The sequence below is a fragment of the Sander lucioperca genome, chromosome 21 (genome assembly GCF_008315115.2).
Source record: "Sander lucioperca isolate FBNREF2018 chromosome 21, SLUC_FBN_1.2, whole genome shotgun sequence".
In the NCBI taxonomy this organism is placed as follows: Eukaryota; Metazoa; Chordata; class Actinopteri; order Perciformes; family Percidae; genus Sander; species Sander lucioperca.
The window spans coordinates 15,276,561-15,420,739 of record NC_050193.1 but is presented as its reverse complement, the minus strand read 5'-3'; the positions used below and the strand labels follow the sequence as shown (position 1 = coordinate 15,420,739).

The following is a 144,179-nucleotide window of genomic DNA, read 5'->3' as shown; positions in this document are numbered from 1 at the left end:
TTGTTGGCACCTTTCGCATAACTTCACTGTACATTCTCCTTTCTGGTTAGACTGAAATCCATAGATAGATGGATCATGGTGTCTGTGTATGAGTCTGCATGTACTGTTTGTTTTAAAAACTCCCGTATCTATATGTGTGTGTGTTTTAGATACATGCTGATGGGAGGGGCTGTTGACTTGTGGATGCTCCATGTGGGCCGGTTCCTCACAGGCGTTGCCTCGGGGATGACCGCAGCATCCATTCCTGTAGGTTACCATGATGAGAGAAACTTTGTTTTAACCTCTGCAACTTTTCTGAACTTTTTCTGAATTAATACTGTGTTTATGTAACTGTATGTGTGTCCTTTGTGTGTTTATGTCACAGGTATACATCTCAGAGATCTCCCACAAAGGAGTGAGAGGAGCTGTGGGCTCCTGCCCTCAGATCACTGCTGTGTTTGGGGCCCTGGCGCTCTACGCCATGGGTAGGAACATACCACTACTGCTGCATGAATGCTAATTTTACTCTTTTTTATACATTTAGCTGAAACTCTAATCCAAAGCATCTTACAATTCCTGAAAGAGTAGAGGCACGAGTCTACTTCCTACTTTTACTCTCGCTTGCTCGTGCTATCATACTCTGAATATCACGTTTTGATGTGCAGGTCTGGTGGTACCGTGGCGCTGGCTGGCAGTGGCGGGGGAGGTGCCAGCTGTGCTGATGGTTGTGCTACTGGCGTTCATGCCCAGCTCCCCCAGGAGGCTCCTCGCTCTGGGCAGAGAGCAGCAGGCTGAGAGGGCCCTCCGCTGGCTAAGGGGAAAACACTACAACACAAACATTGAGCTCAGTGCCATACAGGTAAGAGGCACACGGTTTAAATGTGGTAACATCATACTCACACATTGACTTCCGTGGTATACGTGCTTGAGGCAAAGATCTACTCCATTTGAGTTTTTTAAATAAATACGCACATACAGCATGTGTTTTTCTGTGTCTCCCAATGCAGCACAGCATCAACACGCAGGGTAAAGTCACATGGTCGCAGCTGGCCACACCCGTCTACTACCGGCCAATCACCATCTCAGTGGGGATGCGTTTCCTGCAGCAAATGACGGGCATCACGCCCATCCTGGTCTACCTGGAGCCCATCTTTTCCCAAAGCAAAGTTTCCCTGGAGCCCAGGTTGGATATCTATTCTATCTATTATTTATTTTACCACTTTTGTTGGTATTCTACTCCTTTTTGTCTCTTGGTTTTATTTTCATTTCTCCGGTAAATGTTGCTTTTTGCATTGCTTGTATAAAATGTGCTTTATAAAGAAAGAATTACAGAAACAGATACAGAACCATTTGACTGACCTCTCCTTGTTCTGTGTCTGTCAGGTATGATGCTGCCATTGTAGGTGCGGTCCGCCTATTTTCTGTTGCCGTGGCAGCCAGTTTAATGGACAGGGCGGGACGCAAAGCCCTGCTGTACACGTCGAGCCTGCTTATGTTCCTGTCCTCTCTGACTCTGACAATGATCTCCCACACCACACCTTGCCCTCCAGGCCCCGCCCCTCCTAATCACACCATGAGTTGGGACTACAGCTCCCAAAATGCTATTGGAAACACTTTGGATGCCAGCGACCAAACTGCAGGCCTCATTCCTCTCATCAGCACCATGGTGTTTATATTTGGTGAGTGTTGCGAGCAACTCGTTTTGTTGAAAAAACATGCTTGTCATAGTCATAAAACATTTTGTTTTTGGTTATTCAGTTAAATGGGTTTCAATTATGTTATCAGGCCTTACTAAATTAGAAAAACATTTCAAACTTCACAAAGGGTTTTGTGGTGCTACTTAGATTAAAACATTATTGCTCTAACCTGTCCAAAATCAGAACTAAACACAACAAAAAAAACCTTTTTCATATAATTTAGTTATTTTTAGCCAATTGAGCAGAGTCTGATAAACCTCTCAAAACATAGCATGGTGCAACTGTGCCCTAACAATGAGTGCTTTTGTTGTACTATGACATCATCTGCTTTAATGAGCTGTTTGCTTTGTAATCACATTGTTGGTTATCTCCTAGGATACGCCATGGGATGGGGCCCAATCACATGGTTGCTGATGTCAGAGGTGTTGCCGCTGGCTGCCAGGGGTGTTGCTTCGGGTCTGTGTGTGACTGTCAGCTGGTTGACAGCCTTCATGCTCACGCACGCCTTCACACACCTGGTGGACAGGTACGGCCTGTACGTGCCCTACCTGTGTTTTACGGTGGTGTGTGTGCTGTGTCTGCTGTTCAACGCAGTGTGCATCCCAGAGACTCGCGGCCGCTCACTGGAAGAAATAGAGAACTATTTCAGGACAGGACGTACGTTCACCATCAACAGGAGTAATTCCACTGCACAGTCAAGCTGAAAACTGAAGATCCCTTCAATCAGAAATGAGTTATTCCCAAGATGTACCTGTAAAACAGGGCTACTGCAAAGTGATCCTTTTGATTAATATGTAACAATCAATATTAAGGGTCTAAGAAGAGAGTCTTGTTGTTGACACGAGCTTCAAGTTTTCAGAATTATGTCCATAGTTAATTTTTGTTATGTTTCTATAATGGAGAAAAGCTGTAATACACGATTTTCTCCAGTTCGTAATACTGCAGGTATATAAATATTGCAATACTTTCATCAGACACTGTGGTTTTGCTACTTTTACTTAAAGGTCCCATGGCATGAAAATTTCACTTTATGAGGTTTTTTTAACATTAATATGAGTTCCCCTAGCCTGCCTATGGTCCTCCAGTGGCTAGAAATGGTGATAGGTGTAAACCGAGCCCTGGGTATCCTGCTCTGCCTTTGAGAAAATGAAAGCTCAGATGGGCTGATCTGGAATCTTCCCTTTATGACGTCATAAGGAGGAAGGTTACCTCCCCTTTCTCTGCTTTGCCCACTCAGAGAATTTGGCCCGCCCATGAGAGAGAGAGAGACATCATGGCTTGCAAACGAGCGAAGTATGGCAGTTGGTCAAGGCCACACCCCCACCCTCCACCTTGCCCCCCCCCTCTCTCCTCCTCAATAGCATTTAAAGCTACAGACACAGAAATGGCACATCCTAAGGAAAGCTCATTGTGGGACTGGCTCTAGTGGCTGTAATTCTGCACCAAGGCTGAATTTCGGGAAAGAGACTTCAGATACAGTATTAGGGGACCACTAAGGTCTATATAAAAGAGACTTCAGATACAGTATTAGGGGACCACTAAGGTCTATATAAAAGAGACTTCAGATACAGTATTAGGGGACCACTAAGGCCTATATAAAAGAGACTTCAGATACAGTATTAGAGGACCACTAAGGCCTATATAAAAGCATCCAAAAAGCAGCATGTCATAGGACCTTTAAGTAAAAGATCAAGTAAAAGTACTTCTTCCACCAATTGACAGGTAATATATCATATATTATTATATTTAACCACTGATGTACATGCAATGTACAGACAATGAACACATGGCAAACATGGCAACACTGATGAAACAATAACTCTGACTGAACTAAAACTGACTGACTGATACTGACAAACACCTCTAAAAACAAAGCCCCCCTTCTTCTTTGGTAAGCAGCCATGGAATTTACACCATAATACACTCTGACATGTCTGAAAGAAATATGCACTGAACACTATGTGCAACCATGTATCAACAGAAGACGATTGTTCATCACTTACCTGTTCAGCTCTTCTGATCAGTTAAAAAACAATATTTATCATTACTGTAAATACTTAAATTAAAGTAAAAATGTTACATTTACTGACAGTTGTTGCCTTGTCATCTTAGCTGTCCATCACATTCTTTAGAGAATATACTAACTATCTAAGAGATTGACAGGACCTAATGATTACAGTAAGGGGGCAATTTTTGATTGTCTACACGCTACATAAATTGTCCATGATGTGTTTCATACATTTGGGAGACTAAATTTGAAAGCTAACATTGCACAAGGTGCTGTATTTGTACTAAAAAACTATCACAGATAGTCTCGGTGTCAGGTGGGATCCAGTGAACACAAAATGATTTGTTCTGATGTGATCATATTATATATGTTGTATTCATTGACAGCAGACTTCAAAACATCAGCTACAAAATCTGAATATATGTACAATAAAGCAAATACATAATACTATATCCTTAAATGTTCATTAATCCTTTGAACAAACAGGTTGCCAGCTGGCAGAAAAAAAAAATTGTCATCACCTTCTCTGGGCCTAGAAATGAGGACAGGAAGTTACTGTATGTTGCCGGCACACACTGGTGGCTCAGCAGGCCAGGTCACATGCCACAGTGCAGTGTCATAGGTTTAAATCTCACTCACAGCCAGTGATGTACATCGCTGCCTCCCCATCCTCCTAGTTCTAAAGTAAAACCATAGGACTCACCTCTATGTTGCTAAATCACTGCAGTGAATTACTGTATGGATAGACTATGGACATTGAATTTGCACAGATATTTCTGTCACGGTATTATTTGTACATAATTATATATATATATATATATATATATATAATTGTGTACAATTAATGTATAATTAATTTCTTTATTTACCGTAAAAGATACAATGCACATTAATCAACATGAGCACAGAGTCCAACATGTAAATGTGCCATATTTAGCCATGCAGGCTAATTTTCTTCTGCAGTCCCTGGCAGGTTGATACATTTACATACATATATATATATACATTTCTGAAGGTGTTTGTCTAAGAAATGTATAATACAGTGTGTGTGTTTGTTTGTGTGTCAAACAGATGTTGGCGCTTACACAACAATCACTTCCAGGTCCACTTCCTCTAATTTAAACTGCGTAGATATGTAAAATTGCCAAACTGGTTTATTTCTAAATTCCTTTTTAGCTGTTACTGTAACGTTTAAAGATATACGGTTGACCAACCAACCTAATGTTAGTAAAAGTGTTGAGATATGAAAGCATCAAACATGCATTTTAGATGATTGAAATGAGATTATGTCCCGTTGTTCCTGTCCAGTTGTTCCTCGCCCCTGTTTACTCAGCGCCGCAGGACACAGGAGTTTTCTACCCGGAAGTTGTAATTGGGTCTATAGCTGCTTAACTGACATTGTTACATCCAACATGTTGTCAGCTCTGTGTCCAGCCAAATATTGACTTTTATTTACTTCCCAAATGTCCTTATTGGAGCATTATCTAGAGGTACTCTTTTATCACAATTGCTTAAGTAGATGTTAGTTTTTCTATGATCAGTGTCCTGCTAACTAAGCTAGTAGCTACAGTATATTAGTGCTCTGGAGTTTAGGTATTGGTACCATATCTTTAAGTAGCTAACTTAAATCATAAGGATATCTGTTGTGAATTTTACTCTTTTGACTTTTACTCTTGTGTATGTTTACTAGATTAGACAAAGACCAATAAAATAAACCTTTTATGAGACATTACATTGTTTTTTGGCACTCTGTTGAGCTTATCAGATAACCATTTATCACCTTGTTAGACAGGACACATTCCTGGAAAAATAATTATAATAATATCCTACAGGTGATCGTCATGAACACAGACACATTACCTACCACTAAAAGATACATGTTGCATTGGTATGCATCTCTTAAGGTGATTAGCCTGAAGGCTTTGAGTGCATGTGTGTAATGCTGGTTTAGTTGAGGTGTTTGTGACACAGTAACATAAAATATGAATCAATTTTGTAGCCTACTAAATCATATTTGCCCTTTTTTGTGAAACTGCACATCAGCTCCCAGCATAACCATGACAAAAAGAGTTACTAAAATATCTGTGACTTTCTTAGACTGATTTACAATCAGAGTTTATCTGATTGACATAGAACTGAGAGCAATGACTTCATTGATGTACGTGACACAACACATGTATCCATTTAAACAAAACGGAAGTTGAATAGTTTACAAGACAGACAAGCAGGTTAACAGATGTGTAGATAAAAGAAGAAAGACAGATAAGCATAGGGGTAGAAAGCGAGGCAGCAAAGTAGCAGGTAGATTAAGACAGTGGATAAACAGACACTCTTGCACATCTTTTAACTATATACCTGCTGAATCAGCATTTTAATATTTCTAACTATACCCTCCTCCTTCCTGATAGGTTGAATATTAAGTCTGCATGCTTTCAACGATATCTTATACAATATATTACATAGGGTTATTATGTGTGTGTGAACCTCACGTGCCAACTGATGCCTGACTGTTGATGTGAGGGCCCCATGTGGTGATAGTCATGGGAAACATCTGGGTATGACACCATGACATGATGGGAGGCCTAATATTCTCCAGGACACTGACCCCTGTCCCTGTTGTGTGGCACATAGCATATTTTTGGAGTATTTAACAGTTCTTTTTTAGTTTATGTATTACTTAATTTTGTATATTTGCAAAAATAACAAATACCGCTTACTAATTTAACAAAGCAAAATAATAATTTAAACACAATGGACAGACTAACTACATTACTAAAACACATGTAAAGATGCTTCGGTGACATTTACCGACCTGAAAGAAATAATTAAAAAACAAACAGTCCAACTGTAGAAAGCAGCGCAAACCAACAGTTCACTGCAGCAACGGATGATCTTGTGCCTTTATAATGTTACACACATAAGGAATAATTTAAATGGGAGTATCTGTCATTTTTGATGATTTGCTGTCTTGTTGTGACGATTTGTTGTCGTGTTGTGGGAATTGCTATCGTGTTATGTGATTTGCTGTCGTATTGTGGCGATTTGCTGTTGTGTTGTGTGGATTGTTGTCATGGTTTGCACTTGAATTTACTGAATAGCATAATTTAAAATTAAATGTATTTGTTTGGAACTGAATTCCAATAAACTTGAAATCAATTTAATTCAATTCAGTTGCTTTAAAATAGTTTTTGATCCTCACTAAAAATGTAACTCTCTATATACTTCCACATTCAGTTCAAATTCAGTTTAAAGAGACACACATGCAGTTGTTAAGAAAGAGCAATTGAATGCAGATTCACAGAAATAAGTTTTTCAATGCAATTATTCAAGTTAAGCAATTCAAATTCAAGTATGAATGAGTCAAATTCAGTTTCTAGTTACACATATTTCTGATCATAGGTATTGACCTTCTAATGTTATGCAGATGATACTCAACTATAGCTCTTAATTAAACCTGATTATAACATTGTTCAATATCATTTAACTGAGGGTTTTGGCATTAGACATCTTGGACTTTATGTCAACACAAGTTCAGCAGTCACTTGGCATCTTAACAAATACAGTAATGTCAAGGCAACATATACATTGAAAAAAACATTAGCCAGCACTAGAAACTAAAAGAAACAAAATCTTATTTAGTCATGCTTTCTTCTGTCAAGGAATATTGCTTCTCACTGGCACAGAAATAAAAAAAATATTTTGATATTTGCTCCTCTGCTTGCTTATTTATTTCAAACAAGCCATGACTGAGGCTGTTTTAGGACTCTAAGAAAGAAAGAAAGAAAGAAATAGCTTCATTGATAACCTGTCAGGCTCCCTGGGGCTTTGTTCCAAGCTACATTTCACATTTTTAAAATACCTTTTAAAGAGTGGTTTTAAGGCTGAGGGCATACTTCTCGTCTGCTTGAGGCAGCTCACCTAATAAAACATATACTATGGGGATAGTTTGGATTTTTTTAAGTGGGGTTGTATGAGGTACATATCCATAGTCAGTGTAAACGGTAGATGGCGGTCAGCCGGCCTCCAGTTTAGAGAAGCAGGTAGGAGTCCCAACACAAAAGCTAAGCAATGTACTGCTGTGGATAGGGGCAGCAGCTAATCATATTTTAGCCACCTAAAAAAAGGCCCACCTAAAACTAATCTACATTAGTTTTAATTGTACACTTTATTTTGAATATTTTCACCACTTTACCATGCCATCAGACAGGCCTGTTTAAGTTTACACGGGGGGAACTGAAGTCGTCAAAGCCACCAGACTCCATTGACAAATTACATTATTGTCATTTTCATTGAAAAATAATAAAATGTAAATAATTATAGTGTGATTTTTGTGAGGCTCTGTATCAAACAAAGATTTTTTCTTTGCTTTGTAGGATACAATTTGTAGGCCAGAACGTCTCAGCACCACAATACTTAATTCAGAATGGTGTCACACATACACCGCCCCCCCGCCTCCCTTCGATTTGGATTGGATATTGCACTAGTCCATATTTCGATTTCCATAACATTGCAATTAATTGGGCCTAACCTACACACATACACACACCTCAGTCTTTTTACGGTCTCTTTTTACGGAATGTAAAAAGCTGTAACGATTGGTCTTTTCTCTGGAATGTTGTTCTTCAGGCTCATCGAAACACATACTTACACAGACACCACCACCTCACCCAGTTGACTTCATGAGCAGAGGCAACACCCCACACTCTTACACACACCTTTATTACTGTAGCTCCTCCACCTGAGGTGTGTTGGTACGAAGGAAAAATTGGGAAAGAAGATGTATTTATAGGATCTTTATTACAGAAAAAAAACAATAAAATCCTTCGTGCAAGGGTGTCACTTTGTGTTGAAAAATGGTGGGGACATTTTTCTTTCTAATAGGGAGATTAGTATGAGGTCAGAGTACATTAATTATGACGGGTCAGGAAAAACATAACAGTTCATCAAAGGGCAATACAAAATCAGAAAAAAAGGTCTATTCGACATTAAACACAACAGCTCTGACTGCACAGATAACAGTCAACAAGAGCGCAGATTTTAGTCAGGAATTGATCTGTGTTAAACACGTTTCCTGCATTCTGGTGAATTTTTATTCAAAAAATGCACTTGTTCACATCAATTATAATAATTCAGCACGATTTCTGCTCATGTTCAAAACTTTCTGCACGTTTAAAACATATTCTACGTATCTGTGTTTTCTGTGTTCTGTTTTTCAGAACATTATTTAACATATTGGCTTTCAAAAGGGGTGGGGACAAAAGGGACAATTTCAAAGAAGTGGTGGGGACATGTCCCCAGCGTAAATGACACCTATCCCCATATGGTTTACTCGTGCAGCATTAGTTTGTAATGATAAAAGGTCAGTAGGGTTGATGCAGTCTGCCTTTAGAAATGGGCTGTGATTCAAATTATAACAATTATTTTTCAGCCTTCCTCATCATACCAAGCCTGAACATACATGTAAGGTGTGCTTAGGCAGGCCACTCAACCCCCAGCAGTACTGTGATCCAATGACTAACAATAGAAAATTGTGGTTCAACTGGCCTGCTCCCAGCTGACTGAAAGATATTGTAAAATTTCCCAGACATCGATTGAGCTGAAATTCAATTACGTTAACAAAAGGAAGGTTTGTATAATAAAACAACTACGTGTGCCATATTCAGAAGGCAAAATGCAACCAAAAGGCACAATTTGGAATCAATCATTGCATTGTGTGCAATTTGGATAGCCAAACACTGCATCATTCACCACCTCCTTGTAGCCTTTTGTCAAACAATGTCAAGGGATTGGTTGGATTTGTACATACTGTAGGTCCTTTGTGTGGCAATGTTTGTGATCTACTTCCATAGTGTGTTTACCATAATAAACAAAAGCACCGTAATAAACAAAAGTTTGAAAAGAGCAATATTCAATTATCATTTGAAGCATCATGCAAGCCTTTAATGAATAGTTTAATATTTTGGGAAATACACCTACTCGCTTTTTGGCGGAGAGATAGATGAGACGAGTGATACGACTCTCCTATCTGTTTGGCATAAGGGTACAGGCAGCAGTTGATAGCATAACAAAAACTGGAAACAAGCTCACCGATTATCACATTACATCTAATTTAATTTGTATTTAAAACCAAAGTGTAAAAACGCTGTTTTACTTTTTCAGATTCCTTACAGGTTAAAAATTGCATATTATTCTCTTTCTACATCTTGTTCAATAATGCAATTGTTCTTCTCTTCCATGCTGACAAACACATTAAATTCATGACATTTTTGTGGGGAATTTGTCAAAATTGAAGAGAATGTTCACGTAAACTTATGTCACTCAAACATTGTCGACGGCCTTCCAGTCAGATTTCAGACTCAAATAGTCTGCAGAAATACGAAGCACCAGGAGGGAAACTGGCGATTCTCTCTCATAGGAGAGTGACACACACACATACAGACTCCCTTAATAATAATAAAAAAGTTAAAAAAACAAAACCAGTACAGCCTTTGAAAGTAAATAAACACCTAAATCACTGACCGACTCATTCCAGCTGCATATTCACTTCACTTTGTCGGTGAGGCGTTGGGCGTGTCTAGGGAGAGGCTTGTAGAAGTACAGGTGAGACAGGTGGATGTCACAGTTACAGTCTGTCTGGACTCTACACCAGCAACATCTTACACACACTTCTGCATACAGACTGCGACAGCCCGCCAAGGTAAGACTGTCAGAGATTAATATGTGATGTACTACTGAAAAGAGGATTTCATGTTACAGATTCAGATTTTGTGCTTCTTAAGTTTGAAGCCAATCAACTATGCGTTAAATGCTTACGCAGGAAAGGATTGGTAGTTATTAGAAAGTTGAGATAGAGGAAGGAAAAGTCTCAAGGACAGAATATTCATCTGTTTTTTTATACTTTAAATCTCACATTAAATCACTATTAATGAAGCTTGTATTGTGGGCTGAACGGTGTGTTTGGCTGATTTTGGGTCAGACTGAAAATCAGAGGGGACAAAAACATTCAGTTGAACTCTTGAGCTCTGAATGAAGAAGCTGTTTTTCTCAACAGTTGTTTTCACTTATTGACTTTCCCTGAAGTGATGAGTTAATGATTGGGTAATTTTCCACTTCTGAATGACCCCCTCTTTTGTCAACTTCTCATTAACATGCGTCATGAGAGTCAGGTTTGACCAGCTTAGATGCCATATAGAGTATCTGCATATGACTCAGATGTGTTTGGTATCTGGATGAACGAGTTTCATCGAACACAACATGGGTGTTCGGCTCTCTAGGAAACTACCAGCTGATATGATAATATAATAAGACCAGGTTAATAAACACGATTTATTAAAAAAACAAAAAACAAGAAACAACTTTTTGCAAAGGAACCCACCAAACTGTAGGGCTGGGTATCATTTAATACATTTTTGATGCCAGGTCCAATACCAGTACCCTTAAAGTGATACAGTACAAATATTTTATATCTGAATAGCCAACTCTGTGAAATACACCACATTAAACTTCACCACACCACAGACTATAGGGGTTGCATCTGCTGCAGTAGTGGGATGTTGCAATTAATCGAACACTTGCAGGGATTGGCTGCGAGCAAAACCATGCAAATTGTATTTTTTTTCTAAATCTGGGTACAAAAAGGATCCAATGCAGGTATGGTTCGAGCGGAGAAGTTTTGATACAACTTGTTACTGGGTTCTTTCGGTCGATACCATAAAGGTGTCAAGTACCGATACCCAGCCCAACCAAACTGGCTCATTAACTGGGCCAGTTTTTCTCGATCGGTCACAGTCTGTTCTTTCTCCATTAATCCACTCCCAGACACCTGACCTCAGTGAGGAAACTGTGCCTCTTACAGAGGATGTATTGTTTGATCAGCAGACTCTAACCTTCCCCCTTTGGGATTTTAAAGTATCTCTGCAATGTGGCAGAAGAATCTTAAGGAAGCCACACTCCAACAATGCTTTCATCAGCAGCCTTATGTCTAACTGATGACAGAAACAACAGCAGAGAAATGATTTGAGTATTGGGCCTACTTTTTCAATTAAGCTCTTTTCTGATCATCTATTTGTTTCATGGTGATAGAAACACTGTTGTGATTGGATTTTTTTTTTTTACATTCATACTTTTTTTCAAGGATCCTGACTGCACCATGACTGCTGCAGACACTTTGAAGTGCTTCTCCAAGCATGATTTGTTTTCACTCACTGAGATAGAAAACATGTCATAGAAGAACAGAACACTGATGCAGCTGGAAACAACTGTTTCCTTGACTGATCTGAACTTAACACGCCCAAACTTTCCAATAAATGTTGCACCAGCTGCTTATAGCATAGTGGGATACACAGTCAACATGTGAAAAAACAACTCAGACAGTTATCCAGACCAGTGCTTCAACCCTGTCAATCAGTTTTTACTGTAGCTCTTTATCAAAATAGACACATAGATTGCTTCAGATAATCATGCTGGAAGGAATGAACCGTAAAATGTTAAAGAGAGAAACAAGTTAACTCTTTTCAAGTGACGTATTTCCCTAATTCTCATGTACGTCTAGTCATCACTTTTGAAATGAAACTTGTCAACATAATGATGTTGATGATGAGCTTGCTCAACAGATTTGAGATAGATTAGTGCGAGGCAGCAGTGACACACCCTTGGTCTGTGACAAACGGAGAAGCATGCAGCTCGGTCGCATTCCTGCACCAACATATGGGTGTGTGTCTGTGTGTCTGTGCATGTGTGTTCTTTGTAGGCTACATTTAGGGACACATTTCAGGCTAAACACCAATTAATTGGGGATAGGTTGTCCAATTAAGGGTAAAGGCCATGTCAAAAATTGAGGAAAAGCTGACTTTCGGGCCAGTGGTTAAGGTTACGTGACAGTCAAGCAAGCGTATGTTTGTGTGGGGAAAATAAATGCTTAGTCATGCTAGATTGTGTTTTGTGTTTATATGGAAAGAGATAGAGGAGGAAAAAAGGGAGACAAAATAAGAAGAGAAAACTGTAGAGAGGTAGAGTTGTGTGCATCTTTTTGCCGGTTCGTCCTGTATGGGAAGTTTAAACTCTTCTGTTAATATGCTAGAAGTTTATACATCATATACTGTATATAAGCCATTATATCTTACTTACTCAAATCTACACAGTGCTACAGTCATGAGATAGCTGTATGAATCCATTAAAACAAACGTGTTTTTCTCCAATTAGTACAAAATCTCGAATGAAGTGCAAGCGTGTGCATGTGTTACTTTTGAGTTGTAATTACATTAATAATAATTTTTAAAAAAAGTTCAGTTCTCTCCTAACACATTTGTTCCACACTCTATTGTACCCTAATTATGAAATTATGAGAAGGCAGTGTTTGGTAATTTGTGGGTCGGATTGGTCTCACATGACACGAATACTAATTATATTTTAATGAGGTCATGTTGCATACAGAGAGATTTTACTCACCGGAGTCCTGAGCTGTAGAGTAATAACTACTTACTGTAGATCATCTGGACTGACAGGACTGTTATTATAGACAGACATTCAACCCTTAATTCGACTCCATTTCTACTTATTATTTTGTTGACCAAGGAGTTAGCTTTTTCATGAATCTTTGGGTTTAATTATGAACAATAAGTCTTTTTGTAAGAGTAAGTCTTTTTGTAAGAGTCAGTCTTGAAATTATTAATATTATATATCAAATGAAACGCTGTTTTTGATAGTATTTATGTTTGGCAATTTTTTAGCAATAGCCATTCGATGTAGCCTATACACCTTGGTTTTTATTGTCAGTGGTGGAGTCAGCCATTCCGCATGCCCAAGGATTCACAGGAAACGATGCAGCATCAACATAAACCGCATGAAGGGTATTGATCTGTTGGGTCTTCTCATATCATTTTAAGAAACATTTAATCCAGTTTTACAAGTAATACTACAGGCATATTACCAAAAATATGGATTTAGATGTCGAGATATAATGACTTTTCTGATAAATCATCATCTAAATATAAAAAATAAAAATACATCCCTGATTCCTCTCAGCCGTCTTCATAACATTTTCAGTGTGAACAGACACAGAGACACATTAGGAATACTGACAAGAAACATCCATACAATGCATTACAATACCTTGTGCTAACAACTAATCCATCACCTTGGACACAATATGTGTCAGTCAGAGATGACAGGCATTTTCATCAGAGATCCTGACAGATGTTTTTAGTCAGGCTCTGGCTCCATCAGGTGGCAGAAAGCAGCATCACACTTGTCTCATGAGGGGGAGAGGGGATGGGAAAGTTTTGTTAGAGTACTAAGAAAGATCTTAGGTCTGTTTCATATGGTATTTTGTATTCATTATTCATTGCTAATAAGGAGGAGCACCATTTGTAACAATCTGTTTCTGTCTGTGTGCTCTCTCTCTCTCTATTCTCTCTCTACTCTCTCTCTCTACTCTCTCTACTCTCTCTCTACTCTCTCTCCCTCTCTCTCTCTATTCTCTCTCTACTCTCTATCTACTCTCTCTCTACTCTCTCTACTCTCTCTCTACTCTCTCTCTACTCTCCCTCTCTCTCTACTCTCTCTCTACTCTCTCTCTACTCTCCCTCTCTCTCTACTCTCTCTACTCTCTCTCTATTCTCTCTCTACTCTCTATCTACTCTCTCTCTATTCTCTCTCTCTACTCTCTCTCTCTACTCTCTCTCTACTCTCCCTCTCTCTCTACTCTCTCTCTACTCTCTCTCTCTACTCTCCCTCTCTCTCTACTCTCTCTACTCTCTCTCCCTCTCTCTCTATTCTCTCTTTACTCTCTCTCTCTACACTCTCTCTCTCTCTCTCTCTCTCTCTCTCCCTCTCTCTCTCTCTCTCTACTCTCTCTCTCTACTCTCTCTACTCTCTCTCTCTCTACCTCTCTCTCATTCTCCACTCTCTCATTCTCCACTCTCTCTCTCTCTCTCTCTGCAGCACAATGAGTTCATCTGGAAAAAAAGAACCTCCTCCCTACATCATACCAGGTAAACCTGAACACACCATGCTCGTTCTAATTATACATCCATGGCTAACACACCTCATCATAATCATCATCATCACCATCATCATCACCATCATCATCATCATCATCATCATCATCATCATCATCATCATCATCATCATCATCATCATCATCAGATTGTCTCATTAACTCTTGTTTCTGTCTCTCCTCCTCTGGTATTTCTCTTTCTTTTCTTTTCTTCTTGTCTAGTCGATGGTCAGGGTCAGAAGGATGTGACAGTTTACCACGTCCACACTCCATTCAATCCTCCGTCCAACTCAGAGAGCGCCGCTAATTCCACGCCAGGTAAACTCACACCTAATGTAACACTTCCTAGAAACGCACATCAAAAACCTTACCTACAATTTACTCTAGTACATAGTCAATTAACTTTCCCTCTCGTCTTCTCATCCTCTCTTTCTTGCAACCCTCCTTCCTCTTGTTTTCCCCTCCCCTTCTCCCTCTATCAGTGTACACCAGCGGAGGAGGAGGCAATGGTTCAGGTCTCCAATCTGGAGATGGCAAAACTAGGTTTGTGAGCTACGACGGAGCGCTGGGGCATTCTGCCGGCATGACCACCTGCACCTCCTGCCAGCAGCAGGTCATGACCAACGTCACCTACAAGGCCGGGACATACGCTTGGCTGATGTGCTTACTCTTCATCTGCTGCGGGTGAGTGTGTGCTTCAGGGTGCTTGTCCTTGGACTTTTGGTGTGAGCACACTAACCTGTTTGAGGGCTATTGGGCCCCTACAAATCACCTTACACAACATACATCTCTTTTACCTCCAAGTTTCCATAAGGTCCAGTGCACACAGAAGACTTATGCAGGACCTTCCAGTTGGAAATGTACTTTACTGGGGTAAAATCCCAAACAAAGTTTCAATAATCAAACGAAAGCTGACACACAGTAACTCTTTGGGTTTTCGAGGCCTCTGCATTTAAATCAGCTCGGATGGTTTTAATGTAATGTGATCCTCACCTACACCAAAAGTTCTCAAAGTGTGCAAGATGACATTGTCCATGTTGTCTAAACAGTCAAAAATATACACATCTTACATACCAAAACTAGACAAACATTTGTAGAGCGGTATATTAGACCTTGTTGCCACTTTAAATCTAAAGTATTTTAAAAGTCCACTAGGGACTACTTTCCCTGTCCTCATATGAAGTGAATATGACTAGGAGACTGAGTACAGTTACAAAATCTCAGTGCAGTGGATAAATATGTGGCGGTTTATCAAAAATAAGGTCCAAAAATAAAACTGGCTTTATCATAGTAAGTTAAAGATTTTACTCCTTGTGATGTTTTTTTCTTCAAATTGAGGGTCTAGGATAGAGGGTTGTATCATTACAAAGAGCTGAGACAAAGTTGTAATAAGGACTGTATGAAAATTATGATTAGTAAGGTGGGGGTCCAAAAAGGGGGAGGATATTTATATGTCTTTTTGCTTTTGACAGCAGATCTCTTGCAAAAATTAAAATCTCATGCGGGATTTACAGTATCTCACAAAAGTGAATACACCCCTCACATTTTAGTAAATATTTCATTATATCTTTTAATGGGACAACACTGAAGAAATTAAACTTTGCTACAATGTAAAGTATTAAGTGTACAGCTTGTATAACAGTGTAAATGTGCTGTCCCCTCAAAATAACTCAACACACAGCCATTAATGTCTAAACCGCTGGCAACAAAAGTGAGTACACCCCTATGTTAAATTCCCATAGAGGCAGGCAGATTTTTATTGTTAAAGGCCAGTTATTTCATGGATCCAGGATACTATGCATCCTGATAAAGTTCCCTTGGCCTTTGGAATTAAAATAGCCCCACATCATCACATGCCCTTCACCATACCTAGAGATTGGCATGGGGTACTTTCCATAAAAAAAAAAGCTGGTTAGATCAATGCAAATCAAACCAGCTATTAGGCTAACCGACATAAAATGTTGCCAGCGGTTTAGATATTAATGACTGTGTGGTGAGTTATTTTGAGGGGACAGCACATTTACACTGTTATACAAGCAGTACACGTAATACTTTACATTGTAGCAAAGTGTAATTTCTTCAGTGTTGTCCCATTAAAAGATATAATGAAATATTTACTAAAATGATGAGGGGTGTACTCACTTTGTGAGATACTGTACATACATAGTAAACAACAGATGATCAAAACTACAAATGCATAATGGTTGAAACAAATTCTTGCTATAGCTACATGACACTAACTGTGTGTGTGTGTGTGTGTGTGTGTGTGTGTTTTGCAGGTTAGTCCTTTGCTGCTGTCTGATTCCTTTCTTCCTGAAAAGCTTCAAGGATGCTTACCACACGTGCCCCCGCTGCAACAGAGTGCTCTACGTTGACAAGAAAAAATGCTGTAAATGACGAACATGAGGGCAGAAATGGACCCATAAAAATAAAATATAACATCTTGTTAACTTTCTCTTATCAGTTGCACCATTGTTATGAAACTGACAGAGAAAGGTCACACTTATAATGTAGCTTATTTTTTATGGATGAGCCATTGTATTTGCACAAAAACATCATATTATCAGCAATAAATTGGGAGTAATTGTGCTGTCAGAGCTTAAAGGCACAATATGTAATGTTTTAACAATGTATAGACTAATATAAAAGTTATCCATCAGAGACACTGCCCTCTGCCTGTATTTTCTTTTACTTTTGATCAATCAGGGTGTTTTGGGGGTGTAACCCCCAGCCAATAACAATGCAGAGCTTATGCAGCCCTCTCATTCCCAACCGCCACCTCGCCTGTCAGCGTCTTATATCTAGAGGCACCCAGGAAGGGCGCCTGGCTTTGAAGCAAATTGAACATTGTGGCCAAAGAGTGAAAGTACATCTCCCGGCCCGTCACGTGATGCCCTCTGGCCAAAAAAGACTTTTTCCCATTGACTTCAATGCCGAACGGGCCGTCTTATTACATATTCTACCTTTAAATATCATGTGCACACTTTTTTTTAAAGCTCTGGCAAGTTAAATCAAGCACTTCCTATGCACTTTTTGGGAGCAGTTTTATTTTTGTCCCATTCCAGCAGAAAAAAAAAATCTTTTTCTATCATCCTTTTCAGAAACTTCTGCATACAGTATGTTGTTAAAATAAAGGCTTGTAAATAAACTCTATCAAATACTTTATGTTTCAAGGGATTGCTCATTTGAATATTTTTTTTTTAAGATACATTTTTTTATTGTTTTTCATCATTAGACATACAGAACAGAGAAACACAAATTGAACAAGAGCAAAAACCCTCTCACACCCCCCACCCTCTGCGGTCTCGAGGAAAAAATCACACCTTGCCTAGTCACTCTCCTCTATTTTTTTGTGGCACTGAGGTCATTAGGTCTGATATTTGTCCTGCTGTGCTTTTCCATAGGTTGATGATTTGGCTTTGTTAATCCTTGTTGTAGAGATCCCAAGCATAACTATGTCTAGAAAATACGCCAACCACTGTTTTATACAAAGCGAGTGGGGGGGGGGGGAGCCAACGTTGAGCTATCATTTTCTTGGTTGCAGTTGGGCCAGCTAGCCAGATTTTCCTCTGTCTCCCAAGCAAGTGTAATTTAGAGTCATTAAGTAACAAAACAAATGGGTCAGTAGGAATTCAACATTCTATCACATCAGATATTTGATGTTTTATTCCAGAACTCATGCACACTCCCAGACCATATGCAGAAAAGTTCCAGTTTGTTCAGGTTGACAGAACATGCAATAGGGAATGGGAATGACTTTAGAGACGTATCTCTTCTGGTCTAATATGTCCTATGACATATGTTGAAGTGGATATACTGGTGATTTGGGTTCTTGGAACAGTGGAAAATGTCCCAAACTGTCTCCCAATTAATTGCGTTCCCCTCAGGGCTCAGCTCTCGCTCCCATTTCTTTACTATGAGTTCTCCTATGGATACTTGCATCAGTTTAGCATAAATCTTGGATACTTATCCTCTCACAGGAAATTCAACAAACCATTTAATGACTGGGTGCCTCAAGACTGTTTCCCCATGGCACTCCATAACATTTTAGGGCTGATCTTAAGCAAAGATAAAAGAAGAAGGATGTCCTGGGGACCTCAAAGCTAGCTCTCAGGTCTTCAAAACTCAACATACCTTTCTCATTGAATAGCTGGTCTAAAGTATAAATACCTCTGTCACTCCACTGGTTACAGGCAAAGGGTTTGTGTTGTGTTGGTGATAATAGGGCCATAGGCTAGCATACACTTTTTTGGACACACACCTGCAAAGGCAAGGTCTTGCAGTCTTAGACTTCCAGTGAGGTTTTGCTCTATTTCTCTCCATGGGACTGTAGATGAGGGGTCCATCCACACTCTGAGGGCCCGTAGCTGAAAGGCTCTGTGATACATTTTAAAGTTTGGGGAGGGCCAGGCCTCCCGTGTTTGTGGTACGTTGCAGGGTAGAGTATTTTAGCCTAGGTTGTTCATTATTCCAAATATACTGCCAAATTAAGGTCAAGTTTCTTCCAGAAATATATTGGTGGGGGTAAGGGGATCATTATACTTAAGAAATTCACATGTGGAACTACGTTCATTTTAATAACAGCAATCCTGGACTGTAGCGATGCCGGCAGCGCAGACCAACTGACCAGATCCCTTTGAACATTCCTTAATATAGTTTCATAGTTGTCCTGGACAACTCGCTGTAGCGATGCATGTATGGTGATGTCCAAATATGTAATTTTGCTTTGGGTTGGTATTGTAACACTAATGGCTGATGTCACATGCCTGTTGTTCAATAAAAGAAGATTAGATTTATTCCAGTTCATTTTATAGCTGGAAATTGAGCCAAATTTGTTGAAGATCTTAAGGAATAGAGTCCTCAAGATCAGAGATGTACAACAAAATATCATCTTCAAATAATGATATTGAGCTGCTGTTGGATTTAATCTGGACATTACAGATTTTATTTTGCCTTATGGCTTGGGCTAACGGTTCAATCATTTGAATATTTTTAAGGTCACAAATAAACAGTGAAAATGATCTGTTGATAGTCATATTAACATCATACCAGCAACATAACTGCACCTTTCACTATAGTTTCATATGGCCATAGTCATCTGTAAAAGATGTCACAGACATAAACCAGATTTTAATTTTATTGTTTATTTTTTCTGTCATAACTAAACATAAATAAAACCAGAGAACAATGAGACCATGAGGACACAGAGGAGAACAGAGAGGATAAACACAGGGAAGACCATGATGTACAGTATGCAGGAAATCAACACAAGGGACACACTATACACCTGTCACTGCAAGTGTCTCATGCTTATAAATCCCTTATAGTACATTCATGTGGATTTTTCTATTTAGTATCTTTTCTTTTATTGTTCATATTATTCAAGTGGATTTATTTGTTGTTATTTGTTATTTTATCATCCTGTTTATGATGTATGTGAATGTTGTGTGTGATGTCTTAAAGCTACTGGGACCTTGAATTTCCCTTTGGGGATCAATAAAGTACCTACCTACCTACCTACCTACTACCCACCCATCCATCCATCCATCCATCCATCGTGTGCCATTGGGTTGTTCCTGTCCCGAAACGCTCTTTTTGGAACAACTTTGTTCTCCTTGATGAAAACTCAGCCATAGTAGTTAAGATTAAGTAGCTGTTTATGGTTCCTTAAGTTTCGTCTTTAAGTTAGTGCTAAGGATGATTGTCCAATATCTAATCATTTTAAGGAATTCCATAAGATAAAAAAACACAACAGAAGGATGAAAACTTAGGTATTTAAGGAAATATCATGGACAGAACTCTGTTTTGCCTGTTTACAAAGCATAAAGTATACATTATAATGTATTACACCTTGTTAAGCAACTTCATTCCAACGTATTGCCCCTAGTTTTACACTTCGTTTTGGAATTCACGGTCAATAAACCTCATTTATATGAAATAATACATAATATTTGCGTAAAGAAAAGCAGAAATTATTAATTATTTTGACTAATGGTTGAGATCAGAGGAACATTTGTTGATGGATAATCACAGACATGTTTATGTCAAAGTTACTGTAAGTCAGGGTACTGTCATTTCTTTTCTCAAAAAGAAAGTTTAGAAACAAATTTGACCCAAGGTCAAGAGGAGGGTTAAAGCAGCAGTATGTAGAATTTAGGGTGTTCTATTGGCATAAATGGAATATGATATTCAAAATTAAGTTTTTATTCACCTAAAATTAAGAGTCATTGTGTTTCTGTTAGCTTAGGATGAGCCTTTAATATCTACATATCTACTTCTCTTTCATGGAGATGCAATCATGGATGTTGCACCGCCATGTAGCCCACAACAAACCAAACATTGGCTTTAGGTCTTTCGTGTTGCTGCCTGGAGACCACCGTGGGTTCTAATCTTACTACACGCTTGGAAAAGGATGGGTGAGGGGAGAGGTATTCAGTTGTTTGCAATCACCGTTTAATCCTACACACTGCTCCTTTTAAGGTGAATTTGCGCAACAAATTTTTTTTCTAGGGAAACCTTAAAGCTTTAGTGCGTAACATTTTGATATTGATGAACATCCGTTACGCTCAAGCCATTGCCAAATGAGCTGCTACAAAGCTAATTAAGACTATCAGCTCAACACAACTCTCTCTGTATTTATTAGTATGGCTATGTTCAGAAGATTGTGGCATCCGGTGACTTTCCCGCACAGAAACCAGAGTGAAGATAATAACCTCTCTCCATCATGTTTTTTTTTTTTTTATCCTCCTCTGTCCTCCTTGGCTACTAGCAACAAGCATGGGATGGGGGGGATGCATGGTCATGGAAGGCTTGTATCATGTGGACGCACCAACAGTTTTGTTGTCATTACTTAGAATTCCTCATAGGGGCGACAGAAACTACGCACTATAGCTTAAAGTTAATTTTTAAGGAATATGTGAATAATAGTCTGAATAACGTAATGCATACAGCAGACTATAGGGCAGGTAGATTTTTTTCTTAAAATGTTATGATGGCATGAGATGGCAGAGATTTAAACATGAGCTGAAATCTTTCTAAAACACACATGTAAGCTATTAAAGTCCAGGGGTTTATAAATGATGGTTTTATAGTATAAGTTGAATTAATGTATCATTGACCTGAATGCTACATATACATATAAAGAAGTTACTTCCCCAAACAGAAGACACAAAAGAGGAGGCAAGAGTAAATCATGCCTACATGTGTGTTGACTCAGCAGGGATAACATTAAATGATAAAGGTTGATCTACTGGATAATACATATTTAAAAGGCAACACAGAATGCCTGCACTTTGTGTTTTCCTTGACATAAATAAAGACATTTACACTATAAATTGATGTAGAAAAGGCAGACATTGGTGCATAAAAATGTACCGGAATGCAGGAAATTAAGTGTTTGACGCCTCCCTCCACAGCCCGCGATGAGAGCATGGCGTTGGGCGTGTCTAGGGAGAGGCTTGTAGAAGTACAGGTGAAACAGGTGGATGTCACAGTTACAGTCTGTCTGGACTCTACATCAGCAGCATCTTACACACACATATCTGCATACAGACTGCGACAGCCCGCCAAGGTAAGACTGTCAGAGATTAATATGGGATGTACTGAAAAGAGGATTTGATTGTACACGTTCAGATTTTGTGCTTCTTGACTTTGTAAGACAGGATCCAAAACTGAAGATGTAACAAGAGTTATATACTGTATGTTTATTTATGAGTGTGTGGTTTGGTAAGCCAATCAAGAATACATCAAATGCTCAGGCAAGACAGGGATTGGTAGTTATTAGAAAGTTGAGATAGAGGAAGAAAAAAATCTCAATGACAGACTATTCATCTGTATCTTTAAAACTCACATTAAATCACTGTTAATGAATCTGTTGTGTTTTTACTGTTGGAATGTGATCATAGACACAGCTGGTTTTACAAGCTCCAGCTCAGCCTGCAGGAACATTTTCAGACATGAAGTCATTTTAATTTTGATGTTAATTCCTGGTCACTTTTGTTGTAGATTGCCTCTTCTTTCTTCATGTTTGTGTTTATTTTGTTTTTAATAGTTTGTGGGTTGGGTAGTAGAGGTTTTGATCAATACGTACAGCCATGAGTGTATAGGCCCAACTCCTCCTGGAGTATAACTCCCATCCATCTTGTCTTGGTGAAAAACTAAATAAACATTCGAAATAAAGTGGATGAGTTAAAAATATAAAAATGGGCATCAGACTTGTAGGCACCTGGTGTTCTCATTTTAAGATATCACCCGGTAGTTTCCCAGAGAGCCGATCACGGATGCAACAGTAAGTATAGTAAACTTCCTCTTCCTGATGCCAAGAAGTCATAACAAGTTGACAACAAGTGTGTGCATTGTGTGTTTGTGTAGTTGTGTTTATCTTTAAAACATGTCAATGAGAGATGGCAGATATTTTCATCTGAGCCCTGACAGATGTTTTTAGTCAGGCTCTGGCTTCATCAGGGGGCAGAAAGCAACATCAAAGTTGTCTCACAAGCGTAAGAGGGGATGGGAAAGTCTTACAGTTACAGTACTGAGAAAGATCTTTGGTATGTTTCTATGGTATTAGTATATTTTATTTTTTGCTGCTGATGAAAGAGGAGCACCATTTTTCACAATCTGTTTCTGTCTGTGCTCTCTCTCTCTCTGCAGCACAATGAGTGCAAATGGACAAACAGAACCTCCTCTCTACATCATACCAGGTAAACCTGAACACACCATGCTCACACATCATCGTCATCATCATCATTATCAGATTGGATCATTAACTCTTTTTTTTCTGTTTTTCTCTTTCTTTCCTTTTCTTCTTGTCCAGTTGATGGTCAGGAGGATGAACACATTTACTACATCCCATTGGACCCTCCCTCAAACTCACGGAGAGCGTCTCTAATAATGAATAATTATCATAATGAAAATGTAGCTTACTTTTATGGATGAGCCACTGCATTGGCCCCTGCCTACCCCCCTACTTCTGGCGCCCTTTCTCTGCTCTGAACACACCCATCTTCAAACTCGACCTTCATTTTGATCTCAACACACCTGTAGAGTGTTGTGCTTGTATCTTGCACGATTGTGACATTATTGCTGTGACAAAATCTGTCCATAGACAGACAAAAAAAACACCTGGCAAAGTACCTTAAAGGTGCTCTAAGCGATGTCACGCATTTTTTTTGGCTACAACATTTTTGTCACATACAGCAAACATCTCCTCCCTATCTGCTAGCTGCCTGTCCCCTGAACACACTGTAAAAAAAATGCGGTCTCTGTAGACAGCCCAGGCTCCACAAACTGCAAAAATAACAAACTGGCCAATCTGCACCACGAAACATAACAGTCTTCCAGCCTTCCAGCCAATAACCAAAGAAGGATTTGGGGATGGGGGTGGGGGGTTAGGGACTGTTCGTTATTTATTTCAGGGGCCACTGAAGGAGTTTTGGGATCTTTAATCAAAATAGACCTGACCTCCCTTCACCAGCAATACATTTTGGATGACCCTCCAAAATGATATGGAAGTGCTGGTTTGCACTTGGCAAAGACATACAGATAGCCATTGTTTTTTTTACAGCCATGACTTACGTGATTAAACCTCTGCATTCTCATCTTACGCATCACACTCCTCTGTTATGGTGTGGTGGCCATTTACTCACTAACATTGTTGTGGAAACACAATAAGCATGGAAATTAAATGCACACTTCCTGCATTACTTCAAATACTAAGTTACTCATCTAATGAACTAGTATTCACAAGAAATAAAACAATAAAACATTGAGACCATTCAGCAAAGACTGGGAAATAACAAATTCAACACTGGTTGCTATGGACTCGTCACTAGGCTTCCTCAGTCATTGTATATTTTAGCATAGGTAAGCTTGCCGAAGCTGAACATTATCCAAAACTCCACTTCTCAGACAAGCGTCATTTTGGGGGCTTGCATGTTACCACTCCTTCCTTCTCAAATGCCTTGAAAAGGCTGTCGTTTGCACAATTTCACAAATAATCACTGGGACCGAAAGGATATTTGAGTCAGGTATGACTGCAGCCTGGAGACCTCCCGTCTCATGTATGCCCTCCCGGCTGGTGCAGTCCACGAGCTTCGACTTTTCAAAATAAAAGCTTGCGTCTGGTATGTTTTTGTACGGTGTTTTGGATGTTTTAGAACTAAACAGTACGGCAATCATGCTAATGAATACAATTATTTTTTCATCAGATGTCTTAGTTACAACACGATGGAGCTAGCAAAGCAGTTTTGTGTTTATATGTGCGAGTGGGATTTATTCAATTTGGGAAATTGTCTAGCTGACTAAACAGGGGAGGGACCCATCTGCTAGCAATAGGGGCCGAGACTGAGAGAGCTACATGGATAAATATGCACCAAACAAGCCACTTTGAAATTTTGCTCTTCTCATGAATACGAAAGTTGGGTGACCCTCCACCCTAGACTAAAAAAAATGGGATGACCCTCCCATCAACAAAGAATAAAAAGACATGATCCTCCCCTATTTTCCTCCGGTGGTCCATTCCATAAATACCGAACGGTCCCTTAGTGCGTGGAAGCACGGAAGGGAGGGAGAGGGGACGGGAGGAGGGAGGGGCGAGCTAGCCTCGTTTTGTTTGAAAATACTTTGAAACGCCAAAAAGAAGTAACGTCACCCAACATCGCTTAGAGCACCTTTAAACCACCTCTGTGGTAGTTCCTGCTACAGTAGGTGTCTTCAGGACCACATTTTGCCATAATGAAATACACATAACATGAAAGCAATACCAGCGTCACTGTTGTGGCTGGTAAACATCATATTATTAAATATCATCTCTATTATCGTTGTCGGAAACTTCTGCACACAAAAATGAAGGCTTTATCAAATACTTAGTTTCAAGTGATTGTTCATTTAAAGGGATCGTCCAGCTTTTAAATAAATGACAGCGCCGTAAAACAAGCCAAAACAATACATTAAACTAGGGTAGAGAGCAAAAATTATTTAATAATTTAGTTAAATTAAATTAAATTAATTTTAAAAATAATATATAAAAAATAAAATAAAATTAAATTAGTTATTTAATAATACATTTGTGTTGGCATTGTTTTAGGTTAATCAGACATTAAACACTCCAGAATAAAAGACCAATGTGGCTTATATGTCATATATGAAGGCATGATGGGAAATCTGAGCAAGCATCATGTTCAGAGAAAAAAACAAAAAAGTTTTTTGCTATTACGAACAACAAAGATTTGTGATGTGAAGAGGCCTAAAATAAAATCCATCTCCACACCAAACTAACATCTACAGGGATTTTATTTTTTATTTTATTGTTCTAGCTTGTTAAAGAAAATCTTCCTGCTTTCTAATAAAATAAAAAGTATGTCTGTCTGTATGTCTCCTGGATGCAACTGAGTATGCTTGGACTTCTTTTATTTACTATTATATAACATTATTTTTCTAATAAAAGTAGACTATATAGACAATATATATATCAGTGGTTCTTAAACTTTTTTTAATAATGTACCCCCTGACCAGTTCAAAACATTTGTGGTGGAAAAAAATGCCTATATAGCAAAGGTACAATAAAGCCCTGCACCATCAGTGTCTGATTTACCAAACAACATAGTCACTGAAAAACACTTCTAAATGCTATACTTAAAACTTTGAATCTGTCCAATACTTTAGTTATGGCCAAATATCTGCAAAACTAATGCCATTCCCATAATCATGCTAATCAGCAAATGTAAGTATGCTAACACGCTAACGCAGAAATGGTGGAACATGGTACACCTACCTGCTAAACATCAGAAGTTAGCATGCAAATGTTAGCATTTAGCTCAAAGCACTCTCTAGCTAAGTATCACTGAGGGAGACGTCAATGTTCTGTTTATGGTCCTGACCTCTGACCTCACTGGCAAAACACCTGAAAATGTCTTTAATAAATAAATAAAACTTGTATGGTTCTGAAGTTTATGAAAACATTTGCTGCATGTAGGCAAGTTTTAGATGTCCAATGCAGACTCTCAGACATCAAAGTACTACTGAGAACGCAACGCACTTTTGTTTTTGCCCCCATTTTTCATGAGCTTTTTTTCATCTTTTTCAAAGATCTAAGACTTTTTCTGTGTACACAAAAGGCCTATTTCTCTCAAATATTGTTCACAAATCTGTCTAAATCTGTTAGTGAGCACTTCTCCTTTGCCGAGAAAATCCATCCACCTCACAGGTGTGGCATATCAAGATGCTGATTAAACAGCATGATTATTGCACAGGTGTTCCTTAGGCTCTAAAATGTGCAGTTTTACTGTATTGAGGGGGTCCGGGGGGGTCCGAAAACCAGTCAGTATCTGGTGTTAGGGTATAAGTAGCAAGGGCAGTGGTGGCCTAAAGGTTAAAGAAGCGAGCTTGTGACCGGGAGGTTCATTTCCTAGACTGACAGGATCAAATCTGCGTGGCGAAAGTGAAAGAGCAGCGCTTGTCATCACCACCACTGAGGTGCCCTTGAGCAAGGCCCTTAACCCAAACGGCTCCAGTGGAGCTGCTCAGTGGCAGCAGATCAGACTGTGGTTGTACTGGGCAGCTTCCAGGCATGAATGTGGAACTGTGTGAACGTGACAGTTCGTTGTTGTTCTCAATTGACTTACCTGGATAAATAAAGGTTAAAAAAAATTAAAAAATAGCCTATCAATTATACCTAAATTGAAGGTCAAATGCAACTTTAAATCTTAAAGGAATAGTTCCACATTTTGGGAAACTTATAGCCAAGAGTTCTAGCCACGAGTTGGATGTTTATATCGGTACCACTCTCATACCTGTCCATTAAATACATGGTTACAGCCAGCAGCCAGTTAGCTTAGCACACACACTGGGAAACAGCTAGCCCATTACTTGGCTCTGAGCAGAAGATACTGCTCCCAGTTGAGAAATAGCGTGACACATTACCCCCTGTACAACAGTGAATTGTTGTATTACACTTGACTTATGTATGGATTAGACAAACAAGATATAACGTGTTACCTAGTAAGCTTTAGAGGTGCTGGTAAGCATATTTTGTTACCTTAAAAACAGAGCAAGGCTAGTCGTTTCCCCGTGCTTCCAGTCTTTATGCTAAGCTAAGCTAACTGGTTGCTGGCTGTAAACTTCGATTTAGTGGTATCAAAATGTCTGGACTATTCCTTTAACAGTGTTTTTGGTAAAACACTGGTGCGAACAAGCAGTAGAGTTGTGTTTTTGTTTTTATAGAAAATTTTATTCAACATACATTTTCCAGCAAAAAGGCAATATACAGGAATAGTTGTCGTACACTGCTGCTACACTGAGGAATTTAAACTGGAAAAGATCAAATTAAGGTGTGATTCCGCAGGTCATCTTTGTACTGCACTTTTTAACAAGACAAAACCAATGCAGTTAGTTTTGAAAAGAAAAATAAATCCAAATGTAACAGAAGAAAATTGTCAATGGTACATCAGGAACGCAAAAAAAAAAAAAAAGAAAGAAAACCCTACACACAAGAAATATGAACACCTGGCTCCTTCTGTACCCAACAAAGGCGTGTGTTTCTCTTAAATTTTACACGTTCATATTTTTAAATATACAATTTTTAAATGTTGTCTTTACAGAGCCAGCTACGCGCTATTAGGGGAGCATTCCATCTGTGCTTTAAAAGAAACAAAAGAAAAATAAATTCATAGGGCTTAAAGTGTTTCTTACAATGCTGGTTTTGTCTCTACACAACCCTCAAACCTGTAAGCTTGAAGTGTCTGCAGCTCCCTAGCAAGCACAGCGCAGCGCAGTTACTGCTCCCAACCACCTGGAGGCGACAGTTTCAATCAATAGAGAATATGAAGAAGCTTGTGTGTATTTTAAGTTTAGAGGAGGAATGACTGAGAAAGACATTAATACCCCCTGAAAAACTAAAAAAAGAGAGTCAAGGGGTAATGTGCGTGCGTGTTTGTGTTCCTTTAAGGTCACTGAGCATCTCAAAACCACAAAATGTACATTTGCCAGTCCTGAGAAACCTCTGACATTAAGTGCCAACGTGCAAGATGAAATACAGACAAATATCCTCCTTATTTTTTTTTCCCCCATTTATTTTTAAACAGATGCTGTGGATTTTTATTTTATTATACAAGATCTGCAGAAAGAGACAAAAAAAAAAAATCATTTTTCCTCCAACCAAACTACGTGAGAAACAATTGTAAACTTGGGGATACTTGTTTAGTTGCACTAAAGGATGGGAGCAAAGAAAATATAGAACCACATCAGGGCAACTACTGAGCTTCAGGATGGATGCCATTTTGCATCTGCAAAAATGACCATCAGGCTCTTTCCCATCTTTTTCTGTCAGTTAGTTCTCACAAACATCCTTTCATCAAACTTTCCACACAGCAGAATGACACCTCTTCAAACAATTCTATTTAAAAACAACCCCCAAAAGAATCTGAAGGGAGAAAAAAAAAAGCTTGTGATGAGGTGGGAGAAGGAAACAAAAACTTAATCTAGAAGTTTTTATATATATATATATATATATATATATATATATATATATATATATATATATATATATATATATATATATATATATGTATGTATGTATGTGTGTGTGTGTGTGTGTGTGTGTGTGTGTGTGTGTGTATACTTATATTTATACTGTGTCCTATTTCCTCTCCCTTATTTAATATTAAAATCCAATTTCATGTCTCCCACTTCCAGACAAAAAAACAAAAACAACTCGGCAGTCAACAGGTAGAGAAGCCAGGAAAAACAACTGAACAGCCTCAAACGTGGAGGGGGACGATTTAAAAAAAAATTAAATAAACAAAATCAACAATCAGCAGGTGGTTGGTGCAGTTTATTTTGTGGTTGAAGGATAATCCGTCAGCTGCAGCAACATCCGAATCGCTGAAGACATAGTGCCGGTGTAGAGTTGTCCAGGCAGGGTGTTAAAAGTGATGAACACACACATACGCACGCACACCCACCCACCCACACGGTCTCACACACACAAACACACACACGCGCACGGTTGGTTACAGTCTGTGGTTATGGTGTGTTAAAGTAGGTAGGGAGAAAGGCGGAGCAGGAGGATGAGGAGGACAAAAAAGGAAGGGCGGGCTGCTTTTAGTTGTGGATCTTGATTGCTTTCTCCAGGTAGGTGTAGCGACCTCTCTTTGGAGCTTTGTTGAAATGATCCAACCCTAGCCAGGGGCGCGGGTGGGACATGTTACCTGGAAGGAGATGCGTCAGAGAGGTCATTACACGTCCCATTTATACGCATTATCTCTATCTCTTAATGCTAATGAAGCTTACATCTTTGTGTAGTTACAGACAAAACTAAGCTTTCTGGGTTAGGACGTGCTCAGACCGACGCAGCGCAGGCCACGGATGCCAACACAGCAGGCTCCAGAAGAGAAATTGGTGGGTTGTCCGGCAAACAAGTTGAATTAGGCTGAACGTTTGCGGTGGACAATCAAATACGAGCAAAGTAAAGTGATAAACCAGACCGTGCGACATCGGTGTGGGCATGAGACAGAATTCAAACAAATAAAGGCAGCGATTACTCTCTCCTCTGTCTTGGTGATCCCGATGTAAAAAGCCCAATTAAGATGTTTCGATTAAAACGTTATCTACCAGGAATGTGCTCTTGTATGAATTGTATAGGTGCATTTTGGGATGATGATGCACTAAGTTGCAGAATAAGTGGAACCAAAGTAAACCGTTTGCCCCAGAGCCTTGTGCTGTACCAACGCGTTGGGCTCATTTAAGTGACTGATCTCCCAGGACTGTCTTTGTGATGCATTTGCGTGCTTGGTTATGAGCCTGTTGCACTCCTAAGGTTACTAACTTTTGTACGGTAAGAGCAGCAGCGGTTGTGCTGGCAGCAGAAGCAGTAAATACCTGGCTGTGGTTCAAAGTCCTTCAGGTTGACCTCATACTCGTCTTCAGTGATGTACTGATGCCGCCCCATCATCACAATCGCAAACTTGAACTGAGAACAAACACACACGCACGCACGTCACTTGACAGCCTGCCACTGTTTACCTGCAGAACACTAAACACTGTCAAAATATATTCAGACTGATGGGTTATATGGAGTTCTGCCACACTTCATGTTGAACAAAAACAGTTATTTATTGTAACACGTTGAACACAATACTATGCGTAAAAATAGAACTGTTATGGTTCAATTATTCACCAGAAAACACTTAAAATGTACTCAATACAGTAATTTTCCTCTGGTTGTGCAAACAGACTGTGGTGTTGTACCTTCTCAAATTCTTTCTCCTGAATGTCCAGCATGGTCTGGATCCTCCTCATCACCTCCCGAAATGACTCGCCCTGTTTGGGTGGGTGGGGGAGAAGAGATCAGACAAACAGAGCATGAAGTCGGGTAACTAAATAAAACATTGTTTGGTAGACTAGAAACACACAGACACGCCGCATTTTTCTGTCCGAGCCTGCGTCCGACAGAGCAGTAACTGAACACGGCCCGAGCCCGACAGGCATCACGATATTTATGTCCGAGCCCGACACAGTTAAAATCTCTCTTTTTTCTCATACTAATGACGTTTGTTTGTGTGGAAAGCCCGCTTTTATTAAGCAACTGTAGGAAGGCATTCGGAAATGTCAACAGATGAGCGTATCAGCGCACACGGGGGAGACTAGTTACCTCCAGTGCCGTTGTTATAAAATTAATAAAAATAATTCTGGTGAGCAAATGAATTAACTTGGCGGCTTTCAGTCTGGGGGTTATTTCGGACACCGCACACACTGTGTACAAAACTTATTCCACCAACTCTGCTCCGGTCGCATCTACTTCCTCTTTCGCTCTTCTGCCCACTTTCCACACCCACCTCTCTTAAAGGAGCCGCAGCACCATTTCACAACAAATGCCTTATCGTGCCAATGTGACCGAGTCCGACCCAATCATCATTTCTAAATATCTGTCCGAACCTGTTGGGCTCGGGTATCACCACACCCACACACCCCCACCCCCACACACACCTGTCTGATCTTGAGCAAGAAGGGGATCCCGAAGGTGCCGAAGACTTCCTTGTGGAAGTGAGCGACAGGGATTAGCATTTCACTGTCCTTGTCCAAGTCCACTTGGTCCAATGGAATCTCCTGAAAGACGGATGAAAATAGGAAGAGTGACAGAGAAGACATTTAGTCAAGTCAGTTACTAACTTCAGAGCAGGCTCCTCTAATTACTGGTTATAAAATGTGTGTGGAACGGTAACCAGTGTACGGTCAGCTCAAAATTAACATGGAGCAAGAGCAATTTCACAAATTCTGTTAGTGTTAACCGGAAGTCTTTGCCGTGCCGCAGTGATGCACAAGTGCACTCAGTACGACCATACATCATTGTTAGGTGTAGTTCAAGTGCATGAAATGTTCTTCCGGAAGAGTTTGGTGCTTCAGATTGGTTTGAAGAATTAAAGCCCTGCAAATGACGGCTGCCATAGTGTCTGCTTGTGTAGACATTATATTACATTACATGTCATTTAGCTGACGCTTTTATCCAAAGCGACTTACAATTAAGTGCTTTCAACCCTGAAGGTACAAACTCCAGACAAGTAGTAGGTGCAAGATCATTAGCTTAGGAGCCAGGACAGACAAACTTAACGGATGCAAAAAATATATATTACTGCATCAAGTTTGTGGCCTGTTATGTGGGGGAGTGACTAAAGGGCAAAAAATAAATAAAAATAAATAAAGACTAAAAATAAAACTAAAAAGAGAAGAGACACTAAAACACATACCTCTATTCTGAAGGTGCGGCTGGCAGCCGGAGATAAACATTCTAGCAGCTCGTCCTCCTGGTGAACCCCGATGATTTTATAGCTTACTATCTCTAACAGCCTGCAGGGGGAGAAAGAGAGGAGGAGAGACATGAATAATACTCTACAGCAGCTTTTCAAAGACAAGTGATTTCTCAGAGCATAAAATCACATTAAACAGGGAATAAAAATTGGTCTACAAAAATAATTTGATGCAGCTATAAAGATCCCAGAGTTGTTAAAGACGACACATTTATAAATCGTTACTCTGCTGATGAGCTTAAATTCTATTTTGCACACAGTAAAAAAAACTGTGTGCGTCTGTGGATTTTTTATTTTTATTTTTTTTTATTTTATCATGCACACGGTGGATACCTGAGCTTCTCAGAGCCTTTTTCAGAGAGCTCCACTGCCTTTTTACATTCTTCCAAAAGGTCCCGCACACAGCCATGCTTGTCAGGGTAGAGGGTGATCTCCTGCAAGAAACACACATTTTATGTCTGCGCTGGAATCAAACAAAAATATTTAACTTATTATGTGTAGTGACATATTCCTCAGGGGGGATGTAAGTGTGTGAGACTGAGCTGCATTGTGTGGCTGTTAAAAGTGCAAGTGTAAGAGTGTGTGTGTGTGTGTGTGTGTGTGTGTGTGTGTGTGTGTGTGTGTGTGCGTGTGTGTGTGTCTTACCTCCTCTCTGAACTGGCTGTTGAGCCATATGGATTTAAAACTCCTCCTGTTCTCAAAGTCCGTTATCTTCATCTTTAACTGTGGATGCATGAAGAGAGAGAAACCATCAGAAATATGTTTTGCTGCGCCGTGTGCTGCATTCAGGAAGCGATCCAGTGTTAATGGGTGGCTGGCAACATCCTGTTGTCAAATGCGTTTCCATAATTCAGATCCCACGGGTTCCAATCAAAATTAAATGTGCGGTGCAACTGTGTGCACACAACACAGCATTTTCCATTTGCAGAAGGATCTCCCTTCACACGTATCTCCAAAGCTACAAATAAGTTCTTTAAACTGCCAGAGAGACTGGAGGTACCAACTGTTTGATTTAGAAAATAATATGCTAGTGGAAGACGGTGAAAGCCTGGCTCATCTTTGCTGGTGGTTTGTCTTTTTCTGACAGAGGGACGTCTAACTTAGCTGACAGCTGGCTAAGGTAGCTTTAGATTTGTTAGCTCAGCTAGGATCCCGTACTACGAACTAAGCCACATCATGATGAGCAACTGGTCTGGCAAGAGACACTCCCTGTTGAAATATAAGCACTTGACATAAATCTGGTTCCTCCATCTCAACTATGGTTTACTGTATAGACATAATGAAACCGTTTGTGCACCTTTTAGGAACTCCCAACTTTTAGGAAAGCAGAAAGCTTTAATTTGTAACAAGAATGATACAGCATCAATCAGAGCTCATTCTGACAGAGGAGCCAGAATTATTTTATTGGGGGCGTGGGGGGAAGAATCACAAGAGGCAATATTAACGAACATTGAAAGTAGGGCTGCAACTATTATAGTACTATTATATTATTTTCATTACCGATTATTCTGCCAATTCTTTTCTCAGTTAATCAATCAATTAATTGTTTGGTCTATAAAACATCAGAAAACTGTAAGAGGTCCATCACAACAGCTTGAACCAAAGGCCAAACATATTTAATTCATTAAAATGTAAGGCCAAGAAATGCAGCCAATGCTCATATTTGAGAAACGTAAATAGGGTATAAATAACATAACCATGATGAGCAAAATCAGAAACAGAGAAAAACAACAAATTAAGAAAGATAGATTACAGGAATTACTTAATACATCAAAGCTACCTTTTTTTTGGCACAGAAGCAGCCATTTTGGACCAAAATATACTTCCAAAAATTTGTGGGAAAGAAAACGCATAATATACTAAACACAAAAAAAAAGTCCCTGAGTTGGCAGACATTTCCTACCTGCTGATAGTAGAGCTTCTTGGGCTGCCGAGGCTTGAAGAATTGCAGCAGGTCCCGCAGCGTTCCCTCATAGTTGTGTCTGAGAGGATTCCCTGGACCGTCCCTGTACCTGGCCACCACACCACCAGGCAGGGGGGGAGGACGACCAAGGGGAGGAGAGAAGGGTGACAGGGGAAGAGAAAGAGTATGGATAAAAAGAAAAGGAGAAGGAGAGAGAAGAGGCAAGTGGACAAGAAAAGAGGGGGATGTGGGTGAACAAGAGGGGGAGACGAAAAAATTCAGAGAGATGCAGAGGCAGAATGGAGGGGGAGAGAGGATGGGAGGGAGGCAGAGTGGGAGGAGTTAGAGGAAAACAACAAAGAAAGGTGGGGGGGGACAGGTTACGCAACATTTCTACTGACAACTGCAAGTAATCAAATCAGAGGCAAACATGACAAGCTGCGACTGCTGTCAACGTCTTAACTGTAAACGACCAACTGTGCTTTAGTTCATTTGCACCATCACATGCTGCAATATAATATTAGTATTTCAGGAAAGTCTGATGATTGTGTGAAAACCGTTCAAGATATTTTGCCACAATAAATCGTAGCATGAAAAATTCTATACCGGCACATTCCTAATTACCTCGAAACCGCATTGTATCATTTCATAAAGCATGAATAATTTTCAAACACCAACCAGAACAACACTGCACTGATTTTAAAATAGAAATAATAAGTCCACAGCAAAAGCTTAATCAGTCAATCACAAAACAAGTTAAGCTCTGTGTGTGTGTGTGTGTGTGGATGAGACAAGCCTCCTACCCCTGTGACTTGAAGAACTGCAGCAGCATGGGATCTGTGTTCAACCTCTGCGCTACTGTCTTGGCCACCTGACAAACAAACAAACAAACAACAACCACAAACATTACAAGTGGGAATCGCCACAGGCCTGTCAGATTTCACCTGTGTCTGCTAACTGAAATGCCAACAGGGAGACTACAAGGAAAAGGGGGAAAAAAAACATGACAGACAAGATTTTTAATACATCAAGCCCAGGACAGGTTTAAAGTAGTGCTGTCAAACGATTAAAACATTTAATTGCGATTATTCGCATTTATGTCATAGTTAACTCTCAATTAATCGCAAATTTCTATCTATTCTAAATGTCGCTAGATTTCTTTTTGTCCCATTATTTTATTCTCATTTTAATGCTCTTAACATGGAAAAGTGGATCGGCCTGGCTTTGACGAGGGGGCGGAGAATTGGCATCAGCTGTGTGCTTGGCCTTCAAGTGGTATTTCAGACTGGACGTGCTGCGATGATAGCTCAGTTCACAACGACAAAACACACAGATCACTTTGGTCTTGTCAATGGAACCATTTGGCAACTTTTTAAAAGTAAACTTTCCATTCAGAATCTTATTGGCATCCATTTCGGTGTCTCGCGCTCGCCATCCACTCAAAACGTGACGTTAGCCTACTACTCTTTGGCCGGCTCGCGAGCAAGTGTGTGCGGCGTGCCTGTTGTTTTATTTTCGGTCTAGCTAGATCCGGTGTGGTGTTGTAGTTTTTCTAACGTTACTAGTTGTTGCAACAGCATGTGAAAAAAAACTACAAAGTTTGCTAGGCTAAAAAGAACGTTAATCTCGCGAGAAAAAAATTGACGCCGTTGAAATGGGTTTGCGTTAACGCCATTAAGAACGCGTTTAACTGACAGCACTAGTTTAAAGCATTCAGAGCACCAAGCACTACACAACTAGTTAAAAGATATTGTAAAGATCAACTCACTGATTGTGTTTTAGGGCACAACAGCATCCCTGATCCCCAAATGTCCTCCCAACTCATGGCTGAGGTTTCATATAAAGGTATCTGGAGTCTCACTTGACCAATTTAACATATGAAAATTGGACTAAAATTGTCACTTCAAATTTTAAGGATATTAGTGATAAAGACGATGTGTCAATTTCTTTGAACAGCAGCTCTTTGGACACTTTGTTGTTAGGGTTTAATATCAACATGAAAGAATAAAATACCAATGTATTTTTTATTTATTTATTTGGGAAGCTGTTGTATTCCTTCCATGTGAGCTGATGCGAACACACTGAAATTACCACCTTATTCCCCCCCCCAAACATTCATTCAAAGTGCCTGAATGGCCCATACCTGAAAATAGTTCATGCGGTTAGAGAGTGTGACGACGAAGCCAGGGTCGTTGTGGATGGTCTTGTCACAGAAAATGACGTCCACTCGGTGGTAGAGATCCCGGAAATAGTCCTTGGCGGTAGGCAGCTCGCTGCTGTCGTTCTCTGGATCGTCTCTTTATGATTGGAAGAAGGTAAGAAGATGGATACATTAAGGTAAAGAATGTGCATTGTTGACAGGTGAGGGCAGAAAAGACAATGGGAGGGAAGAGTTGGTAGACACAGATGCGACACGTTGGGGGATAGAATTTAAGAGAAGGGTATGGAACAATATTGAGACAGATCCTTCACCCTAATGACAACATTTCTAAACGAGAACTTCCTCTAAATGCACACACTCTCCTCTCAGACTGATCTCATGAAGTGGAATATGTATGACACGCCAATTCGTATGCCATTTTGGGCGTTATCAAGATGCATACTCGCTTTTTAGCGTGTTTATCAACGCCGTTTGTCTATGGATAGCGTAGGATCCATAGACTGTATATAAGAATGGACCAACAGATCCCGTTGCTCTGGACAGAGACCAGTGACGGATATTAGAAGCACTTTTCCGGTGAGCACCAAGCGTTACTGAGCAGCCTCCAACTGAGAGAGACGACGTAAATGTGACGTGAGCAACCTGTCTGAAAGTTGGAAGTCTTCTGGTAGCTGTGCCAAGAGAAATCTCAATCATTCCCAATCTAGCAGAGACGGAGAGTGTAGGTATATGTAAGGAGATAACATAGACACAGGCTAATTATTGATCACTAAAATGATAGTTAGCATTAGTAATTAAACTTAAACAGCTAATGTAAGTCGAAACTGCCTGCGAGCTTCTCCTGTACTATACGGTAATTCCTCTACTATGCGACAGTAAATCGCGTGGTTATGACACAATCGTTAGCCTATTTTTTCAAAAACATCTGCTACGGAGCCATAACGTGAGGTACAAGGTAATGGAGCCTTTTATACATTGTCGTGTTTCTTTAGAAATAAACAATGGACAAATAGAGTCTTTAAACGCTTCAGATGTAAAGTTATTCGCTGTCAAAGTGGCGCCAAAATGAATGGCAGTCAATGGGATGCTAACGGGGGGGTGATCGCTTTGTAGCATTAAAATGGCGCCATAGGAGGTTGGCGGTCTGAGGAGAGGCTTACCCCCTTGGTAGGATCCCAAAATGGTGGGCGGGCTCAGACACCTCCCAAATCGTCACGTGACAGCAAGCTACCATGACGTATGTCCTCATTCTCAATACGCCGTAGACATGCACGCGGATAGCTCAAAATGCAACGTGCTGTGTACGGTAGACATACACGCGGCGTAGACATATACGCGGATAGCTCAAAATGTGTACAGATAACACGCCACTTGGCTTTAGAAAGTGCCGTGTATGTTTACTCGAAGTCATGATGTCACGGTGCTCCTCTCATACCCCTGTCTTGTTTCTCTGTATTCCATCAGAAATACCAAAGAGCCAGAGACATGCAAGTCCACTTCGTCTGTCTCTTCTCCTCCAACCGTCAATTAGCACTACTTGTGGTCAAAAACGCCACACTCCACCTTTGATTCTAAATAAATAAAATAAATAATAATAATAATTTGTATTGATCCCCAGTGGGGAAATTACAATTTATACATGTTTACCCTGATATATTGTTCACAGCTAGCCTCAAAACAATTCAGCCATGCAACTGTTCTAAATACATTGTGATATAAATTAACTCACACTGGACTTACATCAAATGTAAACACACTTACTTCTGGAAGACAATGATGTCCCCGTCCATGAGCTCATCCAGGGCCTTGTCCAGAGAGACATCATAGTCCTGTATCCGCTCCGTTAGATTGGGTTTTACTTCCTGTAACGCACCAGGCATATGGGAAATGTAGTCAAAATGAAGCTGGTCTGGTAAATGCACAGGGCTATTTGGCTAAGGATGTGTAAACATGCAACTACGGATGGGTAGGTGTGAGAAAAAGAGAGATGCTGCATACGACAGTGTGAAAGTGTGAACAGGAGAGTTTGTGAGACAAAGCTTGTGTGCCGGATAGAAGAGCTTGCGAGTGTGAAGGAGCGGGTGAAGAGTGAGAACAAGTGAGGAAAAAGGCAGAGGAATGTGCCAGTAAGTGAGTGCTACATAAATAGATCACCTCATAGAGGATAAGGCTAGTTTCCTGCTGAAACCCTGCTCTCTCACACATGACTGGTAGAAGGTCTCCTGGTTACAGGGAGAAAAGAGCAACAGAAATGTGATTCAAACGTTAAGTTCAAGGCATTTTTTTTGTTAAGTATGACGTGTGACATGTGTGTTATGCTTAAAATAGACTTGGACATTGCCACCACTTACTTATTTTGCAGGATATAGGTGTGTAGATATGTCCACAATAATTTAAGCTTCTGGTTTTGGGGTCGTACATCTTCAAGAACAACATGACATCATCTAAAATAGGAAGAGACAAAGACATTGTTTCTACAAAAGGTGGAAACCATATCAAAAGGAATTGCTTAAAATTACCACCAATAGTGTTAAAATTAAAATACTAAACACAAAAAGGGAGTTCTTAACCTTGTAGGGCTACTCAAGTTATACAAAACTACTCCTATTCTATTGCATTAGTCAGTGCTTCAAACAATGTTAACAATAACAGCCAAGTGATCATACCCTGTGAAGCAGCATTTCTAGTATTTCAGGCTGCAGTGTGCCTGCGCCAACACAGACTGAATGCAAAGTCAGTTCAAAACAAATAGAACCTTTGATAACTAAATGGAGGAATGATGTAGAAGTTTGAAACTGACAGACGTTTTCACCTCTAAATCAAAACACAATTACCAAAATAAAGTGCCACATGTGAAACGCAGCTGAAACTGACACTGAGCTAGATGAAGGTTGACGTGCGAGACTTACGGTCTTTGTCGAACTTGGGTAATGTGGCCCCACTGGCCGCCATCTCTGGATCCACTGTCTCCAAAAATATTGTCCAGGGGTTCTCGTTGTCGCTCAAGTCGATCATCTACAATGCAAACATGCACCAACTTCCATAAAAAAAAAAAATCCATATCATAGACAAGAGTGGAACATATTCTCATGTACAGAGCGGTGTACGCATTCACGGGCACTAATGCTCATGTTATAAAACAGGATATATAGACTTGGGGGGGGGGGGTGGCCTTCAATAATGAGTGACTATGTGCACCAACAGATCTTTAGGTTACTTTAGTAACCCCAGTTCTGAGTAGCACGATTGAGATGTTGCACTACCATTTCATCCGACTGGAGGTAAAACAGCAGACAAAAAGGTTTCCAAAAGTGTCCAATGAGTATCAAAACCAAGACACAGGTTAAACAGGTTTTCCAGACTCAAACACTTACCGACTTGTTGCAGTCGGCCTCGTAGTCGAGCATGGCGGGTCGCTTCGTTCCATTGCTCCGAGCCTGCATGGGCCACAGCCTCATCTGGTCCTGTGGGAAACCCTGCGGCAAATCAATAGGCGAGTTTAATTTAATTTGCGCTTATAAAAAGCTGAATGGAAAAAAACAGAAACGTGGAAAGTAGCAACAGGATGGGAGAAAAACTAATCAGGCAGATAACGAGAAAAGGGTTTGAAAGGAGTTTACAGGAGAGGAGGTAACAGTCATGGCAGTGCTCCAGATTACAACCATTTAGCTGCATTCTGTGACCATTTACGAGTAACTAATTTGTATTTAATTTTCCCCACGCCACCGTAGTATACTTACCAACTGTTCATCCGTGGACGGGAAAATTAGTGCAAGTATACATGTGTTTTGCTCTACACTGGTGACTGGCTGTCTAGCTTACACATTCTAGTCCAACAGGAAAAATTAAAAAGCCTACTCTCTCTCAGATGATCAAGTGTTGAGAGCCATACCTCGATATACAGTGCATGTGAGATAAATACATTTCAATAATAGGTTAGTTGCATCAAGGACACACAACATCCAGTATTTGACACCGTCTCATCTCTCACCATGGTCTGGGAGAGGGTCTGGACAAACTCTTGCAGCGTAGAGCTCTTCAGGACCTTGAAGACTGTGTACTTCACCTTCTCCTCATCATACATGTCATTGCCCTGATGACCACAGAACTGGTCCTCTGTTACAATCTGTCCAGAGGAGGAAGAACAGGTAGAACAGTTAGCAGTCAGTAACTAAGGGCATGTAATAGACTTTGCAGATTTGTTTCTTAGTGACACATTCTTGTCTAGAATTGAGCCACTGTGATCAGTTTAAACAATGTGAGACAGAGTGTCCTCCTATTGTTCCTCCTCTTGCATGTCCAGTGAAAATAAACATATTAGCCTTTTGTAATGACTTCATACTTATGCCAAATAATATAAAAAGGCAGAGCAGCTGACATCTTTGAACAGGATAAACATTTCTTATTTAACAAGCCTTCTCTCTTTAAGTCTTTATCACTCACAGGTCTTCTCACCATCTCAACCACACTGTGTCTGCCACAGCTCAGCTAGAGTGCAGACCTTCTTGCCTGCTGCCGATAGGTCGCTCTCAGTCAGAGAACCCTCTTATCTATGTGCCAATATAAAACTATGTCACATTAATGTCTTTTATTTTATAGGTTCCATTGTGTTCCATCAAGCACCCGGTAATTTTTTGACATGAGATTTGTACGTTAGAATCTGCTGGTCATAATAATGGTAGTTTCCATTCAACTATGAAACATATCTTTCCACTTTTCCAAGTATTTTCATGTTAAAAGTAAATTAAAGCAGCACACTTTGCACTGTTTTATCGTCACCTTTTATTAACCGCTAATGTGAAATCCTTTCAGAAAAATATCTCATTAGATAGATTATACATAAGGATCTTGGTATGGTCATATCCATGGCAACAAAAGATATATTAAGTCCCATCTCAATTATAACTCCAACGCAGTTACGCACCTTTGCAGACCTAATGTTACGAGCAACACATCCCTCACATCACAGTATGCGTGACCAAAGCCTGCAAGGACCCAATCTGCTGGTTTGGCACCACTAGCGCTACACTGCTTTACCTACTTGTACAGCACTTCCATCAATGTAAAGGAAGCTTCCAGGTTCCTACTGTACCTTCCAGTCTGTGGAACTTTAATATGTGTATATGTATATATGTATATGTATGTATTCTCCTAACGCTTACCATTTGCACTAAGCAGCTTGCACTAGCGAACTCTGCAAAGCATCACAGCACCTAAGGCCGGCCACACACTGCCTGCGCGGCGTGAGCGTGGCGTTTCTGTTGCGTGGCGTTTTCTATGTCTTTTCACACCAGAAACGTGTCTGCTGCTGCTGCTAGCCTTGTCTGTACACATGTATGTTTCCCATTGATAAACTGCACTCAAGCAGTAGTATACTTAATGTTAAAACATAAATATATACTGATTTGATTACAGCAAAGACAACGTCGGCAGTATGGACGGCAAAATAGGCTAAAGAATATTTCATTCTGTATTTTATTTATTTTTTATTACATTTATATCTGCATTTATGTCAAAACCTACAGACTTTCAAACATCAAAATGTCATTTGTGTCAAAATGACATATAAACATCTTTTCCTATTCTATTTTGCCTGGAAATGCTTCCAACACGCTTGTGTGCCGCGTGAAAAATAGGCGTCGGTCCTATTTCTAGCATGCACGTGTTTTCGTGTATGTCACGCAGGCAGCGTGCAAGCTCTAACCTGTTAACATGGGAGTCGAAATAAAAACGGACACGCCACGCAGCTGACACGCTCACGCCACGCAGCCAGAGTGAAGCCGGCCTAAGAGCGCTTCAACAGAAGTCTTGGTTTCCTACCTGGACCTGCATGTAGAGGTGAGCCTCTTGGCGCTCCTTCCTCTTCTGTGCCTCCACCCTTTTCTCCTCCTGCAGACGCTCCACCAGCTGCTGGGGGATGTCCACGTCAGTCATTGGCTGGAGCACCTCGCCTGGGATACAAAGAGAGATGCAAGTGAGAATTATTGAGCAGACAGTAACAGTTTACTATAGTCATTAAGATAGTAAACTAAGGTTGCCATTGTGAAGTCACCAAATGACAAAGTGGAAACAGGGATTACGCATATGTATGTAGGGTTGCACTAGCTGAGGCAGCAGAGGATAATCTTACATGCGTTTATGGGACAGCACCAGCTCTTGTTAAATATTATCCAGAAAAGGCAGAAGGAGAGGGAGTAGGTCACTTACTTAGCTTGGACTCGCGGATGTAGACCAACATGTATGCGTTGGTGCAGTGGCGCACTGAGAGGTCATCATCATGTCCACCATAGTTGTGCTCTATGGCCTCCTCCTTGGTGCATCGCGACACTACGTCATCATCAAACTTACACCACTGGAGAGGGAGAAAGAGTGATAGACAAGAGGAGGGGGAGGTGGTTGTGACAGAAGGATGGGTGTGGCCAAATGGAGAGATGAGGAGGAGAGGGGATGAAGAGGAGGAGGAGAGGGGGAAATGGGGGGCAAGGGAAAAAAAGTAGCCATGGAAGAAGATGGGAGAAAAAGAGAAAACCAGAAAGCACTTAAGACAACCATTAATGTCAGGCTTTCAATCAACCCTAATACCAACATGCAAATTCATAATGATGAAAACAAACACTCATTTCCCTGACCGTTTTATAATACCTATAAACTTCCCATTACATTCCGTCCAAGACTAGTACAGGGGTGCTCAACCAGTTGACCTTGTCTATCAATCATAAAATAAAAAGTACACTGCACTTCAATTAGTGCGTGTCAGAGACAGGAGCTCGGTAGGTGATTGTGAGGGGCTAAAGCCAGGTTTATGGTCGCCGCGGTGTTCCCCGGTGCGAGGTGCGCGAGTCATAAAATGACGTCAGAACGGCTGTCGTTTCCAGCGCAAAGTGGTCGCAGCGCGTGGTCGTGCACCTCTGAATTTTTGGAACTCGGCGCTCGCTGCGCTTTCAAATCAACATGGTCGGCTGGAAAGATTGGCCTCTTTCCAGCCAAATATCTGTATGATTCGTCATGTACAGACCACAGGGAATCAAACAGCCTTAAAAAAACAGCCTCATGGAGACAGTGGTCTCAAAGTGTGAGAGGCAGACAGTCATTTTGATTTGGAGATAAACGACAGCCACGTTAATAATTAGAGTAGATCAATGTAATGTTTTATAGAATGGACCAACAGATCCCGTTGCTCTGGACAGAGACCAGTGACGGATATTAGAAGCACTTTTCCGGTGAGCACCAAGCGTTACTGCGCAGCCTCCAACTGAGAGAGACGACGTAAATGTGACGTGAGCAACGTGTCTGAAAGTTGGAAGTCTTCTGGTAGCTGTGCCAAGAGAAATCTCAATCATTCCCAATCTAGCAGAGACGGAGAGCGTAGGTATATGTAAGGAGATAACATAGACACAGGCTAATTATTGATCACTAAAATGCTAGTTAACATTAGTAATTAAACTTAAACAGCTAATGTAAGTCGAAACTGCCTGCGAGCTTCTCCTGTACTGTACGGTAATTCCTCTACTATGCGACAGTAAGTCCCGTGGTTAGGACACAATCGTTAGCCTATTTTTACAAAAACGTCTACTACGGAGCCATAACGTGAGATACAAGGTAATGGAGCCTTTTATACATTGTCGTGTTTCTTTAGAAATAAACAATGGACAAATAAAGTCTTTAAACGCTTCAGATGTAAAGTTATTCGCTGTCAAAGTGACGTCAAAATGAATGGCAATCAATGGAATGCTAAAGAGGGGTAAGTGCTTGTTAGCATCAAAATGGCGCCATAGGAGGTACGCGTTGTGAGGAGAAGCCAACCCCATTGGGTGTTTAGCATGAATGTGTTTACTGCTGTTGCCAGGCAGCAGTAAACTACTTCTTCTCTAGTACTTCCTGCTTATTCTGAGATTATTTAGTTTGTACGCTCCCTGGTGTTTCGGAGAATACTGCAACGATCGATATGTTGAGCATTAATATCTCCATCTACAGAGGCCCATGCACGGTGTTGCGCCAAAGCTTAAGGGTTTTGGGTGAGTGGGTGTGTGAGTAGGTTTTAGATGTACTACTACTGGACTGCACATTTAACATTGCTTGTGAAAAAAAACACATTGTACAATACAAGGAAAGCTGGACTCAGTTATTCTCCTGACAGGCAATATGTCTCCTACTATGTAGCTAATTCAAAACTGACATTTGACATTAAGCAGTAAGATGCCCTTCTGTCAAGGTGCTTATCTGACCATTAATTGTCAACCCTGAATCTGAGTGGGTAGCTCAGCAAACGCTTCACCTGGTTTTTAACACCTTTGGATATTTTTGGATTAATTTGTCACCAAAGAACTGGCAGCTACTATTCATTATCTCGGCTCTGGCATCTATGTTTTAAAGGCCGAAAGCAGAGAAATGACAATGTTTAATGGACACAATTTCATGTAAATAAGTAAAATATATATATATAGCTGTAGATCGACGTTATTCTTTAACACTGAATATTTCTACTCCTTTGTCATTTTAGCTGTTACCTCTAAGGTCTACATAATAACACTACACAAAGTCTTTATGCACATTTTTAATGTGGTAAAAGATTCTGATACTATAAGCACGATTACTTTTATTAACTTTTTTGTGTTTAATGGCAGCTCTATAGTAAACCAGTGTAGAAGTCCACTAATCAAATAAAGTGTACTCATCATGATGACAAAGTAGATCTCACATCTAAAGAAGTTGAGCACCCGCGAGGTTAGTTTATCCCAAGTAATAAAAAGCTGGCAGTAATAACAGTGCAGAAACCCCAACCCTGCCCACAGAATTTTTGGTGAAAGGTGCATAAAAAAATAAAATAAATTGTCCTCACTATTGGTTCCTTGACACTGACTTTGCCGTCTCCTTTTGGGTTGAGATAGACGACATAGTGACCGCCGTGGTTGTCCCCGCTGTGCACAAGCACGGCGTGCAGGATGTAGTTGGCTGGGTCCTTGGAGTCTTGCTTCTGAAGGAACTCATCCAGGGGTAACTGATCCGGAAACTCAAACCTATAGAGGAGAGAGGGGGAAGGAGAAGCAGAGAGAAGCGAATGAGAGTGTGAGAAGTGTGGGAATAGACAGAAAGGGAAGATGGAAAACAAGGATGAGAGAGGCATGGAGGGAGAGATTGGAGAAGAAAGAAGATGGCAGGCAGGAGAAAATGAGACAGAATAAGGAGAAAGAAGAGAAGGGTGAGGCAGAAATAAAGATAGTTCAACTGCGTCTGTGTCTACATATACAGTACACAGCCCTCAGGGGTTCAGGTGCCGGTGGCAGCGTCACAAGGATGACTCAGAGCTTGATGAGACGCTTTAGAGGAAAATTATTCTGGATGGCTAGGCATGTGTGTATTCTGAACGTTTCACATTATCCTGGTGGATTATTAAAACACCATTAGCTCCCCCAAAGCTTTACACAGAATGATACGGCCTACAGGAAACACTCTCAATGACTCACTTTCTCTTTCTGTCTTAGTACAGGAGGTCAGGTCATGCTGCTAAGAGAGTGCTGGCTCGAGTGCACTTTTTTTTTTAAATAGACTGCTCCATTAAAATATGTCAATATGGACAAGAAAATCTCTAAACTATTGTGTCTATCCACCGCCACTGGCCCATTGTGTAACAGGGAGAGATCTCAATCAAGCAGGGCAGTGTATGCATTTGTAAAGTAATATACAAGTAAGCGTGATAACAGCTGTGTGAGAGTGAGGCCTGGTGTTTTTGTTTTACCTGTCATTAATCTTGATGTTTTGGTCGGTCTGAGGGTCATACATGAACCTCATCAGCTGCAGGTGGAGGATTGGAGGGAAAGTCAGGAACTTCACTCCCTTCTCTGCTTCCTGTGGTACAAACGAACAAACCTGTCAGGCATCTGGTCAGGACATCCCATTGACACTCATTCTCCAACAACCCTTCACGTTTGCAGCATTAAGTAACTTATTTTAACCAGAATTTCTCATTGTCCTTGTAAAGTCACCAGGGTCTTGCTTTTGGAAATTAGCTAAGAATAAAACTTGTAGGGCTGCCACCTCTTAGTTGATTAGTCGACTAATCGGTCGTTTTGGTCTTAGTCGACTAAGATTTCTTTAGTTGATGAGTCATTTTTTATGCTTATTCATGCTTAATTACTCATTTCCAAGAAACTTATGATAAACACAAGATTTAAAGTGGTGCTTTTGCAGGATTAATTGTGGAGAAACTCAGTTTTACAGATGGTTCATTAACTACATTTATATTGTGCTTTTCTAGTCTTAACCACCTCTCAAAGAGCACAGCTCTGTCGATTACATCAACTAATCGATTAATCGACAAAATCATTTAAGTGTTAGTCGACTAAGAATTTCTTTAGTCGAGGACAGCCCTAAAAACTTGAGATATAGCAAAACTAAACAAAACTTAATGTAAGCGAACTAAAATAAACTGGGACATGAAGAAAGCACATAAATCATTTGAATCCAGTCACTGTGAATCCTCACCTGCAGGCCGTGCTCTCCTGCGTCGTATTTGTTGTCTCCATCTAACTGTTCGGTTGCGACGTAATCTTTGAATGACTCGAAGACTGGAATTAAGCAGAAAGCACAGAATGAGATCAAGAAAACACCACTGTTCCATTGTTTGAGGAAAGCCATGAAGTTGTGTTGATGTTGCTACTCACTGTTCTTCTTTCCTTTTATGCTAAGTTGGATGTCATAGTAGTCCTCTATCCGCTCTGACCGGTAGTCCACATGCTTACACTGGATATATGACTAGAGTAGAACACACACACACACGGTTGTATGATACAATTGGCAAAAATATTATTTCTAAGAGGGTCACTTTTCGATTTAACTTCTACTTCCTTCTATTCTTAAACTGACTTTGTTCCCGGCTACATCCTGAGCTCAGTTAGACAACTTCACATCATCACTGTTAACAAAATCTACAGCAGTATTTACGTTAATGCATGCTGCACTCGCATCACTATGCTCTCTTACTTCAACAAATGAACAGCATAATTCGTCTTTTTGAAATTTAACTCAGAGTAGAGGGATTCATTTTATAACAATATAACGGCCAATGTGGCCGTAATCATGAGGACAAGTCAGACAAGAAGAGGCATAGAGAGAGAAAACATACCACCATCTTTCCTCTGAAGAGCTTTGGGATGGTTCCCTCAACACAAGTGCCTTTCATTTTGTTCTCCACATTGTCCAGGAGCTGCAACACACGCACACACAGTAAATCAGTCATTATTCAGCATGCATACACATACATGCCCACATTCTTTAAGAGTATGAGAGAACTCACCACTCTGCACAGCTCCTGTACATCATGTTGCATGAAGCTATCTAGTGTTTCCCATCTTCACACAGAAAAAAAGCAAACAAGGCAAGGCAGTTAGATACAATACTCACAGATCAGGAAAGACGTGTGCCCGGTAACCGGTTTAAATTCAACTAAAAATAATATTTAACAGTGTCAAAGCGCCATCTGGCCCCAGCAATGGAAGCGGACATCAAAGCAGCAAACCAAACCATGGAACGTCAGGTTAACATCCTACAAAGTAGTGCAAAGATCTTCCTGAGGTATCTCACTATGACCCCACCTTTAAAGTTCTGAGTGTCCCAATGTCAAAAAGAAAATACATAAAGAATGTACAGCACTGAGCCAAAAAACACACAAAATAATGGTTTTACTTCTCATTCTAGCCTCCGTCTGTGTCACCTTAAGACAAAGGAAAGATGAGCTGTCTGTAAAGAAAGGCTACACTACCCAAAGGACTTGGTGAGTTTCTTGGTGCCGACGGGTTTGTCGCTGTGTTGCAGCTCGTAGAAGACCCTCTGCAGTGCTAGCGGAACGCTCTTGGACGAGTCATCTCCCTCTGTGGGCATCATGTACACCGCCTGGGAAGAGAGGCGGGAGGATTCACACCAGGATTAGTTTTAGACAATATGACTCTTACATGGAGGTTACCAATTTCTACAGTTTTGTTAAGGAAATTACTATATTGAAACTAGGGCTGAACGATTAATCGTTGTCAAATCGAAATCGAGATTTGAAAGAATGCGATTAGCTAAATCGTGAAGACCGCGATTCATGAATAATGTCAATATTTAGTTGACTGTTTGGTTTACCATTTTTTGTATTATATTTACTGTTTTTTCATTAGATAAAGGCTGGAATAATGTTGCATATCACAGGTTATTTACAGAAATGTCCTATTTTCAGTGGATGTTTCATTTTTTTTTATTACTTAACATGATGGTAGAAGGTGCAACATGTTGATGCTGCTATTGAACTGAAGCATATCAGAAATGTCAGTTTACAGTAAAGTACTGATTTTTTTTATTGGAATTGTTTTTTTATTATTATAACTTTAGCTTTTGTGAAAAATGTTCTATGTTTGACCGTTCAATGTTCCATGCTTATTAAAAGAAAAACATTTATTGCTGGCCATTCATATCTATGTTCTCATCCTTGCATAGGAATAAAGAGCCGTTTTGGTGGTGTTTCATGTTATAATGCTCCATGACGTTGATGTTTCATCTGTTACACATTGAAAATTGAAGTTTAGCTAAACTTTATCAATCCAATATCTGGCAGAAAAATCGCAATGAAGATTTTTTTCTCCAAATTCTTCAGCCCTAATTTAAACTTTGTTATTTTCATGACAAGTAAAATGCACATTTTAAGAGCTCCTGCTGTAGAAAAACAAAAACAAAAGACGAATGTGAATTAAAAGGGCCCCAGTAAAACCAGATGATAGTGGTAAAACTGCTACAAGAAGAATCAGCAGCAGCTGTAGAGAACACTAGATAGGTACTCATACTAATAGGAAAAGCAGCACACAGCGAAGAAGTACCACACATGGAAGTTGTGAATTTTAGTATCCATTTCAATATTTAGCCTATATTTGAGGTTGGCCTTTAATATTTGTGACATGTCAACAAAAGGTACAAACGCACACGAATACTGAACTGAAGCCCTAGTGCACACGTTTCCACAATAAATACACATCTTTATCTGCTCGGCTTAAGCCAATGCACTAAACCTACACGTATAATACACTCTGCACCTCGTACAAAGAAAAATTCAGACACACACATGCGAAGACAGAACCATACCCGTCGTAGCTGGTTGGTGAAGAAGAGTGTCTGTAGCAGGCTGTTCATGTAGCAGGTAGCTCCCTGGTTCTTTAGTCCTACATAGCCTGTGTGTTTCTTAGAGTCCCATCTGGTTACAGAGAGAAAGCTGATGTTATTATTATAATTCAATAAACCTGAAGAGAGAAAATGAAACCTGGGACCATTGTAGAAAACCCAACCCTGAGAGAGGAGAGAAAAGACCCCAGAGAAAATCAGCCCTCCTGTTGTCCTCGGGTCAAATTTGACCCGTTTTCAAAGTTTCTATATCAGAAATATAGGTTACTTAAAACCAAATTGCCTCAGAAATAACAAAGACGGTTCCATACAACGCTTTTTGCAAGTAAAATGAAGGATTGGATCATTACTCTCATTGAATTGTGGGGGTTTTATTCAACTTGATAGCATTTGAAAAGAAATTGAAATGGTTTCAAAACAGTTTCCTGACTAAACGTTGACATATACCAGTCTGTGATCTACTCCACATCCTCCGATTTTAATTCTTAGTCAAAATAATTCATAATTTGTGCTTTTTTAAACTCAGAGGGTAGGTATAAGTTAATATTAATGAGGTTTACTGACCATGAATTCCAGAAATAAGTGTAACACTAGTGGTAATAGGTTGGAATGAAGTTGGCTAAGAAGATGTAACACAGAATGGGTTGATAAGTTATACTTTACAGACAAAACAGAAGGAGGACAAGACAAGGGTTAAGAGCTACATACGCCACTCCATGCGGGGCATCTGCCTGGACATAGACTTCAAATGTGACTTTGTCATCATCAATAAAGCCCCTCTCTGGATCAGTCACATCCTGAAACACAACACCACCAAAATAGTTAGTATTAATAGGAAAAGCATTAACTTATATTGTGTACCTTTATTTATGATTAAGATGTCCAAATAGACAATGAGCAAAAAATTAAACAGCTCTGCTAGCACAGCCTCTTCTTTCCACCCAATCAACAAATAACTGAATATGGGGTTTATGCTAGTCTCTTATGTGTGCCGTCTCTACCAGCGTCTTTCTTTGGTGGCTCTTGTCCCATCTGGAAAAACATATCTGGCTATTGATATTAATCTGCCATCGATTACCGTCAGTTTCTGTACTTACACTCCAGGACATGAAGTTGGAGAAGCCCCAATCATTCTCTTTGTGGAAGAACAGATGACTGATCCTGCGGCTAAAAGACTTCTCATCGTCTTTGTAGTTGATGATCTTCAGCATGGCCTGGGCGTGGCACGACCATGACCTGAAACAGAAGGCAGAAATCTTTTTAAAGATTGTGAGACAGGAGATTTTAAAAATGATTTTACCATTTTCTTATTAACAACCATACTCTCATATGTATCCAATGATGTATATTTTTGATACAGATTTAGTTGCAGATTTAACCCATTTTGTTATTAAGGGATTCTGCAGGTGTGGTGGAAGAATTAGCCGTGAAGTGAGTCTGAGTTGTGTCTTGGACCCAATTCAGCAATCTATGAAGCAGGCATTACATTTTTTAAACAATGAAGATTTAATATTGCTAAGACAAGAGACTAACCATATATACCAACTATAAAGTAGCAAAACAAACAACCTGCAGTAAACAATAAGTCAAGGAAGCAAGTTTACATAGTAAGCAATTATATGATGAAAAGGCATTGACTTGACTAGAAGATTAGGTCAGGATCAGGATTGCTGTCAGCAATGAAACCAAAGTGAGGTTCACAAAAAGCCTTACAAACCTTTACACCTTAAAAATCCTAAATAACTGACCGCACAATCAAGTATTCACCCCATCTACAAAAACACACCTAAATCATTATCGGTGCAGCCAAGCGTTTTTGGAAATGGCATTATAAATTGAATGGAGATCATCTGTGTGTAAACAAGCTATGACCTCTGGAATGTCCAACAACTTTCCGTTGCCTGGTCAAAACTACATCATGAAGACCCTTCCAAATAAACCCAAAGTTAATGGACGGTACGAATTTGGGCACAGGTGCAAGTTCATTTTTCGTATATACTGTCTGTGTGTGTGTGTGTGTGTGTGTGTGTGTGTGTGTATGTGTATGTGTATATATATATATATATATATATATATATATATCTATATATCTATCTATCTATCTATCTATCTATCTATCTATCTATCTATCTCAGAGGGTAGTAAGGTCAATCAATAAAAAAATGGAAAGAATAGGTCACAGCTGTGAACTTCCAAAGAGCAAAGTGTGTAAAGGAGAGTACTGATGGAAGACGCCAAGAGGCTTATGGCAATTCTGAAGCTGCAAGGTCCCATGACTAAGGCCCTGTTTACACAAATACGCTCGCTGGTGAAAACGACAACATTTTATCAGATGTGCCTTTCGTTTAGACGCCGACAGCATTTTGGGGCTTAAAAACGCAAAAAAGTGAAACCACCCTCCAGAGTGGAAATCTTAAAAACGCTCCACTGTCACATTCCCGTCTAAAGGGTAAAAACGCACTGTGCGAGTATGTGCCGCGAGTGCGTGCATGTGTGTGTATACCGTATGTGTGCGCCACGTGTGTGTGTGCATGTCCCAAAATCAGGTTCTAACAAATCCAAAGTAAAAAAAAAGCATTTTTTTCAAACTTTAATGTAATCATAATTCGATTATACTCAATTATAAACCCTAGCCAAATTCCTTTTCAACCGCAAGCAATCCCAAAACATGTATTGCCCTCGGTTTGGATAGTTGTAATTGCATATTGCTTCTGGACATGGAGAGAGAGAGAGCTACTGGGACCATGGCAAACACTTATTTTTTTTTTTACAGTTTATGCAAAACACTCATTTCTGGCAAAAGAACGCCACAACGGATGAAATGACAGACATCCTTTTATTTGTAATGGTGGATATAGCTCCTGTAGCGGGGTTTGTGCCCATGGTGATTTTACACTTTAAATAAAATTTGATTCAATTTGATTAATGAGTTGATCAGTTTGGATGACTCGTGCAGGCCCAGTCTGAGATCTCAGCACTCAAGTCAAGCAGTGCAGCAGAGAAGAGACAGACAGGCCCATACAGACGTGCAGCGTGGGCGCACTGGGAGCAAGATGCTCTTTATAGGAGTTTAATGTTATCTAGGAAGCACTATTTGTAAACATGTACCAGGACCATCAAAGCTTTTAGGAATGTGCCTGCGTGTCTCCCAAATCCCTCATCCCACCAAGACACCTACGTGGAATCTGATTCTGCATTACACTGCAGGAAGAAGCCCACGCTCTTCTGGTGTGGCCGGTCGGGATAGAAGCGCGGCATCACCATTATCTTCCACGGAAGGTTCCGAACAAAGCAGGACGGGCTGAGCACAGACTCACTCAGGCGGCTGAAGCGCTCTACCACAAAGCGGAAAGTCGCTTCTGACCGCCAACTGGTGTCTGTGAAAAGATGGTGGGAGACGGGGAAAAAGGGGGGCAGGGTAGATGGTGAACAGACTAAACCGGTTTCCTCCAGCTTTCACTGACAAGCCCAGGTGCAACTGGTCAGTGGATTACAACCTATGTGAGACTAACAACTCCACAGCCAATTAAACTGAGTAATTCACAGGATGACGTCAAACCAGGATCATTACTTATGACAATTACTAGACAAGCTTTGAAACGAACAAAAGTGTTTGCAATGCTGTTTGTTAGTGTAAGTACACATCATTCTCACCGTCCTCCATGTCCTCCTCTGTGTTGTTGTGTCCATCTGCCATGGCCACGTTACCATTGATCACTGGGTTGGCCGGGATTCTTGGCGGGTCGTCTGTGTCCCCAGCTGTACAAAGAAAGAAATATAATAAGACTGTATAGTTCTAGCAGGGTAGAGACCTTTCTTCAATTGGAGGAAAGCAGGCTAACGCCTCTGCCTTGCCAACTACGTGACTTCAGCAGGCAAAAAACGAGGGGTCAAAAATGACAGATTATCTGATCAAGATCAATACAATATATCAAGACCTAAAAAAGCCACACACAAGGCTTCCTCTCAAATCTGTATTGATTTATCATCTGTTTATCTGTTATTTCATATTTGAGCTAAAGTAATAACCATTTAAAACTAAAAGTTGTGCCTACAACTGGCAATCTGCTAGATTACTTTTTACGACTGTTGGATTTTATTTCTAGAAAATGTGAACTAACAAATCATTACAGCTCATATTTTAATATTCTTACAATACTTTTTGTATATAGTTTCATCCTTTGGTTGTAGAACGATGGTATATTTGAGGGGGTTGTTCTTAAAAAGCTTCTTTTGTCAGGTTTCTGTGAATATGGCCACCGTTTAGAGCAGGACAGATTTATAATCTGATCATTACCATCTGATCATTTAAGGCATAAAAACAGCATCAACCGATTAAAAAGCAAAAAGGTAATTTCTCAACTACGGTCTCCATCTTTATCTCCTGCATCGCCACACATAGTGATCCTTCCTCTCCCCTTTCATCCATTTCACTGGGAAAACCCTGCTGAGACAGCATGACAAGTCTTCTTTCCCAGTCTGTGTGTCAGAGTGAGGGAATGTGTGTGCGCGCCCGTGACAAAGAACATGCAACATTACAGTAGGCTGGGTAATTATGGACACAATGCAGGATTAGGCTGCAAGTCCACACACACACACACACACACACACACACACACGAATAATGAGGTGGCTCGAGGCACAGTCTCATCTATCAAAACAAATTGATGACAGAAACAGAGAAGCTTTGAGTAGACTTCAAAGAGTGAGTAAAATCTGCCTGGATCTTGTGATGATGACACTGATGCAACAGAAGCCAGACTCGAGAAACGACAGCATTTACATGAGCAGTCAGGCATAGGTCTCCAAATGTGTTGATGTGCCAGTCCGTCTCTTACACAGTATTTCATGTGCATCTGTGATCCTAGTCTTCCTCCGAGCTGACAGACGCAATGGTGTCAGTTGTGCGTGTCTCCAGGTAACGTTACTGACCGAGTCCTCCAGGAGACAGACGTTGATTCCTCAAGAGGATTACACCCTGCTAATGGGGCCTGTCAGTCAACTCTATGACAACTTCTTGTCCCGCCCCCACTATCCTGAAACTTCTGAGTAGTACATCCTAATAGATCAGTCACTGAAATCTGCACAAACCAGAGCTGGATGTAGAACTTCCAATGATTTCATATTAGACAAATATGCCACATAACGTAGAACTTAATGTCACCTAAACTATGCAGGTGTCTGGAAGGGGAAAGTCACAAGCATCTCAACACATCGGATTTATTAATTATAAACATACATTTCTAATAAGCATCACAGTAATCGATCTGAGTACCTGCTATGGTTGCATTACAACTACAACCAATTTCTAATTAAGTCCGCAGCCTCTGGACTGATAACGGCAAATAAAAGCCGTCATCATCATCATGACAAATTTTCTCCAATGAGACAACGGTATGCTGAGCAAACAGAAAAACAACTCCAGATGTGTGTTTAACCTACAGCAACAATGTTATAACAGCCCAGCTGATCTGACACACTGAAGCTGAAACATTTAACGCCTTAAAGAGTGTGTCTCTACTGTCTAATTATTGACCGATGCGGAAAAAAGGTACAAAATGCACCTGAAACAAAATCATGAAGTACAAATAATGACCGAATAAAACCTTGACTTTGAAACAGTTATTTACTAGCACTGTATTCTTGTCCTATTAGACAAATTGGGTTTTATAAGAAAGGTATATATGGAGAAATAGCATGTTTGTTTTCTATTAATTTCCTATATGTCTGGAGAACCATTAGGCATACACACTAGATAGGTTTTGTGGCAGCAACAGCCTGGCATCTTAGTAAGATTGCTATGGCAAAACAGAAATTATCCCCACTGCAACTGTATGGAGCCATATATACTATTAAGGGAATGTGGTTATGTGTTACTGCTATAAGCAGTCAGAAAAAAAAGCGAAAAAAAAGTTTATTATGTCAACTTGTTTTCACTGCCCTTGTAAGGCGCCAGTGTACTGGGAGAGAATCCAACAAGGGTGAACCAGCAACTAAGGGGTTAGGAAGTCTGGTGAGTGCACCTGCTTCTAGTAAGAAAAGTATTAAAATAAACGATTAAAAATGTAAATGACACGTGGGTCTGTTTCCACTTCTGCTTATTTCTATGATTAAAGATGATATGCTATGTATTGTATTCATTCCAAATTAAACAACAATGTGTGTGACTGTGTGCGCACAGATATAAAAATCCCTAGGACCAAATGACGCAGTGATGCTGAAGGCTCCCCCAAGCCTGTGTTGTCCAAAGTTCACATTATAAAATGGTGGTGGGCTGGTATTCTGTGTGTAAAACGCTAACTAAACGGTTACATGTGTGGCCCTGACTACAAAGCTGACCAACAAAAACACAGATCATTAAAAATGGCGAGCCCCATGCCGTTTGGTCGTCCATACAATGAAGCAGCAAATCCCCGCGCTGCCTCTGTGCGGGCCTGGCTTACCGCAGCGGCGACTACCGTTACTTGCCAGCACTGCCACACTTTTCACATAACACACTGTCAAACGTCAACATGTAAACTAACAAACAACTAAATCAAAGCAAACATTCGGTCTGCCAGATTGACATCTGCTCTACTGGCGTGCTTAAACTTGTTATACCGTCAATTTAGCAAATCACGATTGACGCATCTGCGTTAGCTTTAGCTACCTAGCATATCTAGCAAACACTAGCCACAAATTTATCTGCAGGCCGTTATAGCCAACATTAGCTAAGCACAAGTATCAGCCAACAAGCTCAAATTAATGCTAGAGAAAAACATCACCCATTATATTATTAGACACCAATTACAGACAAGCGAGAAAAAAAAAATCTAGATTACGTGAGGCTAATATTCAGGGCCTAACATTCAAGCGACAGCCGAATCGAACGTTGCAAAATACAAGGCACCATTTTGGAACGCCACACACCCCCTCCGTCAGTGTTAGCTGATCGGCTAACTAGCATGCTAGCCAGCGAATGAACGTAAAGAAGCAGGCCTTTGAGCTAATTGACTAGCTTAAAATTAGTTGCCTTGCTAGCAATGTACATTGCGTTGTACCATCTTAATGAACACATGGAGCAATAAAATAAACACCCGGCACTGTCCGGATTAAACGTATTTACAACGCACATTAACCAGTCAAATGTAGTGACTTCGCATTTTAGAGGCCCAAGTAACATAGTTAACAATGTAGTTAACTGATATCGTTACTTTGCAGGCCTGCATTTACAAGCCATCAGACGCGATGCTAACACATTTATCTTTTAGAAATGCTGTTAACGTTACATGTCTAACTGCCATTAACGTGCTATATTTTTCACGTTACCAGTATGAATAGCAAGTGTTACTTTGCTCACGGAATAGCTAACTTTGATGAGGAACGCAGGTGCCGATAACTGTCAAAATCGACCCAAAGCTCACTGTGAAGTCAAAGTAGCAAAATTAATTTACCTAGCGATGGTTCCACGTTAATTGCAGACTATACAGCCACACTGTTTACAAACATTTAGCGTTACCAACAATACGCGGGCCTGGAATTCTATGACTGCATGTGGATTCTAAACTGCGATGATTTGGCAAACGCATCTGAGAACTTGTTACAGCAAACGACCGTGGCCAAAAACAGTTTATTTAGAAACGGTGACATATACGAATGAATGATTTGTATGGCTAATATCTTACAGTGTGGATGAACCGCTCATTTGGGTTGTCTACATACAAGGCAATGCAATATTGCAAGCATACGGAGAGAAATTCAAGCTCAGTTCGCTAATAACGCAAAATGAGGTCAGCTCCACACAAGTATGCTGCAACGGACGCACAATCAGCAAAAATGCAGCCGGCTATCCTGGCTAGCTTCGGGCCTATGTGTTTACTGTTGAGATCAGCTTGCGCTAATGAAACTTAATGCATTTTCCATGTAGCTGTTTAAATATAGGTTGTAAAGGGTTTGTTCACTCTTCTTGGGACCATTACTTACCTTCCATTTCCATGTCCTCTGGTTCGCTGAGCTGCTGCTCGCCGGCTTTCTGTTGCTGCTGCGTGTGGTGATGGTGGTGGTTCATGTTGGCAGCTGTTGTTGTTGTTGTGATGCGGTGCTCCCTGCTATCTCTGTTACCCTCGACCTTGTCCAGGGTAGGCTCTGCGGGGAACCGGGTTCTGGACTGCTGGTGAGGTGTGGTAGGATGCGAAGGTGGGGTGGACAGGTCGAGCCTCAGCTGCCGGGCCTGCTCTGTTGCGACCTCGGCCTTGTCTGCTGTCAGCGCCGGGGAGTGAGGAGGGGAGGTCGGCGGGGGAGCGGGTAAAGAAACGCGGACGTATTTGCTCGCTATTCGCCCAATCTCGGCGCCTTTAGTGGGTGCGAGTCGCTGGTTGACGGTGGGGAGTGGGATGGATGGACCGGGGCTCCGAGGAGGGAGGCCCGCTGAAATTAGCTAAATCAATCCGGCTTTACCCCGGGAAATGTGGGGCAATAAGACAACGCACAGCACGACCTGCACCTTGAGGAACAAATACCCTGTTTATAGCTAGCGTTAAGCTACCCGACACTAGGCAGCCAACTGGTGATATAGGTACAACAACAATGAAAAAAAAGGTTCATTTGCTATACACACACATTCAACAACTTTGTCTGCAATATCCCCAGTCCGTGTGCTCCTCCGATTGTCCCTCGTCTGGGGAAGAGCGGAGGAAAAAGCTATCCATTCAAACCCGTTTCCAATACGAAATAGCACTAATGTTGATTTGGAAGTTCGCGGAGACGAGAGTTGCCACGGCCCGACATAAACCAATTCCCCAAACCGCCCCTAACACGATATACAACAAAACGCGGCACTTCGCTGCATTTCTAGCTAACCTCTTGTTTCTTGTGAGGAATGTGCCCGGTCATACAACGTTAGCCTGAGCTGTGTGGATTTCAACCATAGCTCTCAACCCGCTTCTCCCGTGGTTTGTGATGTGTTGAGTCTGAGGTAAATCTCAAAATGGCGGTCGCGCTCTTCTCTGAAATGTCACATCCGCATGGAGAACCAAACACTGGCCCATCCCCGGCCAGGTTCAAATCCATGTTAAATGATAGAGATCAGGCGTGTGCACCGGGTACATGGGCAATAAAATATAAGTACAAACAACAAGTATTAGATTAATGGCAAATAGAGGAATGACAATACAGGTCTAAGTATACTGATTGACTGTATGTTGCATTGGGGCCCCAACCACTGATTTGCAATGACTTGAACGGGGAACATCATTGTCTGAATGTAGAAACAAAGTAGGACCTACTGAAGTAAATACGTTTATTCAATTAATTTAATTTGTAAGACCTCGTACTTTTTATACTACAGTAAACTGCAAATTTCTTTTGGCGTTTGTGTTAAACAGCTATGCCTGCAAATTTAAAATTGGTATGCAAAACATAGCAACTACGAGTTGTGTGAGTAAAACTAACAGTAGGCTACCTGCAACCATAGACTATATGCCTGCAACATATCACCCATTGAACTAAATATTAAAAAAAACACATTGTATCCATTGTCAGGAGGCAGAGGACCTTTTTTCAAAATGGGCTGCATTTTACTGTAGGGTCATGCTTCTTTAAGTAAAACATGGATGCAGTATTTTTACTACATTTCAATATAGGCTATATGGGACCTGCACTCTGTTGAATCAGAATCAGAATCAGAAAGGGCTTTATTGCCAAGTACGTTTTTTTACACATACAAGGAATTTGTCATGGTGTTGTTGGTGCATGTCATGGTAGCCCATTGTTGCTTTGTGGCATCTATTCTAGTTTTTAACCCTAATTTATTCTATTTAGGTCCTGCTTACTACTATTACTTGTATTTACTTGCTCATTTAATTACAAATGTATTTAACTTATATAATTTTATTTAAAATAGGCTATAGTGTGATACTGGTTGATCCCGTGATGCTCTTCCAGGGGCCTGCTTCCCCCGGTGATGTTACTGCAGAGCCTCTTTTGCTGCTAATACTGTATTAGGCTACTCTTGAGTAGATTAAAGTAGGGTAGCCTAATTACAGAAAATACTCAAAAGTTGGGCTTACAAAACTATAGTTACTAATTTAGATCAGGCACATCCAAAATTCCTAAATGATCTACCCACCAAAAATGCTTTGCAATATTTCTCCTATGAATAAATCTTTTATTTCTATATGCTAAATACCACATCCATAGGAGTGGAACCATTCTTTTCTGGTTTTATGACTGAGTTTAGAAATTACATTGATTCAATTAAGTACTCAAAAAAATGCTGAGGCCATAAGAACTCTGGTTCTATATGAGTCATGTGTGACCTAAAAGGTTTATTAATAAGGTTTTAATTTGTTTTCTGCCTACCAGCCTGTCTATCTAGGCATATTGTGACTGTGGCTATACCCCTGTATGTATGTTGTGTATCTGATGTAATGTTGTATGTCATTTCTTCTGTGTATTGTGTGTTGTATTTGACTGTAATGATTTGTATAAATACATAAAAAAAAAAAAAATCTTTCTCCTATGACCATTTCCACTTACTTCCCAGTGTGCGCCCATGTCAGTTAAGAACCTATTGGACACAGTGTTACTTAACTGTGGAGAAAAGAACTTTGTTTTCTCTCTTTCTTTTTTTTTTTACTTTTCATAAATAGCCTATACACATAAACAAATGCAGGTATAATATGTGATGCAAAATGTAAAAATATATCAATATAAAATGAAATATCAACCAAATTAAAAGAAAACAAAGACCTACAATAAAGTCACTTATTTTATTATTTTACAGATTTTTAGTAAGTAAGAGGAACCAGTGGATAAAAACTACACCAGGACTCGGCCTAGATACCGTCGGCTGTTGGGCTTCTTATATTGACCGGTTACTCTCGTTTATCTCATCTCATTTTATGTTTCGGTTGGTGTTCATTATTAAAGCATTGTTTTTATTTTATTTGACTAAACACTGCTCTCATAGGTTTATTATCATGAGATTGTCATATATGGACTTGTAGTGTTCATTATTGTAGCCCTGTATACAGTCTATGGTGTCGCCTAGAGGCTGATTTTGCTGCTGTCGAAAGATAGAAGTTATTACAATATTCATTTCATAGCTGTAGATTCTGAATTAATTAGAAGGGGGAAATAAATAAGCTCACAGAAGATTATAATGATGTGAAACTTTATTCATAAAGCACTTTAACAAACACATTTTTTAATCTAGCTAACAGAACAGTTTTCACGAAGAAACTTGCACTCTCTCGCAAGCTTTAATAATAATGGGGAATTTTCACTGTGGTTCTTTTGTGTCAATGCTGTGACGGACGTGTCGAAGAGCCAATATAATTCTGAGCCAAGCCCTCGAACCCACCCTGCAGTGCTCATGCCACCAATTATAGTTGACATCTGCTATAATGGGTGGGATGAAGCGCATAACAGGATAGTCTGCGTTGTAGCTATATAGCTCGACGTCGGCGACTAGGAAAAATAGTTAGCTAAGCTTATCTTCACAGATGGAAGTGAGGAGAGGAAGCAACGCTATATTGTAGTGCGAAATATTAAAAAAAGCTAACAGTATTCATGGATTTACTCACATAATTCTTTATACAGTGCCCAGATTTTCATCTTTTAACACATTAAAGGTGCATTTTACGCGAGTTTTGGTGCATTAAATGGAGGAGAAGAAGGAAGACGGAGATTCGGAGATACAGGAACACGGACCCGAGCACTGGTTCTCAAAATGGGAGCGGCAGTGTTTGGCCGAAGCGGAGCAAAGGGAGCCGAGCGAGGAGGAGGCCGACAACGACCAGGATAAACTGTGGCATCTCTTCCAGAACTCAGCCACTGCTGTGGCACAGTTATACAAAGGTTCAAACCAGCGCTTTCTTTTTCCTTGTTCGTCTACCTATACTTAGATTGCCAGTATGCATTTGGCTTGTTGGTTAACGTTAGCAACCTGGCTACTCACCTAGCGTTAATGTGAACCAACATTAGCGTCGATTTCGGTAGAATGCTAACTAGCCCGTTAGCAAACTCGCTGGCCAGTTAACGTTTACAGCTGATTTTGCAATGCTAAATTTAGCTAGCTGTGTTAGCCAGTGACAAAAAATAGTTAAGAACTCGATTCGGGTGTTATACACATGGTTCGATTGTTCTGGTTTGACTGACATAATTGAATTAACGTAGCTAAGTTAACACGGATACCTTTGTCAATAAGATATCTTGTTGACACCAAGTTGGCTAGACAGCAGCGGATAGCTAACGTAACGTTAGCCAGGCTAGTTACAAAATGGCGATGGTAACAACAATCGTAGCTACGCGACATTCCCAGATGACAGTCTCTTGTATACTGTCAGTGTTATCTGATACACCTGACGCGATTAGCTGTTGAAATGTGCTATACAGATATGAAGTTATCTGCACATGAATGCATGCTTGTTTTTTTAAACTCCGGTTTCCTGCTGAGTGAGCAGTTTGTTTAGCAACACGTAGCTAGCGTTATAATCACAAAATGGCGAGGATACTATTGGTTCGCTGTGGAAATATTGGTTTGTCTACAATATGCTACGCTATAGTGCTCTCGGACAGAATACATTCCTGTCCATATGGACAGAGCTCGACTTGTTAAGTCTATCCATGTTTGACATGTATGTTTGACATGGCTTTGCAACTTTACTGCTGAGAGGGCAGTTAAGTTGATGTGTCGGTTTTCTCTTGCTAAACAAGTTGCTGCCAAGCTGGCCATCTAGCGCTGGCTGACAGTTATTTTTATGCCAAACCCTGTCCCTGCAGTTGTAGATGCAAGACAAAATGGCGAATGAAAATAATCTTCACTTCAACCCTATAATCACAAAGCTGTTGTGCCTCCCATATGTTTTATTGCCCTTTGGTCACATTAATCAAGAGTGCTTGCTTTTAAATTACGGCCACATGTTATCCATAGAAACCAAACGTATTTCCCCTTTCCTTCCACAGACCGAGTATGCCATCAGCAGGGCCTGTCATTGTGGGTGCCATTTCAGAACTCGGCAACAGCAGTTACCAACCTCTACAAAGGTATCTAACAACATCCATCTTCTCTCTATCCTTAATTTAATGCTCTGCCATACAACACCTACAGTAGTTTTTGTGCTTCGTATCATCAATATGGACTGTTGCTGGCTATCATTGTACTTGTAAATGTAGACATGTTTTTATTGATAGGCTCATCTAACAAGTGGTAAACAGACCTGGCCATTATCACTCTTATCGGCTCCATAATGATCAGTCTGTCACAGGGCTTGTAAGTTTGGGTTGAAAAGAAAACGGACTGCATTTTTTTTTAAACTTGCTTATAACAATGTCAGGAATTCACTAGTGAAATAGGGGTGCATGGTCTACCTCTCAAACTGGGCAGAGAATTGCCAGGTGAGTAGTGCTAGCAAGTAGTGCGTAATTGGCACCCTCTGGAAGTAATTTGCTGTGATTTAAAAGCTGTCAGTTGTGTTTTTAAAAAAAAAAAAAAAAAAAAAAAAAATGCAGTACATAACAAAGTATAGGCATTATATGAGTTTGTAATGGTTTCTGGTCAAGGACCAAAACATGGTCACTGTTTAAAGGTATAATGCTTTTTTACTAGGCTTTTGGAATAGATGATAATGAACGATGATTATTTTTATGATGTCTTTCCCCATCGCAGAGAGTGTGGAGGCACATCAGAGAAGTTTTGATCGGGGCATCCAGATAGGCCATCAACGCCGTAATAAGGTGGGTCTTGTTCCTCTGTTACGTTTTGTTAATCCCCTCCATTCTCTTATATCTGGACACATTGTAGTTTGACATTTAGGAACCAGGTGCTTACAGACTACATTAGGTTTACACAACGGGGATGTTAAAGGGGGAAAAAAAAACGCATCCACGTTTGTTAATGAAATTAAGCCTTGCTTTATTGTGGATTGATCACTTTTCTATCGGATTGCAGGACATGTTGGCCTGGGTGAAAAAGCGACGGAGAACCATCCGTAGGGAAGATCTTATCAGCTTTCTGTGCGGAAAAGCACCACCACACAGGAGTAGCAGGGCCAATCCCCGGCTGGCCATGTTGGCCCCCAGCCGGGCTAATTCACCAGCCGAGACTGGCTCATCTGTAGAAGCAGACCTCCAGCCCTTCAGGGAGGCCATAGCACTGCATGGTGAGTTGCATGGTGCAAGCCTGGTTCACAGCTTACACACCAGTGGTCATTCAAGCCACCTAATCAGATATGTCATTTACAACCCAGGAGGCAGCTACATTGTTGGTAACATTTTAGATTCTTCAAAGGGTGGGTGGGACCTACTAATTCCACAAATGTAATAGATTTAAGGTTTGGCAATGTACTTGAAAGTAGTTGTAAGATAAGGTATTTTAATAAAGATTTTTTTGAACTGGCTCATTTACTTATATACAGGTTGTCACCTGAATGAGAAAAAAACATTGTTAAAGTCTAAGCACTGAAGTACAGAAAGTTAGTTTGTCCTTTAGTCATCGTACTCTGCCTCATGTGGCTCAGAGATAAGGATAAGCTATGTTGTGCATGGGTGTGTATGTACTGGCCAATGGTGAAAGAGGGCAACATGGTATCATGACTTCGCATAAACATACACGGCGACTTTAAGCCAAGTAGCGTGTTATCTGTATGCATTTTGAGCTATCCACATGTATGTCTACGCTGTATACAGTGGATGTAAACATACACGCCATGTGGCATGTTATCGCCGTCTTGCCGTGTTATCGCGAGAACGTGTTAACGTGAGAAGAAAGCTACGGTTGAGTTTAACAAAAGAAGAACCGGTTGGGTTTAGGAAAAGAAAAACGGGTTTGGCTTTAGTAAAAGAATTAAGCGACGGTTGAGTTTAGGAAAAGAAGAATGGGGTTGGCTTTACACAAACGAGAGCGAGGAAACGCCATGCGCGGGACAGGATCCCCGCTCTCCTGGGTGAAAGTCGTGTGTTTTACCCATCCTCACCCCAATCAACCTCCCTACGCAGATTTTTGCCGTTTCATACTACTCGCTACGGCGTAAATTCACACACAATCGCAAGATAATGTAAGTCAATGGAGGCCAAACGGCGTTGATAAACACGCTTTATAACACGCCAATAATGCTACAATGCTTCATGAGATCAGTCTGAAGAGGGCCTCACCTTCTTTGCGCTTAGTGTGTGAGAGAACATCTCAATCTAAACCAAGTAGTTTTTTAAATATGCGGCTGCAACTGTTTCCGTTTGTAATTCGGTTACATTGCAGTATGTTGGTATTTCTGGTGTGCTGTCAGTGCAAATGAATATTCAGAACTTTATCTGAAGGTCCCTACGTTTTAAAGTGTAGCTGAGGTCAGGGTGAAGGATGTTAGGCATTTGGTGGTTTAGGTTACAGAAACACAAGTTCAGTCTGTGTCAGGAGGGTTCAGTGTGTCTCCTTTCTCAGTTATCAGATACCTTCTGCATTTCCCCACTGGTGTTTGTGTGTTGGGACAGGCAAACTTATTTTGTAGGGATGTGCCAACAAAAAATACTGGGCAGATGTCAATGTTTAAAATAACAATTTGTTTTGTCATTTATTCCCCATTTTGTGCCAGGGAAACTTGGCACAAATCATTCTTCATTATAAAAAAAGTGTGTGTTTTTTAAAAGCCTCTTTTCACTTTTTTTTTAACATAACATTTAGCCAGCACAAAATTGACGCAACAGATATAAATCGGCCACGGCAATTGGTGTCATTTTATTTGCCGATAGGCCGATTGCAGACAACTGGGCGAATATCGGTCGATGCTGGTGTTCGGCTGATAAATTGGTGCATCCCTATCATTTTGATTTCTGTCAACTTCACCGTTGAGTCTTTTAGGCAATCAGATTCACAGATTTTTGGTCAGTGTGATAACACACATATACTTGGTATTTCTAACAACTGTGTAAAACAAAACCAGTTGTTGCATTTTATATCCTCTAGCAAGATGCACATACCATCTTTCTGACTCTGTGTCGATGCCCCTTTGCCCAGGCAGTTGTCATTTGGGGTCATATAAATATGACTATTGGATTGATGCACCAATGATGTGCTTGCTTGGTGGTCCACTCAAAAGAACCCATTGTTGACGTATTTGCGTTGAAAAACACGACTTGATGGGATGCCATTTTCTTAACCTAACGGGTAACAAGTCATCCTACAAGATTTGTATGCAGTAGCTTGCTTATGTCTTATTTCTCCAACTGATGCACTTTGTCTGTTGCTGCTCTCTCCTCTCTATCCTGTCTTCTTCTCCTTCCACAGGTCTGAGTGGAGCCATGGCGAGCATCAGTGTGCGCTCTGGTGCTCCAGGGTCTCCCACACATGTGAGTGGGAGCAGCAGTAACGGAGGTGGCGCTGGTGTAGGTGGCTCTTCCGGCTCTGCGCTGGTGTGCCGCAGCAGGCGTAATGGGCTCCAAGACGTCGACCTGAACACTTTCATCTCGGAAGAGATGGCACTGCATCTGGACTCTACAGGCTCCGCCTCTGCTGGAGGGGGAGGAACCAGGAAACGAAACTCCACCCAGTGTAGTGATGTCATCACAGACTCCCCTACACACAAACGCAACAGGATGATCTGATCTGCTGCCTGCCTGTGTGTATGTGTGTGTGTGAGGGGGTAGGGGACAAGCCTTCAAAAGCCAAGGCTATGAGAGGGGGGTGGGGGGGGATGGATGGCTTATGTGGGACAGATGCGGGACAGATGCACAGATGGACAGACACTTGAATGCCTGGCTGTGCAAAAGAAACCCGGGCTGAAAATGAAAATGGGGACTTAAGCTCTCAGTGCGGTCTATTCAGATGTTGACTGAATTCTATTCCTTGTCTCCTTTCCCCACACTATTACTACAAATCACTGATCTGCAATCAGAACACTTAATGGGTGTGTGTGGGTTACTGGGAGGTCTGGACGACATCACGCACTCCTGAGACATCGCTACCGAGGAAAGGAGACGACGAAGGAAGTCACCAACTCATCCTGGGATCTCAAAGGGGTGAAATGCACCGTGCTGCTTGACAAGTAGAAGCCACTCGATCCTTGACACATTCTGTGCCCTTCCCTCCCTTAACCTCACTCATCCTCACCCACCACCTTAATAAGGAAGTGAGGGCCATGATCAAATCGTCTGACTCAGTGAACCAAGTTGCTCGCCAAATGTTGGACCCGGCTCCGTCAAGAGACTCACTTCTTTGTCAAACGCCCCACCTGTTCTTTGTTACTTTGTCATTGCAGCTCTCAGTTGACGTTGCCTGTCAGTGGTGGAGCTAAATCGCCCAGTAGGAGTACATCTGTGGCATCATCCTGCTTCATCTCCCGCTTGTAACCAGTTCCATTTCTCTGGCTACTAGGTTGATGGCATGTAACTTTATTCTCTATCTACTCTGCTTTGATTTAGTTCAGCAAGTCGCCCTTCTTCTTTTTAGTTCTTCAACCACCAGTGTTAACAATCTAGGTTTGTTGCCACTGTTTACAGCAGTGATAGCCAAGTTAATTTTGCATTCTTTCTCCACCATGTTTTTTTTTTTTTTTTTTTTTTGAGGATAATGGAAAGCAATTATTTTTTTTTCTTTGTGTATACAGCTTTTCAGACAGCCTGTTTACTGACTGCAACACCCCCCCCCCCTCCTTTACTCTAGTCTTATTACAAAAGCAGCTGCTGTTTTATGTGATCTTGTGATTTATTCTGAGTTGCAATAAGGACTTTTGCACTTCGCTTTCACCTCTAACTCATGCAAACAAATCGGCTCTTCCATTGTATCCCAGTTAAAGCCTCGTCCAGCCCTTAACGGGGCCCGCTTGAGGTCAGTCCACACAAAGTTGCTGCTTGGAAAAAGTAAACACTTGGTATGACTAGAAACGGAGCCCTCACACACACACACACACCTCTGGTTTCCAACAACTCTTCAAAAGTATTTGATCAAGTTGTGGAGTGTTTCTGCGTGTGGGCTCCACTTGTATTCAAAGACTCAAGAGTCCTTCCCTGTCTGACAAATGATTTTTTTTTTTTTTATTTTATCGGAAGATAATCGGTGCTGTAAAGAAAGCATAAATCGCATAAATGTTTACAAAGGTAGCATTTCTCAACACATCCAACAAGTATGCCAGCCAGTGCACTAAGTGGCTAATTTGGCGAGCGTGTCAGATTGGGCGTTGGGTCACTGTCTGCTTTTTGTATAAGGGGTGTGTGCATTAATAAGACATGGATGGGTTTGATTTTACTTGGTACAAGGTGATGAAACTCGGATTGTTTCATTCTTGAAATAGTTGCCTTCTGTAATGGAGAGGAGTAGGAGACACTGATATCACACAAGGCCGAAATTTGGGTATATTTAGCAGTTTGTGAAACGTATGAACTGGTACTGTACTGATTTATAGGGTCTTAACGAATGCTTATTGGATTTAAATCTAAGCTAGTTTGTGGGCGTAATGAACTCAATTGTTGGAATATGCTTTCATTTAGCATAGGAAGCTAACAAATGTAAATTATGAGTTGTCTAGTTATCAACCGGTTATATTTCCAGTGTTCCAGCGTTGAATAATGGCCAGAACATTATGACGTTACAGTGTAGTTGACCTGCCATAATAGTGATACAGTAAGTTGTCAGTGAGTCAAATACCTGTAATACCCACTGTCGCTGACTTGTGAGATCTCAATGTTTCCTTCTCTTTTTTATTCTCCCCCCCCCCCCTTTTTTTTTTTTTGTTGACCTGTTCACTCCCCTTCACCTTTATGACCTGGAAAGTGGGTTTTCTTTAGTTGTATAAAGCATGCCAGTTTTTAACTTGTTACATTTTGGTCACAGATTTCATTTTTGCGTTATAGGTTGGCTTTCATATTCATACATGATGCCTGGCTCGCCGGTGAAAGAAAAGAACCGGGCTGAGATTCGTTACTTCTGTCAAAATTTAAGAGTTCTGCGTTTCGGAGTTTGTACTTGTATACAAGTGAAACCATTGAGTTAGACTGACGAAAATGTAAACCTCAAATCGGGAAAAGTGAGAATCGATTTGCTTACAGAGAGCCTCTGATTACTGTGAAGTAGGGTCGACAAGTAATTCACGGTGCGGATTCATGTCGGTCTTGGTTTAAAACGGTATCTAAAAAGAAAACGATTTATTATACGTTCTGGGTAGCTTCAGCTAGCACAGGTCTAGTGTAGTGAATAATGTAACACAGGAAGGATCTAGGTTTCACCCTAAAAAGTCACATTTAGAGTCCATCAGACAGTTTTACACTCTGGGTGTGCTAATGGCAGAATATGGTGTTGGAGACGGAGTAAATCCTGAGGACTGACCTGACGGCCTGTCCACACGCTTCTCTTTAAATCAGAGGAATGCATTTTAGTAGTTTTTCTTTCTCCGGGCACTTTACTCGCCGTTTTGTGTCTAACACTTCACATTGGAATTGGTAGCATTCTCAACTGAAACCAAATGGTGCGTGTTGTTACAAATGAGTAGTTGTAACCTCCTAGTGTTTCTGTTGCATGACAACATGTCGGTTAAAGGGAAGATGTGAAGTGTCTGCTGACAGGAAGAAGAACCTAAAATTCATCTACTATCAAAGGATAGCTTTTTTCCCCCCAAAGGTGCGCCTAAAGAGTTGGCTATGAGCAGGATTGTGCCGTCTTTCTAATCCCACTGTTCAACCTGCAGTGTTGACCCCCATTGATTAGCCTGGTTATAATAGAGGGGGCACTTTGTTTTTCTTTTCTTCCTCTGAGCCAGTCACCGGCCTTCATCCACATTGTTTCAAAAGGCTGACTCGTGCCACGTGTCTCTGGAGCCAACACTATTATCGGCTGTTACTTGATACTTATTTGTTTTGAAAAATAATAATAAATGGCTAATCTATATACTTAACATTTAATTGTTGGTATGATATATGTGGTTCACATTGTAAAAGAAATAAAACCATTGAGTTGCAATTGGATGGACTGTTTCATTTAAAAACATAATAATTGAGATTTGTCTATGCTTTACAAAATCAGATTTGCTTAATATTAAAATAATGAGGGTTCTCTAATGACATGTCGTGCAGGCATTTTATCTATTAACTTGCAGCTCTTGAACTTTTGGAAAAGTAGGAGAAGAGGCTGAAAATGTTCATATTTCACGAGAGAATGCATAAGCAAGACATATTTAGTAGGGGCCTCTGTGCTTAATTGACATTTACAGGTGGGTGAAAGAAAATACATGAGTCATGCATTTGAAATATTACGGGACCGTCCTGACCCAGGTTAGGGATATTTTTTTCAGAGCGGTGGTTTCTGAGTTTGTGGTGACTTCATTTCTGAACTTAGTTATTTAAGTCTCACAGAAATGACATTTAACTTAACCCTGCTTTAAGCCACTAGGCGGTGCCAAAAGATAGCAGTAGAAAACCCACTTCTTCCACGTCATGCCGAAAATGTAGAAACACAAGCCTACAAAGTTCTGTTATTGTAGTGTAGCATTATTAATGTCCATCTCTATGAGAACTCACATTCTAATGAAAACCTTCCTTTTGGAGTTTTTGACCTCTAGTAGCGTGTATGAAGTAGTTTTTTTTTTTTTTTTTAGATCACTCAAACAGTCCAGCCAATGGTTTCCATTCCACTCTCCAACAGGTGGCAGTAATGCGCCAAATTACACAGCAGTGCGCCAACAAAGGCAGAAAAGTAGAGTATGGCAGTACTGCTAGCTAGCAAGTAAACATGAATGCTAACAATGCAGTACTCAAACTGCAAACGTTTTAAAAGGAAGGAAATGCATTCAACATGTTGGTTAGACTTCAAGCATACACACTGTTTTGGTAAGGAAAAAATTGTAAACATAACTTGTTCACAATACATCTCCACAAGGTGCTAGCTAGTAGCTTAAAGTTGCCCTGTGGAGTGTTTACATTTTTATTACCAAAACTGTGTATTCTTATCAACAAACGTGTTGAATGCATTTCTTTCCTAGTGAAACATCTGTAAAGCCAACCAGTCAAATTGCAGTTTACATCCATGTCTGTCCAGACTCATAATACATGTAGTGAAGACTTGGAAGCAATTTAAAATGGGTATTAATTGTATTTTTTGGCGACAAATGGATGCTACACACACACACACACACACACACACACAGGTCTGTACAACTCCCAGTTTCAAGGTGGGCACCCAAGATTAGTGTCACCAACTTAATATGCGACCAAATGTCTCCCCTTCTGTTGAGTTATGGCGTTGAATAATAGCCAGAAAAGTTTTTGCAGAACATGATGTCACAGTGAAGTTGACCTTTGGTAGCTGTTTATATGTCCTCACTTCATCCTATTAAACATTCTTCTAAAATGTTGTCATAATTAGCGTATACATTGATGGACAAACAAAAACTTAATGCCTCTGGTCGCAGAAACATAACAAGTAGAAGGTTAAGTGGTGAGGCGTTTTGCATTGTAGAGCAGACAGAGCTGAGTCCATACATGAGGCAGATTTTCAAGCATTTATTATATTTATTGAATTGCTGCACTTTGTTTGATGTTGGCTCTGGCTATTGTATGCTTACAGAAAAAGGCAAAGCACAGGGGTCTGTCCTGCACACATTAACAGATTCTAATTAACATTGCAGTTGATCATTTGAAACATAATGAAATTAAGTTAAGGAGAAAGCAAACAGGTTCTTCCAACATTAGAAATAAAATGACAGAGCCTGAAACAACAGAATACCTTTCACAATTTGCTGATATTGAGTGTGCTGCTCCGTTTCCCAAATGAAATGTGGACATGAATAACAAACATGTACAACCAACATCCTTCATCATAACTGTTGTTGCTATCGTTTTGGTCCGTGCTGTTTACACAGCTCCACCCTTCACCTTCCTTTCATAGCTCCTTCACTTTCTCATCTTCACCTACAGCTGCTGTCAGAGAGCGAAGATTGGGATTATCAGCAGCCACACAGAGGTACTTGAGTTTCTCCACAGCACACTGACCAGGAAAAAGTATCACACTACATGAACATACCTGATTAGAAAATCAAAATGTTCATCAGAAAGAAATATCTAAAACTGAGCGCCTGAAGATGACGGCCTTCAAGGCATCTCAGATCAGCTGGGAAGGTAAACATGATCGTTCTGCTTGCAGTTTAAGTAAAGACTTTTCAAGACTCTCATTGCAATTTGGAGCTGCGAACATACAAAAGTGCCTTCTGCAGCTATATCAGATTTAATATCAATGTTTGTCCTTGGGCTGAGAAACTCAGGGCCTCTGGGAAGTGAAGGATAGAAGGTGAGCCCTCAAGAGTCCATTTCTGATGAGCGACCCCAACCCTGACCTGGAACTGGTTGGAAAGGGTGTGGATCCTGCTGACGGTTTTGGGGCAGGACTCAGATCTGGCTGAGAGGCAGGAACTTCTGGTAGTAACTCTTGGTTACATCAATCATCAGGTCCTGCGTGCACTCTGGGAGCTCTCCTGAAAATAGACCTGAGAGATATAGACAAACACAGGTAAATACCTGACAGATAAACACAAAGTGGAGGGGTCAGGTGTGTGTTTGTGTGGTGTAGCTGACCTGGGCACCCAGAGAAGACCGTAAAAGGCGGCACCACGGTCTCAGGAGGGAGCACGGTGTTGTCTAAGATCTTGCAGCAGTCCTTCAGCACACAGCGACGACCCTGCACACAATACACCAAACTAAAATTAAACTTCTGACTGACTCCAAGTGTTTTCTTCATTCTGTTTATAACATCGTGGTAAACAATTGATTATGGCTATTCAGAACAACTAAGCAGTACAGCCAAAGGTCAACTAGCATGTATGTTCTGAGCCTGCGTGAGAAAATATATGTGACTCTCCATACCAGCAGGTCACGGTAGTCTGTATTCATCATTCAAAATGGGAAACCGGAATACTGACAGGGATTCAATACGCTATGCTAATTAGCCAGTTAGCACATTAACAACACAGCCCGATGTTGAAAGAACTAATTATATTTATCGTGCGCTAGCGAACAATCACACAATTACAAACCGTTTCTGCTAATGAGTTAAAAGGCTAAAAAAAAAAAAAATCTTACCTGATATAACAAGATCTCAGGCCCTCTTGAATTTAGTCGTTTGCTTGTTTTCCTCACTTCCGTTTCTCCTCTCATGCACCGATTCGCTTAAACTGAACAGCCATCAGAGTGATCTCTTTCACTGATTGGCTCCGTCGCGGATTCAACATGCTCAATTGGCCGAAAAGCCACCGACTTGTGCCAACGGTGTGGAGCACAACGCAAAAACTAGGGCAACGATGCTCAGCGACGGCCCGACATTGGCCGACGGACGACCTTCGGCCTGGTGTGTCAGGGCCTTGAAGGAAACTGGGCTGCGTTGGGAGTCTGGTGCTTACCAGGGACCTAGCTACAGTTTTGTTATCCGTCTATACGACTTTGAAAACATTTGTTGCGACTGTATGCGTTGAATCACATCTGTACCAACAGTCAAGGTAAAGTAACAGCGAACACACGTGTGTGGTGACAAAATACCAAAAAAGTTATATAATACTTTAAACATAACAAACTCAGATGAAGATGATAAGAATCATAGGAATATTGTTTTTATATAGCGGCAATTACTCCCAGAATGTACTTTTCCAGGGATAATACAGGAATAGGGCTAGGTATGCATCTCCTGTATTTTTATTTCAATTGTTCATATTATTGCCATTTAATTTGGCAATTTGTACATCTGCTTGCCTCAGAAACAGTTGATAGTTTTTTCTACCAATTTAAAAATATACAGTGTTGGCAAAATGTCAGCAAAAAAAAAAGAAGTCTATGCTGTAGGGGTGCACAATTCAGAAAATGTCACGATTCAATATCGATTTTTAGGCTCAAGATTCGATTCAAAAACGTGTAATGTAGTTACTTTTCCCATGTGATTGCAGTAGACATACAATTAAAAAAAAAAAAAACATGAATCAATTTTGAATCGGTAGAGCTTGAATCGCGATACGAATGTGAATCGATTTTTTTGCACACCCGTACTATGCTGCATATCCACCACTGTAAATTGCTCCTACTTTTTTAATTAGCTTTTGTTACATTATCTGTTTATCATTAAGTTCTGCACAGTCAAGTAACTGTTCTTTCAAGTTTGACTGTTTGGGCTCTGTTAATATCTCAGGGCACTTGCCTGTTGTTTGACTTTTATTTACTAAACACTTTTTGTACTAAAAATAAATTCCAGAATCAAGACATAATTATGCACAAATGCCAGACTTCTCTGTTTATATAAGCATTTTAAATTCAGCTTTTTGAATTGTGGAATCTAGCTGGGCAATGATAATAAAATGCAATCTGCTCCTGCTGTGGCAAAACTGCAATAACATTTAACATTTTTTTTAATTAAATGTGTTCCTTTTTATATTCCATCAAAGGTCTGTGCCTGCTCAAAGCAGCCTTCCTGCAGTTTGCTGCTGTGCTCAGTTAATCTGAACATGACTACCATGTGACTGTTTCACCACAGGCAACAGGAGACACTGCTTCTGTTTATGTCCCCTCTCACTGTGGCAGAGCTTTGTCTCCATCATCATGTTTCCTTTTTATGCTTAGCTGTGTGTGTGTGTGTGTGTGTCAGTGTGTGTGCTGTCATTCCACTCACTATGACACAGTTCTTGCCAATGTGGACGTAGGAACCAATCTGTGCTGCGTTGACCACACAGTCCTCCTCGATGAAGACGTGGTCTCCGATGTGCAGCGGGAAAAACGCCACTCTGGAGGGAGCAATGGAGGGTGGGAGCAGAAAGAGATGAAGTTCAGGTGTTCGTTTAATGAGCATGAAGCAAACAGAAATGACGTACGCCACGTACACCTGTAATTCTGCCTGTTCTTTCATGGCACAAAGACTCACACTCTATTGTATACCAGCTGAAACAATTAGCCAATAATTGATAAATTGACTGACAGAATATCAATATGCTACAATTTGCCATTAGAGAAGGATGCTTTACCCTTTGCTGAACTTTTTGAAAGGTGGTCGAATGACGCTCCGGCTCTTCACCACACAGTGTCTGCCCACCCTGACATTAGCCAGGTCTCCTCTGATGATGCAGTCATTCATGACAATAGTCTGGAAGAGAACACACACACTAAGGTATATCATAGCCGAACAGAGTACATTGATAACAACATAACTGCCCTGGCAGAAAGCTGTATACTACACTGTCAGGCAGGTTTGTCTTTGTTTTTCCTTACTTTGCCATTGAGTACGATGTTTTGACTCCCACACAGCACTGACTGTCTGCTCACTTTGTTGCCAGAAGCCTGAAAATACAACGACACAAATGGTTAATAATTGTAATAAGGTGTGTTTCTGTCTTTACTGTCTACCTAAACTGAGCACAGACAATTAGTTCAGCTATCCAACGCCCCGTTTAGCTTCGGTTAGCCAAATAGCAAGCGACTAGCTAGCTAACAACGGCTTAAAATCACACATTACCGTCTCAATGTACTCTGCTTTATTGTACAGTATTTCCGACAACTCCATGGCTGGGAATAAATATAAGATATATATATAATAAAAATATTTAAGACAGTGGTACTGGGGATATTTCAGCAATAATAATCCTCTATCTGTTTTGCTGTCAGCACCCAGATTTTCTTCTTCTGCAGACTCTATGAATGGCTGTTCAGATAATATCAGTTGAGTGCCAAATCATCGATGGATTTCGTTAAGCCAAACAAGTGAAAAACAGTCCACTGGCATTTATATTTGAGTTGTATCGTATACTAGTTATAAATATATTAAGTATTTTGCTCCTCCAGTTCATTTGGTAAGGTAATTATGAAACAAATGTGCTAATCCGTTATTGATTGGTCTTCCCTGAGCTGAATTCTATCTCCTCTGCAATTTTGCATGTTAGCTTTTATCAAAGTCGATGTTTATAGTTTTATTTTTTTGATTGTCTATTTAGTAAAAAAAAAAAAAAAATGTAGACAGCACAAATTTAAAATTAAATTAAGGAAAGATGCAAAATAAAGACAGCTTGAGTTGTGCGCATGCGTGACCCCGTTTCTTCTTCGTCTTGCACGCTGGGAACCACCAGAGTCACTTTTCTCCGTCATGGCGGCCCGTGTCCTGCAGCAGTGTGTCCGCACGCTCGCCCGGCCCTCGCTGAGGCTTTCCTCCGGTAACCTTGCTTTCAGAGCCGCTGTCGCCCCGGCAGCAGCTATTCACCGACCTCTATCCTTTGCCGCAGACAGCCGGAGGACGCGGTGGGTCGGTCAGAGCAGGGTGAGTCTCCGGTAACATTGAACCGCCGTGGCCTAGCGTCAGCTCGCTGCTGTGACCTACCGACGTCTTTCAAAACTGTCAGGCTAACCTAGCCCGCTAAACGTGCATGATGGCATGCAAGCAGCTTATTTTACAATAAGTAAAAAATCTGTTGGCGTGACATCCTGCCCGAAGTTCTACGAAACCCTGTAACGTTATATTTTTGTTAACACAACAGCCATGTTTTGCTTGTTTGCTAGCTAGCTAGTTAGCAAAGTAGGTGAGTTCACTGACACATTTGTGTTGTTGCCCCTGTGTCCCCTGCGATCTGGAGCCAGACGGAGGATGCTTACATTTAAACCCAATCGCCTTAAAGGTCACAATAAGGACGATATCAAGTTACAAGTTATTATACGTAATGCAAGTCATATATTAGCCTACCTAAAGTCAGTAAAGACTATGGCATTTATATATAGCACATTTCATTAAATGGAGCCATAACAGTATAGGGAAGAATACAAGAAACGTAAAATTGTGACTGACATAGTTGGGACTGATCTCAGGTCATCAGGTAGTTTGTTTCACAAAGCAAAAAGCACCCTCACTTAGAGCTGGGCAATATATTGATATTTTATCGATATCGTGATATAAGACTAAATATCGTCTTAGATTTTGGATATCGTAATATGGCATAAGTGTTGTCTTTTCCTGGTTTTAAAGGCTGCATTACAGTAAAGTGATGGACTTTTCTTTACTTCCCAGACTGTTGTAACTGTTCTATTATTTGCCTTTACCCACTTAGTCATTATATCCACATTACTGATGATTATTTATCAAAAATGTCATTGTGTAAATATTTTGTGAAAGCACCAATAGTCAGCACTACAATATCGTTGCGGTATCGAGGTATTTGGTCAAAAATATCATGATATTTGAATTTCTCCATATCGCCCAGCCCTACCCTCACTGGATCTGGATCTCTTTTCTCGTTTCAGTATAGTTAAAAAACACCTGATAATCTAAGAAATCAAGACCAGACTGCTGTTAAGTAGGTCATAAATTATTAGTATTGGAGAGTCAAACCATATAAGTGCTTTAAAGACTATAGGTAGGAATTTAAAGTTGTTTTTGTATTGCATTAGGAGCTAGAAGTGATGTCAAGTACTGCAGTACGGTGTTCAGGTTTGCTTGTAGCTACTCCGTTATTTTTCAGCTCAACCCAGGAAAGAGAGTGTTACTGTAGTGTAACCTGTTGGATGTTAATGCATGAATAATAATGGAATAGTACTCTGCTTAACAAGCACTCTTGAGCTACAGCCTGCTAACATTTTGACCCGCAGACGGAAAGAGAGCATACATAGCTTCAAGCTAATTCAGGAGTTGGTATCTTTCTGTGATCACTACCTCTTTGCCCTTCCGTGGCTTCCCATGGCTTTTGTCCACCTCATCATCCCTGCTCCTGACCCCTCTCCTCTTCCTCCCTAGATTCCCTCGGTGGGCGTGTTGTGCCGACAGTATGGGGACCTGCCCCCCCTCACCATAGAAACCATCAAAGACCGCGTCATGTATGTCCTCAAGCTCTACGACAAGATCAACCCCGAGAAGGTGAGAGAGAGTATCGTAGAAGATCGGGCCTGTATTCGGCTCACTGAGCGCTAAAACAAGGAATACATTGTGAACAATGGATGCGCTGTGTCTGTTACTCAACAGGTTACATGTGATAGTGTTTTTGGTTTTAAAATGTGAAGAAAAACCTCAAATCCTTGAATTTTTTTTATGTTGGATTTATTTATCATCAATTTTGGACCTGCTTAAACAGTGATTTTATTGTAACATGCAAACAAGGCATTGAGTTCTCCTTTGGTGTATGTGAGAGGCTGATAAAGTACACTTTGTTTTACTTGTGCTGTAGGTAGATCATCCAGCTAATGAGAAGTAATCATTCAGAAATGATAATCAGTGTCTGTATTATCTAGGATTCCTATCCAGACAGAGCTGAACATGGCTCAGTATGCCATCCTCTTCTGTTCCCAATCCAACTGAAACGCCAGCGATTGTGAGAAATGGCATTTCTAATGTCCGTGTTCCTTCCTGCTCCACAGCTGCAGACAGCCTCCCACTTCATGAAAGACCTGGGTCTGGATAGTTTGGACCAGGTGGAGATCATCATGGCCATGGAGGATGAGTTTGGTGAGTCAGCATGTCGTGTAGCTGCTAGTAGGGCTGCACGATGTTAAGCTGCTTACACACCAGCCAGACGGCCGACCGTCGTCAGAAAAGCCAGTCGGACTGATCAGTCGGGTCCCCGAGGTCCAAAAACATGCCTCAAAACACACTGAGGCGACGCCGACTTGAGCGTACGCTCTGCGCGTGCACGAAGCGTAATACGTCTCCATAGCAGCAGGCGGCGCTGCTCTGTATTGTTTCCCAGAAAATTAAAACCGGCAGCTGATTGGACGAACACGTCACATTGGTCTTTTTTCTCCAGAAATTCACAACCAGACTGTCATGGTGGCTTGTTCAGAATACGATCTCATATTGTACTAAAATAGTTCACCGAAACATGTTTCTGAAAACATTTTAAGCGAGAAATAGGCCGTGCAGTTGCTGAATCTGTCTTCATTTCAGATCGACAAAGGTCAGTTTAAAAGATTTGTCAGATTTTGAGAGACTCATCCCGCTCGCCATTTCCGGGTGAGTCCAGACTGCCCTGTCTCCGACTGAGCACGTCGGGTCGGCCAAAATGAAGGCCGACGGCTCCTCCGACGGACGACGGCACGGAACACACCGAACAGACTCGAGTCACCGACCTCGCCAGACTGTCCGATGGCTGATAATCGGGGTGGTGTGTCAGCGCCCTTAGGAAAATATCTAATTGCGATTATTTTGACTGATGTTGCGATAGCGATATGATTCACGATATTGGAGGGAATGATCCGTTTTGTATCATTAGTCTCATTATCATTGAAAAAAGAGAAGAAAAAAAAAAAAAGATTCAAGTATGATTTATTTCTTTTATTTTTTTCATTTTGCGAGGATCTGTACCAAGCAAAGATTTTTTCTTTAGTCTGTAGGATAGGATTTGTAGGCCGGGATGTCTCTGCAGCACCACTTCATTTTAGAATAGTTTGACACATATTTTGCCTTTAACAAATATTGCACTAGTTCATATTGCGATATCGATAAAATTGCGATTCATTGTGCAGCCCTAGCTGCTAGTCTGTTAGGGGCGCACGATTTAAGGGAGTTTCCCCGCTGTGTGTGTATAGTTTTCTAATTAGACTTTAAACTGAGAGACTGGCTGTGCTGCCTGTTGAATCACTGATTTCACGGTGCACTCATAATAGTTTTTTTTTTCTTCCTCCACAAGTAAAATAGCACATCATTGCGGTCCTGTGAAAATCACATATCTCCAAAACATCAACTGTTCACGAGTTAATAAAAACAGATCTGTGTTCAATGCATTTTTTTTAGCTTAAGTATTACAATGGTAAGTGGATTAATGGATTCGTCGATCAACAGGAAAACAAATCTGCAACTGTTCTGATAATCGATCGTTTAAGCCCTTTTTTTCCAATCAAAAGTTTCAACAACTGTGGTTGCAGCTTCTCAAATGTGAGGATTTGCTTGCGTTTCATATCATTGCAAACTGAATATCTTTTAGATTATGGGCTGTTGGTCGGGTGAAACAAGACACCTGATAACAACAACAATGTGATGGGGATTTTCACTATATATTTTTTTTTTTTACATTTTGTTGACCAAACAATTCATCAAGAAAATGATCTGCAGCTTAATCGATGATGAAAACAATCATTCGTTGCAGCCCTATGTCTTAACCCTAACGCTTAATCCTTAGATGTATCTGAAAAATGTAAAATCAACAAATTTGCAGATGTATGGTTTTCACTGACAGCAACAAGCCAAGAGGAGATTTACCTAATCATATTTAGGTTGGCATGAAAAGGGTTAATTTGTCTGTGATGTTCTTTCGAGTAGAAATAGACTACCATTGGTGCATGTCAGCAGCCAGCTGGCCGATGGTTCCAGTCTCCGTGTTGTGTTCAAGGACAACTTTTAACAGAAAACGTGAGACTGCGTTTGACCTTTTTTTGTATTGTGCGCATTTCTTCTGTAGGCTTTGAGATCCCCGACGCAGAAGCAGAGAAGTTGATGACTCCCGAGGACATTGTACAGTACATCGCAGACAAGAAGGACGTTTATGAATAATCTATAATCTGCTGTAGTTCACTACAGAGGCAAGTCTCTGTCACTCCACCACCTCAATTACACACGTGCATTCTGTTGTTGGGTCATTTGTTCCTGTGTAGTCACTACTCACAAGTATTGTATATTTCTTCCAGAGAGGTTGACCCCCAGCGTGACCCCCGCAGGAAGTACATTTCCCACTTCCTCCCCGTCTGCTCTTCTGTGCATTAGGGCATCGTCGACGTCAGCTGCCGTGTCTCTGACTGTATTTAACTGAACATGTTCTTTCGGAGCTTAGAGAAAAACAAAATTTAAAAGGTTATATCACAGTCTTGATTTTTTTCTTTTTTTTTTTTCTTGCAGCTCCACAATGTGGTTTCGATGTATAATTTCTCATGAATAGATCAATAAATACACATGCTGTATAGTTCTGTGTCTCTGCTGTGATATTCATTCCATATGACAGGAGGAGCATTAACATGTCGAGTTAAAATAAATATCGAAATCAGAAATAAACTGTGTGGTAGAGTTTAAACAAGAGTCTCAGTCTGACAGTCACTATTTTCTCAACCCACAAAACGGCATTTAGTCCTTCCAAGATTTGTCATGTTACAGCTGTTTAATGAAGCTTTCAGTCTAGTTTAGAAACTGTGATATGTAGTAAAGCTGAGCACCAACACTAAATGAGGATCTACAGTGGTTTCATTGAATTTATATTCAAATTACTTCTTCACTGAGATCAAATGATATTGTCCCTAAACTGTACAATAAACTTGTTTAAACAGGATACTGAATAAACTCAATGAGGGGAAAAGTAACTGTACATTTACTCAAGTACTATACTTTGGTAGTGTTGAGGTACTTTATGGTTTCTACTTAATTTCTGAGGGAAATATTGTACACCACTATTTATCTGACTGCTGTAGTTACTAGTCACTTTACAGATAACCATAAGTATATAATAACCTTATAAAATACAAATTAAAAATCTTTTCGGCTTGTGACCTCTTAACACTGATAAGTTATGTCACTGGGGCAATTTTCTGCAGAACCAGTACTTTTTATTTTGATACTTTAATTTGATGACATTACTTGTGTACTTATACTTAAGCGGAAGTGTGAATGCAGGACTTTTAATCAAGTAAAGGATCTGAATATTTCGTTACCACTGGTTTAAATGACATTTTAGATTGAAATGATTACAATTACTTGGTTTCACCAAGAAGCAGATGAGAAATAAAGAGCCAAGAGGAAACCGCTGAGTCATTGTTAGTCTTTTATTGTGGGTTGTACCCAAGTTTTACAGCTTTGTATGACGGCTGCAGGAGCCAGAGGGTTACAAACAGTAATCAGTATACGAGTACAGCCAACAGAAGACCTACTACTTACTACTCTACACCTTAGTACAGATTCTCTTAAGAGCACTAAAATCCAGAAAAATAGGAGAAAAAAAAAAATACAGAACAAACCAAGCAACAAAGGAAGGAGAATAAAAAGATTAAATGAAACCAAACAAACAGACAGCATCAGAGGAGACATTCATTATTAGAGCACACTGGAGTTGGTTTTCTATACCTTGTAATATCAGGCGACTTCGTTTTTGTCAATTTTTATACCCATACAAATAAAGATTGTCCTTCAAAAAGTGCAGTTTCCCCCAAAGTTTAAGATAAAATCCTTTGATGACCCGAGGAAGACATTTGAAAATAAAAAGGTACTTCCCGCTTTGTTTGTAAGAGAGGAAGACTTCCTCTGGTTGATTATAGACACTGTTGTTTATATTCTCATATATATATATATATTATATATAGTTTCAACAGTCTCCCAAAGCAATGTGCATAATAGGTTTACAGGTGATCCAACTACACACTGTGGATTGATAGAATCTCTATAAAAAGACATTGTAGTTGTGTAAAATTTGCAGTTTCACCGGCCTCACTCCCCTCGGCTTATCGAGGAGACAAGCTGTGAAAATAAAGAAATGGACTTTGCAAATCTTAACCTGTCCTCCTCTCCTGCTACAACTGGCCCGACGGTTGCTAGGTAATGTTTTTTGTGTTATTAGTAGTAGTACTACGATTAAACGATGGCACAACATGTTTGAGGAATATTACTGGGAATTCCATCCGTTTTTAAAAAAGGTTTGGGATTTTTTTTTTTTTTATTATTATTATTTATTTATTTTTTATGAAAGAAAGCAAAAAACCCAAGGTGGACATGGAAGCCTGGGTTCAACACTCCACTGCATAGTCTCTCTGAGCGACTCCCATTTCCACCCTCAGTACTGTACCCACCCTCCACCCCGATGACCCACCCGCCCCACCCACCCACATCTTTGTGCTGGTTAGACTAAAGCTTTTCAGGGTTTTGTGGATTCATACTGAATGTAAAATGACAACAAAAAAGACAGCAGATTCTCACAGTTTTTCTTTTTCTACTTTTGTGACTAAAAAAAAAAAAAAAATAGCCTTAGCGCTTTTGATCGACAGTAGGAGCAGTTGGGTGTGTATTATGATATAATATAGCATTTGCTCACAGGATAGTTAAGTCAAGAGAAAAACAGAGTCACATTATTTTTATTAAACATTAAAAAGTAGTAGAGTTTCACCAGCCAGCTTCCCTCCTCTCCCACCCTCCTTTCTTTCTTTCTTCCCCTCCTCTGGCCCTATTGGGAAGCTGCTTGGCAGCCTTGGGGATTGTACATTGCTCATGGTGGTTTTCACTTACTGAAAAAGGTTTCCTCACATCATCCTTTTGCAAATGACAATTTTTTTTCTTCAAGCATTTAACATTGTCCAGCTTTTTCAATATACACACTTACACATCAACCAAAAAAAAGAAAAAAAAAAGAAAAAAAATTGTATCAAGCCTTTCCTTCCCTCTCACCCTTGATTTGGCATGAACACACACACACACACACACACACACACACACACACACACACACACACAGCGAGATTAAGCTGGGAAGCAAAACAGTAACATCAACGAGAGGCGATTTACAGATGTTGCTTGTCCCTTCTCTACCAGCATAGCAATGCTGCCTCCTGAGCTGCTGATCAGACGTCAGTTTGTGTCCCACTAATTGGTTAACGTAAGGATACTGAGGAAGGACAAAACTGCGCACAGGTGAGCGCTAGGAGACAAGCACTGTCAAACTCAGAATGAACAAAGTTTTAAATAATTTCATCAAGAGCAGAAAGGGAATATAGACCATTTAGAGTTCACTTGCCCAAGACCTCCTGTCAGTTTTGCGTTTCCTCTCCTGTAATTAAGCTTAGGAGTTGGAGAGGGAGAGCTGATCCTGGATAGGCCATGAAAGCAGCAAGTGTAACCCTGTGTCCCTGAAAAGCCAGGAAGAACCAGCCGATCACAAGTCACACCTCCTTGCCTGAGTCACTACGGGCCAACAAGAAGCCTCGCCCCATTTCAGTCAAGCTCAAGACACGAGCAGCTCCACGGCAACAGCCACCAATGATCACCATGACAACCAGGCGTGGTCAGAACAGTAGTCAAATACTGATTAAAATACATAAACAGTGAGCAATGGTTGCTTTACTCGATTTTTCCCGTGCGGCGGTTCCCGGTTTGAGGCTCATCAGGCGCCAGAGAAGGCAGATCGAGGCTCCAGCCGTCACTTCTACCTTTTAAACCGTTTTCAGCTACATTCTGGCTCAGTTCAGGCGGCGTGGCGATGTCGCCGCTCTGACCGAACGGCCCAGTGAACAGGGAGAGGTAAACCTGGAGAGGACGACAACCCCCTCCCTCTTCTCTCGCTACCTCACTGGGGCCAACAAAGCACCATCTTCTCTAGTCATAACACACACACACAAAACTCAGACACACCTGAAAATTCAACCTACACCACCACGCTGTCTGACCATCCATCTCGGCTTTGCTCTCCAGTCGCTCAGCCTTTCCTCTAATCCACCAAAGTGCAAAATCCAAGGCTCCTCAGTTCAATTAGTCCAATTAAGTCAACTCAAAAACAAATGACAAACATGGTTTAGATGTTCCACTTGATGACATTTGTTAAACAAGACAAAATACAAATAATATATATATATATATAGTTTAAGCAAAGAGATCTGGAATTAAGTAAACTAGTCTTTTGTATGATTGAATTATTTGGTAGAGAGCAGTTCAATACTGGCACACACCACTGTCAAGTCTGGCTAATACTCAAGGTTCTGTCTCACTATGCATGCTTTAAAAGTTGTTAAATATTTACGACTAAACTTAAAAACACAACTTAAGCCAATGTTTCTAGTACTTCTGAAATAAAAACCCATATCGGAGGGGGGAAACACGCGCACACAACAGGCTTAACACAGATTAATTACACAATGAAGAAAAGAAATTAAGGTCCATGGCTTCCGCTAATGCTGACTTCTCGTTAACGCACTCTCTGAAGCTTTCGTTTTCCCCCGATAATTGTGCATCATAGTAACTTAACAATCACTGGTAGATAGGTAAATCTATTATTCACACGTGTATTTTGTCGACAAACACCCCTGGTGGATTTACATTCACGCTGTTCTCACACACACACACACACACACACAACTCCTTCCTTCCCTCCCACACCTTCCCCTCCAGCGGTAGAACTCACATCTGCCGGTACAGAGCCTCCACACACACATACATATACACACACACACGATTCATCAGGTCTTGAACTTCAGACGAGTACCCCTCCCTCCCCCACCCAAAGAAGGAAAAAAAAAAAAAAAAAAAAAACAGTACAACAATACAATCATATTCTATTTGTAAACAGGTAGAAGCCACTTGACTTGTTGTTGCATCTTCGGACACAATTAGGATCAAGGCAATGAAATGTGGACGACTTTTGCACTGTTAAAATATTATCTTCAACCAAAACGAAAAGATTTTTAAAGTTTTTCTTTCCTTTTTTTCAAAACACCATTTGTGGCAATGAGAGCGATTAAAAAAAAAAAAAACAAGTTATAGTTCGCATTTTGTTGTACTTAATGAAACATTTAAAACATTTTGTGAGACACGGGGAAAAAGAAAAAAATGAAGGAAAAAAAAAACGCCTCTCAGTAGGCATGTGAGAGGCTACAGTATGCATAGATACAGATTTGCCTTTCTCTTGGTTTATAAGTCTGACAAGACAGAACGTTTTCAACTGACAGTCACACACTCACACAATAAACACTCCCCACTTTTCAGTGGAGTGGAGGAAGAGGAGGAGAGAGGGAGCGTTGGGATTTCTACAGCCCGTCCTCCACCCCCCCACATTAGGACCCCCCGTCCCCCGTCCCTCAAAAAACAGCATATTGAAAGCAGTGTGTTGAGCTTCTCCAGCTTAAAGCAGTTATTTGGCAGAGAAAATAAAACTTACAGACCTATACATAGTTTTCAGTGCTAGAAGTTGGATTTTCCTTTCCTACAAGGAGTAGTAGTTTTTTTTAATTCACCTACAAGGGGGGGAAAACTGGCTTGATTTCCTGAGAACCATTGCTGGTTATTTAGCAGACAAAGAGGAATAGTTCAAATAACCAACGCCATGGCCAAAAACACTGATCCGAATTCCCAGAGTTACAAAGCATCGTCTTCATCCTCAATAAGAGTTTACATTTTTTGTAGTTTTTCATTTGTTTTGTACATTTTTTTTTGAAGTTTTTATTATAGTTTTTTTTTTTTTTTTTTTTGAGTATTTTATATTTTATTCCATCTTCTCTTTAAAATGAAGAATGAACACACGTTCCGCCTCCTAAGTCTTGTAAACAAGAGGTTGCAGTGTGGCACCTCCAAAACATTGAAAGCCTATTCTGAAAGTGCTGTTTCCCCCCTGCCCACTAGGGGGCTAGTGGGAGGGCTTGCTAGATAGGCCCCGCCCCCTACATTAGGGCGGGCGGGGCTTGCTAGTCCCAGCTGCGGCTACAGTCCTTTGCACTGCAGAGCTCAACGTTCTTTAGTTTTAAAACAAAATTGGTGCAATACTTTTTAATGTCACTCTTACTATCACCAGATAATCCTCCTAAGTCAGCTTTTTTTCTTTTCTTTAACTATCTGTTGATCTTGAACTCCACGACAACGCAGTAAGGTAGGCGTGCCAAGGCAGAGAGGAGCGCACACATACTCATTTACACACGCAGTCACATACACACACAAAGTACTTCCACACACATACGTGCGCGTGCACACGCATACACACATACGGTAAGGACCTCAATGAGTAAACAGCTACACTGGAAAAACTGGCTGCTCCCTCTATATTGCAGATTATATATACTGAGAAAAACCACATTCAGTGCAAAGTTAAAAAAGCTCATACTCCAACATTGTCAGCAAACAAATGCAAAAAAAAAAAAACTAAAAGAAAACGTTAAAAATGAAAATAATTGGAATTCAAATAAACATGACGAATGAAACAAACAAAAAAAAATATATATATATAATAATGAGCTTGATTGAAGCTTTTTTCGGTCTGAAAGAGCACTACCTGGAAGCAAATATCCATCCGTTCACATTATAGAATTGGCCTGCATGATTCAAGTATTCCGACTGATATGTTTTTGGGCTAAAACAAAGTGGACATATGTGCAGAGAGAAACGTAACTTGTTTTCCACAGGGGAGACCCCGTTTTGTTTTATATCTTGTAAGTGAGAAAGAGTCCGACTAGTGCCATTGCGTTTAGAACTACTTTTTTTTTTCATTTTCTTCTGCTGATTATTGATAATTCTCTACTGACCCTTCCCCCAACCTGTTTGATTGGCAGGCGGTTCACATGGAGTCCCCACCCCCTGTCAGGTGATCCACCGGGAGGAAGGAGCTCATTGGAGAAGGGCTGCTGATCCTTCCCGCCTCGGTGCCACTGGGGTTCCCCCACAGGCTACTGGAATAGTTGGGCCCACCCCAGAGTGAGGAGCTGCGGAGATCGCTGCTGTTCCACTGGTTAGGTTCAGGAGCGCGGCTGGGAAAGGGGTGAGACTGATCCATTCTGCTCTGAGAGGAGCCAATGGCCTGCCAGCCAGAGGAGGGAGTGGCCAATGACTGTCCTTGTGCAAAGAAACGATTGATTTCCTCCTCGCTGGCAAACTCAGCCAGAATAGTAGTGTTCCCCAAAACACACCTGCAGAGAGACAAGTGAGACACAGCGTGTGAGTGAGTGTGTCTGGTGCTCCAAAACATCTTGTGGCTGGACGCTACAATAGTAAATCAGAGAACACTTTGACATTAGGGCTGTAACGAAATGCGATATGAAACCGAAATCGCGACACTCAGATCCACGAACCCGTGTTGCGGAGTGAGAAGGCAGAATCGCGACACACCCCTTCCAACTCCCAGTTATCCTTCCCATCCAGATCCAATGTTACCACATCTTTAAATTACTATTAGCATTAGTCGTTTTGGTGTCTTATCCCCTTTTATCGTGTAAATTTAGCTGTACAGACGTAACTGTAAAGACGGCTAAACGCGAGGGGGGGAGGGGGGGGGTTAACGCTAACTGGTAACGCTAACAGAAGTGTAACGTTATGAATGGCCGCTGTTCTGACTCGGGTGCGGGCATGGGTCTGTTTCCCGACAGTTCAGTAAACTGCCGTTAGCGTCCTTAGCACCGGAGTTAAGTGCTGACCGGGTTTGGATTGCTGGCTGGCTGGGGGCTGACTGTGGATGTGTCCCTGGGGCTGTTGTCAGCTCTCATCCCGACTGAAGCCTTGCAACGCCAGGAGAGTGAGCAGACAGACAGGGGTGTGCTAGCTGGCTAAAGCATTAGCTACTTGTCAACCAGCACCTTTATAGTAGGCACCAAAGCACTTGTCCTCTTCGTGATACGAACCAAATCGTGGGTTTGGTGTATCGTTACAGCCCTATTTGACATGCACGGTTACTGTAAATCAGTCAATAATTAGAAGTAGAGTGTGTATGTGCCAGATGTCCTTACATGTGCAGGCTCTTCTGGGCCTTCGTGGCCTCATCCTTGGAGCTGTAGCATACCACGGCGTTACCGTGTGGCAGGTTGAGGTGGAATGTGATCAGAGGGCCGTGCTGCATGCACAAGGTCCTCAGGGTAGAGCCGTCAATCTGTGAGACAGACCAAAACAAACACACAGACGGGGAAAACCGGGACAGTTGTTAAGCAACTGCTGACAGATATCGTTTTATTCTCAACTGCAACGCAGACGTGTTTTGAATTCACTAACGCTGTGATTCACGCCTCTGACTGGCTTCTTCTCCATGACAAGGGCTGCCTATGCTCATGGGTATTGTAGTATTCTGAGCCATCCGCCACGACAAAATAACAGACAAAACATGATTTCTCACAAAGTTGAAACAATTAAATCTGGAGCCCATAACATTAACTTATATGGCCACTACATTATCTAGGAGAGTCCCATGTTTCTATGTTAAGTAACATTCAGTGCGTTTACATGCAGTTTAAGAAAACAATTCTATTTGGGTTAGCAATACCCCAATTTCTCAAACGCCCGGTTAAAATCAGAGTTCTCATAACCCAGTTAACAGACCTAGAGAACTCCTTCAGTAACCGGGGTATTCCTCCATGTATACACCTTAACCGGAGTATGGTTGGGTTAAGTGTCTGCTCATGCTCCAACTGCCCCTCCACTCTCCCCTGGAGTGGTTTTTGAACCGGAAATAATCCTTCAGAGCTGTGAATCGTAGTCGTTGCTATGACACCATACAACAAAACAGCGTTGGCCGAATCACCGGGGCCATCGGCAGCAAATAGCCTGGGGTCCATCTGTTTTACTCCCCGCCGGGGCAGCAACGGACAACGGGAGATGGCTTAACCGAATGTCCATCTCCGGGGCTGTCAACGCTGTGTCTCAGCAAAAAAGTGGAGGGACCGAGCTAGCTAGCTAGTTAGCTAACGAAGTTAGTTTGCTAATTCCACCCTACACTGGTTAGATATAATGAGCCAAACAAGTTGTCAGTCATCTGGGGAGAGCACTGTGCTTTCCTATCCTGTGAGAAGAGTGTGTGAATGAAACATGAAGTTGTTAAATTTTACTAATTTAGTGGCCTGTCGTGTAATTTTGACATAGGTCAACCAGAAGAAAAAGACAGTTTTGCGTTGGCAGAGTGCCACCTACTGTACCAAAGGTAGAGTTACTCCTGTCATTTTCCCATTCTTCCCCGCTCATGTATACAGGGAGAACTGGCATAACCCGGTTATTCACCAGTTGTTACTGCTGTGCATGTAAATGCAATGACTGAGGATACGGTTTAAAGTAAAACATTTAAATGGGAATACAGAATAAGGATAAACACCGCCAGAACCAGTGTCCCCTCCCACTTTGCAAGTCTATATAGGATGACAATAAAACAAAAACACGGATTAAATGTTACATTTAAGTACATGCGAGTACCTGAGGTGTGAGATTTTTCAGAACAAGCCATTGGGTTCTCCCTGAGCTGCTGCTGTCACTCCAACTGGAACCTGCCAAAACAAATGGAAGGGTAAAGGTTAGAAGTGTCCTCAAGCCATACAAATATGAAATAATTGTCAGTTACAGTTCTTACATATCCCACTCATGTTCACCTACCACATGTAATGTGTTTGAATGTATACTTAGTGAGTTATTGACCAAAATGAGTTTGCCTTTATTGTAGTTCACCCATACAGAAGAGTTCATGATTAGTTATTTGTGACACAAAAATGTTGACAGAAATTTCCCTTTTCTGCCATTGATGGTTTCTTCCTCCACACAGCCACTTATAACGTATAGTATAGTATATGTGTGTCTTTCTCTGCTCTCACCAGGTGTGTATCTGGATTCAGAGGAGCCCCACCCCCCCAGCCTGAGGGCAGAGCTGTCCCAACCGGATGGGGCAGCACTGGGCTTCTGGCTGGTGAGGCCAGGTGGTGGTCTGGATGGGGCTGCCACAGACAGCGCCTTGGGAGGCAGGGGGACCTTCCACAGCTCATGGGCCAGGGAGGAGTTGGACACAGAACCGCCGCCAGGAGACCACTTTGACTCATTGGGTCTGGCTGCAAGGAGAGACGAGAGCAAAGTGAAACATTTTTTTTTTGCATATAGACAAAAGTGTCTAACTTCCTAACTGATCTCTCAAATTTTGGATTCTACTAACAGATTGTTTTTTTTTTTTTCTATCCAACGTTGTTAAAGATTGTATGGCTCAAAGATGGAGCATACCTGAAGTGCTTTGTGCTGTACTGGTGAGGGAACCGCTGTGGCTGGAGGCACGAATGGATGACCAGGCACTGTTAGAAGGCATCGTGGTGTTTAGTGATGAGGATGGCCCTAGAAAACAGAGAGAGAAGGGTTAGGGTTAGCATTTGATCATATCTGCTCATCAAACATGAATCCTTTCAAATATCTTATTAAAATCTATTCAGGTTTAGCTTTCCATATTTTTTGTAACAAAAATAAATAACTTGATATTTAGGTACTAAAACTCAACTCAGCTCATTTTGTTGGCTCAGAAGGCTAATCTAAATCATGGACCACATAATGTTGACCACCTGAACCTACAACTGGATGAGATACATGTAGCATAACAGATGTAATGTGGACTAAAATTATGTTAATCTGAACCATTACTACAGGTGTGGCTTACAATTCCATTTAAAAACTAGAGACAAAAATCACCGTCTTTATTAATACAAGCTAATGAGGCTCACAAAAAGACAGCCATCTTCATGGTAGGGTGGTACTTCTTTCTCTAAGAAACCATATATGATCTGGCTTAAAATTGCTAAAATCTGTCGGTTTCAAACCGTAAAACAGACAGTTGTTTTAAACGAAGCCCAGACTTCCTAAAGGTTTTACACACTGTTCATTGCTAATAAAGAGATAAAAGATTGGATAGGAGATATAAAAATTTAAAATGGAACTCAAAACAACTAGCAATCCTAGTTTGTGTTTGTCTGGCCGTGTGTGTGAGCTACCGTTGTTCCTGTCCCTGAGGTGGTCTGTGTCACGGACGGTGTTGATGGAGAGGTTGTTGATGACACTGCCGGGGGTCACATAAGGGTCAGTCTCAGGGTCAATGTTGGGGTAACCTTTCCAAGGCTCCCCGGGCCGGAACTCTACAGACAGACAGACAGACAGCGATTAGCAGTTTTCAATGCAAACATTTTCTTTGTTTGTGCATGTGAAAGCTTGTGTACCTGGGGGCCAGGTGACAGTGTTTCCATGGGGCGGGGGGGAGTTGGCACGGGGCGGCCAGCCATCACCCACCGAGCCCATTGATTGGCCGGGGGGACTCAGGGGAGATGGGCCAGGAGAGAGGAAGTCATAGAAGGGAGAGTCTTCCAGACGCAGCCCAGACGACATAGCACCTGTGGGACAAACACACACAAACTTAAGGATACAATCGCACAGACTAAAATGTATTGGTTTGGTTCTTCACCATGGTCCCATCATTTAAATCAAAAGTTTTAGTCATCATATATTTTAATAAGCGCATTTTAATAAAACAAACTTTTTTTTTTAAATAAATTTGTAATGAGCTGACAAATTAAACAGCAACTGTTTTTTCATACATTTACTGCATGGCTGATGTTTAACTGAAACAAATGTATTGCAATCTGTTCAATACTGTGAATTAATTCATTTTTCCCCGTTTCAGCGTTTGTCCAATTACACTGAGATTTTAGGGCAACTTTGTTTGTGGTAGTCCGTACCCCAAAAGTGCATGACCTCCTCTCCTAGATAGATAATCACTTAACAACTCTGAGGGCACTTTTAATATCAACAGCCCAATCTGATGCTACAGCATGTACTGTCACAAACAAACAAAGAAAGGTTATTCTGTACCAGTTTTGCTGTTCTGCTCCAGAGGGTCAGTAGCCCAAAGTTTTTTCAGTCTGGACTGGGGCGGCTCTTTGTAGCTCACAGCTCCGCCACCACTACAACCACCACCCATGTCCAGGGGTACATTCAGGTTAGAGTTCAAGCCTGATGAGAGGGATGAAGGAAGAGAAGAAATTCAGTCACTCTAAATTCATGAAGATAGTCAATAGAAATAGTCAAAACTAAAAAGGTAATTCACATATTTAATCTTACAGGCAAATATCCACAGCTAAATGTATAGTCTTTAAAATGTGGGGGAATATACGGATTTACATTTTTTTTTTTTTTAAACTCTAATAGCAGCTAACGTACTTAAAGGGAAGTTGAAGGATCCGAGAGCAGCAGCATCCTTCTGCATCTCAGGGGTATTGTGGGACAAGTAGTTGTCCAGGTACGGTTTGTGGGGTGGGGCATGTTTCAGCAGGGAGGGGTCCAGGTGCCGTGGCAGCGGCATCATTGATGGAGACGAACCAATAGGACGTGTCTAAGGACAGGAGGTAGGAGGTTAGAGAAACCAATCAATGTGGCAGCACCATGGAGACACTTCTATTTCATGAACTAAAAACTTAAATTTTGGGTGTAATGAAGCAGGATTCAGAGGATTTTTAAACACACACCTGTTCAGTCGGTCGTCCCACAGGCATGGCTCTCTGGCTCTGAGCCTTCTGCTGTTGTTGCTGCTGCTGCTGGAGGAGAAGACGCTGCAGACAGACAAGAAGAAAAATGTAAATAAAAGCAATTTTCTGATATTTTTGTATTTCTGAGATTAGAGTTTTGCAAAACATTTACTGCATACTGCTGTATACTTCAAATACATTTGTAGGCAGATTGACAGAGTTAGTTGCCAGTCTGATATTGTACAAGGTTTACCACTATATGTATTTGAGTGCAGATAAAACATGTATGTGTGTTCAATTGCATGTTCCCATCACTCTACCTGTAACTGGTTGATCTGGTTAAGCTGTGACAGCTGGTTGAGCTGGGAGAGTTGGTTGAGTACAGCCACCTGCTGAGGGCCAAACAGAGGGTTCAGACCTCCGTTACCTCCTGGGTACTTCAACAGGGATGGAGGCACCTGAACACAAACAAGATTTTGGTTTTAGTTTATATCAGGTCGTTCACATTTTCCTATGAATTATAGGTCACAAATCAAACAATGGATGAGCGTGGGAGGAAAAAAAGGGCGGGTAGAATCATTGATCAAATTGAGTAAAAAGTTGATGGTTTTTGGTGGAAAATGTAGCTCCTCAACTCTTACACCCATAACAACATTACAACATAGTAAGCAGTGGATGCAATGGCACCTGAATGAAATGAAGAATCAACAACAGTGTTGTATGTGTGTGTTTTACCTGAGAGGGCAGAATGGGTGGAGGCACTTGGTTACGGAGGTTGGGTTGGGGGGGGACCTGGGACTGGGGGCCGCCTCGGCCCTGTGCTACACTGCTGCCGCCCATCATAGGGTTTACATTCTGAGCAGGGAAGACACAAACACACACAAACAAATGGTCAAACAACTTGCAACAACCTAAAAAATTTGGCTTTGTAATAATGTCATGGGACAGGACAGAGACCATCATAAACACTCTTAGTGTCTTTGTGATCTTAGGCTTATAAAAGGAAACTCACTGGCAAAAACTACGCCAATATAAAAAGCGTTTTTAACTAACGTACTTTCAGAGCTAATATGTTATAAAAGAATTTTAGAATCTGTCCCCTACTGTGCATTTAGAGATGTATCTGGTGGAGCGGCAATTCCGCTGAGCTCCGTTAATCAGCATAAGTGACGAGTGAATTTTAAATCCTTAATTACAAACCCATTTGCCATCTCTTTTCCATCGATCTGACACCTGATAGGTGATGCTTCTTTTGGACACCAGTGGGGATAGCTAAAAGGAGCTACATTAGGTCAGCCCCACAGAATACTGGGGACTAAGTTACAGCAGCTAACATTAACGACCGAGTTTCCCTGGTGCGGAACCTCGCCGCCAACATGACTAATAAACTACATTGATTACATGTACAATAGTCACTAAAGGAGGAAGAGGAAGAAATAGCTAAACATTTGACTAGCCGATCAACAGAGCAGGAGAGGGAGAGAGAGAAGCCATCGCTAAAGTAACCGCTAAAATAGCTAACAGAACGAGAAAGTTGCTAAAAAAGAAGGAGAGCGCTATGGGTGCTTGGCACAGAACTAGTGTAGGCTTAAAAGTAACTAGGATAATTAGCAGCTCTATCAGCAACACAGAGGCGTCCGTAACTAGAAATGAGGCAATACGCTTACTGCAGCACATCAGCCAAGCAGGAGGCAGGACAGCCAAGCCGTTGTAGCCAGTTTCATGATTATGGTGGAAGCATAGTGTTGCAGCAGCTGCTCTGCAAATGGTCCGTGTATGCATACGTTATGTCCAATTACATTCAATGCAGTTGAGTGGATCAGCGATCGAGTAACCACGATTGGACGATATGAAAATAGAAGCGATCGCCCAAGCCTAGTAACCTGCTAGAATACTATAGTGTTTCACATAACATGAATTTCTTATTGTTACTATCTTAGGGTCTGAGGCTCAAGACTTAATGACAACATCCTCTTCATCCTATCACACTCACCTGTCGAGCGCCCCCAGGACTAGAGTGGGCAGGAGACAGCCCAGAGTCGAGACAGGGGATAGGCTGAGCGGAATTGGAAGGGGGAAAGCTCATGCTTTGACTGGAGGAGAGCTCATCAGAAGCTGGGTTATTGTAAGCAGAGGGGGAAACTGACAGCTGCAGAAGCAAGGCCAGGTACAGAGCAGATGGATGGCAAGCACAGAGGGACAGGAAGCACACCAGCAGCCACAAAAGTGCAGAGAGAGAAGGAGAAAAGAAGGAAAAGAGTTAATTTTGCAGAAGAGACGCGGAAGGAAAGAGCAAGTGATGCGAGGACAGAGGAAACAACAGGGGAGAGAGTGTGGGAACACATGATAGAATACGAGTAAAATAAGATGAGTGGGAGAGAAGTAAGCGATGGGGAGAAAGGAAGGGGTTGAAAAAGAGAAGGTGGCACCAGAAGATAGAAGTCAGAAAGATAGAAACAAAGATAAGAGACAAGCAGCGTTAAGTGAAGAAGGAAAAGAAGTAAAGCCAAACAAACCCATAGCTTTGTATATAACCACGCAAGGGAGTTTATCAGTATTGCAAAATTACAAATCACTTGCAAAACGACTCATTGTTATTGCAATCAAGCATTTAAGTGTGCATTAATTATTTGCATTATAATTATAAATTAATTTAATTGGCTTTTGTTGCTCATAAGTGACACAGCCTAACCAATAATTCATAATGATGAGATACAACATCATGCAAACAGCAAGGATCAAATGAAACATCCCTTTTAATAGTCCACACATCAAATGCAGTGTGTTAGAACAGCCACTGTGGGGCACAACAGGGCTGAGAGAGCACTACCCAGGCAGATTTAAAGCAGATGACACAAGAGACTCTTCCACTCCACACCTACTACCTCATGATCACCACAATGGCTTGACCAAACCTTTATCTAGTAATGCCTTGGCACAGTAGTGTGTGTATAATAACCATGCATTAAGTGCCGGTGCTGTATTTCGGCTTGGTAAAACGCGGTTGCTGACTTTCTGTATTCTCAAGATGTGTTGCTGTGATCTGTTCTTTACTTGCCCCCCCCCCATAGTATACCAGGGAAACGTTTTTTCAGCATACCTTGTCATAGTAAGGGCTGCGATCCATGGCAGACTCCTTGTGAAGCTGGTGTCGAGAGCCTGGGTTCTTGCCCATTACTCCATTATAGTCTCCCATACTGCCCATGTCCATACGCTTGTCCTGCACCATCCCTGCTCCTGTCTTCATGGAGTCGTCAGGAGAGTCTCGCTGCAAGGGGAAAGATGAGAAAATGGGATTATACAGCATAAATATTGCATTTATTCATCATTAGTGAATAAAGTATTAAAACATGAAAAACTAAACTGTGAAGAAAATGCGAATGAATCACATCGCTGCACATGAACAAAGTTGGCTGGCTGAACTGTATGGCTGCTACACAACCATTTAAAGATACTGGATTTTAAAGTGAAAGAGAGCAACAGCAAAACAATGAGAAACAGTACTTACAGAGAAGTTCATGCTGTTGAACTGGTTGATGAAGGGTTTCATCCAGGGTTCATCCTGTTTGTTGACTGGTTTGGTTATCTGAAACATAGCAGACAGAACAATTATTAACTGGAGACACTTGTAGTATTAGCAGAGTTGCCTTTTAAGTGCTTCTGCAGGAAAAAAAAAAAATCCTTGCAGAAAAACGTTTCTAATCTGTTGAAAACACAAGTGGCTAAATAACTCCAAAAGTTAACCCATGATGTGCTTTGCTTTAATGTCAGGTGAGAGCAGGGATCAATGTTTTCATGCTGAACAAATGCCCAAAGGCAAGGTGAACAAACCTTGTTGGAGCCTTTATGTTTGTAGTTCCAGGTGTTTTGGTCGTGGGACCTGTTGTCCTGTTGGCTGTTGCTCCACATGCCAATCTCCACCTCTTCTTCCTGGTCCCAGCTATTGCCCATGGCCGCCTCCTCACCACCCCATGTCTCCATGGGCTTGGGACCTGGAGCTACAAAGAAGGTAAAGACAAAGGAAGAAACTGAATACCAACAAGTGATTGTGTACAGTTATATTGTTCATTTAATGCACTTCCTCCACGAACGTTCTCTCTCCTGCCACTTTGCAAAAAAGTCAGAGTTCAAGGTCAGCCAGAACTTAAAGTTTCAACCTAAACATACTCTTCAGACACAGGTCTTTGTTGAATATTCATGTGCGCCTACCAGACTTGTGCTGGCTGCCCCATCCAGGCCCAGACTCTCTGTTATCCCTGCTGGGTTCTTCCCAGGTGGTGCTGGCTTCCATGGGCTTCCCCCAGGCAGACGTCCCGTTGTCCACTTTCACAGGTGGGGCGGGGGTAGGTTCCCAGGTTGAGGACTCCTTCTTCTGGGGGTAAGTCTCACCCCAAACTAGAGGAAAAAAGCGAGGTACACATTAGAATGAGGATATACTTTCTGTGGTGTTGTCTTGAACCAATTGTGTTTTTTTGCATTAATTTAATCTTAAAACAATGATGATTATAATAATGTCATTATTTTAAGACTCAAACAAATTCGAAGCTCTAAAGCTAAAAAGTACACACAGAAAGGAGAGCTAAAAACATTTATTTATCAACACTCTCCGTTCCTTTACATTTGCTCTTTATCTTTGGCCACAAAGAGACATTTTAGAGAGATGCATTAAGTCACCATGGTCACTCTCTCTGTAAACACAACATTCAGCCTGCAGAAACAATATGACAACATTCCCATTGACCTATTCCACTGCATGTCCTCACAAAATTATCTTGTAAATGTGTCTAACCCTATTTGTTTATTTTCGTACCGGTATCACAGCTCTCCCCATTTGGAGTAGGGATGCAACGATTATAAATTTTGTTGGTACGATTAGTCTGAAAAATAATCACGGTTTCACGATTATCACATTAATTTCACTGCTAATGTATGAAATTACATGAACACTTTAGATTTTAATGTGTTATTTATTGCTGCCTTTTGAAACAGAAATAACACGGTAACAGTTTTGAAAATGATTATATGATCAATCATCAACCTTTTTATTTAAATTCATCTGAAAAGATTAGAGACTAGAGGTGAATCAGTCACACCAAAAACAAAGACAGTGCTGTCCTTAAGAAGAAGTTGGCCCTTTTTGGGCTAGAAACGGCCCTACTAGCTGGTGTCTAAAGTTGAAGGAGCTGCTAGACAAGATGCACCTGTCACAGGGAGATGCGCAGCATGTTGCCAAGGAATATATGTGGAGAGATCTCTTTGCAGCCTTATATCCCATAGGAGATAAAGAGGAGTAACTAAGCAACGTTAAGTGGTAACGTCAGTGACATGATTGAGCTGTTGCAGAGTTTTGCCTCGTACGACTACGAACGTACTGCTATTGTCAGCTCGCTCACTGTAAATGCAAACGTCGGCTTCTGACTTGTTAGCTGTTAACTGTAACGTTACCGTTAACATTAAACAGGCTAACGTTAGCTAACTGGTAACGTTAACAAGCTAACAAACACTTAACGTTAAACAATAAAGTCGCTAGCAAGCTTATCAACTTGGGTTGAATTCCCTGTTGCAGCTGCAGCTGTTGTGAGTTCAGGGGCTGGCTCTGTGTTTTCCTGGTGTTTGCTAACTTCATGTTACATAAAAAAATTGCAGCAGTAAGTTATCCCACCACGGAGAGCGACTGTCACTCTGACAGTCAATACTTACGGTGATCTGACCGGCATCTGATTTCATGTGTGTAGCGCGTGAGCCCAAACACGAGCGTTTATGTTGTCAAGGAAGTTTAATAAGAACTGCACACACTGCTACACATAACTTAGTCAGTTATCACTCGGTGTAGGGGAGCCTTAATGATTAATTAACCGTAACGTTTTAAAGCGCGGTTAATAGTGAAATCGGTTAACCGCTGCATCCCTAATTTGGAGTAGCCATATCAGGCTTGTTTGGACACTTGCAGTTGGAGCGTTGGTGGTATCATGTGGAAAAAGTGACATCAATGCCCCTAATTTAAATATGTAGATGCGTACAATCTTTCTTAGGACGCTACCCACTATAATTTCGATATTTACAATGATGCTACAAGTTAACAGTTTCTCTCTGCAAGAATCAGAGAACCAAGCTCGGAGAGAGCCCTGCTCATTGCCCTGGGGAACCCCGCGTCAACTTGCTTATGTATGTGTTGTTTACTTTAACTCTTGTAGGTGAGTAGATGAGTGCACGGGACCCTATGTGCCCTCAAATGTGAGACTGTGTGTGTGCAAGTATGAGTTCAAAAGGCTCCCATTACAGCTGACCACCCAGACCTGCTACTTTCTCCCTCCACAGGAGGCGTTTGGGGAGATGCCAGGGATACCTCTTAAAAATAGGACAGATCACGGGGTGGCCTCAGGCTCCAGTGTCCCTCATGTGACTGGGCACACAAGTACTTGCACATAACACAAAGAAACATCCACACACAACTGAACAGACATGCAGAGGTAGATGCATATAACCAAATTGGCACATACATGCATGGTATAAAGCAGATGTACACATTTGCTATACACTCACACAAAACAGGGGTGCGTGTGCATTTGCACAGATGCAAACACACACCAACTGACAAGCTGTAACCCTAGCCTGCATCTATTGCTCTGCTTATGTAGGTGCATCAGTTGATCTAATAAAGGGGATGACAAACACAATATGTGTGCATATGTTTATTAAGGTGTCTGACAAGGTATGGATTTTAAGACTAAAAAATATATTCCTTCTAAGACAGAATCAACATTCAAGTCCAATGTTTTTAAAATTGTTTAAATATGTGTGTTTAGTTACACATCTATGAACATATCTATTGTATTGACCTCCTTTCACTCACATAATTTTCTCTCAAATTATTATATTAAAAAAAATCAACTAAAATGAATCAAAATCAGTAGCTGGCTAATCTGCCCCACCCTTCACAGCCATCCACTTTGCTGCTCCAGTTAGCTCGCTAGACAGCAACCCTGAATAACCCCAACCACCCTTTCCTCTTCTCCCCTTCTCAGCCCACTTTTACAGAATAGCTGCCTTACTCGTTTTAGTTTTCTCATCTTGGACCCATTCCTATTACTAGGTCACCAGACCTCCTCCTCTACCACTCATGGTCGCTCTCTTATTCTCAAACCCAACAAAAGCCAGTTTTTCTACAGCAAGCAGAATTGGCGGATGAGAGAGAAAGGGAGGAGGAAAAAAAGGCGAATGAGAGAAGAGAAAAATCGATGCTCTTAGCATTCCAAAGGGATGACTCAACCGGCTTTACAAAAAGCCCTCAACATAGACAACACCGTAGGGAGATGGGGGAGAATGGCTGTACGTGTTTGTTTTCTCTCAATGTTTCTGTACAAATTGTGTATGCTTTTGAATACATTTGTGAATGTGTGTGCATCCACACTCTTTGCATTTATACTGTCTAAATCCTTTTAAGACCTTATTTCATCCATTTCATTTCAAAGAGTGTGGGAGGGACTTGCATCTTTTTATCCATTCAAGGCTTACAGACTGCACCAGAAGGCATGCACTTACATGCTCGCACCATTTTAGATACTGGCACACGTCCCTAGCATTTGTATATGAACCTCAATATCAAACTAAACAAAAAACATGTTGTTAACAATGTTATCTGCTTGCTAATCCACCCAGTCTGTACATATTGTCAGAACTGTCCATTTGAAATTCTGCAGAACTAAGGCATCGATTGACACATTGTCATTTAAGAGTGTAACGATGAAAGAAAGCCCTGCAGGCTAAAAACATCTGGAACATGTAAGTAAGATATCTGGTAACCCGGCTGCTTAATCTATCTGGGCCAACAGTATAAAGTTTCACTCAACAATGTTAAAATAGTCATCTTTTTTTTTTTGTTTACATGAATGTACATGCACATTTTTTTGTACTCCTGTCCATTCGTGTTTTCATAGTCAAAGCTGTGTGAAAGATAGTCTGGCAACTATTGAAACTGGGGTGTTTAACTTTGGTTTATTCATTACTTATTGAGCTTATGTAAAGCATATATTTCTTTTAAAAAAAACAAAGTGATAATTAACAGCCAATTAATTTGGCTGTTAATTATCATTCGTCTGGCCTCTGTCTACTCTTTTCTAACATACAGGTGTGTGCGTGCCTAAATTGTGTGTGCATACATATTCCAACTTACCAGAACTGCTGCTTTTGTCCTGTGTATGAGGCTGCACAGGCTGAGGAGGGGGATGCATCGAGCTGCGTGCTGGGTGGGACTGGTGCTGAGTGGATGGGCCTATGGCCTCCTGGTCTGATTGGCCAGTCCTGTTCCACATGTTGACAGATCCACCGCTGTATTTACCTAAGAAGAAAGTTTAATTACATGTTGAGGCTGAAAATGAAAAGACTGGACTTTCATATGATTTTGTTCAGGCTTTGCACAGCTCTTTTTGAAGAAATTCATAGTGGGCTGAGTGTTTACCAGGATCTCCCCAAGCTGCTGTCCCATCATCGATCTCCATCCTCCGTCGAACAGACTCTGGAGAAGGCTCTTCCCACCCAGTTGCTACTTCCTCTTTCTGACCTGCAGTGGGCATGGGGCCTCCCAGCCAGCCTGATGGAAGAACACATAGTGAGTCATCAATTTTATGTCCTCCCACTTCCTTGCTATACATTGTCAAATTTTGTTAACGGCATGCAACTAAGAAGTACTTGCTCATAAACAAAAGGGGGAAAACATTCTAGACAGAGATTCTTATGGGATGAATAATCCTAATAAGTACCTGTGGGCTTGTTAAGGGCTGGATTGCCTTTGGACATGTTAGATTCTGGACCTTTTCCCCACTCGTTGGAGGGCTTGGGATTCGGCTCGCCCCAGTTCTGGGCTCCGTGGTTGTTCTTCATTGGCTCACCCCAGCCCTGGCTGTTACTCTGAGGATTGGGTTTGTGGACTGTGTCGCCCCAGTTGGAGCCTGGGTTCGGAGTGCTCTGGTCTGGAGTATTTGATCCTCCGCTCCCTACCCAGGTGTTGCTGCTGCTGGTGTTGGTTCGGCTTTGCTCACTCCAACATCCAGAGCCTGACCGGTCGCTGTCGCTGTCCCAGCCCACTGAGCTGGCACCTTTTTGGGGCTCCCCCCAGTGGTTGTTGCCCCCTGTTCTGGCACCATCTCCACCATTACCCCAGCCTTCACTTCCATTTCCACCATTGGAACCCCAGCCCTGATGCGGTTTGGGCACATTAGTCCACGTATTGGACCTAAACAAAAACAATGAAGGTCATCAGTTAGGCATAACATAAAAATTACAGAAAAGAAATTGTAACACTTACTGCAAACAATATGTCTGCCATGGTATGATCAGTATTTCTATAATGCCCAAACATACAACATTACCTGTCATCTTTGTTAATGTTATTGCTCCAGGTGTTGCTGTTGTTGTTGCTCCCCTTGTAGCTGGATCCATCGTTCCAGGCATTTTGCCCACCTCCTCCGCTCGCTGGGACTTTGCTGTCCCACCCAGAGGGTGGCCGCTCTCCCCAGCCAGAACCTCCTGTACCTGGGCCTGAGCTGCCCTGCCCACCCCCCCAACCTGTAAGTACATGAAAGGGAGATCGATCTTTAGCCTACTTTTGTGTTCTGCAATTGAAATGTGTGTTCTTAATTGTAATATTCTCTGTTCAAATCACTAAAATACATTCACACAAAAACGTTTCATACACATTAAAGCCCTACCTCCAGAGGTCTGGGAGGGAGCTGCCGGTGTTGCTGTGCCCCATCCGGAGCCTCCGCTGCTTTGCTTTCTTTCGTCTCTATTGGGAACCTGAAGCCGATTGTTAGCAGGGGAATTGACATCCCAGGTGGTGTTCTGCCGTATGGGTGTCTGTCCCCATCCAGTGTTGGACAGAACCCTCGGGTCCACATCGGCCTGCAACACAGCTGGTAGTATGGTTGCAGCAGGGACGACTTTTCTACGATTTCCCCCTTTTGGCTGGCTGCCGTCTCTGTCTGAGCTGGATCGGCCTCCGGAGCTCTCTACGCTTCCCTCACTTCCTCCAGTGCGACCCCAGCCTCCAGTGACACTCCCCAAGCCATGGCTTCCACCTCCTCCCCCTCCACCTCCCATGCCCATGGCGTCATCCTCCAGGCTCTTCCAGCCATTGTTGGCAGAGTTTCCTTTATGACTTCCAGCATCTGAATGGTTGTTACTAGGAGTTGTTGTTCCCCATTCTCCATTTGACATCTTGTTGTTAGATGTGGAAGAGGACGATGAGGACGAGGAAGAAGACGACGCGCTGCTCCCCCAGGGGCGAGTTAACCCTGCTGGAGGGCCCATCGTAGTTTGGTTCCCATTTCCTGGTGTTTGGCCTACAGAGCCTGTGATTTGATTTGAGCTGATACCCCAAGACAAGTTGCTCTGAGTCTGGTTTGGGTTATTGGCGGGCCCCTGGTCCCAGCGTGGGGCCCCAGTGTTATTGTGGTTATTATTACTCTTGTAAGCAGCAGTAGAGGAGATTTGGGGGTTCCCTGCCTGCATTAAGGCAGGGTTTTGAGAGTTCACAGTGTCTGCATTCGGGGGGGCCTTATCTCCAGGGTAGGTAGTTGCGCCCCAAGGCGTACCGAAGGTCCCAGAACCCCCCAGCTCTCCTTGGGGGTGCTGGGGGGCTGATGAGGGGTTTCCATTGGCCAGCGGACCCCCATTCCCTCCTCTAATAGAGCCCCAGGAACAATCCCCGCTGAGTTGGGGTGAGGCGGTAGAGTTTGGTGGACTAGAGGTCATTGTGGCGTTAGTAGTAGTAGTAGTAGTATTCATCATAATAGTGTTATTTGGTCCATTGGATTCAGTGTTAAGGTTGGTAGGTTGTAGGCCACCATTTCCACTGTTGCTGCTTTCTAACACATTGCTGCTTGCTGTACCATTATTCACCTCAGTGTCTTCCATCATACTGCTGTTTGGAGCTGCCATGCCACCCCAGCCCAGCATGGGGCCCTGTTGGGGAGCTATACCCAGTTTGGAACTCATCCCCTGAGCCTGTGGAGGCCGTTGGCCCTGGGACACTGGGCTTGGATTCTGCGACCAGGCACCATGGTTGGCATTTGGGTTTGAAGTGTTTGGGTTTAACCCTACATTGATGCAGGGGGTGCTTCCACCGGTGGGGATCATGTTGCTGCCCCATACACTACCGTTATTGATGGGCTTGTTGTTATGGTTACCCATGTTATTGCTGCCAATACTGCTGGAACCAGCCACGGAGTAGTGGGAGGACCCGGTGACGTTATTATTTCCATTATTTGCACCGCTGATGGTTCCCATCCCTCCACCAATTACCTGACGACTGTTACCGTTGCTGTCTCCATTCACTGAACCGCTGACAATCATGGCAGAAGTCACCATAGAGGAGGAGGGAGAAGAAGCTGTAGAAGACACAGAGGAAGAAGCATTTGCTGACATCATCATCACTGTTGTCACAGCGGCGAGGTTCTTCTCTGAGCCGATTGAGGAGCTAGAGTCTGCGTCCATGCATTCTGATGCCAACTCAGGGTCTGATCCTGACCCACAGCCAGAAGAGGAAGAAGACGAGGAGCAAGAGAATGAAGAAGAGGAGGGAGGCCAGACAGAAGAGTTAGTTGAAGAAGGGGGGTTGGGTTTGTCGGTGCTTCCTTCTACTAGGACTTTGCCCCAGTTACTGTTGCCGTCACTGCTGCAGGGAGAGCCAGAGGACCAGGGGGAAGGCTCATACTGGGAGTCTAAGCCAGGATGCTCCAGACCTGGAGAGAAAAGAACGGACATGGCAGGGGGTACTGTTAGGATTGGAGTTTTTTTATATTAATAAATTTGAGAAAAAACTTCTCAAGCATTATGCAAAAGATGCCGTATCAAGACAATTATAGCATAGTAAAATATACTACAGTCAATAAAACAACAGATGTGGTTAAAATTCCCCTCATTCAAAGACGCTTTGAGATTTTTTTTAATTTCCTCCAACCTTCAGCTGCCCAACGGTTCTGGATGTGATCAGTGCCAGGCCTGAGCCTGGACACAGCTGCCACCATTTTGTCACCACAGCAGGACTCAAAAGCATGCCAAAGCTATAAACTAGGGTTCAGGGAGGCAGAGGACGACCATCAGCAGGAGAGAAGAGATGGAGGGCAATTGCATGTGAAAAGAGGGAGGGAGTGAGAGGAGTAGGTGGTGGCAGCTGAAAAGATTCAGATTTGGTTTGAACATGAATATATTACAACTGTCTCAGATAATCTGCATGCAGACCTGGCATGTCTCTAAAATTAGACTCCAGAGACCACTTTCGATTTTACTTTCATGGCCATAATGCACACACACTCATTTAGTTGTAATGGCGAGTGCCTGGATTTCCAGTGCTACAGCAACCCTCTGTTCATCGCCTTATTTATCAGCATTTGCCAGCAATCTTTGACACTCAAAACAACAAAAATTAATCGATTTGTTGCCAACTATAAAATAAATCGCCAACTATTTTGATAATGGGTTTAAATATTTTTTTAAGAGAAGAGTTCAAATTCTCTGATTCCAGCATATTAAATGTGAATATTTTCTGGTTTCTTCACTCCTCTATGACAGTAAACTAATAATCCTGAGTTGTGGACAAAACCATACCCTTAAGAACATCATCTTGGACTTTGGGAAATACTGATCAACATTTTTACCATTTTCTGACATGTTACAGAACAAACAACTAATCGATTAATTAAAAATAATAATCAACATGATGAATGAAATAATTGTTAGTTGAAGCCTGAAAACAGCATTCTTGCAGTGGTAGCCTCCATTCAATTGCTGTGGTAATGAATTTAAGTGCTGTTGATACCAACTTTTAGTGAAAGTGTTTTAATGTAGTCGGTGTAGTACTGAATAAGGACTTCATTGTGAAATACTTTCTAAACGTGTTGACAACAAGGTTAGCTAAAGTTACCAAAAGCTGAGTTAATCCAAATCGGACATTTCAGTTTTTCTAACAGTTGGAGATTAGAGACACTGCAAGGCAGTGTATGAAAGGAGAGTGTCTAAATAAAACTAGCAAGGAATTTGGTCTTGTTTTTCCTGGTTTATGAACAAACAATGAACTTTTAGCAACAGAAAAGAAAAAAACATTACGCAGGAGCTTTGCGATTAGCTTTTGGCCTATCTATGACGAAACAGAGGGCAGCATGCCCACAGTATTGGCTCTGAGGCATTTGAATACCAGCTTTTATTTATTTGACAATTCACGCTTGGTCATCATATTCTTTCCATCACAACATCTACTACCTTTTCATGTTTCAATTGGTTCCCCATCTTTGGGTCATTCTCTCACTTCCAAAGCCTTTCACGTAAACTGGTTGCCAGATTTCTGTGGTGCTTATCGTGTTTGCTTGCCAAGTCTCCTCTTGCACCCTTTCCACACCCACTATCTCACTCACTCATCTCGCTCCGTCCCTCTGATATGCTACAAATAAAATGCATCATCTGTCAAAGTCAGGTCAGACAAGGGTACCTACTCTATCGATCACAAAGCTGAGAGCCAAAGTAAGACATTGGGAGGAAGGATGAAACACAAGAAGAATGGGGAAAGAAGAAGGCAATGTGTAGTCACCTGTTTGATTAGGGGAGTGGCTGACGGAATCCCGAATGGGAGCCATGCCTGGAAACAGAGAGAGGAAAGACTGTCAAACAGACTTAGAGGGAGTTAGAGATAGAGCCAGACAAAAACAGTGGGGAAATGTTAGAAATTGTTAGGGACAGTTAGGACATTCAATGAGAATCAAGCAAACAGAAATGAAAACAAGAGTTTTGAAGTCAGAGGGGTTCAAAGTAAGAATGGCTTGCAAGTAGGAGAGTATTAGTGGACAGACCCTGCTAGTTGCTGAATCTAAGTGAGTAGTTACAATTGGTTATCCATATTATAACAAAGGAATTAATTGAATATTTAAATGTAAGTAACTCAGAAAATAAGTAAAAAGTTGTTACATATGTGCAACTCTGATTTGTCAGATTTTTCAAGAGTGTTTCTGATAACAGTATGACTGCACACTAAGAAAAACAGCATGTTCCAGTTATTTTGTGAATTATCGCAGTTGTGATATAAACTAAGAGTAAACAAACACATTTCAAAAACTTCAGGAAATTATAAATGTGTTGTTTTTTAAAGTCAATGTTAAGCACAAAAGCATGTTTAAATTGTCATTTAGAGAAGCCATAACTCAATAGTCTTATGCAAATTGAAAATCTGAATTGTATTAGAATAGTAGTACAAGTAGAAACTCATCAGCTATGAGCAAGAACACACCCACATTTTAACATTTACTGCCATTTAAATGTAACTGTACAACTGTTTTCTTGCTTATCCAAGTATGTGATTATTGGCAGACAGAGTGCTTGTGTAGGCTCTGTGTCTCGGTGTGTATTTGAGGATACAGACACATCTAATTGAGTGTAATCCACTGCTGTTTTCTTTTTTTTCTTTTTGTAGTTTACCTGTGAGTGGGGCACGTGGCTGCAGCTCCTGTTTGGGCAGGAGGGCGTCCCTGGGTTGAGTGGAGAACAAGTGACCTCTGGTTCCCAGGTCGACAAAGGGGAGGTCAAAAGTCAAAGCTCAGCGGGCACAGGCTCAAGGGTGTGAGGTGAAGAGGCAGGGCTTGTCAGAGCGGGCAGCAGGCTGATCAGGCCCCCTTGGCATTGCTGAGGACTGTATGTGTGTGCGTTTGTGTGTGTATGTGGGGAGGGGGAAGAGATGTGGTTTAGATTTAAGACTGCCTTGACTTGGTATGCTCTGGCACTGCAAAGAGAGACAGAAAGAGACAAGAGGAGAGAAAGATGGTTTGTCAACATATTGTATGTATGTATTACCAATTACTTCAAAAATAATCATTTCAAACCACTCAATTACAACACATTGTCATCGTCACTCAGGTGTCTCATGGCACATACTTTTCTATCAATCCACAGTGAATGTGCGTCGTGCATGATCAAACATCACACACGTCATTTATGACACAGCAACAACGGGAAGTTGGACTTGTCTAGCTATGGAAAAAAAGCCTACTGTTGTGCAGTTATTAATAGCCAAATTAATTGTGTATACCTTTTTCCATTCCCTGTGACAGAGTGAAGATCGCCACAAGGAGGTTTGCGCATTACTGAAAATGAGACAAATGGCTTTGCTTGATGTCTTCACTGTGAACAATCTACCAGCCCCACCCTACACAAAAACTAAGTTGATCACTGTTCTTATGGTTTCCACGTGGCATCTCCTTAGCTTTGATGCATGGTTACATTTTAATTAATCAAATGGAGGCTACAGCATACATACGAGTGTTGGCTCTGCAGCCAAAAACTTCTATTTCGCTGGAGTAGCCACTTCCACTATGCCAATACAATGATGTTATGGATATATATTAGTAGCATTTTTGACGCAGATAACATGGCCTTATCCTTTCCCTCTGTTCTCCTGTCGAAGAACAATTATTTCCATCTCTCTGGTACACTACAGTGTAAGATAAGTATGTGAGTAAGGTTAATCAGAAAAGTAGCATGAAGAAGTTGTGAGAGGATGACTGACCACTGTTCACACCTTCTCGTCTTGAAGGGGGATGAATGTGTATGGTTTAGACTAGATTAGGGTTATAGAACAGGCTTAAAGCTGGCAGCAATGCCCCGGGACGCCAAAACCCGGAAAGAGGAGCCACATACATCCTTCAGTAAAAGTGGACCAGTGTATTAGACAGCAAGAGGGGGGAAGAGAGAGAGAATTCTGACCTTTTCCTGGTGCTGGTTAGCTTTCTCTGCCTGCTGCAGCAGTACACAAGTCTATTTATAAACCTCCAGTTCAAATAGCAACCGCTCTGTTCACTAGCCAATGTGATAAGACAGCAAACAAACCCATGTGTGGACAATAAGCAAGTTTGCAGATGCAATGACGTATGCATGCGTTACAAGTTTGGAGCATTTGCTACAGATTTTAGTGACTCCAATATTCAATGCAGTGGCATGTTGTAATGTAAGAATAACCTTTTTGCAACAAGCCAGTATAATCTAAGTGCTACGATTCATATGAGGAAAATAATCTTTTAGACAAACAAACTGGCAACCAACACTATAAAACCCTTCATATAGACAAGACGCACTTTACTGAGGCCAAACTCCACCTTTGTTAATTCACAGCTCACTAGCTGCCAGCCAGAAGCTGCTTAGCTACCCACTGGAACAAATCAAAAAACAGACAGGGCAATGATATCCCCATCTTTCCAAAATACTCTCCAAAGAAAGTGGCCAAAAGTATTTTTAAAAAGAAGCATTACAAACAAAAAAGGTAGAGCATTGACCAGGTCCCTCCGGCAGCCACAGCACTAAAAAAGGGCAAGCCCATTCCAACAAACTGAGTTGTTTACTTACACGGATCTTGACTCAACCTTCCTACATGGAAAGACCTCTGTCAACCCCAAAGCATCTGATTCAGAGGCTACGCACGGGGGAAAATGCCTATCCTTATAAGGAGTGTGAATCAAAATAATGTAAAAAGATGTTTAATAACTTGAGGCAGTGCTCATCATGCACTAAACCATTATTGGTTAGTGTTGGGGAAAATGATTTTTGGGACCAGTATTGCGATTTAAAATGAAATAATTTTCCATTGTATATTTTTCTACAAGAGCGGAAGCAATTAGCCAATAAATCGATAAATGTATGAACTTTATTTATTTATTTTTTTAACTATTTTGGTAATCAACTTATTGTTCACGTTTTAAGGAAAAATGCCTCAGGTTTGCTGGTTAGCTTCTCAGAGTGAGGATTTTTTTTTGTGTTATGTGATAGCAAACGTTAATATTTTTCAGGCAAAACAAGCCACTTGATGAAATCATCATGGGGTTTAAGAAATTGTGATGGGCATGGCACATTCTTCCAGACCTTTCAAAAGCCAAATGATTAATAGATGTCTACATACAATTGAATACGTGTTAAGTAATTCATGTCTAAGAGGGCCTATTTATTTGTTTAGCTGGTGACAAACAAGCTACCAAGTTAGCTCAAATTGTGTTGTTCAACCCTGTGTCGTAGAATGACAAATTAACCTTGATTAAAACACACGCCATTTTTAATGAATGCGAAAACATTAATACCGCTCAACTCTAGTGAGTATAAGCATGTTCTTTGCTGCTGCTGACTACATAGAGTACAGTTTGTTCCTCTTTCCCCGCGCTCCCATCTGAGAACAGCTTTCATGAGGGCCCCTGGAGTTGGCAGCAGCTCGACTGCTGCTATCATCTTACAGACAGAGGGTGGAAGGGGGAAGAGGGAATATAGGGACAAGACACAAACAGAGAGCAGCTGAGGGGGAGAGAGAAAGAGAAATGTGAACAGAATAGGAAAAAAACAAGATGTCAAGGTGAGGAGGAGGGAAGACCGAAAGGAGATGTGGAATGTAAAAAAGGAGGGACAAAGAGGCAAAAGAGCCCGTCACTGAGGTCGATGTGAGAGGAATGCAGCTGCAGCTTCGAACATGTATAAAAAGCAAAGAGGTCAACTTCCTGAAGTCAGCAGCACATAAACCAAGTACAATGTGACTCTCTTTAATAAAACAAGAAGCAAAAAAACTAAAGGAGGGAAAGCGGCCAACATGCTGAAACCCAGAAAAGTGGAAAAGGATCAATAGAATTAGCCAAAGTGTTTTGGCTCTGTTTTCTACCTCACCTGTTACATAAACTACCCTGGAGAGTAGGAGCAGAACAGAGGTGGATCTAAACTAAGATACGTACACTAACCAAACGCGCACATAAAAAAAAGTGACAAGACAGAACCTGTAATAAATACAGGTATATTTGTATGGACATTTTAAGCTATTCAAGAGTCCCAAGTACTTTCTATACCGCTAAAAAGATCAAAATTTAAAAAAAAATTAAAAAAAAGAATAGATTTGTTCTATGTTAAGGAGAGAAAATGTGTAGAGAAAGGTTAGCAAATGGAGAAACACTGTCAGTGCATTTTACAAATTGTTTGATTTAACCATCTAAAAAAGTCCCAATCCAGTGACTGTCAACTGAACATTTTTGTTTTTTAGCTGAAGGCTTTTCACATGTCCTGCTGTTGCTATGCAACTACAAAATCTATTTGAAGCATGGTGCTTTGTTACCAAAAGCTGACATATTTCATAATATAATTTGCATGTCAGTAAAACACATCAGGCCCTTAGCAACTAACCTTAACGTTGAAAATGAAAGAAAAGGTTGCACTAAGAGTGGGCGGTATAAGAGGTATAAAAAGCACACTGGTACAGAGGTCATGATAAGGATTGGCTATACGGTTAGTATTGGTAAAAAATGTCGCCAGTCACATTACTTCAAATGCAGCACAAGCATTAGTGCGCTCACTGCAATGCATTTTATGTTAAACAAATGCACACTGATAAAAACTTTGTTGGAACATACATTCATCGTACATGAATATGTTGCCTCAACCTCCTATCCTACCTCTGTAGCACTGTATTTGAAAATTTGCTCCAGCTCTGACACAACCACGTCATCCTCAGACTCACGGACGTGTTTAATTTTGTGGTCTACAGTGCTGGCTCTTTATGCTGTATACACTATATACTATAAATATGCAGTGCATTATTATATATTATCTTTAAACTCTTTAAATGAATCCTTGTTGGTGCAAGACATGTACAATCTATTCTCTAGGCTGAACTAACCAGTAAAAAAAAAAAAATAAAAAAAAAAAAGGGGAAGACCATGTTGTTATGGCAACATTCCTAAACACTCCCAATTCCTCTGGGCTTGTCTGAGCAAGATGACATCAGCGCTGAGAAGCACATGCCAGTGCGTCTCTCTCTCACATATGCAAAAAAAACATAATAATCAATAGCTAAGATGAGGGGAATCTTCGGAGTAAAAGCAAGCAGTCTGTTTCTTTCCTGCTTCAACTGTATTCAACATAGAAGATTGAAGATCATCAGGAAGTGTTAAGAAAAGGCATTAACTTACTGGAATGCAGGGGTTACTGTGTTGTACATGACTGCATCCCTTTCAAAACCATATGCAGTAAATGTACAAATGGCATGTATAATGCAAGTGTGTGCAGGAGCAGATAAGCACACTTGTCACATGGTCCACCGCCGTCACATCAATTTTGGGAGGGGTCTCAAGAGGCACCCAACCACATCAAACTCAAACCAAGGGCAATGTACACAAAAGCACAAGCTTCAGGTGTTGCGTATGACTCATAGGCCGTTTGTCCATTATTCAGTCATCCATTTGACTTCACAGTCACCTGTTCACCCACACCCAGGTTGGTAGTGGTTGCCACCAAGACTGCATAGTTTAAAACAGTCAGGACTATTGGTTGGACCCTTTCTAATTTCTGGGTTGACTACAGCAATAAGGGGATTTTAGTAAGTCTTCTGGGAGTTGAGCATGCTTTGTTTTAGACTGCCCCGATTTCTGAGAAATGCCCATCACAATGTAATGTCTTAAAAACTGCTTATGTCAGATAAACAGTCCAAAACCCAAATATATTCAGTTTACTGTCATATAGGTCATTGACAAGCTGAAAAACCTCACATTTCAGATAAATAAGAATCTCAGTTTATCCTAAATTGATTAGTATGCTATCATAATTATGCAGAGTAATTCTCTTGCAGAATAATATTTCTGTAAATCCACTAAATCGCTAATTGGTGCTAATGTTATATTCTTACTGGATTCAAGACCAAAGATAATCGAACTGGTGCATGCTAAAGAGCTGCTAACAACTGGGGCAAATCAGCCTGTAGACACCAGCTATAGTACAGCACTGTTAAGAATAGACAGTGAGTCTTTCAGAGGTACAGTGATTACACTCTTGTTATTGTATAACCATTATCTGGGAGAGAGAACCACCACGACGATAAATGGCTGTGCCAGTTTACAATTTGGTACTACGGAGACTTAAACTCTGAGCTACTTCTCCGTTTGTACTGGGACAGAGAAATCTAACAATCTAAATCTTACAGACGACAGTGGAGAGGAGTGAAAACAAAAGTAAGAGACAGAGCAACTGAAACAGAGACACACTCAAGGTCAGAGATAGACGCTATCAGACTTCCTGCCTGCGCTAGCCTTGCTAGTAGTTTCAGCTGTACCATCAGGAGTCGATGGAAACTGCAAAGGAAATTCAAATGGAAAACACTACCACGTCACATGGCAAAGTACACCAGCGGTGTCATAAGAGCAAAGCACACTGCACTACAGGGACAGACAAAGAGACAGAACCCAGACCATGCAAGGAAGAAAAAATGTTGGAAAAATAAATATTTTGAAACTCATGAAGGCTTCATTGCTGAAATGGACAAGTAGGAGTTGATATCTTGAGCCAAGCAGTTTGTGGATTTTCAAAGTCTTCTGGGAGTTGAGCATGCTTTGCTATTTTATATAGCGCCAATTTCTACCATGTATTGCCAGAATCATGACTATACAGAAACTGCAGCACTGATGGTTGTGAAACTATTTTTACTATCTAGAGAACAATTCTGTAGATATGCAATATTAATCCCATCCTTGCTTTACTGTGCAGAATTGCATTTGGTGTTTGGAAAAATGGTCCCATTGAACACTATGTGAAGTGGCCCTTACGGATTTAGCAGGACATCGCTCATTATAGATAAATAGTTCTGTGTTAATTGAACGGAGGCTGGTGTCCTAGAAGCAGCAGATGCCGATAAATCACAAGGACTCCGAATCCTCACACAACAACTACATTTGTGATGGAAAATCAATATAAACAGTTAGACCCAGCGCTGAGCAATGACATTATCTTTTATCAACTTTCACACAACACAACGATTCCTCAGCTCCTGACAAGACAGAAGCCATGAATTCTTCTCTCACCTTTTGACCAGTGCTGTATCTTCTTATCCTCTGTCCTCGTCACACTCTCCGTCTTTCTCTCTCTTCCATCCACTGTTCTTCCCTCTATGGGTATGTTCCCTGAGAACAGGAGGAAATACAATTACTTTCATTGTAATTGCTATTGCATTTTATAATGGTTAGATAACAATCTTTATTTATAAAGAACTCTTCAAAATCCATGTTTCAAAGTGCTTCACAAAACAAAAAGTCATAAAATCATCAGGTTTTAAAGAAAACAGATTTGGCAAAGAAACAAACAATCTGGTGTACAGGGTTCCAGACTGCGACAAAATGGTCGCATTTTGCGACCGTTTTTTGTTGAGTACTGCATGGGTAACACATAGATGTGATCTGCACTCGTGTCTCTCTCTTTCGTGGCGTCGCAAGTCCACCATGGCGATAAACGTATGCTGTTGCACAGCGCTGTTGTAACCATGTTTCCCTGAAAATCATGATGTTGCAGTCCATAGTACATTTACGAGTGGTGATCCGTAGCCGAAGTTCATCCATTTGTTTGCTTAAGCCTGTATATTGGCGAGGGCAAATTCTGCCTAGTAATTAGGGATGTCTTGATCCCAAGTATCAGAGCCCATGTGGACATTTTTTAACTGATCGGGGATCGGCATTTACCCCATCTTACATCAATGCTAATGTCAGCTCCGACATTTGCAACACGCTGCGGTACCGCTCCCTCACTTGGGTGAGAAAGGCAGAGATGTGACAGCAGAGCGGAGACCGCTTCTTTGAAAAAAAAAAAAAAAAAAAATATATATACACACACACACACACACACACACACACACACATATAGGCTGCTAAATATATAACTATTTACCTTGTAAAAACAAATAGTGCTTGTGTGTTTTGAGTTTCGTGAGCTCCTCTCTCTGGCTCCATCATCACTCAATATTTCCCACACTGGGTGTTAGATACTCCCCTTTCCATGGAAGTTTAAGCACCTTGATATGATAGCCAATTCAGTGTTAACAAAAAAAAAAAAAGACAGGAGATAAGGAGAGCCTGTATGAGGCAGAGGCAATAATCCAGTCCACTGACAATAATACTTTAATATAGGGCGCCCGGTTAAAATGCTGACAGCTAACGCTAAACAGTGTAAAGTTTGACTGTGTTTTACTGTAGAGGATTCAACACCAGTATGTAACAATCTGCAGCTGCCGTCGGAGAAACAACACAGACGGTGCGTTCAATGAAACTAGTGAACTACAGCCTCGTGGTGCATTTGAAGTTATTGTAAATGTCCTTTTCCCATCTGGTGGTTGTTTTTGTCATTCAACAGCAATTTACTAGTGAAATAAGTTATTGTTAGACATTATTATTAAATCATTTAATTTTGACCATATGGCCTTAGCAATAAACAAGCCATTCTTTAATGTCACCAACTGTTGTTTAGTATCCTTTTACTTGTATGTATGAATGAGAGTGTGTGTGTGTGTGTGTATATATATATGTGTGTGTGTGTATATATATATATATATATATATATATATATATATATATATATATATATATATATATATATATATATATATAAAAAGTTCAAAAGGAGTTCAGGAGAAGCTCAAACTAAAAATATCACCTTGCAGTTGTATGCCTTCAACCACCATTAATGTTGCAGTTTACATCCATGTCTGCCCAGGCTCATAATATGTAGTTAAGACCTTGAAGCAATTTAATAAAGTGTATTTTTTGGCAAAACATAGGACGCTTCACACACTTTCAAGGTGGGCACCCAAGATTAGTGTCACCAATTTAGTATTCGACCAAATGTGAAATATAGTCACAATCCCCCCCTTCTGTTCCTGAGTAATGGCGTTGAATAATGGCCAGAACGTGTTTTTGCAGAACAATATGATGTCCGAGTGAAGTTGACGTCCCAGTGAAGTTCTATTAGGCATTTGTGTACAATGTCATAATTTGCGGATTAATACTTTAAAGTATAAAAAAGGGTGCACTAGTTTCGACAGATTAGAATAGTATTACTCCCAAAAAGAAATAAGATCTTCCTATTAGTGTCTTATTAGTTTGTAACCAGACTGTGGCTTCTATCTCAGTCAGTGTCATTCAGCCTGCAGGAGAAAGCTGCAGGGCGCAGCCTAATCCAATAATGGGATTACAGCACAACACTTACTTTAGCTATAAACAGACAGATGTACAGAGATGCTAGAACAACTCAGACAGACACCATGGCTGTAACATTAAATGTGTAATCATTTAGTTTAGTTTGATAATGACACAGTGGCTCATAGAAATTGAAATGTTACTATAACTGTCAAAGACAAGATGCTGATAGAAGATTATGCATTAAAAATGTAATAAAAGATGCAAACTACTTTTTCCTCTCTTTTGACATTTTCACAAAATATATTTTTATATTAATTTAACAGAAATTGTAAAACTGTATTAATTATTGTGAAACAGGCATCCACTTGACATCAGTTAATAGCTAATTTGTCATCGAGCCAGGAGAAAGCAGTTTAATTTCACTTAACACTGGTACATTTACAGTGATCAAAATGCATGTCCCAGTAAAAACTCTATAAATCTTACCAACAGCATTGAGCTACTGTGAGCAGCAGTGATCTGAGCTGATGCTACAGAGTTCTGTATGTTCATAAGACATCTTTATGAGAGAAAGGGGCCTTGAACATCTTCATTACATGACGGACATTTGAGTTTTAGTGGTATGTTTGGTACAGTTGCGGACTGTGATGAGCTGAAATCGGCAAGCCCGTAACAGCAATCTGACAAATAGGTAAGTAGCCTGCACTGCCATTTGACACAGTCATCAAAAGTTGCCAAAGTAAAAAAAAAAAAAATCTGTTTCTACACACAGGGTCTTAAATGTCCCTAAAGTAAGCTGGTCAACATGTTAAATGACAGCGGTTTGCCTAATCTGTTATCATCGAACTGTAGATGCACACCCAGTTGCATCCTTTTCTTGCTGCCACCTTCAGTCCCCACCCTCCTCCCTCTGTTCCCACACTTCCCCCTCCCCGTCTCCTTCCTCCAACCATCAAGTGCTTCAGCAGATGGTTCTGGGTTCAACAACGACAGCAGAGCATGGTGGGGGCCCTCCTGGAGTGCACACATACACACCATGGACAGCATCTGTTTATGAATGGACCGACAATTTCCCATCCCCCGACAGCTACAGCTGACAGAGGGAGGGGGGAACCGCGAGTCACCGAAAGCAAAAGAAGGGATAAAGAAAACAGGGCAATCAGAACAGGGGGAGGGAAAGAAAACGAAAACGTTGCAATTGCATGTTTTATGGTTTGTTTTTTACTAAAATAAAAATAAAAAAGGTTAAGCAAATTTTATCCAAGACCCTATCTATCCTGCATTTAAAAAGCTAACAAATAGGGGCGCCTGAGTAGCTCACCTGGTAGAGTGTGCGCCCCATGTACAGAGGCTCAGTCCTTCCCGCAGCAGCTGCAGGTTCAATTCCGACCTGCGGCCCTTTGCTGCATGTCGTTCCCCCTTTCATGTCTAAGCTGTTCTATCAAATGAAGGCATACAATCTTTAAAAGCTAACAAATAATGCATAAGCTATTAATCTATTTTTTTCTCCTGTAAGCACTTTCCTTAACCCTTTAAAAAGAAGCAGAATAAAACACGAGTAATAGTACATGCTCAATCTGATCCCAAGTCCGTCTTCCCTAATCTAGGTCACCTGAGAGTTAAGTGCAGGTGCTAACCATGTGCTTCCGGTTATTGTTCTTTAAAATCAGAATGGGTAGAATTTGTCTGTTAAGGTTTGTAAACAAAACATTCAAAGTTGGCCCCTCCACCCTGGCTCAATGACACCAGAAGCACCATTTTCACCGTTGCATTCAAATCACCAGACTGATGAAAAGTAATCGCTTTCCAAAAATATCTCATCTCTAAATATGGTCTTTGTTGTGTTTCGAGTGGATAGAATAATCTGGACAGCTGAAACCACTATGCAGATACATTTTGTTTTTTCCGTTGTCAGACAGAGGGAGGGCTGAGGGGGCTAAAGAGCAGCAGACAGATGAAAGATAGATAAATAGTTGTAAAAGGTCACTAGTGATGTTATGTACAACTCTGTAGCACAATACATTAGAGTCCAATTAGTACAGCAGATACACATTTTATTTTGGCTACAAAGGGGTGTGCAAGATAATAGTTATAAACACTTCAGATCACCTACATGTCCTGGTAGTGCATTTCTCTGAACCTGTCTCCCTCTGTCTTCACCTTTATTAACTTTAGGGTGTCTGCTACGTTCGGTTAAGTTAAAAGCTACTTCTACTCTATACTTGTGATATTCACAGTGTAGAACAGATTTCACTGCCACCCACTTGCCTTTTCTGTGAACCCTTTTCTGCCGGCTGTCAAAGAAAGCTGAAAGACTTTAAAAATAATCAAACTATATTTGAAGTGAGTCATGCAGTGAGAGTCAGCAAGGACTTCCACATTTATAGGAGACACGGTATTGATTGCATTTGTAGCCTCGTGTAAGTAGCCGTTTTCACACACACCCAAACATAAACTGATAGACATGAGCATTTAAAAAAAACACTCACAAGAGTTTGTCTGTCTACATAGAACAAAAGCCAGAGGGTAGTCGCGTGGCTAATTTGCATGTTTAACACCACATCATTTGCATCAATTTGCATTAGCATGTTCTCACAGAACACTTGAGGCTCGGTTCAGGAAAGCCATCACTCAATTAGTGAATGACAAAGAGTGTCTCCTCGTCAAAAACAGCTCAACAGCGAAGGCTTTGTGATGCTGACATTGCACGATGTGACATTTCCAGCCTAGCTGCATTAAACCTGTCGTTTCAACAGTGCATTCACAATCTGCCCAGTTAATTTTTGGTCATGGAAAGGCAATGTGATAATTCTGGCTGAAAAACCCAATTAAATTTTGCTGCTAGCAGAGGAGGGTGGGGCAATCTGTGCATCAAGTATTTCCTACAGCAAGAACAAAAGAATGGCTTTATTAGCCAGTCCAGCTTATACAAGCTAATACAAAATATGTAACTATTAAGTGGGCAGTTTACAATGGAGGAAAATAGGACAATACTCTTATAAGCCGCTATGCCAAACTTGCAAATAGATTTTATGGCCATTTTTTGCAGAAGGTGAACATTTGACATGAAGCAACCTGTGACTGGATGGAGTGTATAATAAAGATCCCACTATAATAATAATAATAAATTAAAAAAAAATTAATACTTTAAGGCTTATAATTTAGACATTTTGTTGTACAGATTTGATTCATGACCATCTGCAGGTGTGGCTTTACTGCTTGGAGGGGCAATGGTCAACTACCTGATCCCAACCAATGTAGCAATACCGTAGGAATTTATAGCACTGCCGTATTAAATTCCAAACACGATAATATCAAGTTGGCTATTCCAGCATGGAGTCATTTTATGCAAGTGTACATTGGCTACAACACATCATAAACCAGTTGTGAAAACTCTAGATATTTTTAGAGAATGAAAACATGTTTAGACAACAGTAATTTAAGGAGATGAGCCAGGCAACCAAAAGTGAAAGTAAAGCAAGACATCACATTGTTCTACAAAATCAAAAGGAATGTAACCCCCACTGGTGCCACAAATGGTATAAATATATCAACTGTGGTTTGCCCTTTATAGAAACATCCACCAAATGCTATTCGTAAACTTAAGGACGTGACGAAGTATTTTCAAAAAGCTATGACTTGAAAGAGAAATGATCTCAAGCAACACTGCACTGGTGGCAGTTTGTATTTAATAAGAAATTGCTGCTATTTGAAAAATGTGAGACATCAACCGGCTTTAGTAACCAACTCCAAACAAACCAGAATAATAAAATACCTTACAATATCTGTTTGCTAAAAAAAATTTCAAACCATAAAACACATCAAATACATTACAGAATACATAACAGAAACTGGATTAAATCAGCAAAACAAGGCAGTTGGCATGCTTAAGGTCTCTTGTTGCACAACATCAACAAACACCGACAACTAACTATACAATTTTGGAGATGGGAGGAGAGTTGATGTGTTGGCTCTCTAGTACACACAATAAAACAAGATTTATAACCAGATTTAGGATCTGAAAACGGATTAAACGCGGCCCTTGGAGCGGGTTAATGGACTAGTTGTGGTCCACAGCTCTATTGTGTGCCTGCAACTGTATGGACACAATGAGCTGCACAAACACCTCTCCACGCACAAAACATTAGGACTCTGGCTTCTCATTTAGCAATTTTAAAACAGCAAAGCTTACTCAGCACAATGCAGCCTAGACCAACCCAGACCCTCCAATTCAATTCAAACGGAACTGCATGTGCTTGCATAAGCAGCAGCTGCCCATCCACTGCCCCCTGTCCCACACACACACACACACCCCTTTAGTAGCCCACCATACAGAGACACACACAGGTCATGTTATCATCTAAAGAGAAGTGGCTAGAAATGTAATATAAAGCAATACACATGCTCTTAAAATTAGTAAACTGTACTGATGGCACACTCACCTGTTTCGATGCTTCAGCTTCTTTGGTGGCAACAGCTTTCAATTCCGAATCTCTAAAAGAAGAAATAAGATTCATCTCTCAGAATATAAAAGATTTACCTAAACAAACCTCAATTAACAGATAAAAGATATCCTGGATGTGAGGGTTACAGTTCGGTTGGTTTACTGTGATTAAACACCTTGTAAAAAACGTGAGGTAGTGTAGGCAGACAGGTGATAAACCTGAAATGGTTAACAGGACTCCATTAAAACGTCTCAAATTAATTATTGATGGTGAATGGTGCACAAGTCAAAAGACATGCACCTCACCCACAGAAGCTATGCAAGGACAAGGACAAGCACACACTAACAAATAGTGAAACAGTGAGACAGTCAAAGTATTTCAACTAGTCGATGTTGAAATGCAAGTTGAACTGCATAACAGAACAATGCACGACCAGGGTCCCCTAAAGCTCAGTCTACACAAGGTGAATAAAGTGTGTGTGTGTGTGTGTGTGTGTCAGATAAAGACACAGAGGGAGAGTGTCTGTGTAGGTCAGAGTTACAGCTCGGGTCCTGATCGGCCATTATCTCAGCTGTTGCCTGACTTACAGCTTAACCAACATGGCTTCTCTCGAGCCTGGTATTTTTCCTGGGCAGCCAAAACTAGCAATGGCCTAAAACACGGCATCTAAATACAGTCGATGCAATTATTATGTGATTTAGCAGTGTCTGCAGCGTCGTCAGGCCAGTGTAAAAAGTTAGGTGAAGACGACTGCAAAACCAGCAGAGCGAAGGTCTAGTAAGCTAGCAGCTGTTGTCTTTCTGCCGATAGAGGGTGTTAAACACTATTGGCGAAATACAACTCTGCAGCTTCACAATTTCAACACCAAAATATGCATTAACACTGCGTCTCAACACCAGTTCTTTAATGTGTAATGAACATTTGACCAACTCTGTCCCCTCTGCAAGTCACCAAACATTGGGGCAATCAGTCGGAGTCACCGCCGCGCAACCGTCGTCGTCTAATTAGCATGACTGCTAATTCTAGCTAAAGCTAACGTTACGAAGCGGCTAGTTAACTTACCCGGTCTTATTTCAAATAGCGCGATTATGGTGTTTTAATAAACACAGTTATACATTAAATCCATTAACAATGTTAGTTTACTGATAAACAAATCCATAGAAACAATAATATCGAACGAAAGACATGATTCTCTCTTTTGACATATGTACGCACAACTTGGCTAGCTAAGGTTAACCAATGCTCGTACTAGTTAGCGTTAGCATAACGTTAAGGTGTAACCTGCCAACAAATAAAACGGTTTGCCTGTCACACACGCCTAGAAATGGCCAGACATCTGCAGAAAAATACTATCTCCTGGTTAATCAGTCGATGCGCTTAACGTTTAGCTACGTTTGCAAACCGCAATGCAAGCGAGCCTCCTTGCCAAATGCTAGCCGAACAGGAGGCTAGCTATCTTAGCTCAGTCATGGCTAACTAAACAACAGCGGCATCTTAACTCGTCTACACCAGTCTGGTCTCCCTGTTCACGGCTTTCTGCGTACATTAGCTCGTCAAAACGAAATAGTCTTCTGGTCAAGAAAACAGCGTAAAACCAACCTCACCTCATTGAAGTATAAAGTGCAACAGAGTGGAAAGGAAAGCCGGCAGTAAGGCTAAAATAATTTCAACGCGTTTGCAGCATCTACGAGGGGAGGCATTTGTCCTGCATGATCGCCATTTTCCTAACTCGCTGCTGCCTAACCTTCTTTTGCTTGAGCTCTGTTTTCCCCTCCCCTCCTCTCTCTCTCACTCACTCTCTCTCTCTCTCTCTGCATTCACTTCAGCTCTGACTGGAGGGGGAGATAGAGCAGGAAACACATTCACCACTTCCTCTGACTGAGAAAACCAAACAGCCAAAGAATAGTAGAAGTAATGTATGTAAAGCCAAGCATGCCAACCATGTTCAAGGTAAGGAGTTCAGCCGCTTGAAATGAATAAACCCATAAAACGTTACTATTATGTAACTATATATATATATATATATATATATATATATATATATATATATATATATGTGTGTGTGTGTGTGTGTGTGTGTGTGTGTGTGTGTATTCTAGGTTGTTGACTGTTCTTCATTTTAATTACACCCTGTGATGTCCCATGTGGCAGAAACCTCTATTAATACAATAAAACGCCTCACTGTGAGTCATGAAGAAACATTTAGCTGATGCCATAGCCAATAGCCTAAAATACATGGTAAAGTATTGTGATGATGTGGTATATTTTTTTTTAAATTCATATTTCAACAGAATTATACCATTATTTATTTGAATATCCTGAAAAGTAACACAAGAAGTTTCTGCTCCTATTAACAGACATGATTAGCTAGCTTGTGACAAAAACATTCAAGCATTTCTTTTAGAGTGTAAATAAAGACTGCCAGATATACCACAAATATAAACTATATCAAGTGAAAGTACGGTAAGATCTACAGTTTGCAAATTGGTGTTCAAACATAGTCTATTCCAGACAATAGCATAAATGATTTATTCACTGGGAGTAGGAACAAACAGGCTTTCTGTCGGAGGATCCAGAGTCAAACCCCTACATCAACATACACTAGGCTACATTCACCCTGCTGAAGTGTCTTTGAGCACAACAATGAATAGTAGCCCATCGTCTGTGTTTCTGTCCTTTTGTAGAGGAGAAATCAAGTGAAATAACAACACCCTTTCCAGTTATATTATGAATCTAATTATGTAGTGTGCCGCTGTGTAATGTTTGAGTAGAAATGGTGCGCTACAACTTAGCAATTTGACGTCGTAAAAATTGCAAAAAAATTGAGATTAATATCCACACAACCATGGGAATTCGTTGCAACAAATCAAACGCACATCACACTTGATCATATAAAAATAATTAAAAACTTTAAATTGATCACAAGCCTTGGATCTTTGATTTGGTTAAATCTGCTCTTTGATAACTAGCATGTTTTTTTACGAAATCATAGTTTTCGTTTTATTCCTTTTTAAGACGTTAACATATTTGTAATAACAATGTAATGTAGGCCTATGTAATAACGGCTACTGCTATTTATACTTACACATTAGCACGCATATCACTGCCTGAAGTAGTAGTAGGACTATCTCTGCTGCAAATACTATCTGAACATGCAGACTTACAAGAAGAATTCCAGCATCTCTCTACTTTTTTTTTTTACAAGCTTGTCTTAGCCATCCATGCATGGCTTTGGCTGTTATGTAAGAAAATAACCCTAAAAAGAGACAGACAGAGACAACGGAGAGGAGAGCAGAGGAGCAGCAGAGAAACAAATACAGTGTGGAATCTGCCAACTGCAACGTTTTACCGAGACAAAGGCCGTTGCTGCTTACAGAAAAGACCTGCAATATGTGTGTGTAAAGCAGTGACCATTGACCCGCCAATGGCAAAAACAACCCCCATCCTTGTGCACAAATTGCCTCTCTTATCTCTTTGTATTTGACTGTGAGAGAGAGAGAGAGAGAGGGAGAGAGAGAGAGGGAGAGAGAGAGTGAGTTCATACAGCCAGGTAATGATTTTAATTGACCAGGTATCAAAGACAGGGAGATTACATTTTACAACATATAAGCAAATGGGTAACCTCTCAGTACTAGATGACTGTTGACAAATACTGCCCAATAGATACCTGAGGATGTGTTTGTGACAACTGGGAATTCAGCTATAATTGGCCTCCAAATGGGACAATATTTAATTTATTGTCCCTATTTCTGATATTTGGATTTATTCCTGCCTTCATGCACTTGTTTGAACTTCCTATTGTCCAGCTGTCAAGTCATAATTAAAAATGAGTTAGACACATTGAGGATGTTTACTGTATGAAAGAGTCAATAAAACATCCCACCTCTGAAACTGAGCTAAATGAAAATGTCAGCATGCTAACATGCTCACAATGACACACTGATGTTAAGCAGGTATAGTGTTTACCATGTTCAACTATATCAATAAAAAATGTGTCGTGGGTCTCACTGCCAATCCCACAACTTAACTGGTAGATTGCAAGGAAAGCAAAAAGCCCAGGTGGCTGCATTGTTTTTCGGGTCTTCCACATCTGCGCTCTCAGCGTTTCTGTCATTGCAGCCGGGGAATGACTGTAAAGGCACTGTAGCAGCACATTTTACCTATATATAGTCGGTGGTTGAATGTAACTAAGTACATTCACTCAAGTACTGTACTTAAGTACAAATTTACTTGAGTCTTTACTTTTCATGCCACTTTCTACTTCTACCCCACTACATTTCAGAGAGAAATATTGTACCTTTTACTCCACTACATTAATCTGACAGCTTCAGTTACTAGTTACTTAACAAATTAAGATTTGTACACACTAAACACATGTAGTTTGTAAAATACAATGTTTTATTATAAATTAAACTACCCAACAATATATAGACCTACAAGTACAGCTGAAATGATTAGCCGATTAATTAGGTATTTGACAGAACTGTTCTGTTTGTTTTCGTTTCCAGTTTCTAAAATGTGAAGATTTTCCTGCATTGAATATTTTTACTTTAAAGTACATTTTCCTGATGATACTTACATACTTTTACTTAAGTAACATTTTCAATGCAGGACTTTTACTTGTAACAGAGTATTTTTTACAATGTGGTATTGGTTCTTTTACTTAAGAAAAGGATCTGAATACTTCTTCCACCAATGTATATAGTATAGTCTTATCTAAAAGTAATCTCACTTTAAAAAAAAATTGGGTTCTTTAAAAAGTTGTACTATATGTTACAGGTGCTAATGCAGTTTTCACCTTTAGGATTGTCTCCCTTCTTTATTACCTTGCCAGTAGGTGAAGTTGTGACAGAACCCCAACTCAAAGTTTGGTGAAGTTAAAACATTTGTCAACTACAGTACACATTAGAACTGGGAGTTTGTCTTGCTTGTTCCGTGAGTGTCCACTCATGCATCACAATATACTGAGGCAAACTAGCGTTAGATTAAGCGGGTAGACCGTAACAAAACAGAAAACTCCAGAGACAGCAAGCGTAAAAACCTGAACAAAGCAAGGCAGAGAAGAATAGAACAGTACAGAATAGAGCAAAACAGCTTTGCCACAGTCAGGTCACCAGCATGAGTAAAAATGGTGAATTTCCACAAAAACTATATTTTAAGCTTTTACTATTTATTTTTTAATGTCCCAGAAACAAATACCCGATAGTAACCGTGGTGTGTGTGTTTGAAAGGGCAGAGAAGTAGTTTTTCGCTGCTCGTCACAATGAATGATGAATCTGAGTGAAGCTAAGTGTACACATGAAAAGGTTTACTGGGAGAAGAGCAGGGCAGTGTAGTCTTTTGGGTTTGGTAATAGTCAAGTAACCTTGACAGACAGAGCAGTGTATACAGACATGTTCAAATGCAGGAAATAGATGCTGGTTACTTGGGCAAACAGAATGCGTACGGGTAAACATCCACATTTACTGACTCAGCACTGGCTTTGATAAAGTTATGCAATTGGGTTCTTGTGTACACACACACCCACAACCAACTCAAAAGCTAACAGCACATTTATGAAAACACACACACAACACTTTATGGGATGTAATGTTTTATATTTCCCTGCTTGTTTTTGTAGGTTTGGCTAAACCACAGTCACACACACAAACTTGCAGGAACATACACACAGGTCACAGTGATCAGTTGCAGCTGCAGGAGTTAGGGAGCGTGTAAAAATGGGAAGACCATTGTACTGGAGAGAGAAAAAGGGGCATAGAAAATCGGACTGAAATGTGAATGTACTGGAGAAAAAGGAAAAGCGAGTAGGCAGGAGAAGGGAAGAGAAAGTTAGTGAGAAAAGAGAGAGAGATTATGTGGAGGGGTTGAGAGTGCTAGAGAGCGACAGACAGACTGACAGACAGAAGGAGGTCAGAAAAGAGATTTGCATGTCAAGTAGTAATAGGCTTGTCCTGCGTACAGACACGCACACTACTAAGCTACAGTGTTCGTGGTGCTGCAGTGAGTGTTCATGTGCATGCAGTGCATTATTTCTCCTGTGGACCGCCTGCCACTGCTCCTATCAAAATGACATTTATACCTTCAGTCTTACTACTGTGTCTCGAAAGCCTGTAAAACAACATCATATAAAAATATATATGTATTGTGTTTGTGTGTCAGTGAGTTTAATGCTGCTCAGCTTCCTCTTCACTCCTTTAAATCTGATTCAAATCATTCATCACTCTTTTCAAACTGCCTCCCCCATCCAGTCCACACTTATCACCACAACCCCTTCATATTTCATGTTCTCCCTGTCCAACCTCATTATCCACACACACACGCACGCAACACACACACACACAAGCTGTCTGTCTCTTATTCTTCTCTATTTATTTAACTATTTTTTTTTCCTCCATCAATGTGTTTTCTTTGACCTTGTCAAGTGAAAACCATCCATTGTTAATTTGAATTTTTGATATTCTGCAACACATATGATTTAAAGTGCATTTGCTCTAAGTAATGAATTGCCTTCATGAATTGAAACAGTTTATCCACCAGTATAAAACCCACATTTATAAATATGAATGGGCCAGTGAGAGACATTAATGCCAATTAGTCCACTACATTTTAGATGGACCCATATTTTGCTTTCTGCTCTGAATGTACTGGGTATCCACACAGTATCTCATAATTTGAAAGCCTCTCTCCCTTGATTCCCTGTCTTCTCTCTACTCTCAGCTCTAAAACTAAGATACACAAACACACACACACACACATATATATATATATATATATATATATATACACAAAGATAAAAATGCGCCCCAAATGTATTACATTATTATACAGTATTACTTTGTGTTATGTTGAAAAAAGTGCCACTAGAGATGACTGCACAGAAAATCTACCAAATGTAGCTATTTTCTTTATTCTGTATGGAGCTGTATAGTCTCTTTTTCTTCTCCACCTCTCTGCCTCTCTCTCTGACAGGGTACCAGCTTTGAAATGGATTTGTTGTGGCTAAAATTACACCTGCTCCTCAACCAGTTACCTGAACATTCACCCTCTCTTCAGCTCTCAGTGCATTTACACAAAACAAGCCGAATACCAACCTAATCCATCAACTGTTTTGCCTGTGATTTCTTTTTTTTTTTTACACACAGATAACTTTCATTCACCCTTGCAGACTTTGTTTTGCGTGCACACAACATATGCACAAATACAGGTTATTCTGCAATTTAAACAGGTACTATTATGTTTTTTTTTCCAGGCGATTTTCCCATTTCTGTCCCTGTAATCCATCACAAGGCCTTGAATATGCAGATAGTCTTGATAAGTGTGCTGGGTGACAGTAAAACATATTCAAATGTACCCCTTTATTTAAATCCACCCTCATTTATATTCATATCACTGATCCAATGCTGGCGTTGCTCCTCTATAACCACAGGAACTCATGCAGATCGGTGGTCACAGGGTACAGTGATTGTCTGGTCTCATTGCCTTTCTTCTCTGGTGGACGTATTTTTCTGTGCAGAGAAAGGTGACACTGGGCGGAGAAACAAACACACAGACATTGATGCACACAGTTACACATTTAATCACATAGACACATGCTCTGCACCCCACAAAGTGCTAACATCAGTCCATGAAAGTGGCAAAGACAGGCCTGGCACACTTATATTGTTAATTCAGTGAAGTGCATGTATCCGTAGGGGCAAGGGGGTAGATGTAGGGGGAGGGAAGGAAACATGAGAAGAAGAATGTCCTTTTGGCCCATTTGTCTACATTCAAAGGCCAGTCACACCAACAGTGGAACAACATGTTCACTTAAGCCCCTTTCACACATGCACAGCAGACCTACCTATAACGAGACATTACCTGGAGGAGCTGTTTCTGAGAACGCAAATGCCCAAATCAGTTGGACCGGACACAGACTATTTCTTGGCTGGGCTCAGTGACTATGCTTAAGGTTTTGTATGAATTAAACAAACAAAATATAACGTGTTTTCCTCCCTTTAGATTGTTACTTTCATCAACATGCTAACTGTAATTTATAACGACAGTTTATTACTGTAAAACATTTTACGGTACTGTGCTGTACAAATAAGCTTTACAGTAAATAATGGCAGTTACATTTACCTGCTCTTACCTTAATTCTACAGTGTACCTACTGTAAATTATAACAACAGTTTGTTGCTGTAAAGTTTGTTATGGTACTGTGTTGTATAAATAGAAAGCTTTACAGTAAGATAATGTCATCTGTTTGTTTGCCATACTGTTATTTTAGTGTTCCTATCTCCATTATCAATGTATTACTGTAAAACGTATTTTTAAAGCACTATTGAATGTGATCTTCACAGTATAACACGTCTAAAACTTATTATTTCAAAATTGTACATTTCAAAATGATAATCCATTCAAAATTGCTTAATATAAAAATGACTTCATCAAGAAATGGCCTTTGGCTGTATTCGGCTTTAACAATCAAACACAACTCATACATATAAAGATAATGTCATTTGGGGAAACTAAAATCCATAAAAACCATGAACATTACTCAGGCTTATATCACCATACAAAAATACATTTGTTAAAAAACACAGTCATAACACATTTTATTTAATGGAACAACAAATCAACAACTAACCTGGAACTGCACAATTTGACTGATCAGAACTTAACTGAAGAACACCAACATCTTGTGTGGCGATGGTTTGTCGGCTACATGAAGCCCTGCTCAAAATCCAAGAAGTTTTTGATGAGAGTTGCCACATGGGGGATTCACACTAGCTGCCTTTTTATGGACCTGCCTCCTCTTCCTCTTTGACACCACCTTCCCCTGGGTGGCCTTTGTTCCCCTCTTGGGGTTGATTCCAAGAAGCGCCTAAAAATGTAATAACAGAGAAAGCATGTATTAGATTATCAAAGTAATTAAGACCTGGACATTCATTTCTCAGCATGTGGCAATAAAGATCAAATAATTTGGCATGTGACTATTAACACTGGTAACACAGTTTAGCTAGCCTACTAGCTAATGATAATTTGGCGACAAAACATTAGGGTGCATGCTTGCAAAAAAACCCAAAACAATGCAAATTCAAACCACAATGACAAAATTCAGGGTAAAGCTGAATGTTATAAGAACACAATTACCTTGTTAAATTACCTTTAGGAGCAGGATGGCTGAGGATGTGCGGTGTGCGTGTAGTATGTGAGCCAGGTAGGTGATGCGCGCCGTCAACCTCTGTGCTGGCCTAGCAGAGTCACTCACAATCAGGGTAAAATTTCTCTCCTTTCTCTCTTTCTCCTCTTATTATTTTTTGTACTTCTTCGTATTAAATCTCTGTTTTAATATTATATTTTTCCGATTACTCTCTTCATGAAGTGGTGGGGACTTGATGCCACATGATTTTAAAAGAGTTGTGGGCGGACTCAACCCGGCTACTGAAAAAGAAAAAAATACTGTACTATACCGTAAAATTGTACTGTAGCTTGCTGTTAATATTTTGTTCCTCAAATGCCTCAACATTTACAGTATTGCACTGTATTTAGGAAGAACGGTCAATTACTGTAAGAAAAATCCCGTTATTTGTTACAGTGTATCTATGTTCACTATCAGTGAATGCAAATCACTGCTGCCTCTGTTGGTCAGTCCATATAAAAGTCCTTCACACATGGCGCAGTGTGTCTAGCTTTACTTGAATGAGCGGAATCACCTGACTGTGAAAATAATCAAGCAAAATTGGTGAGCAGACTTGCCAACAGGTTTTGATTAAACCACAGAAAGCAGCTGGGGTTCTACTCACAGGCATTCATTTATTCATATTCTTTTACAAAGCTATTCCGTATCAGGGTCTACAGTTCAAGAGGTTGTATCATAGACGTCAGAGAAAACACACCAACACATTGAGTTTGTAGTTCATTTGGGGAGACATTTGCAAGCAGACTGTAAATCTGTCAGTCTCTTTAAAATTACTGAGAATCTGTCTTGTTTCCAGATATCAGCTGGATCTCTGCCAAGTTGAACTTAGAATAGACGAAACATTTTAAACATAAAGCAGGCAAAAATTGCTCAGAGAATAGAGACCAAACTCCTGCCTTGCAAAGTAAACAAGTACAGAGGAAGTACAGAGGAAATGAGTTCAGATTGTACCCTGAATGGAGTGAAGTCTCATTTGAAGTCACACCACAGCTCGGCTGAAGCAGAAGAGGTTCAGTAATAATACATCTTGATATATTCAGCACAGGAAATCCATGTTAAGTATAATGAATGTGATCTATGTTAGGCCTGAGGATCAGCATAGAGCGTAACAATTTCACTTTGTAGCATGTTTCAAACAAGACATTTAGCTCAAAGTTTTAAGTAAAATGTCCAAAAGTACACATTTTGATTGGACATTGGTTTATGACTAAATACCTGCATAACTAATGCCATTTCCCATCAGCCTCGCCTGTGCTTTGTGTTTAGTGCTAGTTAGCAAATGGTATGTTTGCTATGTATGTACGTAATGTATGCTAACACACTAAACTAAGATGATAAATATATAGCCCCCTTGGGCCTAAAACCATTTCACACCGAGGGCTCAACCAGGGTTGACTGTGCTTGAAAGGGTTATAACCCGCTTGATAGACTGGGCTTCACATCCCATTCCCCTCCCTCCCCACCCCTCTCTTTTTTTAAATGAGTTGGGAAGCCGAAAACTTTAGTGATTCTGTTTCAACTTTATTCGGCATCCCCTGTGGTCCCCCTACCCACATTCACAATGCCTGATTTGGTGTGAATGCAGACTCTTTAGTCTCGTTTAAATATTTAAAGTAATTGATTAAGTTTTTGTTAGTACAGAACCTGTACAGCTACTAGGATGTGCATTTGGATTTTGCTACTTTGTTGAGTTTGCTATTCATATTAACTAATAAATTGAGCTGCAGATACACTCCAAACTAAGTGGTGTTTGTTGCGTTAAAATGTTAAAATGAGTTATTTTCTTTTGCAATGTATGCAAAAACTACAGCAACGAGCTATAGTTTTTTCAACTCTAATTTTCTGAAGTTTGAATTGCTGTAGGTATTCTGTTCAACCTCAAGGTAATCATTCAACAAAAGGAAAAGATCAACATTGGTTTATACAGTATAATAAAAGAAAATGGCAGTATTTGATTCATGGAGGATTAAGCTTTCAAATGTTAGAAGTAAGGAGTGTGCCAGGCAGTAAATATCTAATTGTTTGGTAGAGTTTGTTACATAAAGCACGCTTTAGTGTCTCTGTTGGGCTATGATGCAATGTGTGGCACGCAGGCTGACCTGAGAGCTATTATCATGGACAGAGCCACTGCTGGCCTTTTGTTAATGCTGGACAGGCCATCAGACCTCTTGTGGAGAAACAGTGTGTGTGTAACTGCAGTTCAAAGTGTGAATGACAAAGAGGAGAATGATGTGATGGGAGGGGAAACAGTGGCAGACACAGGAGATGAGAGGGGGAAATGAAGGCAGAGAGAAGCTGACAGAAATGACTGAGCGCTCAACCCAACAGTAAAGGTTTTCATCACATTCAACGCTCCACACACTCACTTAAATCTGACATGTAGCCATTATAGAAGACTATCCTATCCTTTTTTTCCAATTCCACTATCCTGTTGTCTATATTTGTTGCAAAGAGGCCAATTAAGTGTAATGACATTGAAGGCAATCTTCCAAAAGAGAAGATGTTATTATAGTTTTCTTTTTAGCATTCCTCTTTTTCATTGAAGGGAATTTAACTTGTTTGCTCTTGTCGCTTTCTTTCTACCTTCCTCCAACACACACACACACACACACACTGCCCCAACCCCCATGCCAGTCTGAGCAGTGAATGTGTGTGTGTGCTCAGAATGTTCTAGTGCATGGGGGGGATGTGTGCGTCGTAGATTGTCCTGGCATGCTGCCAGTCTCTCCAGCTCTCATTACCACTGTGTCAGTATAAGTGTCTGTGTGTGTGTGGGTCTGTGTGTGTGTGTGTTTGAGTGCACAACTGGGGCCTGCCAGCGTAACGGGTGTTACCATGGCAACGCCAGAGCAGGTTCCAGATGCAATGCATCATATTTCTACAGGAAGGTACACACACACACACACACACACACACACACACACACACACACACACACACACACTGAATGGGCAGTAGCCATGCAGATTATTGTGATGGACCAACTCTCATTTTATATTTTTTCCTTTTATTTCCCTCCGTTCTGAAATGGATGATTGGCTGCCTGGATCCAGCAATCATTCTGGATACATACACTCACACACTCATATCTGTTAAATATGATGCTATGCATAAAGGGTGGAACTTTTCAGACTATTAAATCATTTTTGGATCACAATCTGGACATTCAGCAGCTATATACTGTAGTGTTGTAGTTTCACCTCAATAAAAAAGATGTGTGTTTTCATTTCTATCTGTGCTGTTTTTACCTACTTAGGTGGTGTCCTAAAAATACACTCATTACCCTAAAATGTTCCTTCCCCTGTCTCCGTCTCCCATTTTCATCTCCGCAGTGACTCACAGCAGCTCTAATAAAATCTGGATACTAGGTCTGTTAACCGGGTAATGACAACTCTGATTTTTACCGGGGTAAGGTGTATACATGCATGCCTTAACCCAAATATAATTTTTTTTTTTTTTAACACTGCATGTAAACACACTGACTGTTAAGCACCATCAGTGAAGAGGACCCCGTGTGTGTGTGATTGTGTGTGTGAGAGAGAGAGACACACACACACACACACACACACACACACACACACACACACACACACACACACACACGTGTATAAAAAGGGGGAGGATAAAAGTATGTGTCGTGTATCCACAGGAATTCTTCTGTGTTTATGCAAGTGTGTGTGTGTGTGTGTGTGTGTGTGTAGAGTTTCTGTCTGCATGACTTATTCATAACATTACAGAGTTAGAGTCAGCCCAAACACAAACATTTCCACAGCAGGCTCCCTCAGACTAACCTGACAACAACATTTCTAAACCACACACCATGACCCGAGGAGGACATTGTCGGAAATTCTCCTATAAGTGCACTACTGCACCAAGTCTTCAGTAGACTTGTAATCCCAGTCATCCATTTCTAAATTGATGTCCTTGGAAGCAAAATAAGAAGGTTGAGAAAATGCTTGCAAGCTATTTGGAGTAAAACCTGTCTATGTTGATTTTCTGATCCCTCAAAAAAATCTTACCTTAATCTGACTTTAGTCCTATCATCAATACAAACACGTTATATTGTGTAGCCTAAATAACAGTGATGCAGACAAAGAATAGATGTGTGAGATCACAGAAAGTGAGTTGTGCGTCTACTTGCTTTATTTAATTCCACTTTAATTCTGCACATATACCTCACAATGATCTAATTTATCTGTGCGATTTTTAAAGATGAGAACTTCTTCAGAAAGCACCAGGAGACCATGTTAGCCACCAGGCTGATGACATGGAGGTTGCACTTAGTCAGACCTGATCTCCACCTAAAATGTGTGGGAGGTGTTGTGACACTTTTAATGACATTTTCTCATTATTTTCACAGTAAGTACCTTTAACATGACTTGCTTCAAGTGGGGTGTTAATATCAACAGATCAATAGCGTCAGTTGGACATGTGTGTGTGTGTGTGTGTGTGTGTGTGTGTGTGTGTGTGTGTCATCAACAACAGATACCACAGATACCACTACCTGACATTTATTCACTCCAGTCTTAATAAACTGATATTTGGAGGAATAATGTTCATAAAATGATGCCTGAATAAGTACATTAAGTTTGCAATTTCTAGATGAACAGGCAGATGGATAGATAGATGAGAGGGCTACTCCGTTTTTGACTTTCCTGGATCAATAAGGGTTTACTTTGAAAATGAATGAGAATCTCTCTCACTCTGTGTATACAAGTATATGCGTGTGTGCTCACCTTCCCATGTCTTTGGATTTTGGCTCAGTGCCAAACGGCAATTGGTTCTCATTCTGCTAGAAACAAAAGACCAGCAATGACATGTCGAGAGCGAGAGAGTGTGCGAGTGTGTGAGCAAGGGAGAGAAAGAGAGGTAGAAAAAGAGCAAGAGAGTGAAAGACGTAAAAGAAGTGCAAAAGGAAGAGGGAATAACAGGGGGAAGGGTCTCTACAGACTTCACATCTCAGTGAGCACAGAGGGCAGAGTGAGAAACGACTGGAGATTAGAAATGGAGAGTGTGAGAGAAAAAAATCAAGACACGGGGGAGGGAGGGGGAGCTGAAGTGAAGTGAGTTTTATTTCCTTTAAGTTTGTTAAATTTACAATTAAGCTACTAAATGACAAGAAGAGTAAGTCATGCGTTGACATCCAGAAATGCTTTGAAATGCATGCTGTAATGCTAAAAGAGCATATTTAGGATGACCATGTTTACGGGTAGTATCTTTAAATAACAAAAGCCCCCTCAGGTACCAACCAACTTTTTCAATACAAAGGCCTCCGACTGTATGTTAAAAGTCATTACCTCAACAGAAAGGCGAACCCAGCAATGTTGAGGTTCCATTGTCTTAAAGGGGATTTTGCTAGCTTAAAGACAGCAGAGTATCCAGGTGATACTGGAGGTTTTCTCTTTCAGCCCAATGCTGTTTGCTTCTACAGCGCTGCTTAGATCAAAAACCAGAGCAACATTTCTGGTTATGTAGTTGGGGATGTAAAGTGTTTAACCAACAGATATTTTATCATCACATAATATCAGTTACAGTATCTAAAGCCCTTGGTCATATTCATCTTTACATAATTCTCTTATGCTACATCCTTTGTCTTGTCCTTGTTGTCCAAGTTTGTCTTGTCCAAGTTTCTGCACATTGATCTTTAAATTCACCTCATGTTTTATTGTGAACATGTTAGACGGTACGGCTATTGGATACGTGTTTATTGTAATTACAGAGACATGAGACAATGTCAAAAGAGTGGATGTTGATATACCAGGGTCCAGGGACAGAATTCTGCATTTAATTCATTCATGCTTTGTTTGTTGCATCCCAAATTTGTTGTGGCTGTGATCATTTAATTTAGTTCAGGATACAATTAACTAGTGTGTTAGATTTTTTACAACACCCTAAATGTTTATGATTTAATTCTACTACAGCAGGAAACACACACACACACACACACACACACACACACACACACACACACACACACACACACACACACACACACGCACACACACACACCGCTCCTTTCTTCCCTCTCCATCTCCATATCAATGGGTGCAGGACAATCAACTCCCTGATTCACACCAGCAGTCTGGCAGGCAGGCACGTGCACGCACGCACATACACATGTATACACACACACACACACACACACACACGCACACACACGCACACACACACACACACACACACACACACACACACACACACACACACACACACACACACACACACAGCTTCTTTCTTCTACATCCTCAGACTCTTTCTTTTGTGTGTCTCACTCACAAGTGGTGATAGGGCAAAACCAAACATATCACCAAACACATTCATATTTTAACCATTAGGTTGACACTTTCATCCACAGCAGTTTACCATCAAACACTAAACAACACGACACCCTCCAATAAGGCGACATGTGGTGGATATTACTGTTGTCATGAAATACAGCTACATAGGCAAAAACAAACATCAGACACTAATCAATGTCACAGTGGCTCAGTGCAGTATTAATATAAGCTATGTGTATATAAATGTGTGTGTGTGTGTGTGTATGTGTGTGTCAGAATGTTGCTCCTGCTTGATTTTGATGTCAAGACAGCACGCCAATTTACATAATTCCCATAACCACCCCTCTTTTCTCTCCCCTCTGCATGTTAATGAGCCATCGCCTTGGACATGCTGATTAAACAGGATGCTGCACACTCACCCAATCATGAGTACAGAGGAATGCAGACATCACACAAACACATTACACTCACTGGTACATCTTTTCTTACTGGCCGATCTGTTGCAAGTAACAGCGCACAAATGGACAACAGCAGACACACGCGTACAAATACTGGAGACGAACACGAATCAGACACGTTTTAAGGAAGATACGCTGTAGGTAAATACTGTGTGTGTGTGTGTGTGTGGCCACAAGTGACCTAGGACCTTTCTTTCTCTCTCTCTCTCTCTCTCTCTCTCTCTCTCTCACACACACACACACACACACACACACACACACACACACACACACACACACACAACCATAAATAAGGTGTCTAGACAGCACAGCTGCCAGTCTGCCCTCTGGTGTGTGTTTTAAATACAAATCAACAGAGTGACAAAGAGGGAGAGGGGCAGGGGTGGCTGGTTTGAACAGTCACACGCACACATAAGACATGTTTCACACCACAACTGGATCACTTATGATCACTTTAGGTGTTTCCACCTTTGTCGTTCTGTTGATCTTCCTCTGATTTGATCTTTCTACTGCTTTTTTTTTGTATAAAGAATGTCCCACTTTCTGTTTCTATTTGTATCCATCCATCTACCTCTGTCTCCAATGTCTTCTTTTCAAACACTAGATCTTGGACCACAACTGTGGTTTTACACGTATTACCATAATGAATACAGTCTTAACACTCACACGTCAAGTTTAAAGCCAACATGAATGAGGAGTCCTTAAAGTGCTCAGAAAAAAATGGAAATTTCTGCAATTTCATGAAAATAAACCTTAGTTGAGGAAATCCATGACATATGATTGAAAGCTCCCAAGGAAAGCTTCAAAGGCCATGAATGAACTTTTACATCAATTTACATGTTATTGCTACTTACTGCTCGCACATGTATCACAATGAAAAAATAAAGCTGACTAAATGTGCACAGTGATGATTTAGTTCACATACTGTATCTTGAGTGAGTTTCTGCAAGTCTCTGCAAACAGATTTTTATAGTGCATTGAAATAAAGGGAAACTAATAGCTTACTCAAAGGTAGGGAATAAAAAAAAAAGATTACCGGTTTTGGAAATGCTGAGCAGTAATGTTTTAATGGGATAAAATATGCATGACGACCTGCATACTGGAATGGAGAGGAGAGAATCTGTCCTTAAATTCAATAGGGCAATACTAGCCCCTGGCACACACGCACACACACACACGCACGCACAGTCTGGGTAGCCTGAGATGCTCATTGTTATTCTGCACACAGTTTCGATCACAGACAGGGCCAGGCAGGACAGGAGTGCACACAGACACACAGACACACAGACACACAGACACACACACAGACACACAGACACATACAGACACACAGACACACACACACACACGTTGTCATGACACATTACAAATGCTAAATACCATACAGGATTAAGAAATACAAAAGCAGCACTAATTTGCATACACCGCCACACACACACACACACACACACACACACACACACACACACACACACACACACACACACACACACACACACACACACACACACACACATTCCATCACTGCCTCAGTAACATCTGCCACCAATAGACTCTTTCTCTCAGAGCAAGCTTTCCTCCTGGCACTTCATGAAACAGAGTGAGAGTGAAGAGACAGCAAACCGCAAAAATACAAAGTATAGAAACAGTACAAACTGTATGCAGCAACAATGTCACCTTACAAATCACTCTTTGGGGTGTATAAGTAATTGTGTCCATTTTTATTTGTTTTGTGTTTTAGTTCAACCTGTCCGCACAATAAATATCCACTCATAGTACAAGAATGCCAATTAACTGTGACTTTGGAATTCATGGAATTTAATTTTTACTTTAATTTAATTTTAACCTTAATGTAACTGTTTAAGCAACTGCAGCCTGTTTGCCACAACTCTCCACTAGAGGCTGTTAAACCCAAGACTTGGTGCTAGTGAGAGACATAAAGCATTAGTCATGTAACAGCTAAATATAAGCAATGTGTTGTCGTCTCTTAGACCTCAGAGGGTCCAGCGTATCTCCTACTAATCTGCTGTTAACTGTGGCGTTACGGCGTCCTCTCAGTGTGTTACTGTGCTGGAGTCCTTGAGCAAGGCACATAATCTAACAGTTATTACAGCTGATGGCTGGCCTAACATAAACATTAGTCAATGTTCACCTGTTTCCTGCCTGTTACTATGGGCTGCTAACTTCTTTCTCTCTAGAAAAGTCAACTGAACTCTAGTCAACAACTAACAACATATGAAAACTATCACTTGGCATGAGTTTTAATTCACTGCACCTTATATTGTTGTGGGTGCAAAGAAATTTTGAGCCCCAATTCCTCCCCTTCCAGTATTAGAGCCACAAATGCCGCATCTGCTGTTAAAGAAAAACAGATACAGATTGCAATGCCTTTCTTTTTCTAGATGAGATCATATTCTCATGTATTTTCATGTACAGACCACCCTGAAACTTCATCCTACCTTAAATACTTCATCTTGATGTTTTGCTGTAACTCTAACAACTATAAATGCATCTTATGAATGCCTTTTTGTTGTTTTACCCTGGTCTGTCACTGTACTTTACAGATTTACATATAATACATATAATTAGTTATAGAATATGATGTAATGTTACAGATTAAACTACCCAACAGTAGCTGTATAAAATACTTAAAGTTAGCTCCACTTCGACCAACTATAACTGTTAAATGCTGCTTACTTGAGTACTTTTACTTTAGATATTTTAGGTAGAATTTGCAGATATTACTTAAACAGTATGTACTTTTACTTTTACTGTACTATTTTTATTGCAGAATTTTTACTTGTAATGTAGTATTTTATATTGCAGCATTGCTACTTTCACACATTGATAAAATACACAACATGTCTTCAAACTGATTTTGTTTCTGGTTTCTATTTATCTCAGTTTCCATTTATGTGACTAAAGACACATGATATTGTGTAACAATGCATTCAAGAGCATTGGCTACTAAGAATTCTTCTTGCAGTTTTACTTAAAGATGCTGCAACATCAAAACTGCTAAAGAGCATTGTGCTGTATGAAAAAAACGAATCAAGGAGTAAAATTATAACATGAATTTAGTTTGAGTGACCTTTAATTAACTAAATTATAACTCTTTTGAAAGTCTCGTTCTTAATCTTCAGCATCCAACATGGAAAACAGTACAGCCTATTATATTTGTTGTTGTCTACCGAGCACCAGGTCCATATTCTGAATTTTTATCGGAATTCTCAGAGTTTTTATCATGTGTAGTCCTAAAATCAGACAAAGTACTTATTGTAGGTGATTTTAATATCCATGTGGACGTTGACAGCAATAGCCTTAGTACTGCCTTCAACTCACTACTAGATTCAACTGGTTTCAGTCAGAGTGTGCATGAGGCCACGCACTGTTTTAACCACACCCTTGACCTTGTGCTGGCATATGGCATCAAAATTGAAGACGTAATAGTATTCCCGCAAAATCCTTTATTATCAGACCACTTCTTAATAACTTTTGAATTCTTACTACCCGATTATACGAAATTAGATAAAAGCTTCTACGCTAGAAGCCTATCTGACAGTGCTATAGCTAAATTCAAGGAAGATATTCCAACAGCACTAAACTCATTACCGTGCCGTATTATAACAGAGGATCTTTATGTAAACTTTAGTCCCTCTCAAATTGATAATTTCGTAGACGGTGCTACGGCCTGCCTACAGACTACTTTAGACTCTGTTGCTCCCCTTAAAAAGAAGACGATGAAGCAAAGGAAACTAGCACCTTGGTATAACTCCCAAACTCGTAAATTAAAGCAAATCTCGCGCAAACTTGAAAGTAAATGGCGTTCCACCAAACTGGAAGAATCTCGTTTAGACTGGCAAGACAGTCTGAAAACCTATAGGAAGACCCTAAGAAAGGCCAGATCAGACTACTATTCATCACTAATAGAAGAAAATAAGAACAACCCAAGGTTTCTTTTCAGCACTGTAGCCAGGCTGACAGATAGCCACAGCTCTATTGAGCCATCTATTCCTATAGCTCTGAGTAGTGATGACTTCATGAGTTTCTTTAACGATAAAATTATAACAATTAGAGATACTATTCATCACCTCTTGCCCTCAACCTCTAATGGGTCACCTTTAACTGACAGACTGCTAGAAAGAACGACTAGACCTGACATATACTTAGACTGCTTTTATCCTATAAACCCTCAACAATTAATGCTAAAGGTCTCTTCAGCAAAGCCATCTACCTGTCTCTTGGACCCCATCCCAACGAGGCTACTTAAAGAAGCGTTACCCGTGGTTAACACTTCATTGCTAGATATGATAAATATGTCTTTATTGACAGGTTATGTACCGCAGTCATTTAAAGTAGCTGTGATAAAACCTCTACTGAAAAAACCCACCCTCGATCCTGAGGTCTTAGCCAACTATAGACCTATATCTAACCTTCCCTTTCTCTCCAAGATCCTTGAGAAAGTAGTCGCTAATCAGTTATGTGATTTTCTATATAGCAATAGCTTATTTGAGGACTTTCAGTCAGGATTTAGAAAGCATCATAGCACAGAGACGGCACTGGTGAAAATTACTAACGACCTTCTAACTGCATCAGACAAAGGACTTGTCTCCGTACTTGTCTTACTAGATCTTATTCAATTCAATTCAATTCAATTTAATTTATTTATAGTATCAAATCATAACAAGAGTTATCTCGAGACACTTTACAGATAGAGTAGGTCTAGACCACACTCTATAAAGCCCCAACAATTCCAATAGTTCCCCCAAGAGCAAGCATTAGCAGTGGCTATTGCGACAGTGGCGAGGAAAAACTCCCTTTTAGGAAGAAACCTCGGCAGACCCAGACTCTTGGTGGGCGGTGTCTGACAGTTGGGGTTATGACGGTACAGGATGTAGCGTGGCACAGCAGAGCATGGGTGGACGCGGTGGACGCAGCAGGACGTAGCCGGGCATTGCAGGGAATCGCAGAGCGTAGCAGGGTGTAGCAGGTCCATAGCCACAGCTGCACCCAAGACCCAGGTCTTGGTGTCGCCCTAATCCGAGGCGATGTTCTGGGCGAAATCTTAGTGCTGCATTCGATACTATTGACCATACCATCCTCTTACAGAGACTGGAACATTTAGTTGGCATTAAAGGAATCGCACTAAACTGGTTTAAGTCCTACTTCTCTGATCGATCGCAATTTGTTAATGTTAACAATAAACCCTCCAATTACGCTAAAATTAACCATGGCGTTCCTCAAGGCTCAGTGCTTGGACCAATTCTATTCTCCTTATATATGCTTCCTCTAGGCAACATTATTAGGAAACACTCAATTAACTTTCACTGTTATGCGGATGACACCCAATTATATCTGTCAATCAAGCCAGACGAAACCAGCCAGCTAGCTAAACTTCAAGCTTGCATTAAAGATATAAAATCATGGATGGCCTACAATTTCCTGATGTTAAACTCAAACAAAACGGAAGTTATTGTGCTGGGCCCGAAACACCTACGAACCTCATTAGCCGAAGATATAATTACTCTGGATGGTATTGCCCTGGCCTCCAGTACTACTGTCAGAAATCTAGGAGTTATTTTTGATCAGGATCTATCCTTTAACGCCCATCTAAAACAAACCTCTAGAACAGCCTTTTTTCACCTTCGTAACATTGCTAAAATTAGGAACATGCTATCTCAAAACGATGCAGAAAAACTAGTCCATGCATTCGTTACTTCCAGGCTGGACTACTGTAATTCCTTATTATCAGGATGCTCAAATAAGTCCCTTAGGACTCTCCAGCTGATCCAGAATGCTGCAGCGCGTGTTCTGACAAGAACTAAGAAAAGAGATCATATTTCTCCTGTATTAGCTTCTCTCCATTGGCTTCCTGTAAAATCCAGGATTGAATTTAAAATCCTTCTTCTGACCTATAAAGCTCTAAATGGCCACGCTCCTTCATATCTTGAGGACCTCTTAGTACCTTATTGTCCCACTAGAGCCCTACGCTCCCAGAATGCAGAGTTACTTGTGGTTCCTAGAGTCTCTAAAAGTAGAATGGGAGGCAGAGCCTTCAGCTATCAGGCTCCTCTCCTGTGGAACCAGCTCCCAATCTGGGTTTGGGGGGCAGACACCGTCGTTACATTTAAGACTAAACTGAAAACTCTCCTCTTTGATAAAGCTTATAGTTAGGGAGTGAGGAGTAGCAGTGAACGCCTAGACCGGCGGGGCAGGGTGTATAGCTGCAGACACAGCACCCCTGCTTCTCTCTGCTTCTCTGTACAGTCATCAGATTTACCTATCGTATAATCAATAATATAGTGCCTCTCCTAGTTATGCTGTTATAATTCTAGACTGCCGAGGAAGTTCCTTCTTATGACACGCTCTTTTCTTTTGTTTCCTTTTATGCACATCCTGTCCCAGAAGTGCTTGTTACTAACCTAGCTCTGGGGAGTTTACTCCCCGGAGTCCTTATGTTTCTTCTTCGCCCAGAACATCGCCTCGGATTAGGGCGACACCAAGACCTGTGTAGCTGTGGCTATGGACCTGCTACACCCTGCTACGCTCTGCGATTCCCTGCAATGCCCGGCTACGTCCTGCTGCGTCCACCGCGTCCACCCATGCTCTGCTGTGCCACGCTACATCCCGTACCGTCATAACCCCAACCGTCAGACACCGCCCACCAAGAGTCTGGGTCTGCCGAGGTTTATATATTACAGTCGCAATAGCCACTGCTAATGCTTGCTCTTGGGGGAACTATTGGAATTGTTGGGGCTTTATAGAGTGTGGTCTAGACCTACTCTATCTGTAAAGTGTCTCGAGATAACTCTTGTTATGATTTGATACTATAAATAAAATTGAATTGAATTGAATTGAAATTGAATTGAATTGAATATAATGGACCAAAACGGATAGTTTTATTAATATTTCGCCATGCTTGCAATTGCAGAATTGTGCACTGTCATGGATTACATAGTGTCTATTTTATACATCCTGCACTCTGCATGTTTTCCCTTTTGCTTATTGGACATTGCATGTTTTCCCTTCTTTGCAGCCTAATGTTTGCTACATATGCTTATTTTTTATTTTCTCTTACATACAACATTTTGAATGTATAAAAATGTTTTTTCACAACACAAAATTATGAAGTAAGACTGAGTAATCTTAAAGGGCAGTCAGGTAGCGGTTCCTTTTCTCAATCCCCACATGGATGTAATGCCACAAATAGAGTATTTGCAGCTTCCCCCGGTCCCAAACAAGCCAATCTGCATTTCCCGACCCACCCACACACACACACACACACACACACACACATACACACACACACACACACACACACACACACACACACACAAACAAGAGCATCCACAGCTTGGTCTACATCAGGCAGCGTTGGCACAGAGCCCTGAGACATCGGCACACATCACGGGCACAAAGGAGCGAAGAAAACCCAGACAAAATGAAAATTAAGACAAAACAAAAAAAGAAAATAAAGAGGCTACAATAAGAACACAGGAAGAAACAAAGCGCAGCGGATGGCGGGACGACAAAGAAATAAAGAAGGATGAAAGAAAGCGTACCTCGTTTCTGATCCTCAGCACACATGGAGAGCAGGAGGGATGTTGCTCTTGATTGCTACAGGGTCCACCTGTCTGTCTGTCTGTCTGTCTGTCTGTCTGTCCTTCTGCCAGCCTGGATCTTTGTGTGTATGTCTGTGTATGTGTCTGCCATCTGTACCTGTCTGTCTGATGTCTCATATTTTCTAATGTGCCTTTGTGTTATGCAGGGTCAGTGTCCTGGAGTTTTTCACATCTTAATCTGCAGTTTATTGTACTGTGTGTCTATCTGAACTGGTATCTGTCTGTCTAGATGTGTCGCTGTGTATCTGTCTCTATCTCTCACACACACACACACACACACACACACACACACACACACACACACACACACACACACACACACAGAGGAGCATAGACGGACAGACAACCATGTTAGGCTCAACAGCACAAAAACAGTCAGATGGGATAAGGGGAGCCCATGAAGTTTAGCGGCCATCTTAGAGGACACGCAGCAGTGCACAACAAGCCAGTGGCAGATGATACCTTTTGTTATGAAAGCTTAAGCGATGCCCGACTGTCCTAGCTAGCACCCCTCCATCTAAGGTTTGGACACAAGCCAAGTGGGCATCCGACACTGACCAGATTTCCTCTGTTCAATCCCAGCATGCCTTGGCACGACAACGAGTGACTGCAGTCACAACAGCAAAACAGAGAGGAGACAGGGAGGCTGGATCTCTGCCATGTCTTCCTTGTAGTCAGTTAATGAAGCAAGAAAAGCTTGGATA

The 144,179-nt window shown here is 40.9% G+C and overlaps 7 protein-coding genes and 1 long non-coding RNA gene across 20 annotated transcripts in view; 4 read left to right on the top strand and 4 right to left on the bottom strand.

Annotated features, from left to right (window-relative positions):
* slc2a6 (solute carrier family 2 member 6) overlaps positions 1-2,514 on the top strand; it is a 6,468-nt gene extending 3,954 nt beyond the window's left edge. Inside the window, exons 3-8 of the mRNA XM_031321064.2 lie at positions 150-246; positions 365-464; positions 645-838; positions 987-1,162; positions 1,363-1,658; positions 2,052-2,514. Of these exons, the coding sequence (XP_031176924.1) occupies positions 150-246; positions 365-464; positions 645-838; positions 987-1,162; positions 1,363-1,658; positions 2,052-2,380 (1,192 nt within the window). The 3' untranslated portion in view covers positions 2,381-2,514. The remainder of the gene's footprint in view (positions 1-149; positions 247-364; positions 465-644; positions 839-986; positions 1,163-1,362; positions 1,659-2,051) is intronic.
* Positions 2,515-10,278: 7,764 nt separating this feature from the next.
* si:ch211-157c3.4 (uncharacterized protein LOC561592 homolog) lies at positions 10,279-17,841 on the top strand. The gene is made up of 5 exons (XM_031321048.2): positions 10,279-10,381; positions 14,626-14,675; positions 14,903-14,998; positions 15,163-15,364; positions 16,960-17,841. Exons 2-5 carry the CDS (start codon positions 14,630-14,632, stop codon positions 17,075-17,077), a joined length of 462 nt encoding a protein of 153 aa, XP_031176908.1. The 5' UTR covers positions 10,279-10,381; positions 14,626-14,629; the 3' UTR covers positions 17,078-17,841.
* Positions 17,842-29,639: 11,798 nt separating this feature from the next.
* On the bottom strand, positions 29,640-58,678 carry usp7 (ubiquitin specific peptidase 7 (herpes virus-associated)). Of its 4 annotated transcripts, none has more exons than XM_031320852.2 (31): positions 57,654-58,678; positions 53,346-53,450; positions 52,870-53,068; positions 50,789-50,927; positions 50,400-50,488; positions 49,656-49,764; positions 48,304-48,434; positions 47,839-47,893; positions 47,668-47,748; positions 47,207-47,297; positions 47,028-47,110; positions 46,282-46,391; positions 45,385-45,562; positions 42,753-42,897; positions 42,366-42,496; positions 40,537-40,671; positions 39,920-40,021; positions 39,455-39,560; positions 38,897-38,989; positions 38,700-38,767; positions 38,307-38,407; positions 36,528-36,681; positions 35,188-35,255; positions 34,385-34,493; positions 33,127-33,204; positions 32,815-32,915; positions 32,422-32,521; positions 31,664-31,783; positions 30,926-30,997; positions 30,557-30,647; positions 29,640-29,886 (listed from the first exon to the last, which is right to left on the bottom strand). In XM_031320852.2, the coding sequence occupies exons 1-31, from the start codon at positions 57,736-57,738 to the stop codon at positions 29,780-29,782; spliced, it is 3,336 nt and encodes a 1,111-aa protein (XP_031176712.1). In that variant the 5' UTR covers positions 57,739-58,678; the 3' UTR covers positions 29,640-29,779. The 4 variants fall into 4 exon arrangements, with proteins under 4 accessions (XP_031176712.1, XP_031176713.1, XP_031176714.1 ...); XM_031320853.2 differs by having other exon boundaries at positions 34,385-34,487; XM_031320854.2 differs by lacking the exon at positions 57,654-58,678 and adding an exon at positions 57,125-57,252.
* Positions 51,742-74,388, top strand: c21h16orf72 (chromosome 21 C16orf72 homolog). Of its 5 annotated transcripts, none has more exons than XM_035996611.1 (6): positions 51,742-51,761; positions 61,224-61,529; positions 62,637-62,717; positions 63,340-63,407; positions 63,622-63,832; positions 65,950-66,374. In XM_035996611.1, the coding sequence occupies exons 2-6, from the start codon at positions 61,334-61,336 to the stop codon at positions 66,264-66,266; spliced, it is 873 nt and encodes a 290-aa protein (XP_035852504.1). In that variant the 5' UTR covers positions 51,742-51,761; positions 61,224-61,333; the 3' UTR covers positions 66,267-66,374. The 5 variants fall into 5 exon arrangements, with proteins under 5 accessions (XP_035852504.1, XP_031176723.1, XP_031176722.1 ...); XM_031320863.2 differs by lacking the exon at positions 51,742-51,761 and adding an exon at positions 74,244-74,388 and having other exon boundaries at positions 61,083-61,529; positions 65,950-66,282; XM_031320862.2 differs by lacking the exon at positions 51,742-51,761 and adding an exon at positions 74,244-74,388 and having other exon boundaries at positions 61,083-61,529; positions 65,950-66,296.
* Positions 68,231-70,877, bottom strand: LOC118494114. The gene is made up of 2 exons (XR_004896176.1): positions 70,772-70,877; positions 68,231-68,375 (listed from the first exon to the last, which is right to left on the bottom strand). It is a non-coding gene; the product is annotated as an uncharacterized LOC118494114 (long non-coding RNA).
* Positions 71,136-75,373, bottom strand: dctn5 (dynactin 5). Its single transcript, XM_031320866.2, has 6 exons — positions 75,130-75,373; positions 74,886-74,954; positions 74,642-74,760; positions 74,293-74,404; positions 72,219-72,321; positions 71,136-72,130 (listed from the first exon to the last, which is right to left on the bottom strand). The coding sequence occupies exons 1-6, from the start codon at positions 75,175-75,177 to the stop codon at positions 72,033-72,035; spliced, it is 549 nt and encodes a 182-aa protein (XP_031176726.1). The 5' UTR covers positions 75,178-75,373; the 3' UTR covers positions 71,136-72,032.
* Positions 75,374-75,672: 299 nt separating this feature from the next.
* ndufab1b (NADH:ubiquinone oxidoreductase subunit AB1b) lies at positions 75,673-80,539 on the top strand. 2 transcript variants are annotated; one of them, XM_035996617.1, is made up of 5 exons: positions 75,673-75,924; positions 77,389-77,508; positions 78,006-78,093; positions 80,042-80,162; positions 80,272-80,539. In XM_035996617.1, exons 1-4 carry the CDS (start codon positions 75,754-75,756, stop codon positions 80,131-80,133), a joined length of 471 nt encoding a protein of 156 aa, XP_035852510.1. In that variant the 5' UTR covers positions 75,673-75,753; the 3' UTR covers positions 80,134-80,162; positions 80,272-80,539. The 2 variants fall into 2 exon arrangements, with proteins under 2 accessions (XP_035852510.1, XP_031176734.2); XM_031320874.2 differs by having other exon boundaries at positions 80,268-80,539.
* A 2,340-nt stretch (positions 80,540-82,879) lies between these two features.
* LOC116065368 (trinucleotide repeat-containing gene 6A protein) lies at positions 82,880-121,748 on the bottom strand. Of its 5 annotated transcripts, none has more exons than XM_031320842.2 (27): positions 121,541-121,748; positions 119,934-119,985; positions 113,389-113,487; positions 107,003-107,303; positions 106,122-106,169; positions 102,247-104,280; positions 101,908-102,103; positions 101,299-101,771; positions 100,998-101,129; positions 100,713-100,877; positions 96,749-96,934; positions 96,371-96,537; positions 96,048-96,125; positions 95,640-95,807; positions 94,533-94,688; positions 93,275-93,394; positions 92,860-92,997; positions 92,540-92,623; positions 92,235-92,406; positions 91,887-92,027; positions 91,238-91,408; positions 91,016-91,156; positions 90,261-90,368; positions 89,864-90,094; positions 89,472-89,542; positions 88,025-88,164; positions 82,880-87,211 (listed from the first exon to the last, which is right to left on the bottom strand). In XM_031320842.2, the coding sequence occupies exons 5-27, from the start codon at positions 106,165-106,167 to the stop codon at positions 86,863-86,865; spliced, it is 5,667 nt and encodes a 1,888-aa protein (XP_031176702.1). In that variant the 5' UTR covers positions 106,168-106,169; positions 107,003-107,303; positions 113,389-113,487; positions 119,934-119,985; positions 121,541-121,748; the 3' UTR covers positions 82,880-86,862. The 5 variants fall into 5 exon arrangements, with proteins under 5 accessions (XP_031176702.1, XP_031176703.1, XP_031176705.1 ...); XM_031320843.2 differs by having other exon boundaries at positions 121,681-121,699; XM_031320845.2 differs by lacking the exon at positions 94,533-94,688.
* Between the last annotated feature and the right edge of the window lie 22,431 nt (positions 121,749-144,179).

Bases quoted from the DNA above. Each gene is read 5' to 3' on its own strand.
- c21h16orf72 (XM_031320863.2), top strand. From the start codon at position 61,334: ATGGAGGAGAAGAAGGAAGACGGAGATTCGGAGATACAGGAACACGGA. The intron at 63,408-63,621 runs GTGGGTCTTGTT...ATCGGATTGCAG, and splicing joins GCCATCAACGCCGTAATAAG to GACATGTTGGCCTGGGTGAA. The intron at 63,833-65,949 runs GTGAGTTGCATG...CTCCTTCCACAG, and splicing joins GGAGGCCATAGCACTGCATG to GTCTGAGTGGAGCCATGGCG.
- si:ch211-157c3.4 (XM_031321048.2), top strand. From the start codon at position 14,630: ATGAGTTCATCTGGAAAAAAAGAACCTCCTCCCTACATCATACCAG. The intron at 14,676-14,902 runs GTAAACCTGAAC...CTTCTTGTCTAG, and splicing joins TCCTCCCTACATCATACCAG to TCGATGGTCAGGGTCAGAAG. The intron at 15,365-16,959 runs GTGAGTGTGTGC...TGTGTTTTGCAG, and splicing joins TTACTCTTCATCTGCTGCGG to GTTAGTCCTTTGCTGCTGTC.
- dctn5 (XM_031320866.2), bottom strand. From the start codon at position 75,177: ATGGAGTTGTCGGAAATACTGTACAATAAAGCAGAGTACATTGAGACG. The intron at 74,405-74,641 runs GTAAAGCATCCT...TGCTCCCTCCAG, and splicing joins TTCAAAAAGTTCAGCAAAGG to AGTGGCGTTTTTCCCGCTGC. The intron at 72,322-74,292 runs GTGAGTGGAATG...TATTGTGTGCAG, and splicing joins TTGGCAAGAACTGTGTCATA to GGTCGTCGCTGTGTGCTGAA.
- LOC116065368 (XM_031320842.2), bottom strand. From the start codon at position 106,167: ATGGCTCCCATTCGGGATTCCGTCAGCCACTCCCCTAATCAAACAG. The intron at 102,104-102,246 runs GTAGGGCTTTAA...ATGTACTTACAG, and splicing joins TCCCTCCCAGACCTCTGGAG to GTTGGGGGGGTGGGCAGGGC. The intron at 92,407-92,539 runs GTGTGTGTTTAA...TCCTGTCCTTAG, and splicing joins TGGGACGACCGACTGAACAG to ACACGTCCTATTGGTTCGTC.
- ndufab1b (XM_035996617.1), top strand. From the start codon at position 75,754: ATGGCGGCCCGTGTCCTGCAGCAGTGTGTCCGCACGCTCGCCCGGCCC. The intron at 75,925-77,388 runs GTGAGTCTCCGG...CTTCCTCCCTAG, and splicing joins GGTGGGTCGGTCAGAGCAGG to ATTCCCTCGGTGGGCGTGTT. The intron at 77,509-78,005 runs GTGAGAGAGAGT...CCTGCTCCACAG, and splicing joins ACAAGATCAACCCCGAGAAG to CTGCAGACAGCCTCCCACTT.
- usp7 (XM_031320852.2), bottom strand. From the start codon at position 57,738: ATGAACCACCACCATCACCACACGCAGCAGCAACAGAAAGCCGGCGAG. The intron at 49,765-50,399 runs GTATGTAGCTCT...CTCTGTAACCAG, and splicing joins GATGCCCCGCATGGAGTGGC to ATGGGACTCTAAGAAACACA. The intron at 47,111-47,206 runs GTGAGTAGCAAC...GCTTAATTCCAG, and splicing joins CATAAAAGGAAAGAAGAACA to TCTTCGAGTCATTCAAAGAT.